This window comes from Trichosurus vulpecula, chromosome 3 (assembly GCF_011100635.1).
Source record: "Trichosurus vulpecula isolate mTriVul1 chromosome 3, mTriVul1.pri, whole genome shotgun sequence".
NCBI lineage: Eukaryota > Metazoa > Chordata > Mammalia > Diprotodontia > Phalangeridae > Trichosurus > Trichosurus vulpecula.
In genome coordinates, this window is record NC_050575.1 from 401470329 (window position 1) to 401583772 (window position 113444).

The 113444-nt window shown below is 41.1% G+C and overlaps 4 protein-coding genes across 4 annotated transcripts; all 4 read left to right on the forward strand.

Moving 5' to 3' along the window:
• Positions 1-9154: 9154 nt before the first annotated feature.
• LOC118842702 (interleukin-36 beta-like) lies at positions 9155-15559 on the forward strand. The gene is made up of 4 exons (XM_036750092.1): positions 9155-9227; positions 11124-11231; positions 13247-13302; positions 15350-15559. Exons 1-4 carry the CDS (start codon positions 9155-9157, stop codon positions 15557-15559), a joined length of 447 nt encoding a protein of 148 aa, XP_036605987.1.
• A 16564-nt stretch (positions 15560-32123) lies between these two features.
• LOC118842703 (interleukin-36 alpha-like) lies at positions 32124-39638 on the forward strand. Its single transcript, XM_036750093.1, has 4 exons — positions 32124-32132; positions 34596-34728; positions 36680-36816; positions 39429-39638. The coding sequence occupies exons 1-4, from the start codon at positions 32124-32126 to the stop codon at positions 39636-39638; spliced, it is 489 nt and encodes a 162-aa protein (XP_036605988.1).
• Positions 39639-66498: 26860 nt separating this feature from the next.
• Positions 66499-79634, forward strand: LOC118841230 (interleukin-36 alpha-like). The gene is made up of 5 exons (XM_036748617.1): positions 66499-66642; positions 67252-67299; positions 68036-68215; positions 76534-76670; positions 78873-79634. Exons 2-5 carry the CDS (start codon positions 67275-67277, stop codon positions 79110-79112), a joined length of 582 nt encoding a protein of 193 aa, XP_036604512.1. The 5' UTR covers positions 66499-66642; positions 67252-67274; the 3' UTR covers positions 79113-79634.
• A 17972-nt stretch (positions 79635-97606) lies between these two features.
• On the forward strand, positions 97607-104622 carry LOC118842704 (interleukin-36 alpha-like). Its single transcript, XM_036750094.1, has 4 exons — positions 97607-97631; positions 99308-99418; positions 100394-100533; positions 104410-104622. The coding sequence occupies exons 1-4, from the start codon at positions 97607-97609 to the stop codon at positions 104620-104622; spliced, it is 489 nt and encodes a 162-aa protein (XP_036605989.1).
• Positions 104623-113444: the final 8822 nt, after the last annotated feature.

Here is a 113444-nt window from a genome sequence, read left to right on the forward strand (position 1 = left end):
AGTTCACATTACCTTTTGAGGTATTGGATGTATCTATAGTGTCATTGCTGTCCTCTTCCAAATTGGTATTTTGATCATGCCTGTCTCCATAAAAAGAATCAATGGTCCTCGGTTTTTTTGTGTTCTTCTTCATGTTGGTTTGACTTTTCCTGGCTTTACAACAAATTTCTGCCATTGGGGCTCAGGGCTCTCTGTCCCAGATTTCTTATTCTGGGGATTGTGAGTCTAGTTGTTGTGTTTGTGTATTATAGCCTTCAGTTTCCTGAGGTGTGGGGGAGGGGTCTGGCTCCCTGATATCTCTTTCCCTAGGGGTGCTCTCCAGCACTGTTTCTCTTCAGCAATGATCCCAGCTATTTGTTGTTTGAGCTGATGTCTGGCACTTCCCCTGGGGGAGCAAGATTACATCTGGGCTCCTGGTGTTGACCCCTGCCAGCTCTGCCCCTCTGGGACTAATGAACTTCTATTATTTGGCCACTGAAGCCCCACTTCCATCTCCTCTGTTCCAGCGCTCTTTTTTTTTCCCCGAGGAATTCTCTGGGTGGGGAGGGGAGGGATTAGAGCCATTTACCTGGACATTATGTCTCCTGGAAGTTCAAGAAGCGCATACCTTTGGGCTGCAAGCCTCAGGAGTTGGTATTTCGCAGCCGGTGGCATTGCACTTCCTCTCATCGCTTCCAAAGACTGCCGTCCTGTGTTGGGAGGCCTGGGGATCTCTGCCGGTTTTGGGCGCCCAGCTTTCTCCCAGCCTGTCTCCCACATGGGTTTCCTGACCAGCCGCTTCTGCTTTGGTCTGGAGCAGCTCCGTACACCGAGAACTCTCCGAGCCTACAGATTCGTGCCTTCAGCCTTTCAGACTCTCCCGGTTTGGAAATTTGCCCCACTCAGACTGCTTGCAATTTCTAACTCTCTCAAATCTGCTCAAATTCACTTTTATATAGGAATCTGACAGACTTTGTGAGAGAGCTCCGGTAAGATGCTGTTTTCATGCAGCCATCTTGGCTCTGCCCCCCAAAAAGCGGGACTCACAATTTTAAAGCCATCATTAGTGTGGACTCCAACTGGCCTAGCCCATTGTAGTTCAGAACTCCTCAGCCTCCCAGGTAGTTGGGATTATAGGCATGCACTATAACACCTGGATATCTATTAGACTTTTAAAGCCCTTCATATTCTGGCCTATTCTAAATTTCTAGCCTTTATTTAGAGCAGGTATAGACTGGATCCAAATGAAAGTTCTGGATATAAATAAGTTGAATCAATGAAGCAAATACCAACCCCCACCTGGCTAACTCCCTCCCCATGCCCCTTTTTTGCTAAACAGAAATAAACACTAAACAAAGTCAGAGAAACATACAGCAACAATACACAGGATGTCTCAGAAGTCCTAGAGCAAATTAATCTTCAGCATATTTTTGGGGTATCCTGTATAAGGGCAGTTCTTGAGGTGGTGAGGCAACCAAGTCAGTGACCTCAGCCCCCAGGAAATTCAGCAGTTTTTCAGGTCTGAAGAGCTTCCCTCCCTTCTTGACACCAGTTTATATAAAATTCTTATTCTCCCCTCTAAACCCCCTAAAGTGGTTGTTTGCGCACTTTATCTATCCCTGTTCTGGGTCTCCATGCGAATTACACAACTCTCATCATTCTTTTCATTCATTCATTTCCGCTTCCAAAGTCGTTTATTTTTTTTTTGACTGCAGAAAATAATTTTTAACATTCTTTTCTTTTTCTTTTTTCTTTCTTTCTTTCTTTCTTTCTTTCTTTCTTTCTTTCTTTCTTTCTTTCTTTCTTTCTTTTTTTTTTTTACAATTTTCAAGTTCCAAATTCCTTCCCTCCATTTCTTCCCCTCTCCTTAAGAAGGCAAGCACTTTGATATAGGTTATACATTTACAGTCATGCAAACCATGTTTCCATATTGGCCGTGTTGCAAAAGAGAACAGAGACCAAAAAATCAACAAAGAAAGATAAAGTTAAAAATATACTTCAATCTGCATTCAGACTCCATCAGTTCTTTCTCTAGAGGAGGATAGCATTTTTATCAAGCATTGTCTTAGATCATTGTATTGTTAAGAACAGCTAAGTCATTCATTGCTATACGATGTTGCTATAATTATGTAGAATGTTCTCTTGGCTCTGCTTGGTTTAATCTTCATCAGTTCATGTAAATTTTTCTAGATTTTCTGAAATCATCCTACTTGCCATTTCTTATACCATGATAGTACTTCATCACAATCATACACCATAACTTGTTTAGCCATTCCTCAATTGATGGACATCCCTTCAATTTCCAATTCCTCACCACCAAAAAAGAGCTGGTATAAATATTTTTGTTTATATAGGACTCTTTTCTTTTCCTCTTCTTTTCTTTTCTTTGGAATATAGATCTAGCAGTGGTATTGCTGGATCAAAGGGTATACACATGGGCATATTTCCAAATTGCTCTCTAAGATCATTGCCTCAGTTCCCAACTCCACCAGCAATGCATTAGTGTTCCAATTAGTGTTCTTCCCACCCCCCCAACCCTTGCCATCTTCTCCAACATTTATCATTTTCCTTTTCTGTCATATTAGCCAACCTGATAGGCATGAGGTGGTAATTCAGAATCATTTTTATTTGCATTTCTCTAATCAATAGTGATTTAGATCATTTTTTTCCATATGATTATAGATAGCTTTGATTTCTTCATCTGAAAACTTCCTGTTCATATCCTTTGACCATTTATTAAATGAGAAATTATTTATATTCTTAAAAATTTGACCCAATTCTCTATATATTTGAGAAATGAGGGCTTTTTCTCAGAGAAATTGCTCTAAAATTTTTTTTCCCACTTTTCTGTAAGGAAAGAGCTCCTTGCCAGGAACACATGTATCTAGGGATTTTTCAAAGTTAAACTCAGGTGGAACCTTTAGCATGCAGCCCAATTCCTCCCACTGCTGCTTACCCAGCCCTCCCCACCCAGCCACCTCCTCAACATTTTGACATCACTGGGAACAGCCTCAGATCCTTCTCCTTAAGCTCCAAGTTAGGAGGTGTCCCAGCCCAAGCTACTGAACCACCCAGTTCTTCAACTGGATAAAAGGCCAGGCTGCCCCAGAAAATCTCACTGGAAGTTAAAGAAATCATCCCAGCCTAGGAGCTCAGGAAATTGGAGAGAGCAGTTGCATCAGGTACCTTTGATCCCCCAGCAGCTGAAAACTGTCTGTCTCTGCATCTTTCTCTCACTGCTGTCCCTTGGGTTCCAAGGATGGTTGTGGGTCTGAGCCTAAGTGTTTCTATTATCAGGATGTTTTGGGTTGTGCTTATAGGTTCCATTCTGTCCCACCGGGTAAGTAGATCCCTTCCCTGCTTACTGGGAGTGGGATTGGCTAATGAACTGGTTCAGTGTGTAAACTCTTAATGACAGGTTTGCCTAAGATGGGAAAGGTGCAACATTCCAGGATTGGAGCATATTCTTGAGGGCTGGTCTGCTGTCCCACCTATTACTCTGAGGGATATGAGAGTTGAGACCTGTGGTCATGGGTAGATCCCTGCTGAGGAAGCTGAGCAGAATGCCCAGGGGTTCCAGGGCAGATGAGCCATCTGGGAATCTGTTTAGGCCAGTAGTCATGACCTGCTGAACCATGGCTCAGGGGGCTTACTCAACCTAGCACAGCAAAATGGCACACTGGAGTGCTGTGCCTGGAGTCAAGAAGACCAAAGATCAAATCTGACCTCAAACACTATTAGCTATTTGACCTGGAGGAAGTAATTTCATCTCTATCTGCCTCAAATTCCTCGATTGAAAAGTGGGGATGATAACAGCCCTTACTTCCAGGAGTTGTGACAAGGATCAAATGAAATAATATTTGTAAGAGGCTTAGCACAGTAACATTTGTAAAGTGCTTAGCCTGGCCTAGAGTCAGTGGGGAAGAAAGAACAGGGAGTAAGCATTTATTAGGTCTATTTGCTATAGTTCTTAATAAATCCTTGTTTCCTTCATTCCTCACCCATCCCTCTCTGGATAGAGGTGCTGAGGTAAAGCTAAGCATGGGGCTATACCTGGGTCTAGGCCTGGAGAAAGTCCCACAAATCAATTACCTTCAATCTCCCTTTTTAGGAGCAGAGAAACTCTTATCATGAATATAAGCAGCCAGGATCCAGGTGGGGCAGGTAAGGAACAACATGGCCGACAATATTGGCTCTGCTGCTAGTTAGGGGTGGGGCAATGCCAAGAATGCTCACTGTTTCTGAAGTTAGAGAACCTGGCTTCAGATTCTTCCTCAGATGCTCACTGCTTGTGTGCTCTTGGGTGAGTCATTTAATATACCTGGGCCTCTGTTTCCTCACATAATAATAATAATTATTATGTACAACCACCAGCATTTATATAGCACCTACTATGTGCCAGGTGATTTACAAACATTATCTCATTTGATCCTCACAACAATTCTGGTAGGTAGGTGCTATTATTATCCTTATTTTATGATTGAGGAAACTGAGACAAAAAGAGGTTATGTGACTTGCCCAGGGTCCCACAGCTAGTAAATATCTCAGGCTGTATTTTCCAGAACGGTTTGGACTTGTTGGTCACTATGATCTTTTGCAGCTCTGTTTGTATGATCTGTATCCACCCTGGAGAGGAGAAGGTTAAAGTTCACTGTGGGCTATTAAGTTTGCCCAAAATAGTTTGAGAGAATCCAGTAGTCATGCATATGGGAAGACATGAGAGCCCCCTAAATTCTAACCAGGGTATGGAAGACACATGTCTCATAACATTTAATTTTCAGCTCCACCTGTGGTGGAGGCTTTATAATTCCCCCTGGCAGCAGGCATCTCTCCCTCCCCAAACTAGCAAAAATTAAGTTTGTACACATTCTGTACCATCCTGTATAGGCAGTTCTCACTTTACAGAAATTGACTCAAATTTGACTTTTCTTAATGAATTCTGAAAGAAATCTGTATTCAAATAAAATAACTCTGTTAACTTTGCTGTACAGTGCCCTGCTCTCTCTCCCCATCCTCCCTGTTGGTGTGGGTGCTCTGTGGCCTCTCAATGTCCTTCTCCCACCAAAAGAAACAACACCTCCCTAAAAATGAAAGTCCAAAGACAAAGCAGAAGGTTGGAGGAAGTAGAGACACCGACTGCTATGGTGGGATGGCAGCCTTGCATTGAGACCTCCTGCACTGAGGTAGAAGACCTTTACCCCACTTTGTCTGCACACCTTCCTGTCTGTTTTCCCTCCAGTACAGCATGTCTGTCCTCTCCTGTCTGTGTCCGTCTGACTCCTACATGTTCCCCCAGTCCCTCCCCCGCTTCTTCCTCTAGGTGCTGACCCTCCTTCTGCTTGCTCCTCCTCTTATTCTTGCTTCTCTGCCCCTGTCCTTGAACTGTGTGCTGGCCCCTTCCCTCCACAGGAGGCAGCCCCGTTTCTGTCTCCACCCCTCCCTCCCCCCAGTCTTAGGTAAATTCACATTACTGCTGAAAAATCCTCTGACATTAAGAGAACTCTTCGTATGTTATCTCCTCTGTTAGGATTTAAGCTGAGGGCTGGCATGGGGACTATGACATAGTAGAACTACTTATTGATCCATTGATTGAAGGATATCATGCCCCCTTTAACTGGGAAATAACACAGTGTGTAGATATCGATGTTTCTATTCTATTCTATTTTTCAGGTTTACCAAGACCAATAGAACTGCTAGGTGAGACATAGCTGTGGCCCCTCGTCTCCCCCATGCATGCTTGTCTGGGCTCCCAGGGTGGGGCAAGGGGAAGCCTGTCCTAGGCTCGCACTGCTCCCAGCTGACACCAAGCCCTCCAAGAATGGAGACATCATAGATCCAGTTATCCATTTCTATGATAATGGTGAATTGGGAGTGGATAGCCAAGGTAAGCAAAAAGATATAAAGGGGGCTACTCTTTTTTTTTAAGAGGACAACATTGTCAAGATATTTACATCTAAAACCTCAAAGGAAAACATGAATTGGTCACAAGTCCAAAAAGCCTTCTTGGAAGAGCTCAAGGATTTTTTTAAAAATTTAATTTATTTGATATATTTAGTTTTCAGCATTGATTTTCACAAGAGTTTGAATTACAAATTTTCTCCCCATTCCTACCCTCCCGCTCACTCCAAGATGGCGTATATTCTGGTTGCGCCATTCTCCAGTCAGCCCTCTCATCTGTCACCCCACTCCCCCCCCATCCCCCTTTCCCTTCTTCTCTTGCAGGGCAAGATAAATTTCTATGCCCCATTTCCTGTGTATCTTATTTCCTAGTTGCATGCAAAAACTTTTTTCTTTGTTGTTGTTTTTGAACATCTGTTTTTAAAACTTTGAGTTGCAAATTCTCTCCACTCTTCCCTCCCCACCCACCCTCCCTAAGAAGGCAAGCAATTCAACATAGGCTACATGCGTATCATTATGTAAATCCCTTCCACTATACTCATGTTGTGAAAGATTAACTATGTTTTGCTCCTTCCTATCCTATTCCCCTTTATTGAATTTTCTCCCTTGACCCTGTCCTTTTTCAAAAGTGTTTGTTTTTGATTACCTCCTCCCCCCATCTGCCCTCCTTTCTATCATCCCCCCTTTTTTATCTTCTTCCTCCTTCTCTCCTGTGGGGTAAGATACTCAATTGAGTGTGTATGGTATTCCCTCCTCAGGTCAAATCCGATGAGAGCAAGATTTACTCATTCCTCCTCACCTGCCCTCTCTTCCCTTCCTAGAGAACCACTTTTTCTTGCCACTTTTATGCAAGATAATTTACCCCATTCTATCTCTCCCTTTCTCCCTCTCTCAATATATTCCTCTCTTATCCCTTAATTTGATTTTATTTTTTTAGATATCATCCCTTCATATTCAACTCACCCTGTGCCCTCTGTGTGTGTGTGTGTATACATACATACACACACATATATATACACACCTACATATATACATACATAGACACACACATATGTATATATATGTATACACACACACACATATATATATATATATATATATATATATATATATGCATATTCCTTTCAGCTACTATGATATTGAGGTCTCATGAATCGTACAGATCATCTTTCCATGTAGGAATGTAAACAAAACAGTTCAACTTTAGTAAGTTCCTTATGATTTCTCTTTCTTGTTTACCTTTTCATGCTTCTCTTGATTCTTGTGTTTGAAAGTCAAATTTTCAATTCAGCTCTGGTCTTTTCACTAAGAAAGCTTGAAAGTCCTCTATTTTATTGAAAATCCGTATTTTGCCTTGGAGCATGATACTCAGTTTTGCTGGGAAGGTGATTCTTGGTTTTAATCCTAGCTCCATTGACCTCCAGAATATTGTATTCCAAGCCCTTCGGTCCCTTAATGTGGAAGCTGCCAGATCCTGTGTTATCCTGATTGTTTTTCCACAATACTCAAATTGTTTCTTTCTGGCTGCTTGCAGTATTTTCTCCTTGACCTGGGAGCTCTGGAATTTGGCAACAATATTCCTAGGAGTTTTCTTTTTGGGATCTGTTTGAGGAGGCGATTGGTGGATTCTTTCAATTTCTATTTTACCCTCTGGCTCTAGAATATCAGAGCAGTTCTCCTTGATAATTTCTTGAAAGATGATATCTAGGCTCTTTCTTTGATCATGGCTTTCAGGTAGTCCAATAATTTTAAAATTATCTCTCCTGCATCTATTTTCTAGGTCAGTGGTTTTTCCAATGAGATATTTCACATTGTGTTCTATTTTTTCATTCCTTTGGTTCTGTTTTATAATATCTTGATTTCTCATAAAGTCACTAACTTCCATTTGTTCCAATCTAATATTTAAAGTAGTATTTTCTTCAGTGGTCTTTTGGACTTCCTTTTCCATTTGGGTAATTCTGCCTTTCAAGGCATTCTTCTCCTCATTGGCTTTTTAGAGCTCTTTTGCCATTTGAGTTAGTCTATTTTTTAAAGTGTTGTTTTCTTCAATATTTTTTTTCAGTATTTTTTTGGGTCCCCTTTAGCAAGTCATTGACTTGTTTTTCATGGTTTTCTTATATCATTCTCATTTCTCTTCCCAATTTTTCCTCTACTTCTCTAACTTCCTTTTCCAAATCCTTTTTGAGCTCTTCCATGGCCTGAGACCAGCTCATGTTCCCCTTGGAGGCTTTTGGTGTAGGCTCTTTGACTTTGTGGACTTCTTTAGGCTGTATGTTTTGGTCTTCTTTGTCACCAAAGAAAGATTCCAAAGTCTGAGACTGAATCTGAGTGCATTTTTGCTGCCTGGCCATGTTCCCAGCCAACTTACTTGACCCTTGAGTTTTTCATCGGGGTATGACTGCTTGTAGAGCAAAGAGTACTTTGTTCCAAGCTTGAGGGGATGTGCTGTTGATTTCAGATCTATTTCTATATAGCCAGCTCTGCCACACCAGCACTCCTCTTTCCTCGAGAACCACCAACCTGGACCTGATGCAAATCTTAAGCAAGCTCTGCACTCCTGCTCTGATCCGCCACTTAATTCCTCCCACCAGTTGGGCCCGGGGCCGGAAGTAACTGCAACTGTGGTTCTGTAGCTGCACCTCCCCCGCTCCTTGGGGCAGTGGCCCAACCAAGAAATCTGTCCCCAGCAGCTTTTCCCACTAACCTTCTCTGTTGTCTTTGGTGTTTGTGGGTTAAGAAGTCTGATAACTGCCACAGCTCACTGATTCAGGGTGCTAGGGCCTGTTCCAGACTACTGCTGGTCTGGTTGGTCCTGCCGCTGCCCACACTGAGCTCCACTCCCCTCTGCTCCATGTGTGATAGGCCTCATCCAGCGATCATCCAGGCTGTCCTGGGCTAGATCCCTGCTTCCCTTTGCTATTTTGTGGGTTCTGCAGTTCTAGAATTTTTTCAGAGCCATTTTTTATAGTTTTTTGGAGGGACCTGGTGGGGAGCTCACGCAAGTCTCTGCTTTTCAGCCACCATCTTGGCTTCACCCCTGGAAGTTCTGGGGCTACTCTTGAGTTCAAGTTTCCTGGTCCAAGTGAGCTCACTCTTGCCAGATGTGGGGAAGGCACTGTCAGTGACACCAGAAAGAGTGGCCAGGGTGCTGTGGGCCTGGAGAAAGACAAGTGTCCTAATTTCCCTCAAAAGGAAAAAGTAGGATCTGCTCTGCCAACTACAGGCCAGTGAACTTGGCTTGGATTTCTGCAAAATTGTAGAAAGAACCATCCAAGAGATGCTGGATGAACAGCTAGAGAAAGCTGCACTGATCACAGGTTATGGCCATGGCTTTAACCAAAACAAGCCATGTGAGACTGAATTTATTTCCTAGTGTGCTGGAGTAACTGGACTGAAATATCAGGGAGATGTCACAGATAAAATTCAGCTGAATTTGGCAAAGCAATAAAAGATCTCATGCTATTCCTGTCGAGAAAGATAGAGAGATACTGCCTTTAATATACAGCAGTTAGAATTCAGATGGATTCAGAATTGGTTGGATGGCTGGACTCAAAAGAGGATTGATTAATGGTTAGCTGGATAGAGGCTCAGTCCTGGAGTCAGAAAGACCTGAGTTCAAGTCCAGCCATTTATAAGATGTATGACCCTGGGCAAGTCGGTTAACCCCATTTGCCTCAGTTTCTCCTCTGTAAAATGAGATGGAGAAAGAAATGGTAAACTGCTCTGGTATCTTGGCTAAGAAACCCTTAAATAGGGTCGTGAAGATCCAGACATGACTTGGGTAAGAACAAATCCAAAATTTAAAAAAAAGTGGAGTTGGAAGGAGCTCTCTACTGGAGTGCCCCAGGGATCTGTTCTTGACCCTGGGCTGTATAAAATTTGTATCAGTGCCAGATGGGATGCTTATCAAGATTGCAGATGATAAGAGAAACAAGGGGGATAGTCAATAGGCAGAAGTATAAAATCAGGTTTCAGATAGATCCTGGCAGGTTAGAAGACTGCTTTCATGCTTGTAATAATCAATATAATAGGGATAAATGCAAAGTCCTACACTTAGCTTTAAAAAATTGACTTTAAAAGTACTAGATTTTATTGTCAGATAGGAGTTTGCTTGGAAAAGACCTGGAGCTTTCACTCAGTAAGGACTTTAATAAACTGGAGAATACTCAGAGAAGGGAAGCCCAATTCCCTGTCTTGATATTGACAGCAGTGAGATAATGACAGACAAACACACACCCACACCACAAACACACACACCCCTGGTGTGACATGGGCATGCTTAAGAGAATCAACCACAGCTTCCTGGAATAAGGAGGTGATTATGACTCTGCCTTCACCCCGAATGGTTGTGTTCCTTTTGAGGCATGAAGGAGGACACTGAGAAGCTGGAAGCAGCCACATGGAGGCAGCTCAATGAGGGACGGGCCTCAAGTCCATCCCACATGAGGACAGTTTGCAGAAATGGGGGAGGTTTAGCTTAGACAAAAGAAGACTCAGTGGGGAAATAACTGTCTTTAAGTATTTAAAGGCCTAGCAGGGGGAGAGAGGTTAGCCCCATCTTGTTTGCCCCTGAAGACAAAAAGAAGAGTAAAAGGTACAGTATACAAAGAGGTAAATTTAGAGTCAGTGTCAGGAAAAACCTTCCAACAATTAGAGCTTTCCCCAGGTGGAAGTGGGCTGTCTCTTGGTGTGGTGGGTCCCTCATCATTAAAGATTTGTTTGTTTTTAAAGAACGGATTTTTGCTAGATGTACTCAGCGTTTGAGAGTGGGTTCGATTAGATGGACCCTAAGTTCCCTTCGATCTCTGAAATTCTGCAGTTCCCCCCTTCACCATCACAGCTCTTTGGTCACCACAGTAAGGATATATGTATGTATGTATATATGTATGTGTATATATGTATATATATACACACACACACACACATATATATGTATGTATATATATACATATATATATACACACATATATGTATGTATATATATATACATATATATATGTATACACACACACACACACACACAGAGAGAGAGGGAGAGAGAGAGAGAGAGAGAGAGAGAGAGAGAGAGAGAGAGAGAGAAGTGGCCCTGTGTAGATTGCGTTGGGGGCTGTATTCCATCGCCATCAGTCCATCCTTCTCCATGGGCTAACAGAGAATTGGCAAATTTTCTGGAAATCAACCCATTAAGTCAGGTTTAATCCTAATAACCCAATGGCATTTACATTGTAATAATTTTCCTTTGAAAGCATTAAAGGAGCCTCACTGCTTGGAAATTCATGACACCAATCAACAAGTCCTGGTGCTTCAAGGGAAGACCCTTATAGCAGTTCCTCATGATGAACTGGTGGACCCAAGTGAATGGGAAACGTGGTCCTCTTTTCTCTTTCTCTGATGCAGTCTCATGCTTTGGGTGACCCTCTATTTATAGTGTCCCCAGGGACAGATTCTTATAGCTCAAAAAATTCCAGGGATGACAGGAGAGTTATTAGGCATAAAGGGTGGAAGAAGGGTAAAGTCTTATACCAGGCAGTGAAAGATGGTAAGTGAAGGGGCAGGCTGGCCTTTTTTAGAGATACACTGTGCTGTTCCATGAAGACAGAGACAAAAGAGCAGTAGGGAGGATGCTTAGGGAGGATGGAGGAAGGAGGGGAAATTCAGGTTGATTGATCTTTTGCAATCCAACCTGGGAGGGTTCTAATGCCAGGGAATTATGGGAAGCATGGGGCTGGGAGGAGGGGGTAATGGGAGGAGAGTAACAGAATAGAGCACAAGGATAGAGCAAATGGATTTAGCCTAAGTTTCTGAGAGCCAGGAGAGAGAAGAGTCTCCATGTGGCATTCTTTTGCAGGCAAACTTTGGTGTCACAGTGAATAGATCAATGAATTTGGCATTAGGGAGACCTGTGTCAGACTCCTCCCCTAGGCACTTAATACTTTTGGCACCTTGGGCAGTCATTAGACATAAAGGAGGCTCTGTGAGTCTCATTCTCTTCATCTATAAAATGAGGGGGTTGAATTTGGTGACCCATAAGGTCTTTTCTAGATCTAAGTCTATTGTTTATTGTAGCAAGTTGAGCTGGACCCAAGGTCCCAGCGATTGTGTGTCAGTGATTGGATCTGGGGTATGGAATGCCCCACTCCACATCTCCTAGGAATAATGCCACTTTTGCCTTTTCTGCATGTACAGGGATGCTTGTGATTGGGTGATTACTCCCTAGCTCCCCAATCTTTAGGAGGAGGGTCCACGATTTTATGTATCTCTTGTACATCAGATATTTGCCCACCAGAAGTACAATGTGTTCTTGGTGTTTAGGATAAAAGCCACTTTTGCTAGTCACTCTGGGAGTAAGTAGTCCTTCCCTAGCACAAGAGGGTAACTGTTGATGTAATCTCAACCAGCTTATATCCCATTCCACAAAATGGTAATTACATCAAAGATGATCATGTATAATGAACAAACATGACTATCAAAGTAAAACAGTAATTAGGGGAATTATACCAATTAATTTGTTTAGAAGAATACATATGAGTCAGGGTTCTGTGGAATTTGGAAGGGAGGTGAAATCTCAGCTCATGAAGGCATGAACAATCTCACCCACTGCTCTTAGTAGGCTTTGGGAGTGCAGGTTCTGGGAATCAATGAATACATATTTTGGTTTGCTAGCTCCTGTTTGCCAAAAATCAATCCCTTCTCTCTCATTCCACTTCTCTCTTTGGCCATTTCTCTGCTTCTCTGTCAGTAGTTTTTCAGCTAATCAGGAGTCATATCTCTCTCATAAATATCATACACATCATCACAGGACTATCTTTCAGGACACTGCCAAGCCTGCCTGTTTAGGTTGTTACCTGAAGGGAAATAAGAGAAAGCAAATTGCAGGTACAGATGAAGCAACAGTCTGGGAGATTGCTCTTTTGTGAGGGCAGAGGGTCCCTCCCTCTGTGATGCTTCCTGTGAAGACTGTGTTCTAGAGTTCGAGAGCTACAATTCCTATCAGGGATTCCAAAGTCCCAAGGAGAAGTTGAATCAATATGAGGACTAGATGACTGAGCTGATGACCTCCCCATCCAGGAATGAATGGAAATTTTCCATAGACCTCGGTCCTTCAGTTTCCCTCCCTTCCCTAGGCACTTCCAAGTCAGTATCCCTCAAATTCAAGTCCAACTGTGGCATTTCCTTGCTCTTTTCTTTAGATATATGATTCTCTCCTGCATTACCTTCCATTTTGTCAGAAATGGATTCTTGAGCTTCACCTTTTTTTAACCTTTTGTGGTCACTGGTTCTTGTATTCCCAGACATACTGACAAGCACACCATGCTGAGATGAGTCTCTTGAAAAAGTCAAAGGCAATCCTATTCACCTGGGGATAGCTAAAAACTGTGCCTGTGCTGTGCAGAGAGTGAAGGGAAGCCCAAACTGAAGCTGGAGGTGAGTTTCACAGCATCTCATAGAATTTCAGAATGGGAAAGTATTTCAGAAGTCATCTAGTGCAACCAATATATGAACAAGATTCTCCTAGAAAGTGTTACCAAGTAGTGGTCATTCAGGTTTTAATGAAAGTTCTTGGGTTCTGATAAATGAGCTTACACCCTATCTTGCTCAAAGCAGACCCTCACACAATGTCCTGGCCATTTCCAAACCTCATCTACTGTCCATATGTTTTCTAGGTTTATGTGTTGTCTTCCTGCATTTTAATAGAAGTTCCTTAGTGGCAGTGAGTACCTTGCGGATATTTGTAATGCTAGTACTTTGCACAGTGTCTGGCAGGTGATAATCCCTTAATAAAAGCATTTCCTTCCTTTCTGTCTTCCTTTCTCCATTTCTTCCTCCCTTTTTCCTTCATTCCTTTCTCTTTCTTTCTTTCTCTCTTTCTTTCTCTTTCTTTTTTTCTCTTTCTTTCTTTCTTTTTCTTTCTTTCTTTCTTCCTCCCTCCCTTCCTTCCTTCCTTCCTTCCTTCCTTCCTTCCTTCCTTCCTTCCTTCCTTCCTTCCTTTCTGCCTTTCTTCCTGCCATTGCCTTTCAAAGCAGTTGATTTCCTCTTTAATTATTCACAATTAATCTTTACTCATAAGGCAGTTTTGCCTTATATCAATCATGAATCTTTGCTGCAATCTTCATGCTTTCTTCCTAGTTCTGCTCTGTTGGACCAAGCAGAGAATATTTAAAGCATTCTTCTATATGAAAGACCACATGACTCTTGAAAAAGATATCATGTCCTCCACAGAGCTGTTCTCCTTCAAGCTAAATACCACCTATTTCTTTGTCTCTTTCCTATCTGATATGATCTTAACATCTTTCGTCATCCTGGTCTCTCTTCTCTGGATACTCTCCAGTTTTAAAGTTCTTGCTGAAATGTGGTGCTCATAACTGATTAAATGAAAAACACTGAGTATTTTCTATGAGCCAAATACTCTTCTAAGCATTGAGAATGCAAATAGAAACCCCCCTGCCCTAAAGGAGCTTACAGTCTAATTGAGAAGGTGCCATACATAAGGGAGTGGTGGCCAGCAAAAGGAGTTGTATTCTGGGAAGTCACAGGTAGGAGTTAACAATAGAATAGCCAAATGATATGCCCTTTGAGAGGCAATGGTAATGACTAATAATACCTAGCATTGATGTAGCCCTTTAAGGTTTGCAAAGTACTTTATGAACGTCATTTCATTTTGTCCTGACAACAACCTTGTGAAGTAGGTGCTATTATTATCCTGATTGTACAGATGTGGAAATTGAGGTGACCAGAGGTTTAGTGACTTGCCTAGTGTCCCCTAACTAGCAAGTATCTCAGGCAGGATTTGAATTCAGGCCTTCCTGACAGTGGGAGGATTAATTTGATTAAAACCTCAGGAGAAGAAACAGCCAACCCCCCCCCCCCCACCAAAAACAACCTGATACAACCTTTGGTTGCATTTAAAAGGGATACTTTCCAAGAAGGGCTGGATGACAGTCTAATTGCACTCTGCTCTTGTCCCTCTTCATCTGGAGCATTGTATTCAATTTTGGGCACCACATTGATAAAATGGAGAGTGGCCAGAGGAGGACAACCAAGATGGTGGAGGGTCTGGATTCCTTGTCATTTGAGGATTTATTGACAGAACCTGGCCTGCTTAGACTGGATAGGAAAAGACTTGGGTGTGTAGGAGGGGGTCATTATATCCGTCTTCAAGTATTTGAATGGCTATCTCATGGAAGAGGGATTTGACATTCCATTTGGTCTCAGTGGGCAGAACTGGGATCAAGCAGTTGAAGTTTCAAACAGGCTGATTTGGGCTTAACATAAGCATACCCTTTCTAACACTTAGAGTTGTCTCAGAGTTAGATAGACAGCCTCAGGAGAAGATGGGTTCCTAGTCGTTGGAGTTCATAGTAGGGATTTTTTGTGTATGTGTTCAACTCGATGGCCATTGAGATTCCTTCCCATTCCCAAATTCTGAAATTCTATAACACCATCTGACAGGCTTTTTCTTCTTCTTTTTCAGGAGAGGGACATAATGGAATTGTATCATACCCAGAAAGCAGAGAAGTCTTTCGTATTTTTCCAAAATGCAAGTGGCAACACTTCTACCTTTCAGTCAGCTGCCTATCCTGGTTGGTTCACCTGTAGTTCAAAGGAGAAGGGGAAACCCATCACAATGACAAAGAATGTGGGAAAAGATAATGTAAATTTTTATTTCAATCACAAGAATTGAGCCTGGCCTGGACCAAGTAGCCTTAGTTCAACAAAAGCCTGCCCTGCTTGTACCACAGGTTCCAAAACACTTTCATATATATAAAACTAGTGCCTGTGGTGGGACACATGAAATATAACTTGGATGTGTTCCTGCCTTCTAGGGGCTTAACATTTAATACCACTGAGTTAAACAAACCTATACGTCAACCATTAGAGTCATTGATATAACTGTCCTGAGTGACTGAGGCTTTTAGTATCTCAATTGTGGAACTCCCCATCAAGCCAATTTCCCTCACATTCCCCAAGGAATGTGAAAGGAAAGTTCATCTTCCTGAACTCCTGGTCCTCTTTGAGAATGAAGGAGAAACCACACAGCCTTTAGGATGGTGATGAGAGAAGGTCATGAGCTGCACAAATCTTCAGCAACCATTGCTATTACATATTTTGATGTGTGTATATAATTTTCTGTCTATATGTTTGATTGTTTGTTTTCTTTAGATGTAGAGATGGGAGAGTGAGGAAGGGAGAGAGATGAAGAGAGAGACTTGTCTACTTAGTCCTAGGTCAGATCCAAACCTTAAACCTTCAGAGAGACACTAGTACCCTCCATTTGTAAGAGTAGGGAGTTCACATAATCGCAATGAGAGAGTCCTTGGTGATTATTTAATGGAAAGTACTTGGTGGTTATTTAATCTATATCCCCAAACAATTCCCTGGCAAATGGTTTTTCAGCCTCTATCTGAAAACCTTGATGGCTCCAAATCTCAGGAACTCTTTCTGTATTGCAATGAAAAATCCCTTCTAACTCAGCCCATGATTCTTTCTAGGCTCTTTGCCTCTCAGAAGCCTTGGATTCCTTCAAAGTTCAGGTGAAGCATCACCTCCCATGTGTCCTCCGGCCCAAACACTTTTTTCTTTGTCATGATCCCCTCTAGCAGTCTGGAAAGGCCTATGAACTCCTCACAATCATGCTTCTAAATCCATAAAGTATAATCAATCCATCAATAAACCTCTCTTAAGTGTGGCAGGCACTGTGCTAAGCTCTGAGGATACAAAAAGAGGCAAAAGACATTCTCTGCCCTCAAGGAGGTTATAATCTAATATAGGAGACAACAAGCAAACAAATGCAAAGGAAGCTATATAAATGATAAATAGGAAACAATAAAAGAAAGACTCAGGCGTTAAGAAATGCCTAAAGTTTCATAAAAATATCGAAATGTATAAAATTGGAAAGGAGAGCAATTACATTGAAATGTCATTGTGAAAATATTACAAAGGGAAAACAAGCTTGTTTTGTCCCCAGGTTAAGAACCTCTGTACCCAGAAGCTCCTCCTCCCATTGCCTCATGGAGGCTTTTTGTACATATTTTCTATATACTTGTGTGCCTCCATGTATCCCCTGATACAGGGTAACTTCCCTGAAAATGGGGATCAGTTCCTTTTAGTCTTTGTATCCCTAGCCCATGGGCAGTGTCTGATAGAGTAAAGTCATCATAAATTCATTTTGAATGCTATGACATATTTGGGGTGGTGTCCTGGTGAGGCCTAGTGTCCCAGGCAAAGACATCTTCATGTGGGCACACCGTGTATGGAGGGAGGACAGTCAAATATAAGGTGCTGTAATGTAATAAGGTAATCAGGGTGAGACCCTTAGATGGGATATTGGACTTAATTAGTGGGGAATACTGTTTTTTCACTGGCTATGGGACGGGGTGGACAATGAATCAACTTGGAGTTATTGGGAGATAAACAGGTTTGGGGTGATATGTGTTGTTTTATAAACTTTTACCCCTAATGCAACAATGGAGGATTTAGAGTATTTTAAGGGATAAAAAGAGCTGTACTTTGAGGGGAAGACAGAGAGAAGAAGAAATGCAACTATTCCATTCAAAAGTGAAATTAGAACCCAGGTGGAATCATGGGATTGTAGAATCAGAGCTGGAAGGGACCTTTTCAATTTTATTTTTTTATTTAATATTTTTAGTTTTCAACATTGATTTCCACAAGATTTTGAGTTACAAATTTTCTCCCCATTTCTACCCTCCCCCACCCTAAGATGGCATAAATTCTGATTGCCCCTTCTGTCACTCCACTCCCCCCCATCCCCTTTCCCCTGACTTTCTTGTAGGACCAGATAGATTTCTATACCTCATTGCCTGTATATCTTATTTCCCAGTTGCATGTAAAAACAACTTTTTAAAAATATTTGTTTTTAGAACTTTGAGTTCCACATTCTCTCCCTTCTTTCCTCTTCACCCACCCTCCTTGAAAAGGCAAGCAATTCAACACAGGCCACACATGTATCATTATGCAAAGCACTTCCATAATAGTCATATTGTGAAAGACTGTATTTTCCTCCATCCTATCCTGTCCAGCTTTATTTACTTTTCTCCCTTCACCCTATCTCTTTTCAAAAGTGTATTCTTTTGACTACATCTTCCCCTGATCTGCCCTCCCTTCTATCATCCCCCACTCTGTTGTCCCCTTTCCCCTACTTTTTTGTGGGATAACATACCCAATTGAGTGTGTATGTTATTCCCTCCTTAAGTCAAATCCAATGAGAGCAATATTCACTCATTCCCTTACATCTATCCCCTCTTCTCTTCCATTACAACAGCTTTTTCTTTCCACTTTTATGTGAGATAATTTACCCCATTCTAGCTCTGCCTTTCTCCTTCTCTCACTGTATTCCTCTCTCACCCCTGTATTTTATTTTCTTTTTTTAGATATCATCCCTTCATATTCAACTCACTCGTCTCATGAATTACAAACATCATCTTTCCATGTAGGAATGTAAACAAAACAGTTCGACTTTAGTAAGTCCCTTATTATTTCTCTTTCCGGTTTACCTTTTCATGCTTCTATTGATTCTTGTATTTGAAAGTCATATTTTCTATTCAGCTCTGGTCTTTTCATCAAGAATGCTTAAAAGTCCTCTATTGTATTGAAAATCCATATTTTGCCCTGGAGTATTATACTCACTTTTGCTTGGTAGGTGATTCCGAGTTTTAATCCTAGCTCCTTTGACCTCCAGAAGATCATATTCCAAGCCCTTCTCTGCCTTAACATAGAAGCTGCTAGGTCTTATGTTATCCTGATTGTATTTCCACAATACTCAAATTCTTTCTTTCTGGCTGCTTTCAATATTTTCTCCTTGACCTGCAAACTCTGGAATTTGGTTACAATATTCCTAGGAGTTTTCTTTTTGGGATCTTTTTCCAGAGGCAATTGGTGTATTCTTTCAATTTCTATTTTACCCTCTGGTTCTAGAATATCAAGGCAGTTTTCTTTGATAATTTCTTGAAAGATGATGTCTAGGCTCTTTTTTTGATCCTGGCTTTCAGGGAGTCCAATAATTTTAAAATTATCTCCTCTGGATCTATTCTCCAGGTCAGTGGTTTTTCCAATGAGATATTTCACATCGTCTTCCATTTTTTTCATTCTTTTCTTTATGTTTTATAATTTCTTGATTTCTCATAAAGTCATTAGCTTTCATTTGCTCCATTCCAATTTTTAAGGCAGTATTTTCTTCAGTGGTCTTATGGACCTCCTTTTCTATTTGGCTAATTCTGCCCTTTAAGGCATTCTTCTCTTCATTGGCTTCTTGAAGCTCTTTTACCATTTGGGTTAGTCTATTTTTAAGGTGTTATTTTCTTCATTAATTTTTTTGGGTTTCCTTTAGCAAGTCATTGACTTGTTTGTCATGATTTTCTTGCATCACTCTCATTTCTCTTCCCAGTTTTTCCTGTATTTCTCTTGCTTGATTTTCTAAATCCTTTTTGAGCTCTTCCATGGCCTTAGACCAATTCATATTTTTCTTGGAGGCTTTTGATGTAGGCTCTTTGACTTTATTGACTTTCTATGGCTGTATGTTTTGGTCTTCTTTGTCACCAAAGAAATATTCTATAGTCTGAGGACTTTTATGCTGCTTGCTCATTTTCCCAGCCAATTACTTGACTTTTGAGCTCTTTGTCAGGGTATACTTTCAGAGTAGTGAGTGCTTCAGGAGTTTTGTGCTGCTGTTTTCAGAGCTGCATCTATTCTGAGGTGGCATGATGCTCCTCTCCTGGCCTGCACTCTGTTCGGTGAGTACAGGTACTCCTTTATGCTGTGTGACCACCAGGAGGACTCCCTTTCCACAGCCACCACAAAGATCTGCCACACCAGTGCCTCCTCCTCCCCCATGAACTGCTAGTCAGCACCACAACCCAGATGCAAGCCAGGCAAAGCAAGAGAACCTTGCCTCAGTGCCAGCAAAGCACTCTCTGCACTCTCAGTCTGATCAGCCACTTGATTCCCCCCACTATGTGGGCATACTGCCTGAAGCAGCCACTGCCATTGCTGCTGCTGTTGCTGCTGCTGCTGCTGCCAGTGCAGCCATCTTTCCTGCCCTGGGACTGAGGTGGGATGCACACTACCCTTACCCAGATCCAGCAGTTCTCCCACTGACCTGCACAGTTGTCTTTGCCATTTGTGGGTTGAGAAGCCTGGTAACTGCCACAGTTCAGTGATTCAGGGCCCTGAGGCCTGCTCTGCCCAGTCTACTTCCACCTAGTCTGTCCTGGCACAGCCCATGTTGGGCTGCACTCTGCTTCCAGCAGGGTGTGATAGACACTTGCCAGACACCATCTAGGCCACCTTGAATGGGAGACTTGTTTCCTTCTGTTATTTCTTGGGTTCTGTAGCTCGAGAATTTGTTTAGAGTAATTTTTTACAGGTGTTTGAAAGGATTTGGAGGAGGGCTTAAGTGAGTCCCTGTTTTCAAGCCACCATCCAGCCTCCCCTCTCTGTAAGGGACCTTAGCGTCTTCTGGTGCATCATCCTACCCCTACCCCATTTTACTGATGAAGAAATTGAGGCCCACAAAGCTAAATGACTTGCTTAAAGTCTCACAAGTAGTAACCGTCAGAGATGGGAATTTTACCTGGGCCCTCAGACTTCAGGGGCTGCACTTTACCTGATCCCCTAATTCATCTTGGTCATTGGGCATGGGAGTGTGAGTAGGGAATGAGGCTTTGGGGAAGCAGGGATGGATGAGAGATTGCCAGCAGAGGTCATGGTTCAGATTTTGCTTGCTCAATCTTTGCTCTGAATCTATGATCCTATGATCCTTTCTAGGTCTTGATCTCAGCTACTTTGGTACTATAATCAGATAATGAGCTTCTTTGTGATTTGGTTTTATGATATTTCACAGGTTTGAGTTCCCAATGGGAGCCTGATGATTCCTCCTAGTCACTATGTTTCTGTGACTCACCAAAACACCCGTACAATGATCTGCCCCACACATGAATCATAGAATCATGGAATGAGAACAGATTGATTTTCATTAGACACTAGCAACAACTGGCCACTAGGTGGCAATCTTGGGAATTTATTCCTCCAAGAAAGTACAAAGCATTTATTAAACTGATAAAACACAATATTCTTTGAAACAAATCTAACTTTTGATATTAAACACACCTCACTTCTTAATAAATCCTTACTATATAGAAGTGTGGAATGAGAGCAACTATTATTGTTACTATTGTTAGCCTAGGCCATGGCTATCCAACCATGAGTTATCTTAGGGCTGCATTAAAATATAATAATTATTCGAGGGCCACATCCAGGATAAAGAATACAGTACACCATGAGCATTCAGCAGATGTGGCGCTATGTGAAGCTCTGGGGCCAAGATTCTTAGACATAAAGATTGCCTCATAACTTCTTAGAAAGTGAGAGTGGGGCAGAGTCCAGATGGCACTTGGAAAACAGGGACTCACTCGAGCTCTCCCCCAAATCCCTCCAAACACCTGTAAAAAGTGGCTCTGAACAAATTCTAGAGCTATAGCTACAGAGCCCACGAAATAACAAAGGGAAAGAAGTCTCCAGCCCAAGATGTCCTGGATGGTTACCGGGAAGTGTCTATTGCAGTGAGCTGGGAGTGGAATGCAGCCCAATGTGGGAGATGCCAGGACAGACCAGACCAGAAGTTGGGTGGAGCAAGCATCAGGGCCATGAATCACTGAGCTGTGGCAGTTACCAGACTTCTCAACCCACAAACATCAAAGACAACTGAGCAGGTTAGTTAGGGAAAACTGCTGGATCTGGGTGAGAGAAGCTCACAGTCCAGCCCCAGCCCCAGGGGTGATGGAGGTGGCATAGTGGCAACAACAGGAAGCTCCTATGGCTGCTTTCAGGGCTCTAGCTGGGGCTACTTCTGGTCCCAGGCCCACTGGTAGGAGGCATCAAGGAGCAGATCAGAGTGGGAATGCAGGGATTGCTTTGCTGGCACAAAGGCAGGATTATCTTGCTTTGCCCTGCTTAGATCTGGGTTGCAGTCCTGGTTGGCAGTTCTTGGGAGAAGAGGAACACTGGTGTGGCAGAACTCACCATAATTGTGGATTAGAAGTAGCTCTGAAAACAGCAGCACAAGCCCCCTAAAGCTTAGGACAAAGTACTTCCTACTCTAAAAGCAGTCATACCCTGAGAAAAAGCTCAAGGGTCAAGTAGCTGGCTGGGAACATGAGGAGCCAGCGTAAAAGGACTCAGACTATAGAATCTTTTTTTTGGTGGCAAAGAAGATCAAAACATACAGCCAGAAGAAGTCAACAAAGTCAAAGATCCTATATCAAAAGCCTCCAAGAAAAATATGAATAGGTCTCAGGCCATGGAAGAGCTCAAAAAGGATTTGGAAAATCAAGTAAGAGAAGTACAGGAAAAATTGAGAAGAGAAATGAGAGCGATGCAAGAAAATCATGAAAAACAAGTCAACAGCTTGCTAAAGGAGACTCAAAAAATACTGAATAAAATAACACCTTAAACACAGACTAACCTTAATGCCAAAGGAGTTCCAAAAAGCCAATGAGGAGAAGACTGCATTAAAAGGCATAATTAGCCAAATGGAAAAGGAGGTCCAAAAGACCACTGAAGAAAATACCACCTTATAAATTAGATTGGAGCAAATGAAAGGTAGTGACCTTATGAGAAATCAAGAAATTATAAAACAGAACCAAAAGAATGAAAAAATGGAAGACAATGTGAAATATCTCATTGGAAAAACCATTGACCTGGAGAATAGATCCAGGAGAGATAATTTTAAAGTTATTAGACTACCTGAAAGCCAAGATCAAAAAAGAGCCTAGACATCATCTTTCAAGCAATTATCAAAGAAAACTGCCCTGATATTCTAGAACCAGAGGGTAAAATAGAAATCGAAAGAATACACCAATTGCTTCTTGAAAAAGATCCCAAAAAGAAAACTCCTAGGAATATTGTAGCCAAATTCCAGAGTTTGCAGGTCAAGGAGAAAATACTGCAAGCAGCCAGAAAGAAACAATTTGAGTATTGTGGAAACACAATCAGGATAACACAAGGCCTAGCAGCTTCTACATTAAGACAATGAAGTGCTTGGAATATGATCTTCTGGAGGTCAAAGGAGCTAGGATTAAAACCAAGAATCACCTATCCAGCAAAACTGAGTATAATGCTCCAAGGCAAAATATGGATTTTCAATAAAATAGAGGACTTTCAAGCTTTCTCAGTGAAAAGACCAGAGCTGAATAGAAAATTTGGCTTTCAAGCACAAGAATCAAGAGAAGCATGAAGAGGTAAACAAGATAGAGATATCATAAGGGACTTACTAAAGTTGAACTGTTTTGTTTACATTCCTACATGGAAAGATGATGTTTTCAATTCATGAGACCTTTCTCAGTATTAGGGTAATTGAAGGGAATATACATATATATTGATAGAGGGCACAGGGACAGTTGAATATGAAGGGGCAATATCAAAAAAAATAAAATAAAATTAAGAGATGAGAGAGGAATATATTGAGAGAAGGAGAAAGGGAGAGCTAGAATGGGGTAAATTATCTCACATAAAAGTGGCGAGAAAAAACTGTAGCAATGGAAGGGACGAGGGGATAAGTGAAAGGGAATGAGTGAATATTGCTCTCATTGGATTTGACTTAAGGAGGGAATAACATACACACTCAATTGGGTATCTTATCCCACAGGAAAGTAGGTGGGAAGGGAATAAGAGAAGGGGGATAATAGAAGGGAAGGTAGATAGGGGGAGGAGGTAATCAAAAGCAAGCACTTTTGAAAAGGGGCAGGGTCAAGGGAGAAAATTGAATAAAGGGGGACAGGATAGGATGGAGGGAAATATATTTAGTCTTTCACAACATGACTGTTATGGAAGTGTTTTGCATAATGACACATGTGTGCCCTATGTTGCCTTCTTAGGGTGGATGGGTGGGAAGGGAAGAGCGAAGAGAATTTGGAACTCAAAGTTTTCAAAGCAGATGTTCAAAAAAAGTTGTTTTTGCATGCAATTGAGAAATCAGATATATAGGGAAGGGGGTATAGAAATCTATCCTACCCTACAAGAAAGTAAGGAGAAAAGGGATGGGGGGGGATTGGGGTACCAGAAGGGAGGGCTTACTGATGAACAGGGCAACCAGAATATATGCCATCTTGGAGTGGGGGGAGGGTAGAAATGGGGAGAAAATTTGTAACTCAAAATCTTGTGGAAATCAATGTTAAAAACTAAAGTATTAAATAATAAAATAATAGTTAAGAGAAAAAAATTAGAAAAAGAAAATACCAAAGATACTGGCATACACACCAAAATAACATTTTTCAATGCCAAATCTAATAACCATTGGAGAAATATGGGTATACCTCAAAATGGAAGCTTTTGAATCATTCCTCAAAGAGAAACCAGAAGTATGCAGAATATCTGGTGTGCAAACACTAGAAATAAGTGAAATACAAGAGAGATAAATTAGTACAATTATCAAGAAAATACTATGCAATAAAAAAACAAGAATCACCTACCCAGGTAAATTGAGTATAATGTTACAGGACAAAATATGAATTTTCAATAAATTAGAGGACCTTCAAGTATTCTTGATGAAAAGATCAGAGCTGAATAGAAAATTTGACTTTCAAATACAAGAATCAAGAGAAGCAAGAAAAGGTTAAACATGAGAGAGAAATCATAAGGGACTTAGTAAAGTTGAACAATTTCATTTACATTCCTACATGGAAAGCTGATATTTGTAACTCATGAGACCTTTCTCAGTATTAGAGTAGTTGAAGGAAATATACATACACACATACTTACATACATACATATATCTATATCTATCTATATCTATATCTGTATCTATATCTATATCTATATGAAGAGAGAGAGAGAGAGAGAGAGAGAGAGAGAGAGAGAGAGAGAGAGAGAGAGATATGAGGGAACTGAGGCAAACAGGCTTAAGTGACTTGCCCAGGGTCACACTGCTAGTAAGTGTCTAAGGCTGGATTTGACCTCTTCCTAACTCCGGGCTTGGCATTCTAACCACTGTGCCATCTAGCTGCCCTGAATTCTCCAAACTGTCAGTCAAATTGACATTTCCATAGTATTCTAATGAACTCTTAAAGATATAATAGAAGTATCTGTCATTATTGTTGGAGACCTTAGTGAATTAGGTGGTACAATAGAAAGACATGATGAGGTGGTGGCAATTATAAACCATAACTGCAATAACCTTTTAAACAATGACAGAAGAAATTTCTTTATCATATATACAGACCTTAAAATATCTTCAGTAAATCTATAAAAGAGCTTTAAAGGAGCATCATAACGGACCAAACCATTGCCCACAATCGCCAGTCCTAACATTTATCGTAAACATTGAAGAACAACCTTTTTAGTAGATGTCACTATACTGAACATTCCTCCTCTCCAAACTATTTTGATTGAAAACCTATCAAAATACAGATATCTAGAGGAAGAAATCCAAGGTATATGGGAAAACTACTTATAATTCTTTAAAAACATCTTCACTACCATTCCCTCAAGCTCCTGCTATAGAGATCTCCTCTGTTTCTTAGACAAATTCCTAGATAAAGCTATCTATACTCATTGTTTCCTGCCCTTTTCTTTCATTAACTCCACCTTTTGCACTCAGGTTTTTGACTGTATCATTTTGTTGAAGTTACTCTCTCCAGTTACCGATGTTCTCAATGGAAAAATAAAGACATTACCACCACTACCCATTCCTCATTTTCATCCTCTTCAACCCTAGTCTACCAAAGACCTATTCCAGATCTGCCTTCCTCTTCCTTCATGCTTGCTGCAACACCTGCTCCATAATTGACAAACTTCCTCTTGAGACAAACTTCCTCTTGACTTAAATCCATCTCCCTCCCTCTCATCCGTGTTATCCTTTAAAAAACTCCAACACTCTCATTAGATCCTTCCATCTCTGATAGGTATTGTTATATATCTCTCCCCACTTCTAAGATGAATTCCTCAAGAAACCTATCTGCATTAGAGGCATCCATGTCCTCTCTCCTCACTGCCTCACAAAGTATCTTGAATATGGCTTCCAATTTCATCCTTCGTTTGAAATCTCTCTCTTCAAAGCTGCCAACAATTTCCGAATTATTGAATGTCATGGCCTTTTGTCAACCCCTCATTCTTCTAGAACTTTCTGAATTATTGGACATCATTGCTCACCTTCTTCTTCTTGATACTCTCTCCTTTATGAATTTTTCATGACATTGTTCACTCTTGGTTCCTCCTTTACCTGCCTCATTGCTCCTTCTCAGACTTGTTTGTTTTATCTTCATCTGTTAACTGTGGGTGTAGCTCAAGGATCTGTCTGGGGCCCTCTTCTCTGAATGGCAATGTATTCTTGAGGTATGGTCCACTACTGCTGGGGAAGTGTATCAGTAAGGCAATAATAACAATGTAGGTGATAATTGTCAATATGCCTATGTAGCTCTGTATCACAAAGTATGAGAGACTCTCCATAAAGAAGGTGGAAGAAGTATAACATTTATTCAGGCACCAAAAATCATATCCCATAACCAAATGTTGAGTTCCCACAGCCAGTTAGTCCACTTTATCGTAACAGCAAGGAACTTTAAACACAATATCACAGCTTCACCATCGGAAAACCTCTCCTACCCTCTGCTGGGGTCTTCACACAAACAAACTCACAGTACAACTAAGTCAGTCTTTTCAGGTCTAGCTATCACTATGGCCATTAGTAGCCATAACAGATCTCTCTCTCTCTCTCTCTCTCTCTCTCTCTCTCTCTCTCTCTCTCTCTCTTCATTTACTGTGACATAACTTCCTTTTCCTGACAGGAAGCTTCTCCTACCACATGCAACTTAGGCTTCCTGTGATGTAAGCAGGTCACATGGCCTATTAATGGGTGGGAAAGATCTTCAAATCTAAATTGCTACTACAGGAGGTAGGCTAGACTTGAGGACCTTGCTGGGGGAACTGGGATGTGCTCTAAGAAGCTTCAGGAAAATTCAGTTCTCCTTGTCAGAGGAGTCCCAGATTGGGAGGGACCTTACTAGGGACTGCCAGAGGACTGAGTTCTGGGTGAGAAGTCCAAGTGGTTTTATTAGGGCCTCGGTAACAGTATTAAATGGGGAAAGTGGAGTACAAGGCAACTGCCCGTGCCTACATCAGGTCTCTTTTCTTCCCTGACTTCAACTGCTCAAAGCTAAACGGGGATAGTAGGACAGGAGTTCTGAGACAGTTTTCCTTGGGAAATTTGTAGGGGAAATGCCCAGGAGAATATAGGGCCAGTCAGAGATGAAGAACTGGGATGCCTTTTCTCCCTCTGGAACCTAAGCTGATGGAGAGGCTCAGATTTAGGGCTTGAAGGGACCAGGTTATTGAAACCAATACTCTCATTGTCCAGATGTGGAATCTGAGACCCAGAGAGTTTAACGACTTCCACAGAGACACATAGGTGTTCTGTAGGGAATGGGACAGGCTTTGAATCTGATCTCAAGTCCAGTGTTCCACTTTAATTGTGCCACTTTAATTGTGCCATTTTTCTCAGTCCCTAGATTTAAGATTTGCTTGGAGATTTCCCAGTGTTTTTCACCTTTGCTTCCAGTTTTAGCCTTCAGCCCTCATGTGTTTTGGGCATAGTGTTTCTCTAGCAATATGAGCTTCCTTGTTCATCCATATTTCTCAGACTGATACTGATCCAACAAGATCCTGTTCACATTGATCTCTTCCTAGACATTTCATCGATTTTTGAATCTCCTCCTTCTCCTAGCCTGATTATTCTGCTCCTTCAGGGGGACAAGCATAAGAGTGTAAGTTTCTTTGCCTGGTTCTTGGGGAAAGTGGAGTGTGGAAAGTGGTCCAGGAAATGGTGACAGGTTGACCCAGCCTTAGTTCTGTATGTCTCAATACATCTTTCTCCACATGCCTTTCTTCAGGTTGGCCAGTCTCTTGGACATCAGTCCAAGAAGCCAAGTCTTCCTAGATTAATATTGATTTTCATTTTACATATTTTTATAGTCCTCAAAGGCCCTTATAAAGGGAACATTCAGGACACTCAACAGCAAGTCTGGGTCCTTTGGGATCATAGTCTCATTGTGATACCCAAGAATGAGGCCGTAATCCCAGGTGACATTTAAAGTCCCTTCCAAACCTTCAGGTCTATGAAATTCACCACCAGCTGCAGTGTAGACTACCCTACACTCCACACAGGACAGACAGAAAATTGTGGTCCTTTATTCTGAAGTTAGTATTTTTCCCAAGAGAATACTCATTTCTGCATTTTCTGAAACACAAAGTCATTGGGAATAAAGTTAGAGGAGAGAAAATCAGCGATGATGTCAGTCCCAAAGAGAAATGAATAAAGATGTGGACCAAGAATCCCTTTCTAGGAAAGAGGATGAGGATGGAGAAGAACTCCCACTAAGCAATATAGATCCACAGGATAGAAATGAATGAGGAGAACCTGTCACTCTGGGCATCTCCTTTAATGGATTCCTGGGTAGAGGCTTTCAGTCCTCAGTCACTCCTGTCCTGCTCCCCACACATCTTCATGTCTTGAGTTTCTGTGCTATCAGGACTTTTGCCTTGTGAATCCCTGATCCCTTTTAGTGTCCCCTTTTAGCTCTCTTTTCCCCATCCCTCTGAATACCTCCCAGGGGATAGGAAAAGTAGCCTTTATACCCATTCCTCTACTCCAGAATGCAATTCTTTTCACCCCCACAGCTGACTAGATATATTTCTCACATGCAAATCAATACTGTCACTCTATAACATGTGGGTCAGGATGGCAGCCAAAATGACCCTCTCTACCCTGACATCTCAGTGAGCTTTGTCTGGGAAACTAGACCTGACTCTAGACTCCCACACTCTCCAGGTCATTATCAAATGACTTCATGGTGGAATAATGGAAGAACACTGAATTAGGAGGCTGGGGAGTAGCCTGGGCTCTTGTTCCACCATGTCCTTCTCTAGGGGAGAGTTTGGTTCTTGAAAGGCAAGATAGGTCTTCCTGATTTCATGCCCAGCTCTCTGTCCACTAAGCCACCTAGCTGCCTCTGAAGAGCTGCCTTTAAATGAATCACCACATTACTGAGTGAATTAACACATTACTAAATATCTGAAGTATTGTTTTTAGTTTGACACTTTGTGGTTTTTATTTACACACTAACAAAAGATGCATCTGTGATCATTAGCATGTAAGGGCTTCTGTCCCAGTTCCAAGCCCTCCAGTAGGCTCAGACACAGGGCAGTGTCCTTCATCCTCCCTCAAATCACCTCTCAGTATCTGCCCCCAGTGTCTCAGCTTGAGTCAAAGGGCAGATTCTCCTTATGCCTTAGACCAGGTACCTTTCCCGGGAAAGGGCAGGAATCATGAGTGAAGAAATTTATCCTTGGTGGACTTCGAGGGAAGGATCTCCAAACCTCCAAACTTTTACTCACCTGAATCTCCCACAATTCTGTCTCTGATGAGTATGGGTGAAGTGACTTTGGGCAAACAATGAAATGCTCCAAGACTAGACATGGCAGAGCAGTTGCTGATCTGCGTAGATAGAAAGGCTTTTATCCCTGGGAGTTCCCTGTACCAATGAAAACAAAAATCTGATGCACAGCCCAAACTCTCCCAGAAAGTAGACTTCAGAATTCTAATGGGTGAGAGGAAGAGTTGAGGGAATCCATTTGGGAAGGAGGGACTTGGTCATCCCTAGGTTCTTTGACCTTCAGCAAGGGTGGTAGAGTAGGGATGGGGGTGGGAACAACATGGGTTCTAAAGACAGAGAACTTGGGTTCAAATCACACCTGTGACGTGTCCTACTGTATGACCTTGGCCCAGTCATTTCCTCTTAGTAGGCCTTATTTTCCTCATCTACACAGTGATAAGTTTGGACTAGGTGGCCTCTCAGGAACCTTTCAGTTTTAGATCCTGATCCTAGCAAGGTCAACCTTCCCCAGTTTTGATTTTCTCATCAGTCCAATGTTGCCTGGGAATCAACTCTGCTGACCTCAGAGGGGTGGGAGAAGGTTCCAGTGATGTATTCTAAATGTGCTTGGAAGAGTTAAAGAACATTCTTTGGATAGCTGGTAGTTTTGGCACCAACCTGTCCACCCTGAGCTCATTCATACCCTTGACTTTATATCTGTTTCCATAATATCTGCACCAGTATATGGCGGTACTCTTGTGGAATGTGTGAGAGGTGGGATTTGAACTCAGGTCTTCCTGATTCCAGAAGGCTCTCTATCTGCTATTTCCTCTCGGAGGAAAGGTGCCTATAAATGAAGGCACTGAGAAGGATTGGTAGGTAATAAGAAGCCCAAAATGCTCCACAAGGTCACAAAAAGTCAAATCTGACTAGGACAGGGACTGTCTTCCTTTCCTATTTGTGTCTTTGTTGCTTAATACAGTGTTTTGTACTTAATAAGCACTTAAGAAATTCTCCATTCATTCATTCACAAATATTTCAGTGACACATGCTGGATTTTATCTCTGGTGTTCCCTGCCTTTTCCTCTTCTGCCCTTTGGGATGCCAAGGCTGCCCATCCTTGCACACATCACCCTTTTCTGCCATCTGCCTTGTCCAAACCCGTCTTAGCCCACTTGGCATTACATCAACACCTCTGACCCCATAGGGACATGGCAGAGTTGGCAGCACTATCTGTAGAAGTGTGCTCTCTACAGGTATAGCATTAAGGCAGAGTTCATGACTTCAAAGAAAATCATGAGCATGCTTGAATGGTTAGGAATCACAGGATATAAGGAATTCTCTAGGTGGAAGGCAGAGGAATTAAAGCATTTATTCAAGCTCCAAAGTAGCAGACCCATGGACCAATATCTCGAATTCAATATTGTGGCCAAAATTTCCCAGATACAGTAATAAATTATTCATATTCTTAAAAATTTGACCCAATTCTCTATATATTTGATAAGTGAGGCCTTTATCAGAGAAATTGCTGTAAATTTTCCCCCACTTTCCTGTAAGAAAAGAGCTCCTTGCCAGAAACATTTGTATCTAGGGATTTTTCAAAGTTATACTCACATGGAATCTTTAGGGCCCAACCCTCTTCCTCCCACTGCTGCTGACCCAGCCCTCCTCACCCAGCCACCTCTTCAACATTCTCTGACATCACTGGAGCAACCCCAGATACTTCTCCTTAAGCTCTAAGTTAGGAGGTGTCCCCACCCAAGCTACAGAATCACCCAGTTATTCAACTGGATAAAAGGCCAAGCATCCCCAGAAAATCTCATTGGAGGCTAAAGAAACCATCACACCCCAGGAGCTCGTGAAAATTGGAGAGAGCAGGTGGATCAGGTACCTTTGATCCCTCCAGCAGCTAAAAATTGTCTGTCTCTGGACTTTCTCTCACTGCTGTCCCTTGGGTTCCAAGGATGGGTGTGGGCCTGAGCCTAAGTGTTTTTAATTTCATGCTGTTTTGGTTTTTGCTTAGAGGGTCCATTATGGCCCATGGGGAGTAGGAGATCCCTTCCTTGTTCATTGGGAGTGGGCACTGATGTCTAGTGAGCTGAGTTCAGTGTGGAAACTCTTAGTGACAGGTTTGCCTAAGATGGAAAAGCTGCAACGTTGGCAATTCTGGAGAATATTCTTGAGGGCCGGTCTGCTGTCCCACTTGTTACTCTGAGGGATATGAGAGTTGAGACCTGTAGTCAGGGGTAGATCCCTGCTGAGGAAGCTGAGCAGAATGCCCAGGGGTTCCAGGGCAGATGAGCCATCTTGGAATCTGTTTAGTCCAATAGTCATGACCTGCTGAACCATGACCCAGGGGGCTGCCTCACCCAACCTCAGCTAAATGGCACACTGGAGTGCTGTGCCTGGAGTCAAGAAGACCCAAGTTCAAATCTGACCTCAAACACTACTAGTTGTTTGACCTTCAGTAAGTCACTTAAACTCTTTCTGCCTCAGTTTCCTCAATTGTAATGTGGGGATGATAACAGCTCTTACCTCCAATGGTTGTTACAAGGATCAAATGAGATAATATTTGTAAGAGGCTTAGCCCAGTAACATTTATAAAGTGCTTAGCCTGGTCCATAGTAGGTGCAGAAGAGTGGACATTGAACAAGCATTTATTAAGCTCTATTTATTACAGTTCCTAATAAATGCTTGTTTCCTTCCTTCCTCTCCCACACATCTATGGATAGAAGTGCTGAGGTAAAGTTAAGCACAGGGCTGTACCTGGGACTAGCCCTGAAGAAAGTCCCACAAATCAATTACCTTCAATCTCCCTTTACAGGAGCAGAGGGAATCTTATCATGAACAGAAGGAACCACAATCCACATGGGTCAGGTAAGCAACAACAATATGGCGGACAATATTGGCTCTGCTGCTAGTTAGCTGTGGGGCAATGCCAAGAGCACTCACTGGTTCTGAAGTTAGACAACCTGGGTTCAGATCCTTCCTCAGATGCACACTGCTTGCGTGCTCTTGGGTAAGTCATTTAATATCCATGGGTCTCATTTTCTTCATATAATAATAATAATAATGAGCATTTACAGAGCACCTACTATGTGCCAGGTGATTTACAAACCTTGTCTCATTTGATTCTCACAACAATTCTGGGAGGTAGGTGCTATTATTATCCTTATTTATGATTGAGGAAACTGAGACAAAGAGGGGTTAAGTGACTTGCCCAGGGTCGAACAGCTGGTAAGTGTCCAAGAGTGGATTTTCCAGAATGATTTGGACTTGATGGTCACCATGATCTTTTGCAGCCCTGGAGAAGAAAAGGCTGAAGGTCACTCTGGGCTGATAAGTTTGCTCAGGCCAGTTTTAGAGAACACAGAAGTCATGCACTGGGGAAGACATGAGAGCCCTCTAAATGCTAACCAGTGGAAGGAAGACACTTGTGTGTCCTATAACATTTAATTTTTACCTACACCTGTGGCGGAAGCTTTCTTATTCTCCCTGGTTGCTGGTGTCTCTCCCTCCACAAACTACCCTAAATTAAGTTTGTACATATTCTGTATCTTCCTATACAGACAGTTCTCAGTTCTCAGAAATTTACTCAAATTTGACTTTTCTTAAAGAATTCTGAAAGAAATCCTCATTCCCCCCAAACCACCTGTGTTAACTTTACCTTACAATACTCTTCCCTCTCTCTCCCTGCTCCTGCCTGTTGGCTTGGGTGCTCAGTGGCCTCTCACCCTCTCTCTCCCACCAAAAAGAAACAAAAAACACCCCTAATACTCTATTTCCAAGGGAAAACAGAATAATGAAGGAAGCAGAAATCTTCACCCCTTCCGGTTGAAATGGTAGGATGGTAGGCTTGGCTTGAGACCTTTTGTGCTGAGAGAGAAGACTTTTGCCCCACTTTGTCTGCCCACCCTCCTGTCTATCTTCCCACCCTCCTGTCTGTCTTCCATCTGGTACAGCATATCTGTCCTCTCCTGTCTGTCTCTCTCTGGCCCCTACATGTTCCCCTAGCCCTTGCCCCTGTTTTTCCTCTAGGTTCTGGCCCTGGTCTCTGCATGTTCCTCCTCTTGTTCTTGCTTCTCTGTCCCTGTTTGTGAACTGTGTTCTGGTCCCCTTCCTTCCATGGGAGGCAGCCCTCTTTCTGCCTCCATCTTTCCCTTCCCCACATCCCTCCCTTCCCCACATCCCTCCCTTCCCCAAATCTGAGGTAAATTCACATTACTGTTGAACAGCCCACTCACATAAAGAAAACTTTCTGTATGTGTACGTGTTATCTCCTCTGTTAGAATCTGAGCTGTTTGAGGGCGGGCATGGGGCCTACCATATAGTAGAACTGCTTATTGATTCACTGATTGAAGGATATCATGCCCCCTTTGGAAATAACATGGTGCCTAGATTTTTATGTCTCTGCTTTCGCTATTTTTCAGGTTTAACAAATCCAGCACAAGGGAAAGGTGAGACATAGCTGTGCCCCCTCCCCTCCCCCATACATGCTTATCTGGGCTCCCTGGGTGGGGCAAGCCTGTCCCAGGCTCACAAAGCTCCCAGCTGACAGCAAGCCCTCCAGGGATGAAGACATGACAGGTCCAATTGTCCATTTCTGTGTTAATTGTTGCTTGGAAGTGGATAGCCTAGGTAAGCAAAGAGATATTAAGGAAACTATTGTTGAATTCAAGTTTCCTGGTCCAAGTGAGCCCCTCTGTGCAGATGTGGGGAAAGCACTGTCAGGGACATCAGAAATAATCGCCAGGGTCCATCCATGAGCATGTTTTGCAGAAAGTGGGGAGGTTTAGTTTGGAGAAAAGAAGACTAAGTGAGGAAATGATCACTGTCTTTAAGTATTTCAAGACAACCCTGGGGAGAGATATGAAACCTATTTTGTTTGCCCCTGAAGACAAAGAGAAGAGTAATGGGTACAATTAACAAAGAAGTAAATTTAGACTCAATGTCAGGAAAAATCTTCCAACAATTAGAGTTGTCCCAAAGTGAAATTGGGCTGTCTCCTGGTGTGGTGGGTACCACTTTATTAAAGATTTTCTTAAAAAAAAGAATTGATATTTGCTAGACATCCTCAGTGTTTGGGAGTAGGTTAGATTAGATGAACTCTAAGTTTCCTTCCATTTCTGAAATTCTTCAGTTCTCTCCTTCACGATCACAGCTTTTTGGCTGGCAGAGTAGGGATTTACACATAGAGAGAAAGTGGCTGTGTGGAGGCTTGTTTGGGGCTGTGTTCCATCAATGTCAGTCCATCATTCTCCTTGTGCTGACAGAGAATTGGCAATTTCCTGGAAACTACCCATTAAATCAGCTTTAATCTTCATACTCCAGTGATATTAGCATTCTAACAATTTTAATTTGAAAGTAGTAGGTGAGCCTGACATCAGGGGAGTTCGTGACATCAATCAGCATGTGTTGGTCCTTCAAGGGAAGACCCTCATAGCAGTTCCTGAGGATGGAAATGTGACCCCAAGTGAGTAGGAAGCCTGACCCTATGTTCTCTTTCTCTGAGGTAGTCTCATACTTTAAGTGACCTTCTCTTTATAGTGTTTCCCAGAACTGATGCCTATAGCTTAACCAATTACAGGGATGACTTGGGCAGTTATTAGCCATAAATGGTGAGAAGAGAGGAAATTCCTATGCCAGGCAGTGAAAGAGGGTTAGGGAAGGGGCAGGTTGGCCTTTGTTAGAGGTAAACTGTGCTCTTCCATGAAGACAGAGATAAAAGAGCAGTAGAACAATGCTTAGGGAGGATGGAGGAGGGAAGGGAAATTAAGGTTGATTGATCTTTTGCAATCCAACCTGGGAGGGTTCTAATACCAGAGAATTATGGGAAGAATGGGGCTGGGAGGAGGTGGGTAATGGGAGGAGAGGAACAGAATGGAGTACCAGGATGGAGCAAAGGGATTTGACCTAGGTTGCTGACATCCAGGAAAGAGGTGGCAGCTTCCTCCATGTGGCATTCCTTTATAGGCAAATCTGTTTGGCAGAGTGGATAGAGCAATGAACTTGGCATTAATAAGGCCTGTGCTAGACTCCTTCTTTAGATAGCTTATAGTTTTGTCACCTTGGGCAGTCATTAGGCATAAGGGAGGCTCTGTGAGCCTCATTTTCTTCATCTGTAAAACAAGGGGGTTGAATTTGATGACCCATAAGGTCTTTCCTAGCCTAAGTCTATAACTTTATTGTAGCAAGCTGAACTGGACCCCAAGCTCCAGGAAGTGTGTACAGTGGATGGGTCTGGGATATGGAATGCCCATCTCTACATCTCCTAGGAATATTGCCACTAATGCCGTTGTGACAAGTTGTGGGATGGCTGTGATTGGGTGATTACCTCCTAGCTCTCCAATCTTCAAGAGAGATACAGGGCTAGAATTACATCTATCTATTGCACATCAGATATCTGCCATCTTGAATTACAATGATTTCTTGGTTTTTAGGGTAAAAGCCACTTTTGGTAGTCACTCTGGGAGTGAGTAGTCCTACTTTAGAACAAGAGGGTAACAGTTAATGTAATCTTAATCAGTTTATATCCCATTCCACAAAATGCTAATTACATCAAAGACGATCATGTATAATGAGCAAATATAACTATCAGAGCAAACAGTAATATAGTAATAAGGAAAGGTATCCAATTAGTTAAGGTAGAAGAACACATATGAGTCAGGGGTCTCTATGATTTGGAAGGGAGTTTCACCCAATTTCACCCAAGAGGTCAGCTCTTTGTAACCTTTGGGAATGAAGGTTCTGGGAATCAATGAATACATATTTTGGGGTGCTAGCTCCTCCTGGGCATCTCCTGTTTACCAAAAATCAATTCATTCTCTCTCATTCCACCTCTCTCTTTGTCCATTTCTCTGCTTCTCTATCAAAAATTTTTCAGCCATTCAGGAGTCATATCTCCCTCATATACACTGTACACAGCGTCACAGGACTATCTTTCAGGACACTGCCAAGCCTGCCTGTTTAGGGTGTTACCTGAAGCCAACTCAGAGTAGGCAAATTGCAGGCATGGCTGAAGCAACAGTCTGGGAGATTGCTCTCTTGTGAGGTCAGAGCACCCCTCCATTTGGGATGCTTCTTGTGAGGACTGTGTTTCAGAGTTCAGGAGCTAGGATTCCTACCAGGGATTCCAAAATCCAAAGGAGAAATTGAATCAATGTGAGGACTAGACCACTAAGCTGATGAGCTCTCCATCCAGGAATGAATGGAAGGTTCCCACAGATCTTGGTACCTCAGTTTCCTTCCCTTCCCTAGGCACTTCCAAATCCATATCCCTAAAGTTCAAGTCCAACTGTGGCATTCCCCAATCTTTTCTTTAAACTGATTATCTCCTCCTCTATCACCTTCCTCTTTGTCAGAAATGGATTCTTGATCCTCACATTTTGTTCACCCTGTGTGGTCACTGATTCTTGTATTTGCAGTCACACTGACAACCACACCATGCCGAGATGAATCTCTTGAAAAAGACAAAGGCCATCCTATTTACCTGGGGATAGCTGACCATAAACTGTGTCTGTGCTGTGCAGAGAGTGGAGGGAAGCCCCAACTGAAGCTGGAGGTGAGTTTCACAGAATCTCATAGAATTTCAGAATGGGAAAGGATTTCATAGGTTACCTCGTACAACCAATACTTGAATTAGGATCTCCTAGAAAGTGTCACCAAGTAGTGGTCATCCAGGTATCAATGAAAGCTCTTGGGTTCTGATAAATGAGTTTTTGCCCTATCTTGCTCAAAGCAGACCCTCATGCCATGTCCTGGCCATTTCCAAACCTCATCTACTCTCCATATGCTTTCTAGCTTTGTTTTATGTGTTGTCTTCCTGCATTTTAATGTAAGCTCCTTGTGGACAGTGACTATCTTACTGGCTGATATTTGTAATGCTAGCAGTTTTCACAATGTCTGGCATGTGATAATCCCTTAATAAATGCATTTTCCCTTCCTTTCTCTCTTCCTTCCTACTATTTCCTTCCTTCTTTCTTTTCCTTCTTTCCTTCCTTTCTATTTTTCTTTTTTCCTTCTTTCTTTTCTTTCCTTTGTTCTTCCTTCCTTTCTTTTCTTTTCTCTCTTTCTTTCCTTCTTCCTTCTTTCCTTCCTTCCTTCCTTCCTTCCTTCCTTCCTTCCTTCCTTCCTTCCTTCCTTCCTTTCTTCCTTCCTTCTGTATGGGACAGAATTTTTAAATAATAGGAGAGACATCTTTAAGAGAAACAAAGTAAATTTATTCTACAAACCTTGCAAGATTCGGGCACACCTCCATAAGGGAGGAGGCGAATAAAAGGGAACCTGCCTTAATTTATAGTCTTAATGAAAAAGATTCCCACCCACCTCTATCCCTTCTCACCATCGGCTGGGGTGGGCTTACAGTCTAGGCGCGAAAACTACACAGAGGACCAAGATTGATCCGGTTCGTTCAGGTTTTTCCCTATCATAACTCAACTGCCGGGGTGGCATCTGAAAGTCTAGGAGAGACCCTTCCTGGATCAGAGAAGGAACAGCTCACAGGAAATTCATTATCTTCTAATATCTGAGAGAGAGAGGGGGAAGGGCATGCCTTTCCAAAATTACAAGGCCAAATCCCAAAACCTCTCCATTAGACATATCTTGTGAAGTCTTCACAATTATCCACCCCATGCACTTCCTTCCTTCCTTCCTTTCTTTCTCTCTCTCTCTTTCTTTCTTTCCTTTTTCTGCCTTTCTTCCTGCCACTCCCTTTCAAAGCTGCTGATTCCTTTTTAATCTTTAGTTATTAATAATTAATCTTTAATCATCAGGTTTTTTGCTTATATTAATCCTGAATCTTTGCTGCAATCTTCACACTTTCTTCCTAGTGCTGCTCTTTTAGGCCAAGCATAGAATGTTTAAATACTTCTCTTCATGAAAGATCATCTGACTATTGAAAAAAGATATCATCTCCATAAAGTTGTTTTCCTTCAAGCTAAACACCACCTATTTCTTCATCTCTCTCTTATATGGCATGATCCTAACAGCTTTCATCATCCATTTCACTTCTCTGGATACTCTCCAGTTTTATAGTTCTTATTGAAATGTGGTGCTCACAATTGATTGAATGAAAAACATTGAGTGTTTGCTATGAGCCAAATACTCTTCTAAGCATTAAGAATGCAAACAGAAAAGCCCCTGCCCTTAAGGAGCTTACAGTCTATTTGAGAAGGTGCCATACATAAGAGAGTGGTGGCCAGCAAAGGAAGTTATGTTCTGGGAAGTCACAGGTAGGAGTTTAACAAGAGAGGAGTCCAATGACATGCCCTTTGAGAGGCAATGGTAATGGCTAATAATAGGTAGCATTGGTCTAGCACTTTAAGTTTTGGGAAGCACTTTATGGATGTCATCTCATTTGCTCCTGACAACAACCCTGTGAAGTAGGAGCTATTATCACCCCCATTGTACAGATGTGGAAATTGAGGCGACCAGAGTATAATGACTTGCCTAGTGTCCCCTAGCTAGCAAGTATCTCAGGCAGGATTTGAATTCAAGTCTTTCTGATCCAAGTTCAGGAGAACTTAGCTGCCAGTGGGAGGGTTAATTTGATTAAAATCCTCAAGAGAAGAAGCAGCCAAAAACCCAAAACAAAACTATAATCCTAATGCAACCTTTGGCTGCATTTAAAAGGGATGCTTTCCAGAAAGGGGTGGATGACAATCCAATTGTATTCTGCTCTTGTACCAATTAATGTGGAGTATTGTATTCAATTATGGGCACCTAGATTTAAAAAGGACATTGATAAAATGGAGAGTGTCCAAAGGAGGGCAACCAAGATGATAAAGGATTTATTGATTAACCTGGAATGCTCAGCCTGGATCAGAAAAGCTTTCAGTGTATCAGAGGGGTACATTATATCTGTCTTCAAGTATTTGAAGAGCTATCTCATGGAAGAGGGACTTGACATTCCATTTGGTCTCAGTGGGCAGAAATAGGATCAAGTAGTGGAAGTTGCAAAGAGGCAGATTTGGGCTTAACATAAGCATACCCTTCCTAACATTGAAGTTGTCTCAGAGTTAGATGGATAGCCTCAGGTGATGGGATCCTAGTCCTTGGGGGTCATAGTAGGGATTTTTTGTATATGTGTTGAACTTAATGACCATTGAGACTTCTTCCATCCCTAAGTTATGAAATTCTATAACAACATCTGGGCTTTTTCTTCTTGTTTTCCAGGAGAGGGACATAATGGAATTATATGGTACCCAGAAAGCAGAGAAGTCTTTTGTATTTTTCCAAAACGGAAATGGCAACACTTCTACCTTTGAGTCAGCTGCCTATCCTGGCTGGTTCATCTCTAGTTCAGAGGAGAATGGGAAACCCATCACAATGACCAAGGGTGTGGGAAAACATAATATACATTTCTATTTCAATACCAGGGATTGAGCCTGGCATGGACTAAATAGACTCAGTTCAACAAAAGCCTGCCCTACTTGCCCAGTATACCGTATGTTCCAAAACACTTTCATATATATTAGTCTTGTGCTGTGGTGGGAGACATGAAATGTAACTAAGATGTGCTCTTGCCTTGTAGGGGCTTATCATTAAATACTACTCAGTTAAATAAACCTATTTATCAGCCATTGCAGTCATTGATATAGGATGTCGTGGGTGACTGAGGCTTTTAGTATCTCAGCTCCTGGACTCCCCATCCAGCCAATTTCCCTCACATTCCCCCAGGGAGCAGCCACCCATCCGAGCTGGGGTGAGGCTGACAGAGACATGGGAGCCTTGGCTAGGTGGAATTTGGGAATGTTTGTCTTCTGGAATTGCTCTGAATAGGATGCTTTCCAGACAAGACCTGTCCCAGGTGCTGAAACTTTGTGGCTGTTTCTCAGACCTTAAGCATTAGCAACAAGCATCATGAAGAATTTTTAAAAAAAAGTATTAAAGCTGCTGTCCCCACTGGTCTCTGGATAGGAACTGAATCAACTCATCAGAATGTTAGGGTCATTGGAAGAAGATAGATTTCATATACTCAAGCATGAAATAATCTGACTAAATTTATATATATATGTACATATATACATATATGTATATGATTCATATTTTGTACATTTAATACGACATTATATATGAATTTGTGACATATTTTATAGTTATCGTATATAAAACAAGTATTTAATGGATTACACACAACACATACACACGCATGCACACACACACACACACACACACACACACACACAAGAATGTAAGCATATGCTGACCAGGCTGCAGGGTATAGTTGATAAAGACACTGAAAGAGATTCAGATGACCTGCATTCAAATTCTAACTGTGCCTCTTATTACATTTGTGATTGTGCCCAAGTCCCCTAACCTTCCCAGGCCTCAGTCTTCTCACCTGTAAAAGGAGAGGATGGGACTAGATGGCCTCTGAGGTCCCTTCCAGCTCTAAATCTGGGTTCTTCTCTTCCTAAGGCTGAATAAAAGTTGGCAGTGGCTCACAGGAGATAGGTGGAGTGATGGCTGCTCAGCCTCATTGAAGGAGAGAACGGGGAGGGACCTCTCAGTTCAGAGAGGAAGATACAGGGGTGTTGTGTTTCTTCTTAGCTCACACGATTTGTTGTGAAAGACCTAGGATGAAAATCCAGACCTACCAACTCCAAATTCCCCTCACCTCCACCCTAGCACTTCTCTGACTCCCTGAGTTTGAGTGGTTTAAAACGGGATTCAACAGATTGTGAAAGATTGTGCAGAGTCTGATGACACAGGTATTGGTGAGGAACCCAGTTCACATCAGCTTTTCTAAGTGTCGTAATCAGAGCGATCATTAGCCCTGAGCCAACAGCATGTCTGGGTAGATTTCAGTACCTTTTGCTACCTGGATGTGAACACTAATATTCACCATCTGCCATCTCTGTGAAGCCATGTGTATGAATGAATGGGTAGGGAGGTGCATAAGAGATATTTATTTCCCTGTGCAAAACTATTTTCCCGCTATAAATGTTGTTGTTCAGTTGTGTCTGATTCCTCACGAATCTGTATGGGGTTTTTTTGGCACAGATACTGGAGTAGTTTTCCTTTTCCTTCTCCACTGAATTCAGGCAAAGAGAGGTTAAGTGATTTGCCCAGGGTCACCCTGCTCGTGAGTGTTTGAGGCTAGATTTGAATTCTTGACTCCAAGCTCAGCACTCTACTCACAATTCCACCTGGCTGCCCCAGATGACAAAAAGGATACATACTACAGACAGGCTGTCAATGGCACAGCACTCTGCTTTACTCTTACCTCCTAGGCTCTGTCTAAGAATTACCAGTTGATCATCACTTTTCAGGCACTGAGACATACCTTCATCCTGTGCATCTCAAACTGGTGGATCCAGGGATCCAGGCTGTTAACATTTACTTTGACCACAAGTACTTAGTTAAACAGTCATTTAATTGGATTAGTAAAAATCAAGAAACATTATATGCATATACCATAGAATCCAACATTCCAAACATTCCTCAGTCTCATCTCTGTCCAGAGAAAAACTCTCTTGTAAGTTGAAATAAGTTTTTTTCCCCTTTCAGCCTACCACAGTTGTGGGAGAGCCAACACACAGGTTCATTAACTTGTCGTAAAGCTCTCTTATCCCAGTGAAGAGGGACTGAGACCTAGACTGTCTCAAGGAAAATCAGTATTTATTAACCACCTACTATGTGCACGGTCCTGTTCTAGTTGCAGCGAGAAAGACAAAATTGAACTAGTTCTTTCTTTCAGGGAGCTTAAAGCAAGTGGACAGGGAACTGTGGGAAGAAATTTCAGCGATTCGCAGGCACAGCTACATGTGTAAACAGGGCTGCATGGAGTGGGAGTGGGGAATGAGGAGGGAGAGAGAGAGAGAGAGAGAGAGAGAGAGAGAGAGAGAGAGAGAGAGAGAGAGAGAGAGGAGGGAGATGGAGGGAGGAAGGGAGGGGGAAGGCAGGGGGGTGAGAGGGAGGAATGGAGAGAAATGAAGAGAGAGACTTTTGTGCTTTGACCTAGGTTGGATACAAACCTTAAGTCTTCAGCAAGACACTGGTACCTTACATTTGTGAAATTACAGAGTTTACATAATCAAAATAAGAGAGTTGGAATATCCTTGTTGGTTATTTAATCCATATCCCAAAAGAATTCCCAGTGTAACACCCATAACAAGTGGTTATTCAGCCTCTATTTGAAAACTTTGATGGCTCCAAATCTCAGGAAATCTTTTTGGACTCCAATGAAAAATCCCTTCTAACTCTGAGCCCATGATTCTTTCTAGGATCTCTGCCTCTCAGAAGCCTTGGATTCCTTCAAAGTTCAGGTGAAGCATCACCCATGTGATCCCACATGATCCTCTAGCACAAGCACTTTTTTGTGTGTCATGATCCCCTCTGGAAGTCTGGAAAAACCTATGAACTCCTCACAATCGCACTTTTAAATCCATGAAGTATAATCAATCAATCAATAAACATTTCTTAAGTGCCTACCACATGTCAGGCACTGTGTTAATCTCTGAGGATACAAAAAGAGGCAAAAGACAGTCCCTGCCCTTAAGGAGGTTGTAATCTAATAAGGGAGACAACAAGCAAACACACATATACAAAGGTAGCTATATAGAGGATAATAGGAAATAATTAATGGGGGAAGACACGGAAATTAAGAAATGCCTAAAATTTCATAAAAACATGGAAATGTGTAAATTTACAAATGAGAGCAATTACATTGAAATGTCATTATGAAAATATTAAAAAGGGACAACAAGCTTGTTGTCCCCAGGTTAAGAACCCCTACTCCCAGAAGCTTGTCCCTCTTCCTCCCATTGCCTTGTGGAGGCTTTTTGTAATATTTACTATAGACTTGCATGTCTCCATATATCCCCTGATACAGTATAACATCCCTGAAAGCAGGGATCAGTTTCTTTTAGTCTTTGTATCCATAGCACATGGGCATCATCTGATATAGCAAAGTCTTCATAAATTCATTTTGAATGCTATGACATATTTTGGGTGGTGTCCTGGTGGAGGCTGCTGTGCCAGGAAGAGACCTACCTGACAACTTCACGTGGGCACACCCTGCATGGAGGGAGGAGAATCAAGTATAAGGTGATGTAATGTAATAAGGTAATCAGGGTGAGACCCTAACATGGGCTATTGGACTTAATTAGTGGAGACTACTGTTTTTTCGCTGGCTGTGGGATAGGGTGGAGAATGAATCAACTTGGAGTTACTGGAGGGCAAGCAGGTCTGTGATGGTATGTGGTGTTTTGTAAACTTTTATCCCTAATGTAACCATGGAGAATTTAGAGTATTTTAAGGAAAAAAGAGCTGTGCTTTGAGGGAAAGATAGAGAGGAGAAGAAATGCAAATGTTGATGCAACTATCTCATTCAAAAGTGAAATTAGAACCCAGGTGTAATCATGGAATTATAGAATCAGAGCTGGAAGGGACCTTAGAGTCATCTGATCCACCATCCCACCTCTATTTTACTGCTGAAGAAACTGAGGCCCACAAAGCTAACTTACTTAAGGTCTCACAAGTAGTAACCATCAGAGATGGGCATTGTGCCTGGGCCCTCTGACTGCAGGGGCTGTGCTTTACCTGCTCCCCTAATTCATCTTGGTCATTGGGCATGGAAGGATGGGTAGGGAATGAGGCTTTGGGGAAGCAGGGGTGGATGAGCTATTGCCAGCAGAGTTCGTGGTCTGGCTTATGTTTGCTCAGTCTTTGTGGGAGAGGGTCTCTCACAGGCAAAAACATAGGCAGCAAGGTAAGAAGCCCTATAATGACAAGTTTATTGTTTATTCAAAATATAAGTGCTCACAAGGAAGGGGTATTTTTCAAATTCCTGAATGGAGGTGAGTCTAACAAAATGTATTAATTCTATGTCACCCTCAGTAGAAATTATTTTATACTTTCTAAATATTTTTCTTTATTTTTATATGAGCTGTTTTCTTTCTTATAAATTAATTTATTTTTCATTTACAACATTCACTTCCGTAAGCTTTCGAGTTCCAAATTTTCTCCTCCTCCCTCTCCTCTCCCCTACCCCCTAAGATGGCATGCAATCTGATATAGATTCTACATATACCTTCACATTAAACATATTTTTACATTAGTTATGTTGTATAGGAGAATTATAACCAATGGAATAAACCACAAGAAAGAAGAAACAAAACCAAAAAAAGAGAGAGCAAATAGTTTGCTTCAATCTGCATTCAAGCTCCATAATTCTTTCTCTGGATGTGGATCTCTTTTTTCATCAAGAGTCTTTTGGAGTTGTCTTAGAACCTTGCATTGCTAAGAAGTGCCAAGTCTATCAAAGTTAGTCATCCCACAATGTGTCTGTAATTGCGTACAGTGTTCTCCTGGTTCTGCTCACCTCAGTCAGCATCAGTTCATATGATTCTTTCCAGGTTACTCTGAAGTCAGTCTGCTCCTCATTTCTTACAGCACAATAGTATTCCATTACATTCACACACCACAACTTGTTCAGCCATTCCCAATTGATGGGCATCCCTTTGATTTCCAGTTCTTTGCCACCACAAAAACAGCTGCTATAAATATTTTTGTACATGTGGGTCCTTTCCCCATTTGTATGATATCTTTGAGATATAGCCCTTGAAGTGGTATTACTGGGTCAAAGGATATGCACATTTTTATAGCCCTTTAGTCATAGTTCCAAATTGCTCTCCAGCATGGTTGGATCAGTTCACTTGTTTTCTTTTAGCAAACTTTGTTACTGTTTATTTTTATCCATGTATTCCCAGCCCCAAGCTCAGTATTTGGGTTTAATAAATTATTGTCAAGTGAATTGAATACATTGCCTCCCCCTTCAAGGAATTGTATGTGTAAGGAAAGTGTGAGTTTCAGGCAGAGTCCTGGAATTCTTTGAGTGAGAGGTTTAGGCAGAAAGAGAAGAACCAACAACCAGCTCTCTCCATTCAGCCTATTCTATATTACTTCAATGACATAATTAGATACAACCCTGAAATGTTATCTTTTGTTTCCACTGATTTGCAATTTGGTTGAGATTTTATCCTAATTTATGTCTGATTTTTAGATGGCACTGGCTTCAAAGGTTGTTTGTTCTTTATTCTGAAGAGGACCAATGACATCAAGGAGTGATGTCTTGACTTGCACATGAATTGGATTTAAGTGAAGCAGAGTTGCATGAAGTAGTCAGCCTCACTGTCTTCCAGAGTCATCTGGTAAGACAAAAATCAGACTATGCAAAAGATGATTTTGGCATCTTTGATGTCTGACCAAGCTCTAAGCTCTCCACTGTCTTCGTGTACATTAGAACAAATTGTTCTCCACTATTGCATTGTTGGTGGAGTTGTGAACTGATCCAACCATTCTGGAGAGCAACTTGGAACTATGACCAAAGGGCTATAAAGATGTGCATACCCTTTGACCCAGCAATACAACTTCTAGGGCTGTATTCCAAAGAGATCATAGAAGTGGGAAATGGACCCATAGGCACAAAAATATTTATAGCAGCTCTTTTTGTGGTGGCAAAGAATTGGAAATCAAGGAGATGCCCATCATTTGGGGAATGGCTAAACAAGTTGTGGTATATGAATGTAATGGAATACTATTGTGCCATAAGAAGTAAGGAGCAGATGGACTTCATATGAACCTGGAAAGACTTACATGATCTGACGCTGAGTTAGAGGGCAGAACCTTGAGAACAGCAAACATGATTACAGACACATGGTATCTATGATGATTAACTTTGATAGACTTGGCTCTTCTCAGCAACACAAAGTTTGAAGAGAAGTCCAAAAAGACTCATGATGGAAAAAGCTATCCAAATCCAGAGAAAAAATTAGAGTCTGAATGCAAATTGAGGTGAACTATTTGCTCTCTCTCTCTCTCTTTCTTTTTTTTTTTGTTTCTTCTTTCTCATGGTTCATTCCATTGGTTATAATTCTTTGTTACAACATGACTATTGAGAAAATAAATTTAATGTGAAGGTATACGTAGAACCTATATCGGATTACATGCTGTCTTGGGAGGTAAGGAGAGGGAGGGGGTGAAAATTTGGAACTCAAGAATTTGTGGGACTTAGTGTTGTAAACTAAAAATAAAAAATAAATTTAAAAAAGAACAAATTGTTCTCATTTGCCCATTCTACCAGGAGAAATCTTCACATGTTTGGGGTAGACCCCACTCTAACTCACTCACTGATTTCAGGATTCACATACTTTGGGAACAAAAGTCAAATCAAATGTTGGGGAGATAGAGAGAAAAGGGGACTAATCAAGTTTTAACATGGCCCTGGGCCTCATTTTCCCCTTCTGTAACATGAAGACTTGGACTAGGTGACCATGTAAGGAGAGAGAGCAGTGTAGTGAGAATAAAGTTAGATTCAGAGTCTGAGGACTTCAGTTAAAAATCTTATCTCAGCAACTTATTATTTGTGTGATCTTGGGCAAATCATACAACCTTTCTGTGTCTTGTCTTCCTCATCTATAAAATGAGGCGACCTCGATTAGATGGCTTCTAATGTGCTTTCCTGCCCTGAATCTATGACCCCTATGATCCTTTCTAAGTCTTGATCTCAGCTACTTTGGCATTATAACCAGATAATAAGCTTCTTTGTGATTCAGTATTATATTTCACAAGTTTGGGTTCTAAAGGCGAGCCCTATGATTCCTACTAGGCACTATGTCTCTGTGACTCACCAATACTCATACAGCGATCTGCCCCACACATGAATCATAGAATCATGGAATGAGGACAGATTGATTTTCCTTAGACAGTAGCTACAATTGACCACTAGGTGGCAATCTTGGGGATTTATTCCTCCAAGAAAGTACAGAGCATTTATTAAACTGATAAAACCCGACATTCTTTGAAACAAATCAAACTTTTGATATTAAACAAACCTCACTTCTTAACAAATCCTTACTATATAGAACTGTAGAATAAGAGCAACTATTATTGTTACGATTGTTAGCCTCGATTATTGCTTGATACATAGTATATAAGAAAATGCTAGAAAATACAAGAATCAGGGCAAGTGACAAAAACTTAGCACCTAATGAATACCTAGTATAGCAAATGTCAAGAGACTTCTCTTCCTGGTCACTTCTTGGTCTTCTACTTCATTTGTTGCCATGTTCATTTATATTGTCCTGAACTCTAAGACAATCTAATTTTGAATATTTCCTCATTAATTAGCAAGTTGAAACATCTCTCACTAATTAGTCAATTAGTTCAGAGTCCTACCCCAGTTTTTAAAGAAGCAGTTGTTCTTATTTCTTATATCAAAACCCCTTATTTTCTAGGACCATATTAAAGAGCAAAAGAACAAAAACATAGCCAGAATCACCTTGAATCATCACTGTGATGCAAAACACTTTTCTTTCCTTCTGGAAACATAGTTTCATCACTCATTTTACTCAAGATACCAAGCAAAGTCTCCACTCAAGAATTCTCTTCACTCTTCAGAGGGGTGGAGCCAAGATGGCCATGTGAAAGCAAGGACTTCCTTGAGGTCTCCCCCAAATCTCTCCAAACACCTGTAAAAAATGACTCTAAACAAATTCTAGAGGTTAAGAACCCATGAAATGACAGAGTGAAACAAGTCTCCAGCCCAAGACTGCCTGGATGGCCACTGGGAAGGGTCTATTGCACCATGCTGGGAGCAGAGCACAACCCAGTATGGTCTGTACTATGACAGACTAGGCTGGAGCAGACCAGGTGGAGCAGGCCTCAGGGCCCTGCATCACTGGCTGCTGCAGTGCTTTCCAGACTTTCTCAACTCACAAACACCATAGACAACTTATCAGGTCAGTGAGAAAACTGTTGGACTTGGGTGAGAGAAGGGGAGGTCCTGGGGGGAGGTGAAGTGCTGGCGTAGCAGAGCTGCAGAGAGGGAGTCCTCCTGGTAGTTACATGGCAGAAAAGAGTGTTTGAGATTACTCATAGACCAGAGCACAGCCCACAAGAGGAGTAAACCTCTCATTGGACCATACCACCTCAGAAAAACTGAAAATTTACAGGTGCATAGAATTAGCTCTGAAAATAGCAGCGCAATACCCCTGAAGCTTGGGATGAGCACCCTCCACTCTGAAAGCAGTCATACCCTGACAAAAGTCATGTAATTGGCTGAGAAATGAGCAGATAGTGGAAAAAAATCTCAGACTATTGAATCTTAGTTTGGTGACAAAGAGGATCAAAACATACAGCCAGAAGAAGTCAACAAAGTCAAAGATCCTACATCAAAAGCCTCCATGAATTGGTTTCAGGCCATGGAAGATCTCAAAAAGACTTTGGAAAATCAAGTAAGAGACTTACACAAAAAATTGGGAAGAGAAATGAGAGTGATGCAAGAAAATCATAAAAAAATGAGTCAACAGCTTGCTAAAGGAGACCCCCCCCCAAAAAAAATTGAAAAAAATAACACCTTAAAAAATAGACTAACCCAAATGGCAAAAGAGCTCCAAAAAGCCAATGAGGAGAAGAATGCCTTAAAAGGTAGAATTAGCCAAATGGAAAAGGAGGTCCAAAAGATCGCTGAAGAAAATAATGCCTTAAAAATCAGAATGGAGCAAGTGTAAGCTATTGACTTTATGAGAAATCAAGAAATTATAAAACAGAACCAAAAGAATGAAAAAATGAGAGATAATGTGAAATATCTCATTGGAAAAACCACTGACCTGAAGAATGGATCCAGAAGAGATAATTTAAAAAAGAGCCTAGACATCATCTTTCAAGAAATTATCAAGGAAAACTGCCCTGATATTCTAGAACCAGAGGATAAAGTTGAGATTGAAAGAGTCTACCAATCGCCTCTTGAAAAAGTCCAGAAAGGAAAATGCTTTGGAATATTGTGGCCAAATTCGAGACTTCCCAGACGAAGGAGAAAATATTGCAAGCAGCCAGAAAGAAACAATTTGACTATTGTGGAAACACAGTCAGGATAACACAGGATCTACTAGCTTCTACCCTAAGGGATTGAAGGGCTTGGAATATGATACTCTGGAGGTCAAGGGAGGTGGGATTAAAACCAAGAATTACCTACCTGACAAAACTGAGTATAATACTTCAGGGAAAAATCGATTTTCAATGAAACAGAGGACATCCCAATTTTTCCTCTACTTCTCTAACTCGCTTTTCCAAATCCTTTCTGAGCTCTTCCATGACCTGAGAGCAGTTCATGTTTTTTCTTGGAGGCTTTTGATGTAAGCTCTTTGACTTTGTTGACTTCTTCTCGCTGTATATTTTGGTCTTCTTTGTCACCAAAGAAAGATTCCAATGTCTGAGACTGAATCTGAGTTCATTTTCACTGCCTGGCCATGTTCCCAGCCAACTTACTTGACCCTTGAGTTTTTTGATAGGGTATGACTGCTTGTAGAGTAAAGAGTACTTTGTTCCAAGCTTGAGGGGATGCGCTGCTGTTTTCAGAGCTATTGCAGCCAGCTCTGCCACACTAGCACTCCTCCTTCCCCAAGAACCCCCAACCCAGACTGGACTCAGATCTAAGCTGGCTGTGCACTCCTGCTCAGATCTGCCACTTAATTCCTCCCAGCAGGTGAGCCTGGGGCTGGAAGCAACTGCAGCTGTAGTTCTGTAGCTGCCCCACCTCCACTGCCCCCAGGGTGGTGGACTAACTGCAAACTCCTTTCACTCTGTCCCCAGCAGCTTTTCCCACTAACCTTCTCTGTTGTCTTTGGTGTTTGTGGGTTGAGAAGTCTGGTAACTGCTGCAGCTCACTGATTCAGGGCACTAGGGCACACTCTGCCTGGCTCCTGGTCTGGTTGGTCCTCCCGGCCCACACTGCGCTCTGCCCCGCTCTGCTCCCGGCTCCATGTGCAATAGACCTCACCCAGTGACCATCCTGGTTGTCCTGGGCTGGAGCCCTGCTTCCCTCTGATATTTTGTGGGTTTGGCAGCAGAAGTCAGAGTTCTAAAAACAAATGTTAAAAATTATTTTTACATGCAACTGGGAAATAAGATGTACAAGCAATGGTCTATAGAAATCTATCTGGCCCTACAAGAAAGTAAGGGGGAAGGGGATGAGGTGGGGGGAGGGAAGTGGGGTGATAGAAGGGAGAGCAGACTGTGGGAAAGAGGCAATCAGAATATGTGCCATCTTGGGGTTTGGGGGAGGGTAGACATTGGGAGAAAATTTTTAACTTAAAATCTTGTGGAAATGAACGTTGAAAACCGAAAATAAATAAATAACAATAACAACAACAAAAAAAAGAATTTTCTTCCCCTGTTACACAAAATAAAGGCTAAGACACCAAGCGAGAATTTCTATCTTCCTCAGCTTCTTTCTAACTATGAGAGAAAAACAGTTTCTTCAGGTTCTCTTAAGTTATCACTGTCAACATTTTCTTCAAACTGACTCCTCATAGAAAGATAGGTAACACTTCATAATAATAATTAAAAGTCTCTAATTTATTGTCATTACTTAGTCGTGTCCAACTCTTCATGACCACATTTGGGGTATTCTTGGCAAAGATGCTGGAGTGGTTTGCCATTATCTTCTCCAGCCAGGGATGTGGTGTCTTCTAGACAGAGCCAGGTCTCAGTGAGTGCCAGAAAATGGAGTGGGGGAGAGAGAGAAAAAGACAGACAGAGACAGAGAGATGAAGGACCTTAACAAAGTTCAATGACTTAACCAGGGTCCCACTGCTAGTAATTGTCTAAGGCTGGATTTGAACTCAGGAATATGAATTTTCTTGTCTCCAGGCTTGGCACTATAATCACTGTGCCATCTATCTACCCCACATTCCACAAATTGTCAGTCAAACTGACATTTCCAAAGTATTCTGATGAACTCTTAAAGATATGATAGAAGTATCTGTAGTTACTGTTGGCGACCCAAGTGAATTAGGTGCCACAATAGAAAGACATAATGAGGAGGTGACAATTATAAACCATAACTGCATCAAACTTTTTAAACAAAGAGACAAGAAATTTCCTTATTGTACATACAGATTTTAATATATCTTCAGTCAACCAATAAATGAATTTTAATGGAGGTGGAGCATCATAATGGATCAAACCATTGTCCACAATCACCAGCCCTTACATTGATCCATCAAAATGTAAGAATAACCTTTATAATAGATATCATTATACTGAATATTCCTCTTCCCCCAACTACGTTGATTGAAAACCTTTCAAAATATAGCTATCTAGAGGAAGAAATCCTTGCTATATGGGAAAAGCTACTTATAATTCTCTACAATCCCCTCCAGCTCCTACTCTAGAGATCTCCTCTGTTTCTCAGACAAGCTCTTGGGAAAAAAGTTATCTATACCTATTGCTTCCCTTCCTTTTCTCTCATTCAGTCAACTTTTTTGCACTCAGGATTTTGACTATATCATTTCACTGAAGTTACTCTCTCCAGTTACTAATTTTCTCAATGGACAAATCTCATCATCTATTCTCAACCTTCACGCTTCTGAACTTCTGCTGAAGGACATTACCACCACCACCCACTCCTCATTTTCATCCCCTTCAATCCTAGTCTACCAAAGTCCCATCCCAGATCTCTTGAGTTAAATTCCAGTCTCTCTCTCTCTCTCTCTCTCTCTCTCTCTCTCTCGCTCTCTCTGTCTCTATCTGTGTCTCTGTCTCTCTCTTTCTCTGTTGTCCATGTTATCCTTAAAAAACCCCAACACTCTCATTAGATCCTAGCATCTCTTATAGCTATTGTTAAATATCTCTCCTCCCCTTCTAAGGTGAATTCCTCAAGAAACCTATATGTATTAGATGCACCCATTTCCTTTCTCCTCACTCCCTTATAAACTCTCTTGAATATGGCTTCCAACTTCATCCTTCACTTGAAATCTCTCTTTTGGAGATTTCTGCCAATGATTTCTGAATTGTTGAATCTCACAGCCTTTTGTGGACCTCTCATTCTTCTAGAACTTTCTGAATTATTGGACAGCATTGCTCACCTTCTTCTCCTTGATACTCTCTCCTTTCTGAATTTTTCATGACATTGTTCACTCTTGGTTCCTGCTCTACCTGCCTCATTGCTCCTTCTCAGTCTTGTTTGTTGTATCTTCCTCTGTTAACTGTGGGTGTAGCTCAAGGATCTATCTGGGGACTTCTTCTCTGGATGGCAATGTATTCTTGAGGTATGGTTCCCTGCTGCTGGGGAGGTGGGGTGGACTTGAGACCTTGCTGGAGGAACTGGGCTATGCTCTAAAAAGCTGCAGGAAAATTCAGTTCTCCTTGTCAGAGGAGTCCCAGATTGGGAGGGACCTGAGTAGGGACAGTCAGAGGACTCAGGAGTTCTGGGTGAGAAGTCCAAGTGTGCCTAACAGGTCTCAGTAACAATTCAATGGGGAATGTGGAGTACATGGGAACTACATCAGGTCTCTTCTTCTCTGACTTCAACTGCTCAAAGCCAAATGGGAATAGTAGGACAAGGGTTCTGAGATAGTTTTCCTCAGGAAGTTTGTAGGGAAAATGCCCAGGAGAACATAGGGTTAGTCAGAGATGAAGCACTGGGGTGCTCCCTCTAGAATCTAACCTGGGGGGAGGAAATCATGAGGTCTTAGGCTCAGATTTAGGACCAGGTTATTGAAACCAATACTCTCATTTTACAGATGTGGAATCTGAGACACAGAGAGATTACTGACTTCCACAGAGAGGCAGAGTTGTTAAATAGGGAATGGGACAGGATTTGAACCTGATCTCAAGTTCAGTGCTCCATGCATCGTGCCACTTTCATCATGCCATCTTCCCAGTTCCTAGATTCACGATCTACTTGGGGATTCCCCAGTGTTTTAACCTTTGCTTCCAGTATTAGCCTTCAGCCCTCTGTGTTTTGGGCATAGAGTTTCTTAGTGGTATGAGATTCTTTGTTCAACCACATTTTTCAGCCTGACAGTGCTCCAGGGTATCAGCACCAGCAAGGTCCTATTCACATTGATCTCTTCCTAGATATTTCATAGATTTTTGAATCTCCTCCTTCTCCTAGCCTGATTATTCTGCTGCTTCAGGGGAAGAAGCAGAGCAGTGTAACTTTCTTTGCCTGGTGCTTGGGGAAAGTGAAGGACCACCAGTACAGGGTGTGGAAATAGGTCCAGGAAGTGGAGACAGGTTGACTCAGCCTTAGTTCTGTATGTCTCAAGCCATCCTTCCCCTCATGCCTAGCTTCAGGTTGGCCACTTTCCCAGACATCAGTCCAAGAAGCCAAGTCTTCCTAGACTAACTGCATTTTCATTTTATGTATTTCTTACAGTCCTCAAATGCCCTTATAATGGGAAAGTTCAGGACACTCAAGAGCAAATCTGGGTGCTTTGGGATCATAGTCTCATTGTGATACCCAAGAATGAAGCTGTGATCCCAGGTGACATTTAAGGGCCCTTCCAAACCTTCATTTCTATGAAATTCACCACCAGCTGCAGTGTAGACTACCCTACACTCCACACAGGACAGACAGAAAATTGCGGTCCTTTATTCTGAAGTTAGCATTTTCCTCAAGAGAATACTCATTTCTGCATTTTCTGAAACACAAAGTCATTGGGAATAAAGTTAGAGGAGAGAAAATCAGTGATGATGTCAGTCCCAAAGTGCAATGAATAAAGATGTGGACCAAGAATCCTTTTCTAGGAAAGAGGATGAGGATGGAGAAGAACTCCTGCTAAGCACTATAGATCCACAGGACAAAGATGAATGAGGAGAACCTGTCTCTCTAGGCATCTCCTTTAATGGATTCCTGGGTAGAGACTTCCAGCCCTCAGGAACTCCTGTCCTGCTCCCCACACGTCTTCATGTCTTGAGTTTCTGTGCTATCAGGACTTTTGCCTTGCGAATCCCTGGTCCCTTTTAGTGTCCCCTTTTAGCTCTCTTTTCCCGGTCCCCTCTGAATACCTCCCAGGTGACAGGGCAAGTAGCCTTTATGCCCATCCCCCTTCTCTCAACCCTTTCCACCCCCACAGCTGCCTAGATATACTTATCACATGCAAACCAATACTGTTACTCTAACATGTGGGGCAGCATGGCAGCCAAAATGGCACTTTCCACCTGACATCTCAGTGAGCTTTGTCTGGAGAACCAGACTTGACTCTAGACTCCCACACTCTCCAGGTCATTACCAAATGACTTCATGGTAGCATAATGGAAAAACACTGAATTAGGAGGCTGGTGATTGACCTGGACTCTTATTCCACCCTGCCCTTCTCTAGGGGAGACTTTTATTCTTTAAAGGCACAATGGCAAGAGACTGGAGCCAGAAGCTTGGCAACTCTGCTCTTCTGAGTGAGAGAGAGGGTATTGGGATAGAATTACAGCTATTTGCTCCATCAAATATTATTAGTCTAGGGCAAGGGTGGGGAACATGGCCCTCTAGGTCCTCAGGTGTGACCTTTTGACTGAATCTAAACTTAAAGGATTTATTCTGTAAAACTGAGACTCAGTCAAAAGGTCATACCCAAGGACCTAGAAGGCCACATTTGGCCTCAAGGCTGCAAGTTCCCCCCACCTAGGGGGATGTGAATTTTAGGCTCAAGCTAAACTCCTGATCAGTGTTTCTTATCCCCCAAACTTTATGTCAAAGGCTTGACTTCTTTCTCAATAAATATTAGTTCCACAATGAACATCTATAACAAATAACAAGTGGCCTTCTAGTTGCCTGGCCTCAGGTTCCCCACCCCTACTCTAGACCAAAGAAATCATGGATCCAGCCCCATCCCTTCCTCTATTCAAGCCATATTTTAGTGCCTCTTCATGGCACGAAGGTGATGTTGGACCCTTAAAGGCCATGCCAGGCAGGGACAAGCTCTGGCAGATCCTGCCAAGCTGGAAAGACTGAATGGATCCATTCATTGATAGATGCTGTGTCCACCCCCAGTCTGGTTCCCTTTGAGGAGTTCCTAACAAGTAGGTTTTCATGAGATGACGTATTTTTTTCAGTCACAGCAATCCAAGAAGACTGTCTACTAAGGCATAGGAGGGTCACAATCTGTACTGGTGGGGGGAGGGCAGGGATTAGCTGCCCAGATCATTAAGGCCAGCATTTATGTAACACTTTCAGTTCTGCAAAGCACTTTAAAGTCCACAGAAAGACTCGTAGATCCCTAAAGTACTGTGGTCAAGAGCACATTGGTTTGATCTTTGAACAGAAAAGCACATTGGAAAACATCCAGTTCAACCCCATCTTTAAAAATATTTCACTGATATATTTTTATTTTAATGTCACCTTAATTTCTAAATATATCTCTCCCCTGCCTGTCTGCCAAGTCACCCCACAAAACAAAGAATGCAAAAGAAAGAGAAGAAAAAAAATGCTATTAAGTGAAAATAACTAACACCCCTTGCACCTGACTGTATGTGTAATTTTTACTCCTGTAGCCCTGCACCTCTACAAAGAATGAAAGGAGGTGTGTTTTCTTATCTCCTCTTTGGGGATAGACTTGGTCACGTAGGGTTCAATTTTATTTTTATTTTTCCAACCCCCTCATTTTACAGGTGAGAAGACTGAGACCCAGAAAGGGGAAGTGAATAGCCCTGGGTTATGCAGCATGGCATAAGCCAGGTCTCCTCACTCACAATCCAAGGTGAGGGTGAGATGCCTTTCTACCACAGCATCCAGCTCCAGGTTTTTCAATGAGCTTTCAGAGATGAAAGATTATATACAGCATCAACCTTGAGGGTGGGATCTTTCATCAGGTCCTTATGATTGGTCTCTGCTTCTTTTCACTGCCATCGCTAGGTCCTAGCCTTGCCTGGGAACTGAGTGATTAAGCATACTCAGCTTAATCACAGCTCAAGCTGTTCTCTTTAAAATCAGGAAAGAGAAGCAGCAGATTCTGTTGTCCATTCTCCCTCCTGAGATTCCTTCCTCTGTTCCTCTTAAAAATGGATTCCTTCAGCCTCAGACACTTGACACATTTACTAGCTGTGTGACCTTGGGCAAGTCACTTAACCCCAATTGTCCTGCTTTCCCCCCTCCAAAAAAACCCCCCAAAACAAAAAAAAATGGATTCCTTAGCTTCCTGATTGTCCTGTTAATTCCCTTCCCTGCTAGAAGGAGCTTTGGGCCAAAAGGGGACCAAGACTAGTGTGGTCACTAGGGACTCTATGGGAGGCAGCTGTGGTCTAGTGGAAAGGTACCAGACTGGGAGTCAGGACTCTTGGGTTCTGATCTGAGTCTGCCAGGAAGCAGCTGGGTAACCTGGGGCAAATCATCTCGTGTCTTAAGCATGAGTTTGCTCACGTGTCAAGCAAAAAACCTACAGTAGCCACCTCCCAGCTTTACACCAACTTGAATATTCTTTCATTCTGCCTGTCTGGGGCATGCCTGGGCCAAATTAAGGAATCCTATATATAGTACAATGGAAGACAGCTCCCCTCTGTCTGGAAGCTGATAGGCCTGCCAGGTGACAGGAGAACAATGATTTCTTTTAGTTCACATGGATAACATCATAAATCAGATCTCAAAAGCATTCTTAGCAAAATTTCACATGACACCAAGCTAGGAGTGATGGCTTATATACTAGATAAATTATTGAGTGCGGATTCAACAGTATCTCATGTGACTTGCAGGCTGGGTTGAGAGTGATAAGATGGGATAAATGGTAAGAGGGATAAATACAAAATCTTGCATTTACGTTAGTTTTTTAAAATGACTTCCATAAGTATAGGAGGAGACCTGACCTGATAACATTTTATGTGAAAAAGATCTGGAGATTTTAGTTGACCGCAAGGTCAATGTTAGACAAAGTCGTAGCAGCATTAAGTTAAAACAAAACAAGACAAGACCCCAAATTTTAACGTATCAGGGATGGCAAATTTCTCATTTTTTTCCAGGTTATAAGTACCTACACAACGTTTGTCTACACACCACAAGTAAAAGATAAACCACTTCCCCATATATGCTGCAAGTTTGTGCATTATTATCATAAGACTAAAGACAGTTTACTCATATATATATTTATATATATATATGCACATATATATATATATATATAAAATATTTTGTAGGTCATGTGATAAATGGAGGAATGTGGCAAAGCAGGAGGAAAACAAAGACATTTTCCCCAAAGATTAACTTCATTCTGGTGAGTACGATACTTAAGATGAGGACAGAATAAAGTGAAACTATCACCTCCCTATACTTGGAAACTATGCCCATTTTAATATAGCCCAAGACCACATTGGAGGCAGCTAGGTGGCTCAGTAGATAAAGCTCTGGGCTAGAGTCAGGAAGACCTGAGTTTAAATCTGGCCTCAGACATTCACTAGGTGTGTGATCCTGGGCAAGTCACTTAACCTCTGTTTGCCTTAATGCATTGGAGAAGGAAATGGCAAACCATTCCAGTATCTTTCCAAAACAAAACAAAACCCAAAATATACAGGGTCATGAAGAGTCAGACATGACTAAGCAAAAACATTAGCTTTTTTTTGGAGTATCATGCTTCATTGCTGACTCTTATGGAACTTACATTCCACTAAGACCTTCAGATCTTTTTCAAAACACCTGCAGCCCATGCCTTCCCTTCTGGTACTTGTGAAAGTGACTTTTTGTTCCCTAATGCAAGACTTGTTGAATTTCAGTTTATTCAATTCAGCTGAATGGTCTAGTCTATTATGATATTATATTTTATCCTGCTTGTTCATTCGGAGTGTTTGCAATCACACCTAGCTTTGCACCATCCACAAATTTGATGAATAGGCCATCTATGTCATAATCTAAATGGTTAATAAAAATATTAAGCAGTACCGGGTCAAGCACAGATCCCAGTGGCATTTCACTGGAGACTTCTCTCTATGTTGATATTAAACAGTAGTCTAGCCATCCAAACCAGTTCTTAAACCGTTTCATTGTATTATTAGCCTAATCAAAATTTCTCCATTTTCTCTACAAGAATAATATTTTAATACTTGGTTTGAGTTTAATGGTTTATCTTTTTTACTTTTTCAGATAACAAGTATTTTAAAAATTACCTCTTGCCCAAGGTCACGCAGTTAATAAGTGTCAAGTGTCTGAGGCCACATTTGAACTCAGGTCCTCCTGACTCCAGGGCTGGTACTCTGTGCCACCTAGCTGCCCCTAGAATATTTTAATATGATTATTGATAGCTTCTATTTTTTCCTGACTATCTATTGGGGATGGCTATCTGCATGAATAAAAATCTACATAAATTATATCTACAGAATATACCTGATATACCAACACAGTACTCCTTTCAAAGAAAGAAATGTAGATATAATTTATGTAGATATAAGTAAGTCTTTTGATGAAGTATCTCAAATTATTCATGCAGATAGCCATCCCCAATAGATAGTCAAAGATGTGATTTGTTCTTAATGAATCTATGCTGGCTCATGGCAATCATCACTTCCCTTTCAGGATGTTTACTATCCTTTTAGTGATATGTTCTAGAATTTCCCCAGGAATCCAAGTCTAGGGCACTGACCTGTAGATCACAAACTCTATTCTCTCCTTTTTTTTTAATTGGGACGCTGATCTTCTCCTTCTTGTGGTACCACTCCTGTTTTCCTGTTTCACTCCTATCTTTCAAACATTGTTGACAGTGGCTTATCAATCGCACCCACTGATTTTTTCAGGATGTGAGAATATCATCCATTTAGGTCAATTCTTTGTTACTCATTTTCGTTCTACTGATTCAGTGTAAATATATTCTTTTCTGAGTCAATAAAAGCAAAATAGATATTGAATAGTTCTGCCTTCTCTCTATGGCCAATTATTATCATCCCATCTGCTCCAAGAAAAAAGATTCAATCCCTTTTTTGATGGCCCCCCTTTTGTTCTTTACTTCCCTTGGCTCATTCTGTGCCTTAGCATTCCTGACATCATTTTTATAGAACTATGACACAAATTCACCTCTAGTTCCTGCCCTTGCATCCATCTCCTGTATAATTTCTTTTTTATATATATCTAAATTGGTTGGCAAGTTTTCTGTGCAACCATATTGGTCTATTTAGACAAACCTCATTTTTCTTCTTCAATAGAATTATTTCTTTTTGTGTCTTCAGAATTTTATTCTTTTTGAAAAATTTGTTTTTATTCTGAACTTAACAACAAATGAAATGGACATTTATACATGCATAGTAGAACAGAAAATGCAAATAAAACTACAGATTTCTATTATGTGCCATCGGTTTTTCTTTTTAAATATATAATAGCTTCAACCTGTAACTTTCAAAACTGTCTTGCTTGACTGTTCTGCAGACTGGCCTTCCCTTTGTTCTTTTCTCTACATCAAAAAAATATATGCCTTAATGATTCTCTTTTGTTTTTTTCTTAATTTTTACTACCTTATCTCTATCCTCTATCCCCAGTGGCCTTTTCTTTGTCCTCATCTATCATGATAATTCTGCTGCCTTTTATATTGTTGATCATTCTCTCCTCCTGGACACTCCCTTCTCTTTATGTTTTCATGGCATTCCTCTCTCCTAGTTCTTTACTTATTTGAAGCATACCTTCACAATCTCTTTTGCTGTATCTTCATCCAAGTCACACCTACTAACTCAAGGTGTTCCCCAAGACTCTGTCTTGAAGCCTATTCCCTTTTCTCTGTGTTATTTCTCTTGGTGATCTCATCAGCTCCCTTTGGGTTCAGTTATCATTTCCATAAAGATGATTCCCAGATGTGTGTATACACATATTTGTGTATATATACATATATTTATATACACATATATACATATTTATAACATACACATAGATACATACAATGATATATAGATATACACATAGATACATACATATAAATATATACACATTTGTGTATAAATATATACATATATTTATATAAATACACATATTTATAACATACACATAGATACATACATATGTGTCTAAACATATACACATATTTGTGTATAGTTACATACATATATTTGTATATGTACATATATGTATATAAATATATGCATATATTTAAATACAGATATACATACATATTTATAACACTATATATAATGTGTGTATATATGTGTATAAATATATATACATATTTGTGTATATATACATATGTGTATAAATAGGCATACTTATATACACATATACATATTTATAACACATATATATATATATACACACATGTGTATGTGTGTGTATACAGCTCTAATCTCTTGTGAGCTATGCTACAGTGGCACCAATTGCCTTAAATGGCTTGTTGACCTTCTCAGTGGCTGACTACTATACGATTCCTCTTCACCAGGCTTGTGATCTGTTTCTCAAACTCTTAATCTATTTTGTATTTCTGTCCATGTGGTCTACAAAAGTCACTTCTTATTTCTCCCTTTAACCAAATACTCCTGCTTGTTCCTTCTGGTTCTTGGATTTCCTTGCATGAGTATGCCTTCTTAATCTACAGTACTCACTTTACTTACTCATTGCCTCTTGACCATTGTATACCTACATAGCAACATGGTATGGTCATGGGTTTCTTCCCACCAAGTCTCAACTACCTATGAAGTCTAATTTTCTTTCATGTGTTGGGGCCTTTACTCAGTCACTGTAAGTCAACAAGCACTCATTTATGCCTTGGTATCTCTAACACCTTCCCATACATAGGTATTAATAACTGCTGAATTGAAGTGAGTTAAATAAAAAGCTATATTTTTACTCTAGATCACCTAAACAGGAAAATGAAATAGATAAGGAATTTGGGAAACAGATCACAAGGCTGGCAAAGAAGAATGATACAGAAACAAGTCAGTCAGTTGTCCAGTCAAGAAGCATTTATTGAAGGTGAATTTGTGCTAGACACTCTGCTAAATACTAGGGATACAAAGAAAAGCAAAGCCCAAGTCCTCCTGTTTGTTGCCTAAACTTTGGTCATTTGTATATAGATATTTGAGATCATGAATTTTCCTACTGGCTCTTCTCCTGGATTTTGTTTCCTATGAATTTCTAATTATCTCAGCTACTATTCTTTTTCTCCTTTGTGCCTGATTTCTATAGTATGTAATTCAGGGGATAAATGGACACATATCTGCACGCATACACATATATCCTCACACATTTATTGGCTTTCAGCTTCATCTTATTAGGGAGAGGCTTCCTAATAATGTCACTTCAGTAGATAGGAACAGTGAGCAGTAGATGGCTTTCAAGAATCAAAGCTCAGCAGATGGTAGCAGAGAGCAGTTTGGAACACCAAAGCCAGAAGTGATGACACATGGGAGAGCAGGGATAAGATACCCACCAGAGACAATATGATGACACAAAGAGAATATCAGAAAGCGTGTACAACATTGGTTCCTGACACGTAAGCCCTCAATGCAGGTACCCTGGATGCACAGATTTCTGGTGTGGGCCCCTAGTCACATGTATTCCTTAATTGTGTGCTCTCCATGTGTATTTTAAAGAATCAGAGAATCAGAGCTTAAAGGGACCATATAAGTCATCCAGTCTAACCCCTTCACTTTGTAGAATAGAAAATTGGCTTGGAGAGTGGTTAGATGCTTTGTCCAGGGTCACGTAGCTAATAACTTATAGGAGGCACAATTCAAATTCAGATCTTCCTGGTTCCAAGTCCAGTATTCTCCACTGTTCCACCTGTATGCCTCTTACAACTCTTACTATTGCCAGCTTCCCTGTATTCTTAGATGAAGCATTCCTTTTCCTTGCCCAGACCAATCTCTCTTCATGTAACCTTTATCTTGTTCTCTCTCATCCTCTCCAGCAAATCGCCTCCACAGTCATATTCATTTTCTAATCTTGTATTTCCCTTTATCTACTTGTTTATTCCTTGATGCCTACACACAGACCCACATCTCTTTCATCCTTAGAAAAAAGCCTCAGTAGATCCTGTCATGCCTACCAGCTACTATCCTTTATCTTTCCTCCCTGCTCAGCTAAACTCCTCGGAAAAGACTTCCACAATTAATGCTTACATTTGAATTTAGCTTTGACCTAAGGAAGAGTCTACACTCACCACTCAGTTGGTCAAGGGTCTTTATTTGCAACACACACACACACACACACACACACACACACACACATATATATTTATTGCCCATAACTACCTACGGTCCCCAGATTTTGGAACATAATGAGAAAAAAAATGATGGTGTGGTAGTTGTTCAATTGGATGGCTGGCAGATACAACATCTTTCATAATTCTCCTTAAGGTATTACTCTAGACCAGAGGTGAGGAACCTGTGGTCTTGAGGCCACATGTGTCTTCAAGTGTCCTCAGTCAAAGGTCCTCAAGCCGTTTGACTGAATCTAAACTTCACAGAACAGATCACCTTAATAAAAGGATTTGTTCTGTAAAACTTGGACTCAGTCAAAAGGCTGGACCCAAGGACCTAGAAGGCCACATGTGGCCTTGAGACTGAAGGTTCCCCACTCCTATTCTAGACACTGTGATAGTTCTCCCTAGTTTCCATCACAAACAGGGATTCTCTTGCTCTTCAGATTTGGAACCCACTGCCTAAGGTGATATGATGTAGGAGGCTCCCTCTACATATTTTTTAAACCAGTAAATAGTAGCATGAGTCAATAAAAGTTATCAATCTGATTTCTTTAACATAACAAAGTGGTATGGAATCACAGATCCCAGGCTTACTCTTGGGTTGTTCTGCTTCTAAAGTTTGTAATTATTGCAAAGATTTGTGGGTAGTTTAGCTTTTGCTCATCCAAAGAACTATGGGCAGATATTTTCCCATGGGAAACTTGGTTGCCTCCAAGTAGAATAATGTATAAATTTGCTGTAATCAATTATCTGTTAATATTTTTCTTTTTTCTCCAAATATCCCACACCCTCCCCCACATATCTGCTGAGCCTCAGTGATTCCACTCTGTGTACCTCCATTACTTTTTCTACTTTATATACCTCCATTAACCTCCTCACTTGTTAAACCTTCATTTATCTTGTTTACTATCCTTGGTTGAATTTTTTCTCCCAAAGAGGATAAAAATAGTTAACCCTGTATAGTTTGAGAAGAAGTTTCTTTATGGTTATTGGACCTGGCATTGAATGGGATCTTCCTCATGGCCACAAAAAGAAAAGTTGGCTAAGCCTTGGGTTAATTCTTCAACCTAAGAAACCGTGCCCTGAGCAAATATTATAGCATATTCTCATGAAGATAATGCATAATTCTTTAGTGTGGTATTTTAAATAAGGGCATACTCTTGCCATTATGTTATAAACAAGTAAATTAGATTATGAAAATAGAAGTCAACCAGGTAACAGAATTATAACTTCTCACACCAAATTATAACCAGTTGCCTTGGACTGAGGATCTTATCTGTACCAGATAAGACCTGAAAGTATAAAAAAAGAATATATGTAGGAAGTAACATAGAAATTATCTATGATGAGTCTAGAAATAGTGTCAGGCTATAGAATAAATGTTTCATCATTAAGAGGAATATAATTGCCAGATCTTTTGGACTATTTCACTGAGGAAAAGCCAGGCATGACTTTTTCTTGCTTCAGGGATTGTCAGGAATCTGCCATTTGCTGTCATAACATCAGAAGGAACATAAGAAATTATGAAAACCAAACTGTACTTGAATAAGAATTTATCTTTACCACGTACCAGGAAAAGTAAGTATTTAGGCTTTCCCTTGAAGACTTCTCATTAGGGGAAATGTCCTACTTCTAAAGAAAGGCCATTCTACTTTGGAATAGCTCTATTTTAAGGATTTTTTTTTTCTTAAATCAGGATCAAATTTGCAAGAATAATCACATGATTGTTGCTTGTAGTTTTGACGTCAGAGCACAGTCTTGAGGGAAGAGCACAACCAGACTATCGCTTCCCTAGTCTTGGAGACCATGCCTTTTTTAATGTTACATTACCTCTTTTGACTGCCATATCACAATCTTGACATCCACTAAAACCACTAAACCATTTTCAGGTAAATGTCTACTGAACCATTTCTTCCCCATCTTGTATTTCTGAACATCTAATTCCCATTAACTATTATCTTATTAGAGTCAGTAGCTTGTTAAGATCTTTTTTGGATCCTGACTCCATCATCTGATGTGTTAGCTAAGCTTTCACCCCTACTTTTGTCCTTCTTTAAATCTGATAAGTAAGAAACTGTGCCTTCACTCGTCAAGGATAAAGATATTAAATAAGAGAATGTTAAACAAATTCTTGGGCCAGTTCATCATATAACTCTTTCCAAATTGAGATGAAACCACTAAAGACGGTTCTTGAGTTCTAGCCATACAATCCATCTAATTGTGTGCCTAGTTCATATCTCTCCAAGCTATTTATAAGAACAACAACTAGTTTGAAGCCAGTACATTTGAATGGTACAGAGGAGACAAGGTGCTCATGGTGAAGGTTATCCAAGAATGACGGGAAGCTCTCAAAAATAAAGTCCTGAAGATTCAAATAGAAACAATTTCAGTGATAAGGGAAAGGGGAAATGCTATATAAAGAGAATTTCTGGATGCCCACAGAATACATTTTTCAATTTAGATTTCCTTGATTTTCAAATTTTATAAAGATACTAGAGAGGTTTTTAAAATTTTCTCAATTGAAAAAAAGGAGATCCTCAACTGAGTCAAAGCTAGAAACGTATAATATTTACTTTCTAAAGTTACTTTAAATTGGGAGTGATTATGAAAAAAAATTTGAATTTTGAAAAAAATTGTTGTGAATGTAATAACCACTAAAACCATGAATATTTCAACATGCAAAATAACCAAAAATTATATAAGAAATCATAATCTTTAGTTATTCACAGTTTGTTTTTAAGTTTAAATGTTAAATTTAAAATGGTAGGACAAAATTGCCATCTGACCTGTTTTTTCTTAGATTCTATTGACTTTTCTCTTTAAGGTTTAATTTAATTTTTTTTAAATTAACTTAAACATAAAATGAACATTTTAATGTATAAAAAGAACAGAAAAAGACAGTTGTAGATGAAACTGTGAACTTCTGTTACTTCTATTAGTATTTTAAAATGTACATTAAATTTAGTATGATGGTAACAAAACTTTCCTGCTTTTTCTGTCTCCTTCTGACCTTGCTTCTTCTTGTATTTGTGTGTTCTTAAAATACTTTGTCTCTACTTTTCTTTTTTTTAACTTTGATTTTCAAACTATTTAGAAAATGGAAATGATATCAGGTATGTGAGGATGAATACCAAAGCACGGCAATAAAAATAGTGTCAGGAGCACAGAAATCCGAAAAAAGATAAGAGAAAAGATTTTTTTTAAAAAGACTTTTAAAACTAAATTGGGAGAAGAAGAAAAATCAGAGAAAGTTATGGAGTACTACAGAGGGGATGATGATAATGATTAGTGAAGAGAAGGCAGAACTACTCAACTCCTACTTTGTTTATTTCTTCTTTGTCAAGGAGGATGATCTTTGTTCTGGAAAGGAGAGAAAAAGAATGAATAATATGAAGTTGAAATTCACAGTAAGGAAGGAGATGGTAGAAACATATCTAGCTGTGTTTGATGATTTCTAATCACCAGATCTCATTGCAGGACATGCTGGGACAAGGAAAAGATTGGGCTTTTTATTGCTGGGCCTCTGTCACTAGTCTTCGAAAGATCTTAAACAGTAATAGAGGTAATACAGGTTGGGAGAAAGGCAAATGTTCCCATTTTTTTTAAAAAGAGAAAAGTGGAGTCTACAAACCATCTTCTAATGAGCTTCCCTTTGATGCCTAACACAATTCTTCTGTGTATTAAAAGGGTAATTTGTCTTTATATCACCTTCACTTCCTAGTACACTTGTTTCTCTTCCACACTCATTGAATGCAATAAAGAATAAAATATAAATAATATAAATAAAAAGTATAAAGACTAAAAAAGAAATAAAAGTTTTTTTAAAAGCAATAAACCAACTATATATGCATGTACATGCTGTATGTATATATGACATACATTCTCATACTTGGTTGACATAGATGACACAAGTATAGCAGTAATATTTTATACCCATATTCTCTCACCCCCTGCAAAGAAGGGAAGAAAATATATTTTTGATGTCTTCTCTGTGGACAAATTTGGTCATTAAAATTATACAATATTCAATTTTGGGGTTTCTGTCTTGTTTCTTTTTGGAGGACTTTCGATCCCTATTCAACCTGAATCCAGTCCAACCCCAGAAAAAAAAAACACCAGGAAAACACGAACAAAACCACAATGACTTCTTTCAGGACACTGAGTTGCTTTCATTTCCTTGTTGCTCACATCCTCCCCAACTCCCCTTGGGAGCCCAGGCCCCAAAGAACCACAGAATACATACTGAGAGTTGGAAGGGGCCAACTGGCCCAGGCACTAGCCCAACAAGAATTCTCTTTACAAAGGATTCTTGTTCTGCAGGATTCCATGACACCAGGAAATAGCTCTCCCTTTGGTATCACTGTGTAGAGCGACAGAGACACAGTGTTATCCACTTGGCTTGTATGGATATAAGGTGGGAAATCGCAGAAGAACCTATCTGGGCCTCCAGGACCTGAAGGAAGCACAGCTCAAGTCCTCAGGAACATAAGAATTGGTGGTTAGTTCAGGTACCCTCTTCTCAGGTTCAACCTGTGAATGGAAGTGTCTGTTTCGGGATCTTTCTCTCTCTGCTGCTCCTCTGACTTTAGTCATCAGTGTGGAGCTTGACCTACCTCTGTGCAGGGTTTGAATATGACCTAGATTTTCCATTCATTGGTCCCATTGTGGAGGGAGAGGAGGGTACTCTCTTCCTCACTTCCTGCATGCAGTATAAGGACAAGCTAAGATACTTGAAGACTTTTGGAGTTCTCTAAACTTGAGGTGGGGAGCAGGGAGAGGCTAGTTAATGAAGGTGACATTGTCTCAACTTTGAGATCCCCAGGCACAGACACATAGAATGTGCTTTTCAGGGAACAAATCACAATATTGGAGGGCTCTCTGATGAGCATTTATTCTTGAGCTGTTGTTTGCCAACTGTTCTAAAGGATAATGGAAAAAGGCAGAGCTTTGGTGGAACTATACTGGGTTCTAGGATGTTCTGGAATAAGGTACACACCTCCCATTCTTACTGTCCTCAGTACTCATCACTCAGAAGCAAGGATGAGGTTGTCTGGGGGCGTCCCTGGGTACTCATTTAAGTTCAGTTCTATAGACCATTGCCTCTTTTACCTCTACAGGTACCACAGGGATCCACTTAGCCATGGAAACGAATGATGTGCCTTCAGGTAGGGAAACCACCAGGGACCTCATGAACTTTTCCTCTGCAGAGATACCTTACAAATCATCTCTGGGGTTTGATAGGATTCTCTTTAAAATAAGTGAATGAGCAACCCCAAAGTTCACAATAGACCCTGAATGGAGCCTGTCAGAAGAAAGAGCTGCTGGATATATGTAGTTCATTGATAAGCTGGAAAATGTCTAAATCGAGACAACCAAGATAATGAAAAGACTTGATTCACTATCCTACAGAGATCAGTAGAAGGTGTTTAGCCTGGAGAAGAGAAGGCTAAAGGGAAGGGGGAATGAGCAAAGACATAATCTCTATTCCAAGGGCTATATGGAAGATTTTTGGCTTGTTCTGTTTGATTCTAAGCACCTAGCAACCACGTTCTGTTCAAACTTCCACAACAGGCCTAGGTGGATGCTAAATGAGGCTTTTGGAGCCATTGTTATGTGACTAACATAGGAATTCTCCCCTCCCTGGCCTCTGTTGACCAACTCTATAAGGGGACTGTAGAAAAGAGTTTCAGAGGGAGCTCTACCTGAGGAATTTATAGGAAAACATCCAGGTAAATAGGGGCCAGAATGGGCCAAGTAGTGCATTTCCCCCTCTGTCCTTCCCTAGGCCTTGGTCTGGAAGAGATGAGAGATCATCACACCATCCTGTCTATGGACTTGGGAGTACTGGGGGAATTCATCAATTCTAGAAAGATTCCTCAGTATCCTCACCTTCTATTCCAGCTTCCCCCAACCCAAGTGGCATCAGGGGAGGAATCTGGGGAAATTTTCTGTGGAATCGTCATGAGTCACAATCCACAGAACATCCTCCTCTTGGGAAAATCCGTGACATCCATCAACAGGTCTGGACCCTTCTGGATAGGACACTTATAGCAACTCCCTATGAAGAATATGTAAACCCAGGTGAGTCAAAAACTGTGTCCTATTCTCTTTTTATGAGGCAGTGCTTCCTTCAGATGGAAACATTGTCAGTCTCATTTCCAGTAATATGTAATTTATTGTGCTTAACAGAGGTGGGGAAAGTCCCACTTGTATCAATGAAAATGGGAAGGAAAGGTGGGTTGGCCCTTTTTTTGTAGCCAGTGTGCTTTTTCAATGGAGACAGAAATGAGGAGCAAGAGATGGATAGATATAGAGGATGAGAGAATGGGTTGAGCTGAAGCAACAACCTCTAAGACAGTACCTAGGTTTCCAGAGGAAAAAGAGAGGAAGAGGGAGAGTGTAGAAGGTGAAGATGGAGAAGGGGAACAAGGGAAAGCAAAGTTTAGGAGTGGCCCCAGCAGCAGGTCCTGAGCTCACTGTCCAATGCAATCTTTTCCCCTGGGATGCTTCCTCAGAGGCCATTTCTCTAGACCTCAGGTTCTAGATCTTGTGGCCAGTGGTTCTAACATCCTTCCATTTGCATAGCATAGTAATGTTTGAGAAGTATGCTCCCATGACCTCGTGTAAGTTTTACAAGAATTTAGTGAGGTAAATAAAACATGAATTGTCACCCGCCCTCCTCTCTTTTCACGCATGGGAAGACAGAGGCCCAAAAGCAGCGATGTAACTGCTCAAGCTTATATCTAGCAGGGCAAGGCCAGGACTAGTACTCAGATCTCCTTCCTTCTGGTCCAGTGCTTTCCCACTGAACTAGTCCTCCATTTTGAGGCCATTCATAGCTGCTTGGTGAGTGTTAGATACTCAGTCTCTCTCTGGTTGCCCAGAGAGACCTCACTGAAATCTGCCATGGACTTGCCAGAGACCTGCTGTAATGCCTTTGTGATGCAATATAATTATTGTCCAATGTGACTAAGTATAAAGCTTTGGGAGTCAGGAGGCTTAGGCATTGGAGAATTCTACCACCTACTCTTCCCAACTTCCCTATTTCTGTTGAGGAAATCTCTATCTTTCTAGTCACCTGAGTTTATAATCTAAAAGAACCCTCAATACCCATCATTCCACATTCAATTGCCACATCTTATTGATTCCATCTCCACAACATTTCTGTATTCTACCCCTTTCTCTTTAAGCCCACAGCTACTACCCTTGTTCAGGCTCTCACCACCTCTTAGAATATTCTAGTAATCTTCTAATTCATGAATTCTTAGCCATTTTTGTGTAATGGATGCCTTTAGCACTATCATTAAGCCTATGGACCTCTTATCAGAAAAAGTTATTTTAAATAATTGAATAAAATGCTAAATTTCAGTTAAGGTTCAATAAAATATAAATTATTATTTCTTTTCATACAAGTTCATGGACTCCCTAAATTCTGTTTATGGACATCAGGTTGAGAACTCCTGTCCTAATTGGACTCCCGGACTCAAGTCTCTCCTCTCTCCAATCTATATACAACTGCCAAAGTATTATTCCTTATGCACAGGTCTGATGATGTCACTCTTTTGCTCAGAAAGTCCCAATGACTACCTCTTGTCTTTTCTCAAATTGAACTTCATTTTTATCAATTAATAAGGATCTGCTTTCTTTTCCTCCCCACCCCCTACTCTGGAAAAAAGAAGAAAACCCTGCAACAAATATGCATAGTCAAGCAAAACATATTCCCACACTGGCCACATCCCAAAATACATCTCGCTCTGTATTTCTAGTGCATCTTCTCTCTGTCAAGAAGTGGGCAGCATTCCACATCTTAGGTCACCTGGCATAGGGGTTGATTCTTTTGTTGATAAGAATTCTTAAGTCTTTGAAAATTGCTTGCTTTTATTCTATTGTTGTTGTAGTGTAAATTGTTCTCCTAATTCTGTTCACTTTACTTTGTATCTGGTCAAAATGAAGTTTAAGTGACACCTACTCCCTTCATCCTTTCCTTGTTTGCATAGCCTTTTATTTGTACCTTCTATTTATTTCTTCCTATTGACATCACAGTTTCGAGGGGATACTTGTATTACCTTTCCCCTTCATGTTAGAATGCAAACATGTCATCCTTTAAAAAGGCTTTTCCAATTGCTTGTTTACATTCACCATTTTGTGTTTCCTCCTATGAATTTCAAAGTTCCTGCAAAGGTCTGGTCTTTCATTAAGAATCCTTGGCACTCCTTTATTTCATTAAAGGTCTAATCTTTTTCATCTTTAGGATTATATTCCATTTTGCTGGATAAATTTAAGGGCTGTATCTTTTGCTTTTTGGAATATTGTATTCCATGTTCTGTTCCTTTATAGTGATAGCTGCTAAATCTTGTGTGATCCTGGCTGTGGCTCCTTGGTACTTGAATTCTTTCTTTCTTGCTGCTTTTCATATTTTTTCTTTGCCCTGGAAGCTCTGGATTTTGGCCATGACATTCCTAGGAATACTAGGAATCCTAGCACATTCACTTTAAGGTTTCTTTCAGGTAGGGACTGATGGATTATTTTTATTTTTACTTTATTCTCTAGCTCTAAGAGAAAGAGCAAAAGGGAAAAGGACCTATTTGTACAAAAATATTTATAGCAGCTATTTTTGTGGTGGCTAAGAATTGGAAATTGAAGCGATGCCCATAAATTGGGGGAATGGCTGAACAAGCTGTGGTATATGATTGTAAAAAAAATACTATTGTCCTATAAGAAATGATAAGCAGGATGCTTTCAGAAAAACCTGGAAAGACTTACATGAACTGATGCTTTGGGAAGTGAACAGAACCAGGAGAATGTTGTACACAGTAACAACAATATTGTTCGATGAAAGATTGTTAATAACTTAACTATTCTCAGCAATACGATGACCCAAGACAATCCCAAAGGACTAATGAAGCATACTAATCTGATTACAGAGAAGAAACTGATATTGATTGAATACAGGCTGAAACATACTATTTTTCACTTTTTCTTTTTTTCTTTTATTTGTGTCTTCTTGCATAAAATGACTAATACGGAAATATTTTACATAATTTCACATGTATAATCTATATCTGATTTCTTACAGTCTCAGGGAGGGAGGAGAGGAGCGAAGGAGAGATAGAGTTTGGAACTCAAAACTCTAAATAAAAATGTTTTTAAAAAAATTAAAAAAGAGATAGAGCAATTTTCTTTCATGATTTATTGAAACAGAGTATCTCTCTCTCTCTCTCTCTCTCTCTCTCTCTCTCTCTCTCTCTCTCTTTCTCTCTCAGTCATAGATTTCAGAAAGTCTGTATTTTTTAGGGTTAGCACCTTAATTTTTTTCATGCAAAACACATTTACGTATTAGCCATGTTTCAAAAACCAAAAAAAAAAACAACAAAAAGCAAGAAACATAAAGAAAGTGGGACAAACATACACTTCAGTTTGCACACAGAGTTCATCAGTTCTCTCTCTGGAGATGGATGGCATTATTCATCATGAGTCCTTTGGAATTGTCTTGGATCATTGTCTTCATCAGAGTAGCTAAGTCTTTCACACTTGATCACCATTACTATATTGCTGTTACTGTGTACAATGTTCTCCTGGTTCTGCTCACTTCACTTTGCATCAGTTTATATACATTTCACCATGTTTTTCTGAAACTATTCTGCTCATCATTTCTTATAGTACAATAGTATTCCATCACAATAATACACCACTTGTTCAGCCATTCCACAATTGATAGTTATCTCCTCAGCACCTAATTTTTTGCCCCCACAAAAAGAGCTGCTATAAATATTTTTGTACATTTGAGCCTTTTCCCTTTTCTTTGATCTCTTTGGGATACAGACCTAGTAGTGGTATTGCTAGGTCAAAGGGTATGCACAGTTTTATGGCTCTTTGGGCATAGTTCCATTTTATTCTCCAGAACAGTTGAAGTCCAATGATTGGGTTTTTTTTTTACAGTTTTTACCAGAACACAAATACGAAACAGAAAAAAGAAACAAAAACATATCATAAACTTAAATATTGAAACTTAAATATAAAGTAAGAAAGAAAAAAGCATGCCATGTGCATAGAAGAACATAGGAAAGGATTAAAAACATATAACAATAAATTTTCATTTCAAGAAATCCTGTATGATAAATAATACGCCTTGTGTTGAGAATTGTCCATCTTTTCTTTGCTTCCTTGTGTTTTCTTTTGCTCTCTGCTGTGCACTTTTAAACTTCGTTCTTTTTCCCTTCCCCCTTCCCCCAAAGGCTTTTCTCTTGGTTCTTGTACATTGAATATTCTATTAACTTGGGGATTCTTTTTAACAAAGTCTCAAAAGTCTGAGGGTTTGTAAAATGTCCATTTTTTCATTCAAAATAATACTGAAATTTTAAGGGTATGATATTTTTGGCCAAAGTCCCAGTTCTTTTGCTCTTTGATATATTGTGTTTCAAGACCTGTGGTCCTTTCATGTCTCTGCTGCTATATATGCTCTATATGATGGCACCATCATATGGAAATTGTTTTAATCTTGATGCTTTTAATATTTTGTCCTTGAGCTGGGGGTTTCAGAATTTGACTATGATATTCCTATGAGTTTTTCTCATAGGATCTCTTTTAAGTGGTATTCGATGGATTTTCTCTATTTCTACTTCCCTGCCTTGTTCTAATGCTCCAGGACAATTTTATTTAATTATTTCTTCTATTATTATATCACGATTCTTTTTTTGATCATAACTTTCAGTTACTCCAATTATTTTTATATTTTCTCTTCTTGATCTGTTCTCCAAATCTGTTGTTTTTCTTATTAAATGTTTTACTGTCTCTTCTATTTTTTCATTATTCATGTTTTGTTTAATTATTTCTTGATCTCTTATAATTTCACTGGCTTCACTTTGCCCAATTCTAATTTTCAAGGTGTCATTTTCCTCCTTGAGATTCTGGATCTCCTTTTCTAATTGGTTGACCTTCCTTTCATAACTTTCTTGTTTTTCTTGGATTATTTTTATTTTTATTTTAGTTTTTCCTCCATCTCTGTCATTTGACTTTTAAAGTCTTTTTAAAGATCTTCTATAAATTCTTTTTGGGCAAGTGACCATTTGACATTGCTCTTTGGGGGTTTCTTTACTTCAGTGTCCTCCTCTGAAGATGAACCCTGGTCATCTCTACTCCTGTAATAGGTCAGATTCTTTCTTCTTTGCCTGTGCATTTTGTGTGTGTGTGTGTGTGTGTGTGTGTGTGTGTGTGTGTGTGTGTGTGTGCGTGTGTGCGTGTGCATGTGTGTGTGTGGTAATGACTTGATTTTTGTAATATCTCTAGCCCTGGGTTATGGGAAATGGTGCCTCTTGCCCCAAATCTTAAGTTCTCTCCTCCAGCCTGGAACCAAAGCCAAACCTCCAACTTCCTGTAAGTGCCCACAGCCAGGGGCTTTCTGCTCCATTGCTTATGCACCTGCTGGGCATGTGCTGGTTCCTTCTCACCCACACTGCTCTTTGGAGCACAGCTGGGTCTGGCGCTCCTCGTCAGCAGAAGTTCCTGCAATCTTCCTGGGCTCAAATGCATGACTCCCCTCACTATCCTGGGGTGAAAAGTTGCAGTGGCTAGGGCTGAGGTAGCCTCTCGAACCAACTACCCCTGGGGCTTGCTGCTAGTTGTTTAAGTGGCTTGCCACTTGTTGTTGAAACAGAACCTAGCCTGGAGGTGTTTACTCCTCTCAGGGACCAAACCTGGTCCTGGGGGTTTTTCTTCAGATCTTCTCAAACTGTCAGAGGAAGATCCTGGTTGTGCCTCTATTTTCCTTTGTCTCCACCCACACTTTGTTCGCCCTAAGGTGCTATTTTAACTCTTTTGTGGGGGAAAATCTTGAGAGCTTTTCTGACCTATTCCACCATCTTCCCAGAACCCTCTCCCCCAATGACTGTTAAATGATCTCTCCTTGATCTGTTTTCTGGGTCAGTTATTTTTGCCATGAGATACTTTACATTTTCTTATTTTGTGAGCCTTTTGACTTTGATTTAGTATTTCTTTTTTTCTCTTGGAGTTATTAACTTCTATATGTTCTAATCTAAGTTTGGGACAATCTGTTTCTTGGGTTTGAATTTGCTGTTAATTCTCTTTCCAAGCTTCTCTTCCATAACTCTCTTTTTTTCCAATTCAGATATTTCTCTCTTTTCTTTAGGATCAAATAAGAACTCTTTTGTTTGGTTTTTAAAGCCATTCACAATTTGGTTCTTGCCCACTTTTCTAGGCTTATTATGTACTTTTCTCCTATGTACATAGTTATTTTTTAATATTATCTCCCCCATTATATTATGAGCTCCTGGATATCAGAGACTATTTTATAATTTCCTTTGTAACCCTACCCCTTAGCACAATGCCTAGAAAATAGTAGGCACTTAATAAAATAAATATTTCTTAGCTTACTGACTTGATGGACTTCATGTGCAAGTAATATTGGCTAGTTTCTTTTCCCTGTATCTGGCATTCCATTCCCATCTCCAAGATTTTACAGGGTTGTTCCCATTTCCTGGGATGCCTTCTCCACTAACTTCAGCCTCATAGAATCCTTAGCTTCTTTTCTAAACTATCTGAAATGACATTTCCCATAGACTATCTATTCTGCACAACCCAATCACTAATGCCTTCTCCCCAGTAATTACTTTGGATCTGTCTTGAATATTCTTTTTTGTGTGTAGGGTAGAAATAGAAGCTGGACCTCCTATTTCATTGGTATAAGGAACTCCTGGACAAGAAAGTTCCATCTAACAAAGCAGGTCCATACCTTCTCTGCAAATTATGCATTGTAGAGTTGGTGGTACTTACATGTAAGATAAGCATGTCTGCGTGGGTTGTTTAAATGTATAGATGTGGTTCATGAGGGGCAAGGGTAGATATGATCTGAGGCCTGACCTTCCTCTGTGTGGAGGGGGAGAGCCAAGTGTGTCTGTATGCTGGCTCAGAGGAGGTGAGGGGTAAGGCATCTACTGGGATGAAGAGACATGCTCCAGGGTTGCCACAGAGGCTCTGCACTCTTTTCTCCCATTTCTAACTATCCCTCTCTCCCTTCAAATATCTCTAATCTCATGTAGTATAAGTCTATGTTCAAAAGGAAAACTGCTTCCTTGGTCAGCCTTAAGGGAGTACAGCTCTTGGCTTTCACTCTCCAACTTGGCTTCTTCTAACGAAATACTAGTTACACAAAAGACCATCATAATAATAGCTAACATAAGCACCTTCTAAGTGCCAGGCACTGTGCTAAGCATTTTACAATTATTATCTCATATTATCTTCACAATATCCCTGGGAGGTAGGTGGTATTATTATCCCCATCTTACAGAGGAGGAAGTTGAGACTTGCCCAAGGTCATACAGCTAGCAAGTTTCTCAAGCTGGATTTGAGTCCAGGTCTTCCTGACTCCAGGCCCAGCCCTGTATCCACGGCACCACCTGGCTACCTCAACTATAATAGATCACGAGTAAACCCCTTTTATCCAAGAAAAACAAAAAAGTAGGAATTGGAGAGTTTGCATCAATTAGAATATATCAGAAAATATGCCATAATGAATTATATTTTTGGTGGGGACCAAGATAAACATCTTAGCTCAAACTATGACAGTGTCTATTCTCAGCCAAGGAAATCCATTGTAGCAGCTTCCAGGGAGGCAAGATAAAGATCAGGAACATGTTGAAGAACTGGCTTCCCTTACATGTCTGCTGCTTCTCTCTCTTGAAGTCTCAGTCTAGACTACCTCTCTCCTCTCAGATGCTGGCACCAACTTTCTAAGTCCTTCAGCAGCTAGGTGGCACTATGCTTGGCCTTCTCTGCCAATAGGAAATCACATCTCCCTCTGCATAAGCTGCAGCATGCAAAATGCCCCAGGCTTGGTCAGAAGCCTGGTTAATTTGTTATCTTAGAAAATTGCCTAGAACTGTGAGAGGCTCAATTATATTTTCAGGGCCACATAACCAGTATATGTCAGAAGCAGGGCTCAGAATCAGATTTTCCCATCTCCAAGTCCTATGTTCTATCTGCTCCTAAATAGAATATAAGCTACACTAAGGCAGAGCCTGTATCCCCAGTGCTTAGTACAATACCCGGTATGTAGAATGGGCTTGAAAAATGTTTGTTCAAGGGGTAAATGATGCATGGTAGGGACCTAACCTCAAAGATTGTGTAGAGAGCAAAAATAGGGACAAGGACAGAAGTGCCTAAGATTTTGAGACCGCTTTCTAGAACTTCCCTGAAGGAGATACACAGAGAGCCAGGCTATATCTGCGAGCCACTGACCCAGGGATGGAGGGCACCCTAAGAAGTCCTTCATGCTCCCCTCTCCATCTACTTTTCTACAAATGACTTATTGCTATTGTAATTGTACTCCCATCTGTACGATTGACCTGGCCATTTGACACCCTTTTCTCCTATTGTATTTCCAGTGATTCTGGAGGTATTACCATGTAGAGATGACTCCCTTCCTAAAGACAAGGGGCAGCCTATTTACATAGGCATAAAGGCATCGGGCTTCTGTCTGTGTTGTGCAATGAGTGGAGAACAGCCCACATTGCAGCTGGTGGTGAGTTGTTGAAAATGGATAGAGTAAAACTTAGAGGGAAAAGTCAATATAGAAGTCTCATATAATTTAAAATTTTTTGGATCTGTTTTGTTACAGAATACTTTTAAAGAAACTTGCCTTGACAGGACAGAACAGTGGACAAAATCTAATATGATGAAATTTAGTAGGGATTAACAAATTTGTTTACCGGTGGGGAAAAAAAACAATTTGACAAGTTCAAAATTGTAGAGACATGGATGAATATAACACAGGGTCACAGTATTATAAATTAGGGCTGGAAGGCACCTTAGTGGTCAGCTGGCACATCACCTTCATTTTATAGGTGAGGAATCTGAGCCCAAGGGAAGCTAAGTGACTTTTCCGTGGTCATATGGCTACGATACGGCAGTGCTACGATGGAAATCCACGTCCTGTAGAAAAGATCTGGAAGCTTAAGGAACTGCAGTGCTATGGAACATCTCAAATCTCTTGGGATCTAGGCACAGGCCAGTAGACTGTCTGGAAAACTCAGCCCACAAAATAAAGAGACAATTTTAGTTACTTATTAGAAAAGTATTTAATGGGAACCATGAAGTCTATAAACTACCGATGAAATTCTTAGTTCAACAATAACTCCAAAATACATCTAGTAAAATTTGAGACTGATCAAGACTATTTCTCTGCATCAGAGGAAATTCCTATTTCAATATAAACATATGAATCCTTTCCAGTGGCTTCAATGGATGAAAACTGAATCTTTAACAATAATCCTAAAAGTATGACAAAATTATTTAAATAAGAAGAGGATACGTGCCTTTGCAGAAGGCCATGTGGATTTCCCAACTGCTCCCAACTGGGAGGAAATGTGGAAAAAAGAGACTGTTCTCTACCTTCCATCCTTTTATCCCAAGGCTGAGCACAGTGCTGGGCACGGAGTAGGTGCTCAATAGAAGCTTGCTGACTGGCTAAGTGATATTGAGAAAGCAAGGAGCTAATATGCTCTTTATTGCTGTCCTCCAGAAAAGGATGGAGGCAGGACACAGAGAGCAGAAGAAAGAAGCTTCTGCTCTCTTCGATACCAGATAGAGAAGAAAGAAGAAAAAGAATCAAGAGATTATTGCTATGACTGTCTGGGAGGGAAGAGAGGGGAAGGTTATTAGAAAGATCTCGGAAGACTTGTCTTGAAGCCTCACCTACTTCCAATCTAGTCAGGTCACATACCTCTAAGGCATTTCCTTTTTTTCTTGGATCCAGGCCTGCTCAGCTCTGTCCTTTTGATGGTGGGAAGCAACCTCATACCTTCTATGTTATAAGCTCTGCCAAAGCAAAAGAGTTTGAATCCTCAAACTCTCAGGGGTGAAAAATATGTCACAGGCCATGATGGAGGTAGTTTCACTTTTCCAAAGAAGTATTTAGTTTTAAATTAAAGTAGTCCCGCTTTATTTGTAATAGAAATCTATGACCTAAGTCCTTGGACTGTTGGGGACTATTTTCCCCCCTGAGACTATATTCTTCGCTAGACCTGAGTAAGAGAAGCATTCTCCTTCTTCCTCCCCTTCTCCACTTATCAATTTAACTTAAGATATTTCCAAGGATGCTTGAATAGGAAGGTTCCCAATAGTAAGATTAATATGAATTAACAGAGTGAAATGGAAGCCAAAAACCAAATTATACTTTAGGCTGCCTTGAGAAGCATAATTCCCAGAAGAATAAGGTGGAAGTTCTGATGTAACTGTGCTCTAGTCACACTGCATTTGAAGTACTATGTTCAGTTTATGGTGCTACATTTTAGGAAGTACATAGATGAGCTAGAACATATTCAAACCTGATTTTGTTAGTGCAAAAGCTTTTCAATTTTGTGTTATTAAAATTATATTTTTTTGTGCATGGTTGCCTCTATTCCATGTTTCCCTAAGAATTTTCCTCAGCCATAGGTGTAAAAAGTAACTTATTTGGCTATCTCCCAGGGTTTTTTTTTAAAAAAAATTATCTGCAATTTTTAGGTTGCATATTCATTTTGTGTATACTATGATAAGGTGGTGGTCTAAATTTAGTTTCCACCAAACCTTTTCCCAGTTTTCCTAGCAGTTTTTGTCATATTGAGAGTTCTTCTGCAAGCACTTTATGCTAATCAAATGTAAACATATTGATTGATAAGGTCCATAGTTTCTTATCTAATCTATCCACTGACCTACTAATAGGCTTTTTCTTTATGTCCTTTAGGAGAAGAACATAGCAGACCTGTACAAAACACCTCAGGCAGTGAAGCCCTTTGTCTTTTACCTGAATCGGACTGGCAGCACAGCTACCCTCGAGTCAGCTGCCTACTCTGGCTGGTTCATCGGCACATCTTCAGACAAAAACCAACCTGTTACTGTGACCCAAAACTTGGGAAGCCAGTATAATACTGACTTCTATTTAGACATAGAAAACCCTGAATTGGAGCCCCATATCTCTGCATAGGGTTCTCTACTTTTTGAGGCTTTTGACACACATGAGCTCATTTTCATACTTAAAATATACCTGTAAGGATTGGCATTTTAATCCATATTTTGCATATGAGGAAATTAAGGCCCAGGCAAGTCAAGAGATTTTCCCAAGTTCACATAGCTGGTGACTAGCAGGTTTCCTTTAATACATTGAGAGCTGTTGGAACAGTGAAATTTATGAGTCATCTCATGCTCATGGTTGCTCCTCTAGCCTTCACAGATTCAGCATTTGGGGATGTTTCTCTCTAATCATTCTCAGAATCTGGCAACACATTCATTGGTGCCAGTAGAACTCACTGGTGGTGTCTGGCAACCATGATACATCCTGATTTAGTGTCCTGATCCTTCATAGTCTCTTCAAAGGGACTTCAACCACATTGGCTTTCACTTCATTGACCACTGAAAGAGCTTAACATAGGAAATCATAAGGAAGAAGTTCTGTCAGTAACTGTGTGAATTTCAATAAATCATTTCCCCTTTGGGGACCCAGTTTCTGTATTTGTAAAAATGAACAACATGGTCTTTTAAGTCAGCTGCCTCTTTCATTCTAGAACTATAACAGGAACACTCATCTCCCTGAGTTCAAATCTGGCCTCAGACACTTACTAGTTGTATGACCCTGGGCAAGTCACTTAACCTGGTTTGCCTCAGTTTGCTCATCTGTAAAATGAGATAGAGAAGGAAATGGCAAACCGCTCCAGTATTTTTGCCAAGAAAACCCCAAATGAGGTCACAAAGAGTCAGACATGACCGAAATGACTGAAAAACAACTATAACCCTCATGAGTATGTGTGTGTGTGTATCTCCTCCTTAGGAGGAGACAGTGACATCATAGGCCAAATTATTCAACCTTTCCTAGCCTCAGTTTTCTCATCCTCTAAATGGATAAAATTGAACTTACTGTATATGGTTCTTCCCAGGATCAAATTACAAAGACACATGAAAATGTCTTGAAAATCTAAAAATGTTACAAAAATATGAGGTGATACTATTATCATTCCTTTACTTCCCTTCTATTTTATATCAATTTCTGTGCTATTGGCAGAGCCTAACCTGAGCAAAATAATGAAGTAAATGAGTCTTTTTGCAGGGAGTAGAGGGGAGGGGTGAGTATTCCCAGACTTTCCTTTCTGGACTCTTTTTCACTTAAAGTGGACCTATCCTCCATCCACCCATTCATTTCTCCCCACACTGCTATAGATTCCAGTCTTTGGCTCAGCATCACTTCATAACTGTTCAAAGCAAAATACATCTAATGATATACAACAAGGGAACCTCCCTCCCCTTTTCATGTATGTAGCTATACACTGTCTTCCATATTACCTTAGCCTCAGTAAAAGAAGCATGTGTAGGGGGCACATGTGTGGTTAAAGTGAAATGGGTGGGGAAAAGTAGCATGTGGCTAGGGAACACATCTAGCCAGGGCCACCCAGACACCTAGGTTGGTGTCCCCATTGGATTCTCTCCCTGTCTCTGTCACTGATACTTAATTCCCCCAAGAGCTGCCAATGTCATCTGTTAATATGGAGAAGTCAACAGGTATAAGCTGCCTCCTGTGCAGGAAGCTACAGACTGCTAGGGATACCCTCTGCTGGTTTAATATACCATTTTCTAACGTCTCTGTTGAGCTATTTTCTGTGAGGTACATTGCTTCCACCTTCTGGTTATTTACTGTATTGCAGTTGCTGTGTGGCCCCCTTCTTTATAGGGTTCCTCAGTTCTTTCTGCTTCTAGTCACAGGGGCTATCTCAACTCTTTTGTGTGTCAGCCACCCAGCCAGTCAGAGAATGTTTAAACATTTAATCTGACTTTTAAACTTGTTCTGCCTATTTCCTATGCTACCACTGGCCAGTCATCTTTTCATTTCCTGCAAGGCTGTACTCCTCTAGATTTCTCTGTCACATCCCAGAGACCTTTTCATCCTAGATCACTTCAGCCCTGGAACTCACACTTCAAAAGTTCCCTGTACCCCAGAGCCCTTCACTTTTATTGAATAACTCCTTCCAGAACCGGCACCCAATCCAGATATCTCTTCATCTCCGACCAGGTGACATTCCTCTGGACTTCTCCATCAGGCCCCCATGCCTTCTCCCCTCCTCCAAGTGCTTTCACACACCCTTTTGTGTGTTGTTTTCCCCTATTAGAATATAAGCTCTTTGAGGTTAGGAACTGTTTTTTTGCTTGTATTTCTGCTTAAAACACTGATTGGCATATAGGAGAGGTGCTTAATTGTGTTTGTTGTTGTTGGTTCTTTGTTTTCGAAGAAGACTAGCTACATCACAAGTGATGTCTTGACTTGCTCTTGAATAGGATTTAAGTGTGGCAGAGTTGCACCAAGATCATCAGACTCATGGTCTCTTTCAGAGTCATTGAGGTCCAGTGGCAGGACAAAAGTCAAGACAACTGGCAGTGGCCCAGGATGCAGTAAATGACCTTGGCTTCTTTGATGTCTGGCCAAGCTCTAAGAGCCGCACAGTGCCTGCTTCAGCCTCCTTCATGGTCACTGGAATGAATTGTTGTTATCTGCTCATTCCATTAGGAAAAGTCTTCACATGCTTGGGGTTACCCTTCACTTGGTTTAGCCCATCTTGAGATGGTTTCCCAGGTCAGCCACTGTGCATGCTATAGCTTCTTAGAGCCATGTGTGAGAATTGGGTGAAAAGGACTCAGTAAGCCCTCACACCAGAGGTGCTAGTCATCAATACCCATGCACCCCTTGAGGCATATTTAGGACACAATGAATACATCATTTGGCTGGAGGAAGAGAGGCCAGATCAGGAAAGGCATGGATGAAAAGACCCAAGGAATATTTTTTTCCCTCTTCTATGGCACTTATAACTATCATCTTCTGAGCCTGAGCAGAGAACGAGGAAATTCTGTCCCCTTGACTATCAGGGGAGACAGCTTTAAGAAATTGTGCCTCCTTGTTCTAACTGGGACATGCTTGTTAACTAACTAACTGGCTGCTACCTGACTCTGAGCAAAGCACCTTGGGAGACTTGCTTAGCAAGACAGGTGGGAGGGCAGTCTCCCTTCATAATACTCAGCTACTAATCAGGGCATGAGTTCCCAAGGAGGAGGCATCATTCATTTTATTTTTTAAATAACTGGTTTCATTAATGCATTTTATTATTATATCACAGTCATGTTCCAATAAACCCCCACCCTGTCTTCTCTTGCAATAAGTGACCACATGTGACAGCATATATAGCATCCCATACCCATAGCCCCCCAGTGCTCTCTCAGAAGCAGGAAAGCATGTTTCCTCTTCTCTTCTCCAGAGCCCACATTGGTCGTTGCAATTGCTAAGAATTCAGCTTTTATTTACACCATTTTAGGGATGGTCAGTATTGTTCTTGTCCCGTGAGCACTTGTTTTCCAAATTCCTAATATTAATCGTTCCCTCCGATGCCATGGCATTCCATTCATATGCTAATGTTTGTTTAGTTATTTGCTAGAGGCAAAGATGACATCCTTGGTCCAAAACTATTTGAAGGAATAACGATCGTAGTGATAGCCGCCATTTATGTAGCACTTTGAAGTTTGAAAAGTGCCTGGATGTGCTATCTTCCTTGATCCTGCCAACAACCCTATAGGGTTGGTGCTATCACTTTGGAGATGAGGCAGAGAAAAGCTAAGTGACTCACCCAGGAGTCATAAGCTGCTGGTTTGAGTCAGGATTTGAACTCGTGTCTTCCTGACTCCAACTCCAATACTCTACCCACTTCGACCTCTCAAAATCAGCCTCTGTTACTCCTATGCACTGCTCCTATGGGGCCAAGCAGGTTAAGTGTATTCCTTCAGCACGATAGTCCCTGAAATTCCTGAAGGCAGCTACCATGCTATCCTTAAGATTTCTCTTTTTCGGGGTGAATAATCTCAGTTTTTTCCACCAGTTCCTTCAACATCCTGATTAGCATTGCTTTAGCTGAGATGAAGTTGAGCAGCCTGCCAGGGGAGGGGAGACCAAGACAGTGAGAGGAGAGTACTGGGGAGGGGTCCCTGACTGAGTGAGGAGGCAGGGCTGGTTAAGCTGCACAGCCCAGGGGCCTTTGCAGGGGTTGTCTTCAATGTCTGGCAAGTTCTCCCTCCTCATTTCCTACCTTTGTGAATTCCCGGTTTCCTTCAAGGCTCAGCTCACCTGTTGTTGTTCTGTCATTTTTCAGTTACATCTGACTCTTCGTGATCCCATTGGAGGTTTTCTTGGCAAAGACACTGGAGTGATTTGTCATTTCCTTCTCCAGCCCATTTTACAGATGAGTAAACTGAGGCAGACGGGGTGAAGTGACTTGCCCAGGGTCACACAACTAGTAAGTGTCTAAAGCCAGATTTGAACTCAGGAAGAGGAGTCTTTCTGACTCCAAACCCAGCACTATCCCACTGTGCCTCCTACCTGCCCCAGAGAGGGCCATAAATTCCAAGTAGCAAGGGACCTTCAGCGTCGTCAAGCCCAACCTCCTCCTTTTACAGATGAGGACCCTGAAGTCCCAAAAAGTTAAATGACTTTTCCAGGGTCACACAGCTAATAAGTGTGTGAAACAGATCGTGAGCCTAGTCAGAGGTGTGCTGGTAAATGTTTAACAACTGGCTTTCCATATATATATATATACATACATACATACATATATATATATATATAAAATAAATAAATACACACACATATATATATATACACACACATACACACCCAAATATATATGTGTATGTGTATATATACATGAGTATGTGTTTGTGTGTGTATACTAACATTTCTATAGTGCTCACCATGTGTCAGGTACTGTACTAAGCACCCTACATTTATTATCTCATTTGGTCTTCACAACAACCCTGGGAGGCAGGAGGTATTATAATTCCCATTTTACAGATGGGGAGACTGAGGCAGCTAGGGCTTAAATGACATAGCTAGTATGTGTCTGAGGCTGGATTTGAATTCAGGTCTTCCTCATAGCCTTGAATCATGAATGAAGAGCTGGAAGGGACCTCAGAGGATCACTACCTTTCATTTAACGTATGAGGAAATTGAGGCATAAGAAAGTAAAGTGAATTGCCCAAGGTCTCACCACTGATAATCATCTGACAATGCAGGTGTCTGAGGTTCCTTCCAGCTCATCATTCATAATTCTAGGCTAGGTGGTACAGTGGGTAGAGCACTGGACCTGGAGTCATGAAAGACCTGAGTTCAAATCCAGCCTCAGACACATACTAGCTATATTGTCCTGGGCAAGTCATTTAATCGGTAGCTGCCTCAGTTTCCCCATCTATAAAGTGGGAATTATCGTAACACCTGCCTCCCAGGGTTGTTGTGGCTGACATCAGACCTGACCCCATCTCCACTCCAGTAGGCCAGCCATCTGAAAATTGCTTATCAGTCCACTCCACACTCATGTTTCTAATCTCCGCTGGGCCTTCAATGAAGCAATACAATCCTCCTACCTTCCCTCTAATTGACTCTTTACACCTCACCGCAGTGGTTGTTGCAAATGTTCTCTCATCTCCTCTACTTTGCAGGGGAAGACTTTTTGCCACGAGGTCCCTCTTCTCCCCTTCTTCTTATGTTAAAACCCCTCAGCATCATCACTGAAGGACCTCTGCCTTCTCTCCAGTCCCTGAAGAAGAGGTGACCCTTCTTGATAAGGCCAACTTATTCACACGCACTTTTAATCCCATTCTATCCCATCTCCCTCAACCAAGTGCCCCATTGTCATACCCACCCTCTCGTTAGTCTTAAATTTCTCCCTCTCTACTGGGTCCTTTTCTGCTGCCTACAAATTATACCTGGATTTCCCCTATTCTTGAAAACCAAAGCAAAAAACCAACCTCACTAGATCCTATCATTCTCTCATAGCTAATTGTCCTATGTTTCTCCTTCCCTTTTCACCTAAACTCTTGACAAAGTGATCAACACTCTCTTCTAGACCTTTTGCATTCCAGCCCTCTTTTCTGAACCTTTCATCCCTCCACTGAAACTGCTCTCTCTACAGTGACCAACATTCTCTTAATTGTGAAATCTAATGGTCTTTCTCAGCATTGTTCATTCTTGATCTCGCCATAGTATCTGACACTGTTGGCCACCTTCTTCTGGGTTCTCTCTCTTCTCTGGGTTTTTGGTGATATTTCTCTGGCTTGGATCTCCTCCTGCCCATCTGACTTCTCTTTCTCAATTTCAGGATCTTCCTCTGTGTCATGGCCAATAACCATGGATGTTTCCGAGGGTTCTTCTTTTATCCCTACATTGTCTCTCCTCCGGCATCTTTGAGGACAGAGACTCTTGTCTTTGTATCCTTAGCTCTTAACTTGGTACATGGCACACAGAAGTACCTAATAAAGTCTCATGGACTGGTAAGGCCTGGGCTTGGCCATGACCACTATAGAACTTTCCTACTCCATCTTCCACAATCCCATAAACTATCCATGTTATTATTATTGTTAATATCATTATTATTATTATTTCCACAGGCTATCATGCTGTTAAAATTAATTTTAAGATAATTGTTCTCATGTTATTTGGTAAAAATATATTATGTTATAATTACATATAATTATACCACATAATATTATTGCATTATAATATTTAATATATAAAATTATAATATATCATATAATTACAGCAAAATATAATTATATAACATATATAAAATTCTAATATATTATATAATTATATTAAAATATAATTATATTATTTATTATAAATAAAATTATGATATATTATTATGTATAAAATTATGTCATATTATATAATTATATTATACTATATAAACCTTATATAAGGTTCTTTAATTTCATGTACTGATTATCAAAGGGCAGTGATATGAGTGATTCTCAGTCCTTTACTGAGGATAATTTGTACCTTAGAAGAAACATAAAAGATGTCAACTTATAAATAAAATTATATAACCATAATCCTGCTTTCCATTTTTAAAAAGTATTTACATCCATAAAAGTACTTTGCAGCGTACTATGAGATGGATGAAAAGCCTGAGAGACAAGAGTTTCTGGGCACTTAATAATTAATTTATTAATTAAGCTAGCAAATAATAAATTGATGGTACGTGGTCTCTTTCGGTAACCAAAGACAAAACCATAAATGCTTTTGGAAAAAGAGGTGCCCCACCAGGTGAAAATAAACCCTGATTGGTTAACAAATAATGAGGGGGTAGAAATAGTGATGAGGAGGTAGGCCAAGAGTCTTCAGCTCCTCTTGGTGAGAATGTGACTTGATCACGAGACTCAGCCACCTTCAGCAATCCGGACAAAGAATTCATCTCTACCCAGACCACTCTGGTTGGCTTTCTTCTTCATGAGTTGGGTCACCCTAAATTCTAATAGAAGGTTCCAAGGATAGGGGCTCATTTTGTAAGGGCAAGAATTCACCTACAGTGGATTCTGTACGTAAGATCTTCTGACTGGATGGGGTGTCCCGCCCAAGATAGAAGAGCATGCACCCAGAGGATTTGGGCAATCTCATCCATCAGCAATGTCTTTCAGAGACTGACTGACCTACAGAGCTGGTCCCTGAATGAGGAAATAGAAAGGAAACACTTCGATCCTAATTTAATAATTGGTTATTAATAGAATAGAAAATAATAATTTCTCTCAAGTACAGTTTTTAAAAGTCTCTCCTCCCCTTACTCCCGGGCCTTCTCCTGCAACCAAGGGGCCAGAAGGTCTTAATTTGTCACAGGTAAGACCTCCAAGGCCATCAGAGGATACCTGGGAGGCCTCTCTCTCCAGTCCTATTCAGGTACCAGAGCAAGCAGGTGGGGTGAGAAGGGGAGGGAGAGAAGCAATGATATCTGACCTAGATGGGATGGAAACAACGCTTTAGGACCTCAGCAGCAAAAATAGTTCTCTCTACAAAAAGTGATTGTAATTGAGGAAAAACACGGAGTTGGTTGTAATGAGGTCTTAGGTATTCCCAAATTGCTAAAGGAAGTTGTATAGTTGCATTAAGTTTGTAGATCTGGTTTGTAAGATGAGCACTCCAGAGACCACATCATTTTCTTGAGGTGCTATGAGTACAGGTTGAATAGCAACCACCAGCTTAGCTCTGAAACCCAGTTTGTGAGTACTTGCAGCTAACGAGCTTGGCTAAATAGTAGGCTAGGTGGCACAGTGGGTAGAGCACTGGACCTGGAGTCAGGATAGTCCTGAGTTCAAATCTGGCCTCAGACTCTTACTAGCTGTGTGACCCTGGACAAGTCACTTAACCCTACTTGCAGGGTCAGAGGGTAGGCACAGTTTTATAGCCCTTTAAGCATAGCTCCAGATTGCTTTCCAGAATGGTTGGACCAGTGCACAACTCCACCAACACTGACTTATGTCCCAATTTTTCCACATCATTTGTTATTTGCATTTTTTTTGTCATGTTATCAATCTGGTAAGTGTGAAGAATAAGATGAAATCTAATTGTGATAAATGTGAAGTGCTAAACTTTGGTTCAAAAGACAACTAGAAAGAGCTCTAGGCCTGGAGTCAGGAAGACCTGAGTTCAAATCTGACTTCAGACACTTACTAGCTGTGTGACCCTGGGCTAGTCACTTCACCCTGTTTACCTCAGTTTCCTTATCTGTAAAATGAGGATAATAATAGCACCTACCTCCTGGGGTTGTTGTGAGGCTCAAATGAGATAATTGTAAAGCACCTGGCACATAGTAAGTGCTATATAGATATTAGCTACAATTATTAATTTTTTTGCTAAAAAATGAGCTCCAGAAGTTCAAAATGGGGTAGGCTTGATTAGGTAACAGTTTTCCTGGCAAGGCATCCATATGGTTTTTAGTGAATAGGTAGCTCAGTATGAGTGAGCAGGGTGAGAGAGTGACCAAAAAGATCAATGTCATCTTGGGCTACAATGACAGGCGTGGTTTTCAGGATTTGGTCCTCTGCCATGATCACGCCACAATCTGGACTACCCAAAATCAATTTTGGAAAACACATTTTAGAAAGAGTATTGTTAGGCAGCTAGGTGGTGCAGTGGGTAGAGCCCTGGTCTTGGAGTTAGGAGGACCTGAGTTCAAATCCAGCCTCAGATACCATGTGACCTGGGCAAGTCACTTACCTCCGATTGTTGATCTTCCCCTACTGTTGACTTTGAAAATATCCAAAGGAGGGAAATTAGAATGGTGAATGGTCTTGAGTCCATATCATATAATGATTGGTTAAAAAATTGGGGCTGTTTAGCCTGAAGAAAAGAAAACTTGTGTGGGGATGGAGTGTAACAGCACACATGATAGTAGTGGTCTGGTATCAGAATGGGTCAACATAGAAAGATAAATCATAGCCAGCTGCCACTCAACAATTTGGGTATGGCCTTTCCACTCTGAGTTCCTGTCATCCTGTATTTGGTTCTGAATACCACATTTTAATTAGAACAACTCATTAAAATGATTTGATATCAAGAATCAAGATATCAAAAAGCCTGGGAACCTAGTCCTGTGAGAGCAAGTTGAGGAATCTGGGGATGTTTAGCCTTGAGAGATTAAGTGAAGGATAAAATAACCATCTCCAGGTGTTTGAAAAGCCAACTTGTAGAAAAGGAAATCGAAGGTCTATTTGTTCTACTGAACTGAATTGAGACCAGCTCAGTCTAACAGCCTACACATTACCAGGATTTCATTTTAAGCCAACAAATAGAGTAGAATTTCCCAGCAGTGTAAAATGATCTGCCTGGTAAATGGGCTACCCAACACTTACTTTAGTACAATATAGTTCAATATGGAAGTGTCTCGAAAGAGGCCAAATTCCTACCTTTTAGAGAACTTATAGATAGGATTCCCTTATTGATGGGAAGTTGGATTTGATAATTAATAGATTCCTCCTGATGGGAATATTCTGCTCTTAACTCTTTGGGGAGTCATCATGGAAAATGGGGTTGGTTGGTGAGTATTTGCTCCTTTCTAGTCCCTCTGCCCTGCTGAATAGGGGCAGGGGTGATTCCTTCCCAGGCCTTGCCTATGTCCTATCCGGGACCTTGGTTTAGGATGTAAACTTTTCTTTGGTCCTTGTCCTTCCAGAGGCTGCCATTTTGGGTGTGGATTTAGGTTGGCCATGTTTCTTTCCCTCCTTTGGTGCCTCCAAGGCTCCCAGATGTCTCTGCCATAATTGAGCTGTCAACTCACCATGGGATTTCCCTCAGTGCCCGACACTTTCTCACCCAGTATCAACCTTTCATGCTGGCCCTCCACTAATGAGTTACTTCTTGAGGGGGCATGTTCCATTTTGGAAATGGGTTCAGGCTGATCATACTTTAGTCATCTTCTTTTGGTCACCTTCTTCATCCCCTTACCTCTATTCGCTATTATGTGTTGTTTTTCACCAATTAGAATGTAAGCTTCTTGAGGGCAGGGGCTGTCTTTCTTTTTGCTTTTATTTGTATTCCTGGCACATAATAAGTGTTTAATAAATTTTTACTGCCTGTTGCCAGTCTGCCCTTCCTGCCTTCCCCCTTCTCTTTGGACATTTGATCAGGTACATCTTTTGATAATAATTAACTACCTTTTTATCCTATAGACAATATGATAGCCCTTGGGTCTATGTGATTCTCTCTTCATTTAAAGCAATTTATATCAGAAGAAAATTTATAGCATTCTCAAAATAGTTATGAGCCCTCAGTTAGGAAAATTCCAAACATTTAGCCGCAGGCTTGGATCTGTCCCAATTTAATTTTTTGTGTACTAAGTGAACCCTTTGCTTCTCTGTTTTTGAGGCAACATCAACATACAGGCAATATTCAGGTAAAAGAAGTGGGGAGAGCATATTATAGTGTCTGTAACTGGACAGGCATGGGAAGGGGAAGTCTGAGCAGGAGCAGACTTGGGCGGGGGGTAATTTCCTTTAGTTCTTGAAGAAGTGTGTATAACTGAAAACTTCAACCTGAGTTCAGAGATGCCTGTGGATGTCGGATAGCCAATTTCAGCTTCCCTTTCCTCTGCCCCAACTTCACTCCTGGTTTCCCATTTTCTTTTCAGTTTCTGTCCACTGTTGCATCACATCACTAAAGCGTTTCCAGTTTGGATGGTCAAGTCTCAGGCAAGCAGGGCTAGTGATGCTATCTACTCATTCCTTCCACTCAGTGTGCTCTCTCTCAGACTGCACGTGGGTCTTTTTTTAAACTCTCAGGCTTGACTCAAGTTTTTCTTCTGGCTCGAAGATGAAAGCAGTCCAGAAGGCTCTCGGGACTGTGTTCCTGTGAACTACAAAACCCAGAATACCACTTGGTTCTCAATCTTCTATTATGTATAGTGTGTCTATGAACGGCTCACCTCTATGCTTTCCTGCACAGCTTCCAAGCTGTCACTCACTGCTTTGACCAACCAGTAATGCAACCAAGAGGTCTTTTGACTTGAGCTTGCTACCTCCTGTTCTTCCCAAAGCCCTTTAATGATACAGGGTGACTCAAAAGTCTCAGTGCAGTGTTCAGCTATCACTGACTTCTCTGTACGACAGAACGGATATGGTTTACTGACTATTCATTGGTGCCATTTCATTTCTTGTCTCTTCACACCTTTGCAGAGGCTCACACCCTCTCCCCAGAATGCATTCTATCTTTACTTCTATTTCTCAGCATCCCTTTCTTCCTTTAAATCACACCTCAGGTGCCGGAGTCATAGGACCTGGGTTCAAGTTTCTCCTCTCATATATACCACTCGTGTGACCTTGGAGGAATGGCTTTATTTCTCTAGGCCTCTATTTCCTCATCCATAGAATGAGGAGGTTGAGCTCGATGACCTCTCATCTCCCTTCTGGCTCTAGGTCCATGACTCTGATCTTTATCTACTCCTCCTTTTGAAGGACTGATTCCTCCCTTCTCTTCCTCTTAAACTTCCTCTTATGCATCAGGTACTGAATTATCAGAATACTTGTATTCCCTCAATATGATGTAAGGTCCTCGAAACCAATGGCTACTGTATTTGTCTGTCTGTATATCCCCAGGAGTTGTGAAATTCTTACCTGTGGGACCTTAGGTAAGACCCTTAAACTCTCAGGCCTCGGTTGCCTAATCTGTAAAACAAAGGGTTCCCTCCATCTCTAAATCTAAACTCCTAAAGTATGTATGTGTTAGATGTCTGGGTATGGATCTAGGTTGGCCATGTTGCTTTCCCTCCTTTTGTACTTCCAAGGCTCCCAGACATCTCTGCCAAAATTGAGCTGCCATCTTGTCATGGAATTTCCCTCAATGCCTGACACTTTCTCACCCAGCATCACCCTTTCATGCTGACCCCCTATTCCCATTAATGAGCTCCTTCTGGGGGGGATCCATTTCGGAAATGGACTCAGGCCTTACTTTACTATTTGCTTACTACCATTACTAAGCCTTATTTATCCATTCAAAGGAAAGATGGCAGGGTAGACTGAGATTTAAAATGGGTATGTACAATGTGGGACTTTCCTCATTTTAAACTCCTATTGATACCAATTTCCATTTAATTTAACCTGATTTAATCTTTGGTCATTTCGTTACACAAAGTACAAGTGGGGGAGAGCAAAATGATTTTCTTATAGCCAAATAATTTCTTCAGAGCTAGTATATTTGAATATGTCATATAATATAATTATATATAATCATAAGTGTGTGTTTATGTATATATGCATGTATAAGTGTGCATATATGTGCATATACATAGAAGTATACATATATGCATGTGTATATATGTACTTATATATGTATGTGGTTACACATATATGTGTGTGTGTATATATGTATATATATGTGTGTGTGTGTGTGTGTGTGTGTGTGTGTGTGTGTGTGTATCCTAGGGACTTCTAGACAATTCCTGACACCTCAATCTATCCCTCTTCGTTTTGCTTGGTTCTGGCTCGCTGGGGCTTCAGAATGACCCCATTTCAAAGGTTTTTAAGTACTCTCTTGCAGCATTGGTAGAGAAGGGTTAATTTGCTTCCTTAGCATTCCTAACTCTCGCAGCCACTCTGCAGGACTCTCTACTGCTTTATGTTTTTCTAACTTCTCTCCCTAGTAGCAAAATGAGAAGAGATCAAAAGGAAACTGGCGGACATGCTCTGCCTCGTGACTTTCTGCTTCTCGAACAGGGATTCTGCTGGAAAATGCCTAATGGTCCCCCTCTTCCAATCAGTATCTAGTTCTCTTTGAATGGCCTTTATAGGTTTTATCAGTGGAAGAGCTTGTAAAGGTCATCTAGTCCCACTCCCTCATTTTATACATGAGGAAACTGAGGCCAAGAGAAAGTAAATACTTTGATCAAGGCCACAGGTAGTAACTTGCAAGATCAGGGTTGGACAGCTAGGTGGTGCAATAGATAGAGTTCCTGGCCTGGAGTCAGGAAGACCTGAGTTCAAATCTATCCTCAGACACTTCTGGTTGTGTGACCCTGGACACATCACTTAACCTCTATTTCCTCAGTTTCTTCATCTGTAAATTGAGAATAATAATGTCACCCACCTCCCAGGGCTGTTGTAAGGATCAAACGAGATCATAATTGCACATAGTAAGTGCAACATAAATGATGGCTGTTGTTATAATAATGATATTTATTATTATTATAATTATTCGAAACTAGGTCCTCTGACAGCAAATGCAGGGTTATTTCCGTTGTGTCCCGTTGCCCCTGCACATTACCGAGAGTTGCATTCTACAGCTTGGGTCTTATTTTTCACACAGATAGCTTCTTAAATGGGCTTTGCTTTTTTTCTTCCTTTCTTACATTTAAAGCACATCTGAACAAAAGAGAGCAAAGTCCAAAAGGCACTCAATGAACAAATCAGGTAATTATCAGGTTTGTGCCACATAAAAAAGGGAATGCTAAGCACAGGGAATCCCCAAATGATTAACTTAGCTATTAGTACAATATTCAAGCCTTATTTGAATAACTTTTTTTGCAAGATTGCTAATTAACTATTTTATATGTCACCTTCACTGAGTACAGTATGATGAAAGGTTAAGCAAGATCTTTCTGGTAGCCTTTCCCTATTTCCCAGGCTGACATCAGCCCATTCCCAAGATGCAGCCATGTTCTCACTGGTAGATGCTGCTGGGTTTTTTTTGGAGGGGAGAAGCCAGGGCAGTTGGGGTTAAATGACTTCCCAAGGTCACACAGCTAGTGTGTCAAGTGTCTGAGGCTGGATTTGAACTTGGGTCCTTCTGACTTCAGGGCCAGTGTTCTACTCACTGCTCCACCTGACTCCATGCTACTGTTTCTTAATGGCACTTAGGGGTCTTCCAGGACCTTTTGGTATTCACAGAATTGATGCTAAAGGAAGGGAACACACAAAAGAGGCAAAGTGTAGCCAGGGCCATTGGTGAAAGCCTGACTAATTGAGTCCATACTCTATCTAGGGAGCTCCTAATATTATTATGTCAGGAAAGAAAAGAGTCATCTTTTTTCGAACCTTCTTGATATCACATCTTGTCATCTGGGAAACCAAAGACAAAAAAAGGTGGCTAGCCAAAAACCTCTTTTTTTAAAATCAGGTTCATGGCCCTGTTCCTTTTCTGTTGTCATGGGGTGGGGCGAATGACTAAGGGACCATTCAGAGCCTATCATTCCATTCTAAAGTCCCCTTCACCTCTGGGCCACCACATAGTTGGGAGAAATCAGGAAGTTTATTAACCACAAAGGGCAGAACAATCAGTCACTTTGTCCTTCAAGAGGAGCTCTGGGCACGCTGGGATGGCCTCTTTCAGTGCATTTGATCTGGCTACACTGATTAACATTAGATGTTTCCTGGATTGGATTGGGTTGTCTTTGGGAAAGAGTTGTAATTTCTTTGAAAAATTGAAAATCAATATTATATGGAAAGGAATGTAGAAGCAAATAGTGAATGGGAGTGGGACGCAACATGTGATAAATGAATTCTGAGAGAAGAAAGGAATAAAAATTGTCATCTGGGAAATGTATTCTAGGAAGAGAGGATGGGCTGGTTGAATGGTGAGGGCATGACAAGAATAACAGCTGGGCAGCCAGAGTGCTCCACTGGTCTCTTCAAGATGTCAGGAGAAAGCAAGGAAGGCCTTTGGCATGTTGGGTGAACCCCTGTGATGAACTGACTGAAGTACATGGGCAAAAGTCAGGATGGAAATTCATAGATGGGTTGTAATCTGTATGATGGTAGGAAATATTCAAATTGTGGAGACTATCCATTTGAGAAAACTTGGAAGAAAGAGAGGACAGAAGAAAGTTAATGAGGATATATGTATATGTATGTATGTGTGTGTGTGTGTGTGTATGCATGTGTGTGTGTGTCCATATGAGTATGGTAAAATTAGATAAACCATGAAAGATAGAGAAAAGCAAATTTATGTTCCTGTGGGGAGAGAGAAAAAATGGTAGGGAAGAGGGAATTGATATCAATTCAATTCAGTTCTATTCAACAGATCTTTAGAAGTGCCTGTTGCATGTAGGGGAGTGCTGGGCCCTGGAGGAGATACAAAGTTGGTTACAAATCACAATCCCTGCTTTTCTGGTCTATGGAGTATGACCAGTTAGTTCAGTCTTCCTGGAAACAGGCTATTTGCTGCTTGGAACTAGCAGGAGGGACTGGGATTTGACAGGTGATATTACCTCAGGGTAAGCACTAAGGGAAAGAAGCTGGTCACCTGTTGTTAGGATGTTCTAACATTCACAAGGCTGGTGCTTATGACTTGGGGATTGAACACATGCCTAATAAATCACTATGGGAGATCACAGGCATACACACAATCAATGAGTGTTAGAGGGAGAAATACATTACGCAAAGTAAGCATGAATACCCACAGCCATGCCCAGTGACCTGACTCTGGCTGCATGGGACAATCTGAATGTCACCAGACCAGCCTCTCTCCTCACAAAGCAGGGGAATTCCCAGGCCACTTCTGGAGGAATTTCTAATGAAATCCTATGCCATTAAAACCCTATATGCATGTACAGGCATGACTGGCATCCTAGAAAGAGTTTCAGTTCAGACCCAGCTGGATGCAAGGCAGGGTCCCCAACGCCCTTTTTGGGTATGACTGTGGCAAAATGATTCATCTTTCTTGCTTCCCCGGAAACAATTGTAAATTGAAGGGTAACCCTAGAATGGGAGAGTCAGCAGGTGTCACCCACTCACATAGAAGTGTCTTTATATTCAGCATTTAGAGTTTTCTAGCATATAGCAATGAAAGGTGTGGGAGATGATGGATAACAATTTGAATGTATTACAAAGTCAAGGGAAGAGCCATTTTTTTAAAAAAAGATGGGTGGGACCAGGAAATGTACAAACAAGCAGGTAAAGAGTAAATACATAGGGAGAGGTTGGAAATGACAGAGGACGAATGAGCAATGAACACTCAGTAGAAGATTAGAGGGGCTAGCCTTGGGAAAGAAAAGGCAACCTCATCCAAGGAAACTGGAGGGAAGTGGGAGAGGATTCTCTAGGATGTCCAGGGGCTCGATATGAACAAGGGGAGATGGAGACGTTCATAACAGATGGCCTCAATACAGAGCCTTTGTGAGAACAGGGCACACGAGCATCCAGAGCTAGGGCCGAAGCACACGTCCACACCTGTGGCAGGTCATTTGTTGTTACTTTGGTCATTTTAGTCCTGTCCTACTCTTCATGACCCCATTGGGGTTTTTCTTGGCAGGGATACTGCGATGGTTTGCCATTCTCTTCTCCAGCTCATTTTACAAATGAGGAAACTGAGGCAAACAGAGGTAAGCAACTTGTCTAGGGTCACACAGCTAGTCAGTGTCTGAGGTAGGATTCCTATCCATGGAACCCCCCTTTCTGCTTCCAGGTACTCATGATGAAGAAAGAAGGGATTCTAGAAATGTTGAAGTGGTCCAGCTCTTTTGTACTCTAAGTGAACTATGATAGAACCTGTCATGTAAACTTCAGGGCCCCTGGGACATACCGTCCCTGGAAAATTGTGGGCTCATTTTCTAAACTTTTCACCTCTAGATGCCGTATTAAACCCATAATTCTGGAGATGGAGTCAGGTTCAAGAGCAGCAGATAAAGTGTTGGACCCGAAGTCTGGAGGACAAGTTCAAACCCAGCCTCAGACACTTATTAGCTGTGTGACCTTGGACAAGTCCCTTAATTTATGTTTACCTCAATTTCTTCATCTGTAAAATGGGGATAATAATAGCACGTACCTCCCAGGTTTGTTGTGAGAACCAAATGAGATAATACTTGTACAGTGCTTTGCAAATCTTAAGGCACCATATAAATGCTAGCTATTATTATTAAACTACCTGCATGACCTTGAGCAAACAGTGGCTCTAAAGTCAGCAGCCATTGAGTTCAGATCTTGGCTCTAATACTTATGACCTTGGGCAGATCACCACATTTTCTGGGCCTCTCTTTCTTCATCTGTAAAATGGGGTGGGAGAGATGAACTCAGTGACCTCCAAGGCCCTTTACGTCTTTTGCTAAAGGATACTTCCAACTCTAAATCTATGATCTCGTGAAAACCAGAGTCTGTTCCTTTTGTGAAACTCATCTGATGTCACTTTGTACATTTCCTGCTGGCTCAAATAGGGCTTGTCCCCTGGGGTATCTGGACTGACCCACCCTTATGCTGCTGCTTGGGCAGCTCCCCACCCAAGAAGCTCCACCCCCAGAAAGAGCTATTTCTTGATGACTTCAGCCTGTGGAGATGTCTCTGTGGAAGTACTGAGGCTCCTACTATGCTTGTCTATTAAAGGCAGAGAATTGCAGAAGATACTTTGAGACCTCTCGGAACAGCAGCTCTGACCTGGGGCCACAGGGACAAGGGTGTTACACAGGTACTGTCTTCCTCATACCTACCTTTGTGTTGCTGTTACCTCAAGCTTCCATGATGACTGTGGGTCCTGATGGAAGCTGGTCCAGGGTCAGAATCCAGGGCCTCAAGGCAGTGCTTTGTTGTGAGATCCTCTGGGACCCCAGGAGGTGCCTGACCCCTTCCCTCTTCCCTAGGGATGGGAGCAGTGTTAGACTGAGGCACCTAAGGGATTCAGTGTTACTGGTTTAAATGATGTCCCCTGGAGGCTTTGCGGTGAGAGTATATGAGTACTATTTATACTTCTATCAGAGGCAACTAAATGGCACAGTGGACATGGAGTCAGGAACACCTGAATTCAAATCCAGCCTCGCCCACTTACTTGGCAAGTCACTTAAACTCTGTCTGCCTCAGTTTTCCCATCTGTAAAGATGGAATAATAATACTAGCACCCACTTCCCAGGGTTATTATGAGGAACAAATAAGATAATATTTATAAAGCCCTGCAAACTTAAAGCGCTATATAAATGCTAGTTATTATTATGACTGGTGTTTACATTTTGATATTATTTATCTGTTCACACATTGTATATCCTCAACAGAATGTAATCTCCTTGAGGGCAGGTCCATTTTCTTTCTTTTTTTTGTCTCTGCATTCCTAGCGGTTGTCATATAGTAGGCACTTAAATACATGTTCAATGAATAAATTAATGTATTCTACTGACACGACTTCCATCCTGTATCTGCAGGTGTTGAGAAGACCCAACCATGCAGAAAAATGATGAACGCCAGTGTAAGTAGCTGGGCCAGTGAATCACCACCTGATATCAGAAGGTGATAAGAGCAAGAGCTAAACACAAGGAAAACTGTCTAGTTTTCTTTGGTCCTAGGATATGTCTGTCAACGCAACTTGGCCAATGGATGGAGATCCAGGGTAGGACTATAAGGGTGCCAGGTTCAGAACGAGACATTCTGTTAGTCCAAGGAGAGAAGGCATTTTATAGTAATAGTAGTAGCAAGTTAAGGTTTGCAAAATGTTTTACACAGATTATCTCATTCGATCCTCACAATGGGAGGGAGTGCCGTGTTCTGGTGATATCCCAATTTTACTGACGAGTAAACTGAGGATGAGAGAGATTGAGTAAGATCAGGGTCACACAGCCAAGAAATGTCTGATTGATGGGAAGTTGATCCTTGCCTAGAACCTGGACTCCTGGAAGGCAAGAGAAAGAGATTCCCAAGAGCTGAAGTGTAGATACCCGGTCAGGTATCCATCTAGTGGTGGATAGAGTTCTAGCCTTGGAGTCGGGAAGAGCTGTGTTTGAATCTTCCTTTGGATGACTACCGGCTGTGTGACTCTGAACAAGTCACTTAAGCTCCCTCAGCTGCTTCATCTGTAAAATGGGTGTAATAATACTTCAGGTGTGTTGTGAGAATCAAATGAGATGAGTCAAGTAAACAAGCATGTGTTAAGCACCTACTATTTGCCAGGCACTATGTGCTATATAAATGCTGTCATCATTGTCATCATCAATTTCCCATAGAAAAGGACCTAGAACTGAGTTAGCAGAAAGATCAAAGAAATTGAGTCTGAATGGAACCAGTTAATGATGAGGGTTAGGATTAAACTGTTCACAATATGGGTTCTTGCTGTTGTTTTTCTTCTATCTTGTTTTATCCTCCACCTTGTCCCAGCTACTCAATTATATATTCCTATAATATTATAATCATAGGATTATTTTATATGCCTTATACTAAGGGTCTTTTAAATTACATAAGAGTTTGGTCATTGCTATTGGGGAATAGTGGAAGGGATGTGGGGCCTGAGGAAATCCTTTTGCCTTCTCCCACCAGGGAGGAGAGCCTAAAGTAGTAGTATCGAGAACATAGAGGGTGCCTGGGGTTGGGACATGGACTGACTAGCACGAACAGGAATGGGGATGACGTGGGATGAGTGGAGGTGCTGGAGAAGTCAGAGGATGTTTCTTCCCCTCCACTGTGACCTGGACATGGGCTGAACAGAACCACAGTTGTATATCTAACACTAGCTTTGCAAATTTGGATTCTTTTAACCCTGTTTGTAGGAACCTAAAAGTTTTCAGCCTTATCCTTATCCCTGTTGTAGTACAGGGTTGTCTCTCTGTGCCTGATTGATTTGGGTCCATCACTCGCTTCCTCTTAACTAGATCAGATGATGCCTGGCCAATCTCATCTGTCACAGAGATGTTATATTGTTAAAATAGTCTCCCAAATAATTTTTCTAAATCTTTCTTGAGTCTTTGCCTTTCATGGAGAGTCAACCAAGGTGCTTAATTTTTAAAAACTCTTTTCTTCTCTCTCTTCCATTCCTTGTTTCCATTCTGCCTTATTACAGGCCAAGTCTACCCCTTAGGAAATCAGAAGATACTTCCATAGCCCCGGCTTTATCCCTAAAAGTTAGATTAATGGAATTTTCATTTTATTCTCTAGTGTCAGTGCCAACACCTTCTCCGTTCCATATTCGAGATTTCAACCAGAAAGTGTTGGACCTGCGGAATAACACTCTTATAGCAACACCACACAGCGATGAAGTGACTCCTGGTGAGCCTGTTTTCAGATGGCCACTCCTACGTGGTCCCTTCTAGTCAGTCCATTAGCCTTTATTGATGTACTAAGTAATGGGGAGCCAAAGAAAGGTAAAAACATGGTCCCTGCTGTCAAGGAACTCACAAGCTAAAGGGAGAGATAACATGTATCTATCTAGGTCATACAGAGTAGATGAAGACATTCTTCAAGGGGAAACCATTAGTAGGTGGGGGTTGGGGATTGGGAAAGGTCTCTTGTAGAAGGTGAGATTTTAGACTTGAGAGAAACCAGAAAAACCAGGAGACTGAGATGAGGAGGGAGAGCATTTCAGCCATGGGAGTTCTTAACTTGGGGTATGGAAGCTTTTAAAAAAAGAATTTAATACTTATATTTCAATATCATTAGTTCCCTTCTATAAGATTGTATTATTTTATTTTATGCATTTAAATACATGATTCTGAGAAGGGGCCCAGATGCTTCACCAGGCTGCCCAAGGGTTCCAAGACACAGGAAAGTTTAAGAGCCACCTAGTTCTATGACAAGGAAGGTACGAAGTGGGGAGAGTTTGGGAGAAAGAGAGTAAATTTAATTTTGGACATTTTGAGTTTAAGATGTCTATGGGATATCCAGTTCAAGGTATCCATTCTCAATTTAGAAGACAGCTAAAATATCAATGCTTACCTCACAAGATAGAAAGAAACCCTAACTATTTGGGAGAAAGCACTGGAAACATGTTTCTTGTGACCCATCTATCTGCCTGGGTCTCACCTGAGTGTTCGCTGAGAGATGAAGACCCACCAGCTCCTTTCAGGCCACCAGCATTGAGAAGGAGGGTGGCTCTGGAGAAGACTTTCTCTCCCTGTGATTAAGGCTTTTCCAAAAGCAGCATCCACACCACTCTCCTCCCCTCCCTTATACCGGGCTCATATCTATGCACCCATCGCATTGTGCTAAATGTCATGACTTACTCCACTTTCTCTCTGTCCCCAGTTGATTTGGAATCAGTGCCATGTAGAGACAAAGAATGCTTGGCGGGAAACCATGGCACAGCTATTTATCTAGGAATAAGGGGCAAAGAACTCTGTTTGTTCTGTGAAGAAAGTGGAGGGCAGCCAATCCTGAAGTTAAAGGTGAGAGACTAGGAAAAACACTCATTTCTCCCCAATTGGCAAAAGCAAAGGTGTGGATGAATCCCAGTGTTCTAGTATGTCGTGTGAACATATTTATGTATGACATTCTGGAAACCTTAACTCAGCAGAAACTATGGCTTCTGCCATTGTTTCTAGGTGGTGACTCTGCTAGATTCCTCCCTGGAGCCTACCACCTTTTAGAGGAAAAGGATTGGCAAGAGCGAAGCACCTGTCTATGTAGAGCTGATCTCCCTCACTTTTTCCCTTTAATGTTTCATTAAAACCTTAAAATTGAACGCAAATACAAACAGTGACAAACGATGACAAATACAAACGATGACTTCAATGCCTCCAAGGTAATGGCATTCTTTTAGTATTTTCCTTTAATTCTTCCTGAGCAATCTTTGCCAGGTCATTGTTGAGTCACTTTAGTTGTGTCCAACTCTTTGTGACACCATCTGGGGCAAAGATACTGGAGTGGTTTGCCATTTCCTTTCCCAGCTCATTTTACAGATTAGAAAACTGAGGCAAACAAAGTTAAGTGACTTCTTCAAGATCACATAGCTAAGCTGGATTTGAACTCAGTTCCTCCTGACTCCAGGCCCAGCACTCTATCCACTGAGCCTACTAGCTGTCCTTTCCTCATAGGATTCCAGTGCATTGTGGGGTACAGGATAGAGAGCTTGCCCCAGAGCTAGGTCAGCCTGTCTAGATTCTGACACACTCTGGCTATGTAACCCTGGGCAAGACAGCGTGGTATGGTAGATAGAAGGTGGCACTTGGAGTCTGGGAGATGTTGGTTTAAATCTTGTCTAGTAATAGCTAGTATTTGCAAAGCTTTAAAGTTTTCAAAGCACTTTACTTGTGTTTTCTCATTGGATCATCACAATAACTTTGTGAGGTAGGTGCAATTATTTTCCCCATTTCACAGGTGAGGAAACTGAGAGGTTATGACTTACGCAAGGTCTGAGAGGCAGGATTTGAACCCAGGTTCTCTAACTCCAGAGACAGAAGGATGATAGATAGATGGATGGATGGATGGATGGATGGATGGATGGATGGATGGATAGATAAACAGACAGATAGATACATAGATAGATGAATGGATGGATGGAGATATCAATGAATAGATGGATGGATGGATGGATAGATACATGGATACATGAATGGATGGAGAGATAGATTAATAGACAAATGGATGGATGGAGGGATAGATAGACAGATAGATAGATAGATAGATGGACATATAGAAGGATTGATAGATGTCTAATTAGATAGATATTAGATATAATAAATGTCTATAATCAGGTAAAGTCCTACTATAATTGTCTCTTTATGAGGTGATGGTGACCCTATATACCAAGGCTATGTTAGCAAAACTCAAACTTTGACAGGTCCTCTTAAGCTGGAAAGACTCTGAGTATGGATATGGCAGGAGACTCTGTGTCTGTCATCTTCAGAGTAGGCTTAATAAATTCAGAAAGGCTCATCACCACTGAGAGATCAGGTGAGGGCCAAAGCCACTCATAGACCATCTGCTATCCTCAAGTTACTAAGGTGTGAGTGGAGGAAGTGCCCCTATCACTGAAATCAGAGATCTTGGTACATGTAGAAGAATCTATTGAGTAATAATGTGCTTGGGAATTAAGAGAGGGAGGCAGGCAGACAAGATTACTGTCCTTGTCTTTCTTTCCCACTTCTAAATGTCTTTTTCTGAGAACTATGTGGTGTAAAGGATACAGCCCTGGGTCTGGAGTCAAGAAGACCTGAGTTCAAATCTGGACTCAGACACTTACTGGCTGTGTGATCCTAAGCAAGTCATCTAACTTTTCTGTGCCAGTTTCTTCATCCGTAAAATGGGGAAGAAACAGCACTTACCTGTGAGGTAGGTAGGGTTGCTTTGAGGATAAGATGAGTTAACATATCTGAAGTGCTCTGAAAAACTTTTTTTCATTTTTAAAATTTAATATTTTGTTTTCCCCCAATTACACGTAAAAATTTTTAACATCTTTTTTTTTCTAATTTTGAGTTCCAAATTCTCTCCTTCCCTCTCTTCCTTCCCTCCCCAATGGAGAAGACAAGCAATTTGACACAGGTTATATATGTGTAGTCATGCAAAACACATTTTCATGTAAGTCATGCTATGATAGAAAAGAGAGACAAAAAAACAAATAAAGAAAGTAAAGAGAAAGTATTTTTGATCTGCATTCAAGCTCCACCAGTTCTTTCTCTGGAGATGGACAGCACCTTTCATCATGAGTCCTTCAGAATTGTCTTAGATCATTGTATTGCTGAAAATAGCTAAGCTATTCATAGTAGATCATCATGCAATATAGCTGTTATTGTGTATGATGTTCTGGTTCTGTTTCACTTTGTATCGGTTCATTTAAGTCCAAATTTTTCTGAGAACATCCAGCTTGTCATTTCTTACAGTTTAATAGTATTCCATCTCAATCATATACAACAGCTTGATCAGTCATTCCCCAATTGATGGACATCCCCTCAATTTCCAATTCCTTGCCACCATCAAAAGAGCTGCTATAAACAGTGATTTGCAATATTTAAAGCACCATTTAAATGTTAACTATTATTTTGAAATTTCAGTCCATCAGAACTGCCCAGTTAGACAGAATTTGGGCCTGCGATTACATTAGCTACACATTTATTGTAGATGTTCTCCCTGCACTGTCTTGCCCTGCCTCAGACCACAGGGGGAAATTATGTATATGTATACGTATACGTATACGTGTATGTGTATGTGTATGTGTATGTGTATGTGTATGTGTATGTGTATGTGTATGTGTGTGTATGCGTATGTGTGCATATGCATGTGTATGTGCATGCATGTGTATGTGTATGTATGTGTGTGTACATGTACATATGTGTATATGTATGGGTATGTATGTGTGTATGCATGTGTGTATATGTAAATGTGTATGTGCATGTGTATGTGTGTATGTGTATGTATGTGTATATGTATGTATTTTGCATAGTCATTACCTAGAGGAACTCATGCCAGAGTCCTAGGGCCAGGAGGAGGCTCTTGGGAATGCAACAAATGAGTGGCTAGTCCTTGGAAGCATGCACATTCAGTGAGACAACTTCTGTTGTTCAATCATTTTTCAGTTGTGTCTGACTTTTTGTGACCCCTTTTGTGGGTTTACTGGCAAAGATACTGGAGTGGTTTGTCATTTCCTTCTCCAGCTCATTTTGCAGATAAAGAAACTGAGGCAAACAAGAAACTTGCCCAGGGCCACACAGCTAGTAAGTGTCTGAGGCTCAGGTCTTCCTGACTCCAGGCCTGGCACTCTGTCCACTGTGTCACCTGGCTGCTGAGGCAACTTTTACAAATTCCTTATGGAGGAATGGAGGGGACCAGCTCTCTCACCACTTCAGACCTTGCACAAGTGTTCTCTAACTGTTTCTCGTCTGTTCACTGTTTGGTGAAGAAAATCTTTTGGAATCTCTGCTGATGAGTCTAGGAACTGGGAAAAACATTTTCTATGTGGTGACCAGGTCAGGGAGGAGCTCTTACAGTATTTCTTCCACTTCATTCAAATGGCTTGAGGTGAGAAGAAGAGATTTGGTCAGTTAGTGACTTTTGTATGCATGCCCATTTCTGGGTCAGCAGTCAACCAAAAGGCGAGAAACAGTCACAGAGCACCTTCATGTGGTCTCCATTCTCCATCATCTGGAATATTCAGAAGCAGGTTCCCCCAACCTGACTGTTCCCAGGTTGTCCCTCATCTCTTCTTTTGCTTCTGCTATCTTCATTCACTATTAGGAGTCTTTGACCACAAATCTGTTTAGTTCCCACCTGTCCCTACTCTTTCCCAAGACATCTCCTCTAAAAGGTTTTTTCTTTTTGCTCCACAGAATAATCAGATAATGAAACTGTACCATACAGAGAATGCACAGAAGCCTTTCCTCTTTTACCAAAACCAGACTGAAAGCACATCAACCTTTGAGTCAGCTGCTTATCCTGGATGGTTCATTTGTACCTCAAACGAGAAGGACCGACCCGTCACAATGACGCAAACCAGAGGCACAAACTACTATACAGACTTTTATATAACACCCCTGAGCTGAGCTTGGGATGGGTAACCTCAGGGGCAAAAGAACCTGACCTCGCTGTAAAGTAGGGGCTCTCAACCTTTGTTTTTAATGTCATAGATTCCTCCGGCATTCTGGTGAAGCTTATGGGTACTGATGAACAAACTCTTCTCTGAATCATGTTTTTAATTAATAAAATTCCTAATTTAATTGATAAGATATGTAGAATCACAAAGGAAACAAATTAAATTGAAACAGTTCTCAAAACATTTTAAGTATCTGTTTATTTGGAGGAACAAAAGGTCTAGAATCTCAAGAGTAATAATGAAAAGAAAGGGGGAAGAAAGAGTACCAAAACTCAAATTAACTAGTTTGGCACTGGTTAATAATCAACCAATAAATATTTTAAAACACCTACTATGTGCTAGGCATTGTGAAAAACAGTGGGGATACAAAAAGGGGCAAAAGACAGTCCTTGCCCTCAAGGAGCTTACAGTCTAAAGGGTTGATCAGTGGTTGATTAGATAGAAAACAAAGAGAAGTAAACAAATCCAGTGGCATAGTGTTTGCTAAACCCAAAGATCCCAGTGGAGGGGGGTGGAGTGGGAAGGGGGGAAAGACTCACTATTTGACAAAAATTTCTGGGAAAACTGGATAACAGTCTGGCACAAGTTAGGACCCAACTTCTCACACTATTTACTAAAATAAACCCCAAATGCTTATATGGAAGATGAAAAAGTCACATCATCAACAAAATTAGAAAGTAAAGGAAGAAATTGTCATTTTCATCCTTATAAGATCCCTGAACTATGTCTCATGATGGTGGCTAAGGAACAAACCTGGTTATAGGGCAGGGCTAAGAGGAGTCCTGAATAAAAGGCTGTTACAGGCCGAGGATATATGGAAAGGCCCCCCTTAATGGTATAGACAGGATATACTAAACTATAGTAGCTTCATACTGGGATATCCTATATTTCCATCTAGCTATTTTCCTGTTTATTTTAAACAGAATGTGTTTATCAATTAATTTTTCTTCCCAACTTATGAAGCACCAAAAAAGAACATTCCCATACACATTTATCCCTTCCACATCATGAGGGTTAGGGGAACAGAGCCCTGGCAATGTGGAAAATCCAAGAAAACTTTTATGGCCCTCTCTTCATACCAGAGTATTCTAAATTTTTAATTATTATGGTACTGGAAGATAAATATGCTGATATTATACAATATTATGCACATATTTTCTGCATTTCTGAGTTTTTAAACTTCTTCTATGTTGTTTGTTGGTCTTCCAGTCCACAAAACTCAGCCCCCCCCCAATTCTCATTTAATTTCTCATGCTGGCCTGCAATATATCGAAACCACAGAGCAGAAAGTTGAGATGTAGAAGAGATGACTGTGCATTATGGAGCAGAAGGAGAAGACTGTACATGAAATTGTGAGTCCACTATTTCGAGCTTACTCTTCTGCTTAACATATCTGAACTTCTCTGGGCATGCTTAGTTTGTCCAACATGGTGCCCATTGCATTTCCACCGAATATACTGCTGCATCGGTGGCAGTAAGTGTCCTTTGATTGGCTCTCTGCATCTTTAAAGCTGGCACTCTCTTTTCTGATTCTTTCTTTCTACTGCCCTCCTTTTGGCCACTCTTATTAACTGAGTCCAGAAGGCGGAGATCCCAGTTCATCCAGCGATGATGCCATCATCCGAACAGGTAGGAGGGAAGGATGTTCCTTCCCCTGCTTCCTCTCTTTTACCCCAGCTCTGAGAAATGGGAGTGGAGGCATTTGTTTCTGTTTTGTGTTGCTTGTCCTCCTTCGATTCAAGAGCTGGTTATTCTCACAGGATCCAGTAGTTTTGGCCATGGAGACCTCGGAGCCAGGATTATAGGCAAGATGGTGGAGCTAGTGAGCCTGGCACAGAAGCCTGAGAAGCCAGGGTGTCTGGGACTCAAGCCCAAGAGGGATTTTAGACAGATAACTGGGACTATGCTCTATGGGAACCTAGCTAAACTATGACATTAATAATCCCTTTCCCCTCCCAGAGACACTGAGGCAGTGCAAGAGGGAAGCAGGGTTGTAGCATGTGTATTTGTGATTATACCTTTTGAAATAAATAATCCTTTGTAAGAATGAATCTAATTGTTAGTGGCTAAATGGAGCTGGGGTGCCACCCCTACACTTGAGGAAACAGCATCCAGGGGTGGGGGAGTTGAAGCCACTGGAAGAGAGCCCAGACATTCCCCCAATCCCCTTAAGTGCACCAGAGAGCCCAGGGAGGGAGCAAAACATTACATACCTTGGCTTTCAGGCAGTAGGGGCCAAGGTGGCCTGTGTGCCATGAAGTATATAATAAATTCAACATGTGCCTTTCAAAATGGCCCTGTTTATTTGGGATTCCTTCTGCCTTTCTGTTCTCTCTCTCTCTCTCTCTCGGAGGGGACCTTATCCTTAGTCCCTTTCTTCTTTCCATCTCTCCTGCCCATAAGGGTTAAAAAGAGAAAAAACAAAGTCCTTGTAATAAATATGCAGTCAAGAAAAACAAATCCTTCATTAGCAGAGTCCAAAATAAGGTCTCACTCTGTACCCTGACTCCATGACCTCTCTGTCGGGAGTGGGGTGGCCCGCTTTTTCATTGATCTTCTGGAGTTGTGATCACTTGTTGCCTTGATCAGAGTTCCTAAGTCTTCCAAAGTTGTTTGTCTTTACAATGAAATGAAAGATCTTTAGGGCACAGGTAAAAATGAGATCAGTAAAGAAGGGGGATCTTTTATTTTAGATATTAATTAAGGAGGGACATGAAGAGGAAGCTGCAAGAAGGACCTGATTTTGAAATATTCCTCTTGATTTCTATTTGTTTATTTGTTTGTACAAGAATGCATCATCAGCAGAACCTCAGTTAGGATTTTATTTCATTTCAATAAACACTTAAGTACCTAGTATGGGTCAATCCAATCCAGTCAATATTTATGATATCTTAGTACAGCTTTAAGTTATTAAAGCTTGTCTAGATTGTGTGTAAGTGTATACATAACACATGAAAAATGAATGCAGGGTTGTTTGGGGAAAGAGTGCTCAGGGATGCCAAAAGAAGGGCAAAGGTCTGAGATGAGAGTGGGTCTTTGTGACCTTTGATTTTATCCAGTCATCTGCCTTTCTTTCCATCCTGGCTCCCAACCCCCAGCTATGTTGCTTATGCTGAGGGCATGGATTTGGCTTGTTCTGGCACTATTCCAGGATTTTTAAATTGCAAATTAGAAATAATTCACTAAAGCTCAAACCACCCAGCCCAGCCCAGCCCCTCTGCCCCTTGGGCCTTACATGGTGCTAAGCAGTAGAGTCAGAGAACCAGAATTTCAAATCCCCACTCTAATGCTTCCTAACTACGTGACTTGGGCAAGCCATTAGAACCTCTCCGGGACTCAGTTTCCTCATCTGAAAAATGAGAAGGCTGGAACAGAGGGTCTCTGAGGTGCCTTTTAATTCCAAATCCATGATTCCCTGATTTCACAACTGGGCTCTCAGAATTGTGCAGCAAGAGCTCTTGTGGGGTGGCTAGGTGGTGCAGTGATGGTGGAGCACCAGCCCTTAAGTCAGCAGGATGTGAGTTCAAATCCAGTCTCAGACACTTGACATTTACTCACTGTATGAACTTGGGCAAGTTACTTAACCCTGAATGCCTCACCTCTCCCCCCCAAAATAAAAATTTAAAAAAGCCAACAACAAAAAAGAATTCCTGCAATTCAGGTAAATTTAATGGAAGGTGAGGGGAGCAGGGTTGGGGAGGGGAAGGAGTAGAGAGGCCAACCCTACCATGGTTGTAGTTGTACTGGGAGAGGAGGTAGCCCAACTGCCTGGGTCCAGGCCTTATCTCTGTGGGAGCTGAGGTGACAGAGGCAGGCCCAGGAGAGGGGAACCACAGTGACAGAACCCTAAGGATGGCAGCCTTGAAACAATTAGACTGAAAGAAGGGGAGGGGAAAGGAAGGGGAACAAATATTTCAAAGTGCAAGCACTTTACAAATATTATCTTATTTGATCCTCTTAAAATCCTGGGATGTAGGTGCTATTATATCCCATTTTACAGTGGAGGAAACTGAGTCAGACAACAATGAAATGACTTGCCCAGAGTCACACAGCTAGCAAGTATCTGAAGCAAGATTTGAACTCCGATCTTCAGACTTCAGGCCCAGCACTTTGCGCATTGTATCACTTAGCCCTAGCTGCCGTAGGAAAACATGTTTCTATACAGGAAGGAAAAAAGGGCCTGCTGAGGGCTCTGAGATATGGTATTGGGCCCGCAGCATCCCTGATGAAGAAGAGGGTCACCCCTGGCTCACTAGGATCCCCAAATTCTGGACCAGATCTCCTAGCCCTGGCTCTTCTACCAATGAAGGGTAAGGGATAGAGCTGCATTTCCCTGGCCTCTCCTTCCTCCTCCTCCACAGAGAAGTACATCTCCAAGAAGACCCAAATTACCCAATCTCTGTGAGAGTCACACCCCACTCTTTCCTGCTGACTACAAGGGATGACTGGGGAACCCCCAGCTCAGCTCTGGAGTTGATCTTGCTGATTGCTGTGACCAAGAGAAACGAGAGAGACTTTTTTGTTGCTGGTGTGAGAAGGAGGCACTAAGTGGTCCTGCCCTTGGTGACTCAGTTTCCAGAGGCACCAGTTCTTCATGGAACCTGGCATTTCCATCATGGGCAGCTGAGAATTTCCCATAATGCTCCACATCACCCTCTTCCCTTCCCCCATCCTATATTATAATGCCTGACTGAGCTGGCATTTCCTTACTGCTTTTTTTCCCTCATGTGAGGATGGATTAAAGCTCACAGATGCGTTCATCCCAGCCCAAGGAGAGGAGCTTGTTTTCTCTCTCATTCCCCAGGGGAGTATGATCTGCCTCTGTTTCTTTATTTGTCATTGGGGCAGGAACCTCTGCGTCAGAGCCTATCCTTACAGGCCATCTTCAGGGGCCAGCTTTTTCAAGAATATATATGGACATAAATCCACATGGGCTCTTGAAGCCAGAAAGGTAGACAGAAGGCAGCCATTGTATTTCAGTTGTATCTTGGGCACCAGCACATGGGTTGTAGGAGGTTTTTTCTTTTGCTTCTAAGATTCCTTCCAGATTGAAATCAATGATCTAATGACTTATATCTGTCATTTGTTTTAAGTTTTCTGTATATATGGACATGCACATATATGTGTGTATATACACACATACATAATATTCAAACATATATGTGTATATATGTGCATGTGTGTACATACACACACACACACACACACACACACACATATATATATATATATATATATATATATATATATATACATAATTTAGTTGCTGGGAGAGATGCATATAAAGACAGGAATAGGAATGGGTGGGGGAGGTCAAGGTTGATAGCCTCATCCACTTCATCTAATCCTTTTATTCTTTACCCTAATTTTTATGGAATTTCCAGAGCTGGAAGGAATCTCAAGGGACTGGACCAACATAACCCCTTCCCACTTCAAATCCCCATTACAACATGCCCAACAAGTGATTATCCTGCTTCTGTCTGAAGACCTCCAGTAAGAGAGGATCCACTAGTAACAATAACTAACATGTATATAACCCAGTGAGATTTGCAAAATGCTTTATAGATGTTATCTCATTTTATCCTCATAAAAACCCTAGGATATAAGTGCTACTATTATCCCTATTATACAGTTGAGGAAACTGAGGCAGACAGGTTAAGTGACTTACTCAAGATAACACAACTAGTAAGTGTCTGTGGTGGGACTTGAACTCAGATCTTCCAGACTCCAGGTCCCAGGGTCTATCTTACTAGCTAGATAGCCACTTAGTTGGCACCCCTACCTCCCAAGGCAGTCCATTTCAGGATAACATGAATTGTTATGAAGTTTTTTCCATACATCAAGCCCAGTTTACCTCTGTGTAACTTTCACTTGTTCCTATAGGGTCAATAGAACAAATGAATGCTTCATTCACGGGGAAGCCCTTCAAACATTCAAAGATAGCTACTGTGCCCCTTGAGTCTTCTCTTCTCCAAGCTATACATGCCCAGTTGCTTCAATTGATCCCTCTATGGAATCAGCTCAAGTCCATCCCTTTCCCATCCTGGTGACCTTCCTTTGGGCTCTCTCTAGCTTTTCAATGTTCTTCCTGAGCTGCAGTGTTCAGATGCAATTTCACAGAGGATATGCAACAGGACTGTTACTCTTTATTCCTGAAAATTATGACTCTCTTATCTCTCAAGACAAGATGACATTTGGAGTTTCTTGGCTACATTATCACACTGTTCATTCATTCACTCACCCATTCATTCATTCATGCATACATGAATGTGTTTATTCAGTAAGCATTTATCAGCCACTTACTATGTGCCTATACTGTACTAGGCATAGGAAGACAGAAAGACAAAAATGAAATATTTTCCACCTTTATGGAGCTGTATTCTACACAGGGATTATTTATTCAGTCATTTCAGTCATATCTGACTATCTGTGACCCCATCTGGGGCCTTCTTGGCAAAGACACAGGAATGGTTTGCCATTTCCTTCTCCAGCTCATTTTACAGATGAGGAAACTGAAGCAAATAAGGTTAAGTGACTTGCACAGGGTCACACAGCTAGCAAGTGTCTGAGGCCAGATTTTAATAAGCAAATACAGATACACATTGTATACAGATAAGCAAATACAATATATGTATGTACATATATGCATAAGTGTGTATGTGTATTATATGTCTGTATATAGCTATATCTCCATATCTCAAACACAAAGAAATACGTCTAGAGGAGGGCAATAATAAGTGGATGGGGGGGTGAAGATGTGGCCCTCAAGCTTAGCCTTGAAAGAAACTAGGGCTTCTCCTGGGCAGACACGAAACATTTTCAATTTTATTTTATTTTCAATTCCAAATTCTCTCCCTCTCTTCACCTCCTCTCCCACCTATTGAGAAGACAAAAAATATAATACTTATTACACATGTAAAGTCATACAAAGTATGTTTTTGCATTAGCCATATGAACAATTTTCAAAAGAAGAATTATGAATTATAAATAACCACATGGAAATGTACTCTGAATCATTAATATAGAAAAATACAAATTAAAACAATTCTCACACCATGCAAATTGGCAAAGATGACAAAAGCAGGGAACGGCATTGGAAAGAGAGTGAGAAAACAGGCACACAACAACTGTTGGTTTGGTTATGGAATGGTCTATTTGTTCTGGACATCAATCTGTAATTATTCAAGGAAAGGGCCTAAAATGTCTATACCCTTTGCTCGACCAACTAGGCATATACACCGAAGAAGTAAAAGACAGTAACGAAGGTCCAATATATACTATTTATTCATAGCAGCCCTCTTTGTGGCATCAAAGAACTGGAGAACAAATGAGTGTCCATCCATTAGGGATGGATGGGAAAACTATGGTATGTAAATGTAAGAAACATTGTGTAGTAACAAATGACAAATACAGTGGTCAGCTAGGTGGCGCATTGAGTACAGCACCAGCCCTGGCGTCAGGAGGACCTGAGTTCAAATCTGGCCTCAAACACTTGACACATGTACTAGCTGTGTGACCTTGGGCAAGTCACTTAACCCCAATTGCCCTGCCCCCCCAAAAAAACAGAAATGAAAAACATGAGAAATTCTGAGAAAGATGGGAGGATGCAAAGTGAAGTACACAGAGTCAAGAAAATAATATACACGGTGACTACAACCATATAAATGGGAAGGTCACTCAAATGGAAGTCAAACTCTGAGTAAAGGGAAAACCAATGGAGGACTCAAAGAACATCACACTCCCTGTCAGGGCACAGGCAACTGCTACTACTAGGCAGCCACTACCAGGCAACTACTAGGACAGAATGTTGTATGCATGTCCAAAGTGGGATGTGGCCACTGTATTATATGTTTTTGCTTCATTATATTTCTTTTTTTACAATGGAGACTTCAGTCTACGGGGTCCAGTTAAATAACTGTGATATTAACACAAAAAGAAGCCATTATATATATATATATATATACACATACATATATATATGTATGTATGTACACATATACATATATAGACAGATATAGATAGATAGATACACACATATGTATATATGTATGTACACATACATACACATATACCTATATACACACACATATAGACATATATACATATACATACACACACATGCTCTCTCTATGTATGTATGTACCTGCTGAAAAGCATATACTCCAAGGAGGTCATTGATAAAGAGAAAGGCTGTAATAGCAAACTATTTGTAGAAGCATTTGTGTGTGTGTGTGTGTGTGTGTGTGTGTGTGCGTGCGCATGTGTGTGTGTGGTGGTAGTGAAGAACTAGAAACAGTAGATAGCTACCAGTTGGGGAATTGCTAAATATCATTGTTGTCCTTCATGCTTGTAAAGGACCAAAATGATATCACGATGCTGGGATCAATGTACAGTGTGTCTGACTGTGGTTGATGAGAACCAATACAAGCTCAGAAGGTTCTACCCCAGGTCAGACACAAATAGTCCATATGAACATTTGGAGTAGAAATGTCTCTACATTTGCACATCTCACGTTTCTATGGAGTACTACAATTCTGCTTTGCTCATAGAGCACGGTACCTTCTTTGATGCGGGCGTGCAACGCTGGGTGGTCCTGTGCCAACGTCTCCCATGTTTCTCACAATCGATTCCAAAGTTCTTCAGAGAGACCTTGAGAGTGTCTTTGTATCCCTTCTTCTGACCTCTGCGTGAGCACTTGCCTTGTGTACATTCTCTGTAAAAATGGTCTTTCAGGCAAGCATACATTTGGCATTTGAACAATGTGGTCAGCCC

Bases quoted from the DNA above. Each gene is read 5' to 3' on its own strand.
- LOC118842702 (XM_036750092.1), top strand. From the start codon at position 9,155: ATGCTGGATGAACAGCTAGAGAAAGCTGCACTGATCACAGGTTATGGC. The intron at 11,232-13,246 runs GTGAATGGGAAA...CTGGGGATAGCT, and splicing joins TGATGAACTGGTGGACCCAA to AAAAACTGTGCCTGTGCTGT. The intron at 13,303-15,349 runs GTGAGTTTCACA...CTTCTTTTTCAG, and splicing joins AGCCCAAACTGAAGCTGGAG to GAGAGGGACATAATGGAATT.
- LOC118842703 (XM_036750093.1), top strand. The intron at 34,729-36,679 runs GTGAGTAGGAAG...TTGTATTTGCAG, and splicing joins GGATGGAAATGTGACCCCAA to TCACACTGACAACCACACCA. The intron at 36,817-39,428 runs GTGAGTTTCACA...CTTGTTTTCCAG, and splicing joins AGCCCCAACTGAAGCTGGAG to GAGAGGGACATAATGGAATT.
- LOC118841230 (XM_036748617.1), top strand. From the start codon at position 67,275: ATGGAAACGAATGATGTGCCTTCAG. The intron at 67,300-68,035 runs GTAGGGAAACCA...CTTCTATTCCAG, and splicing joins AACGAATGATGTGCCTTCAG to CTTCCCCCAACCCAAGTGGC. The intron at 68,216-76,533 runs GTGAGTCAAAAA...TTGTATTTCCAG, and splicing joins TGAAGAATATGTAAACCCAG to TGATTCTGGAGGTATTACCA.
- LOC118842704 (XM_036750094.1), top strand. From the start codon at position 97,607: ATGCAGAAAAATGATGAACGCCAGT. The intron at 97,632-99,307 runs GTAAGTAGCTGG...TTTATTCTCTAG, and splicing joins GAAAAATGATGAACGCCAGT to TGTCAGTGCCAACACCTTCT. The intron at 100,534-104,409 runs GTGAGAGACTAG...TTTGCTCCACAG, and splicing joins AGCCAATCCTGAAGTTAAAG to AATAATCAGATAATGAAACT.